The sequence below is a fragment of the Arctopsyche grandis genome, chromosome 8 (assembly GCF_051622035.1).
Source record: "Arctopsyche grandis isolate Sample6627 chromosome 8, ASM5162203v2, whole genome shotgun sequence".
NCBI lineage: Eukaryota > Metazoa > Arthropoda > Insecta > Trichoptera > Hydropsychidae > Arctopsyche > Arctopsyche grandis.
Genome location: NC_135362.1, coordinates 30,709,012 through 30,853,190, shown reverse-complemented (window position 1 = coordinate 30,853,190; position 144,179 = coordinate 30,709,012). Strand labels below are relative to the sequence as shown.

The 144,179-nt window shown below is 32.2% G+C and overlaps 13 protein-coding genes and 8 long non-coding RNA genes across 28 annotated transcripts; 14 read left to right on the top strand and 7 right to left on the bottom strand.

The window, feature by feature from the left end:
- The first annotated feature begins 271 nt into the window (after positions 1-271).
- Positions 272-2,570, top strand: LOC143916100 (uncharacterized). Of its 2 annotated transcripts, none has more exons than XM_077437008.1 (6): positions 272-503; positions 587-650; positions 775-824; positions 905-1,006; positions 1,210-1,367; positions 2,147-2,570. In XM_077437008.1, exons 1-6 carry the CDS (start codon positions 498-500, stop codon positions 2,346-2,348), a joined length of 582 nt encoding a protein of 193 aa, XP_077293134.1. In that variant the 5' UTR covers positions 272-497; the 3' UTR covers positions 2,349-2,570. The 2 variants fall into 2 exon arrangements, with proteins under 2 accessions (XP_077293134.1, XP_077293133.1); XM_077437007.1 differs by having other exon boundaries at positions 341-499.
- Positions 2,571-4,904: 2,334 nt separating this feature from the next.
- LOC143915346 (uncharacterized) lies at positions 4,905-7,657 on the top strand. The gene is made up of 3 exons (XM_077435957.1): positions 4,905-5,050; positions 6,313-6,418; positions 6,492-7,657. The coding sequence occupies exons 1-3, from the start codon at positions 5,036-5,038 to the stop codon at positions 6,725-6,727; spliced, it is 357 nt and encodes a 118-aa protein (XP_077292083.1). The 5' UTR covers positions 4,905-5,035; the 3' UTR covers positions 6,728-7,657.
- A 1,769-nt stretch (positions 7,658-9,426) lies between these two features.
- Positions 9,427-10,108, top strand: LOC143915689 (uncharacterized). The gene is made up of 3 exons (XR_013260924.1): positions 9,427-9,573; positions 9,667-9,730; positions 9,815-10,108. It is a non-coding gene; the product is annotated as an uncharacterized LOC143915689 (long non-coding RNA).
- A 1,829-nt stretch (positions 10,109-11,937) lies between these two features.
- Positions 11,938-25,719, top strand: LOC143915408 (uncharacterized). Of its 3 annotated transcripts, XR_013260903.1 has the most exons (4): positions 12,048-12,095; positions 12,166-12,232; positions 12,435-12,446; positions 24,832-25,051. It is a non-coding gene; the product is annotated as an uncharacterized LOC143915408 (long non-coding RNA). The 3 variants fall into 3 exon arrangements; XR_013260902.1 differs by lacking the exon at positions 24,832-25,051 and having other exon boundaries at positions 11,938-12,095; positions 12,315-12,700; XR_013260904.1 differs by lacking the exons at positions 12,048-12,095; positions 12,166-12,232; positions 12,435-12,446 and adding exons at positions 24,546-24,605; positions 24,676-24,745 and having other exon boundaries at positions 24,832-25,719.
- Positions 25,720-26,725: 1,006 nt separating this feature from the next.
- Positions 26,726-28,209, top strand: LOC143916113 (uncharacterized). The gene is made up of 3 exons (XR_013260945.1): positions 26,726-26,856; positions 27,124-27,199; positions 27,270-28,209. It is a non-coding gene; the product is annotated as an uncharacterized LOC143916113 (long non-coding RNA).
- On the top strand, positions 27,802-37,294 carry LOC143916106 (uncharacterized). 3 transcript variants are annotated; one of them, XM_077437019.1, is made up of 3 exons: positions 27,802-28,209; positions 28,292-28,437; positions 28,653-29,369. In XM_077437019.1, the coding sequence occupies exons 2-3, from the start codon at positions 28,417-28,419 to the stop codon at positions 29,091-29,093; spliced, it is 462 nt and encodes a 153-aa protein (XP_077293145.1). In that variant the 5' UTR covers positions 27,802-28,209; positions 28,292-28,416; the 3' UTR covers positions 29,094-29,369. The 3 variants fall into 3 exon arrangements, with proteins under 3 accessions (XP_077293145.1, XP_077293146.1, XP_077293147.1); XM_077437020.1 differs by lacking the exon at positions 27,802-28,209 and adding an exon at positions 36,679-37,294 and having other exon boundaries at positions 28,356-28,437; positions 28,653-28,971; XM_077437021.1 differs by lacking the exon at positions 27,802-28,209 and having other exon boundaries at positions 28,356-28,437; positions 28,653-28,818; positions 28,921-29,285.
- LOC143915552 (uncharacterized) lies at positions 30,226-34,868 on the top strand. The gene is made up of 3 exons (XM_077436249.1): positions 30,226-30,377; positions 30,453-32,432; positions 34,800-34,868. The coding sequence occupies exons 1-3, from the start codon at positions 30,357-30,359 to the stop codon at positions 34,866-34,868; spliced, it is 2,070 nt and encodes a 689-aa protein (XP_077292375.1). The 5' UTR covers positions 30,226-30,356.
- Positions 37,233-38,370, top strand: LOC143916112 (uncharacterized). The gene is made up of 3 exons (XR_013260944.1): positions 37,233-37,531; positions 37,601-37,877; positions 37,961-38,370. It is a non-coding gene; the product is annotated as an uncharacterized LOC143916112 (long non-coding RNA).
- A 2,627-nt stretch (positions 38,371-40,997) lies between these two features.
- On the top strand, positions 40,998-42,139 carry LOC143916096 (uncharacterized). The gene is made up of 2 exons (XM_077437002.1): positions 40,998-41,152; positions 41,228-42,139. The coding sequence occupies exons 1-2, from the start codon at positions 41,132-41,134 to the stop codon at positions 42,113-42,115; spliced, it is 909 nt and encodes a 302-aa protein (XP_077293128.1). The 5' UTR covers positions 40,998-41,131; the 3' UTR covers positions 42,116-42,139.
- Positions 42,140-49,999: 7,860 nt separating this feature from the next.
- On the top strand, positions 50,000-56,101 carry LOC143916069 (uncharacterized). Its single transcript, XM_077436958.1, has 2 exons — positions 50,000-50,098; positions 50,187-56,101. Exons 1-2 carry the CDS (start codon positions 50,078-50,080, stop codon positions 56,001-56,003), a joined length of 5,838 nt encoding a protein of 1,945 aa, XP_077293084.1. The 5' UTR covers positions 50,000-50,077; the 3' UTR covers positions 56,004-56,101.
- Positions 56,102-65,505: 9,404 nt separating this feature from the next.
- Positions 65,506-67,663, top strand: LOC143916093 (uncharacterized). Its single transcript, XM_077436998.1, has 3 exons — positions 65,506-65,633; positions 65,711-66,610; positions 66,767-67,663. The coding sequence occupies exons 1-3, from the start codon at positions 65,541-65,543 to the stop codon at positions 66,890-66,892; spliced, it is 1,119 nt and encodes a 372-aa protein (XP_077293124.1). The 5' UTR covers positions 65,506-65,540; the 3' UTR covers positions 66,893-67,663.
- Positions 67,664-78,859: 11,196 nt separating this feature from the next.
- LOC143916097 (uncharacterized) lies at positions 78,860-80,446 on the top strand. The gene is made up of 4 exons (XM_077437003.1): positions 78,860-79,118; positions 79,197-79,467; positions 79,551-79,883; positions 79,969-80,446. Exons 1-4 carry the CDS (start codon positions 79,098-79,100, stop codon positions 80,214-80,216), a joined length of 873 nt encoding a protein of 290 aa, XP_077293129.1. The 5' UTR covers positions 78,860-79,097; the 3' UTR covers positions 80,217-80,446.
- Positions 80,447-81,924: 1,478 nt separating this feature from the next.
- Positions 81,925-82,549, top strand: LOC143916108 (uncharacterized). Its single transcript, XM_077437024.1, has 2 exons — positions 81,925-81,983; positions 82,071-82,549. The coding sequence occupies exons 1-2, from the start codon at positions 81,969-81,971 to the stop codon at positions 82,479-82,481; spliced, it is 426 nt and encodes a 141-aa protein (XP_077293150.1). The 5' UTR covers positions 81,925-81,968; the 3' UTR covers positions 82,482-82,549.
- A 1,763-nt stretch (positions 82,550-84,312) lies between these two features.
- On the bottom strand, positions 84,313-85,268 carry LOC143915682 (uncharacterized). 3 transcript variants are annotated; one of them, XM_077436408.1, is made up of 3 exons: positions 85,123-85,258; positions 84,881-84,969; positions 84,315-84,795 (listed from the first exon to the last, which is right to left on the bottom strand). In XM_077436408.1, exon 3 carries the CDS (start codon positions 84,775-84,777, stop codon positions 84,457-84,459), a length of 321 nt encoding a protein of 106 aa, XP_077292534.1. In that variant the 5' UTR covers positions 84,778-84,795; positions 84,881-84,969; positions 85,123-85,258; the 3' UTR covers positions 84,315-84,456. The 3 variants fall into 3 exon arrangements, with proteins under 3 accessions (XP_077292535.1, XP_077292533.1, XP_077292534.1); XM_077436409.1 differs by having other exon boundaries at positions 84,313-84,969; positions 85,123-85,268; XM_077436407.1 differs by lacking the exon at positions 84,881-84,969 and having other exon boundaries at positions 84,313-84,795; positions 85,123-85,268.
- Positions 85,269-93,178: 7,910 nt separating this feature from the next.
- On the bottom strand, positions 93,179-95,601 carry LOC143916098 (zinc finger MYM-type protein 1-like). The gene is made up of 2 exons (XM_077437004.1): positions 95,537-95,601; positions 93,179-95,156 (listed from the first exon to the last, which is right to left on the bottom strand). Exons 1-2 carry the CDS (start codon positions 95,595-95,597, stop codon positions 94,483-94,485), a joined length of 735 nt encoding a protein of 244 aa, XP_077293130.1. The 5' UTR covers positions 95,598-95,601; the 3' UTR covers positions 93,179-94,482.
- A 1,817-nt stretch (positions 95,602-97,418) lies between these two features.
- Positions 97,419-99,262, bottom strand: LOC143916107 (uncharacterized). Its single transcript, XM_077437022.1, has 2 exons — positions 99,101-99,262; positions 97,419-98,005 (listed from the first exon to the last, which is right to left on the bottom strand). The coding sequence occupies exons 1-2, from the start codon at positions 99,107-99,109 to the stop codon at positions 97,574-97,576; spliced, it is 441 nt and encodes a 146-aa protein (XP_077293148.1). The 5' UTR covers positions 99,110-99,262; the 3' UTR covers positions 97,419-97,573.
- Positions 99,263-106,010: 6,748 nt separating this feature from the next.
- Positions 106,011-106,582, bottom strand: LOC143915945 (uncharacterized). Its single transcript, XR_013260933.1, has 3 exons — positions 106,565-106,582; positions 106,233-106,335; positions 106,011-106,153 (listed from the first exon to the last, which is right to left on the bottom strand). It is a non-coding gene; the product is annotated as an uncharacterized LOC143915945 (long non-coding RNA).
- A 4,452-nt stretch (positions 106,583-111,034) lies between these two features.
- LOC143916111 (uncharacterized) lies at positions 111,035-113,276 on the bottom strand. The gene is made up of 2 exons (XR_013260943.1): positions 113,149-113,276; positions 111,035-112,180 (listed from the first exon to the last, which is right to left on the bottom strand). It is a non-coding gene; the product is annotated as an uncharacterized LOC143916111 (long non-coding RNA).
- A 3,376-nt stretch (positions 113,277-116,652) lies between these two features.
- Positions 116,653-130,209, bottom strand: LOC143915944 (uncharacterized). Its single transcript, XM_077436763.1, has 6 exons — positions 130,148-130,209; positions 127,594-127,711; positions 126,492-126,629; positions 126,360-126,431; positions 117,466-117,560; positions 116,653-116,889 (listed from the first exon to the last, which is right to left on the bottom strand). Exons 1-6 carry the CDS (start codon positions 130,151-130,153, stop codon positions 116,653-116,655), a joined length of 666 nt encoding a protein of 221 aa, XP_077292889.1. The 5' UTR covers positions 130,154-130,209.
- On the bottom strand, positions 118,110-120,252 carry LOC143916114 (uncharacterized). Its single transcript, XR_013260946.1, has 3 exons — positions 120,190-120,252; positions 119,973-120,075; positions 118,110-119,892 (listed from the first exon to the last, which is right to left on the bottom strand). It is a non-coding gene; the product is annotated as an uncharacterized LOC143916114 (long non-coding RNA).
- Positions 122,686-124,214, top strand: LOC143916116 (uncharacterized). The gene is made up of 2 exons (XR_013260947.1): positions 122,686-122,797; positions 122,880-124,214. It is a non-coding gene; the product is annotated as an uncharacterized LOC143916116 (long non-coding RNA).
- Positions 130,210-144,179: the final 13,970 nt, after the last annotated feature.

Below are 144,179 nucleotides of genomic sequence, written 5' to 3'. Positions count from 1 at the left end.
ATTTTCTTTCTAATTAAGCAGTACAAATAGCTTTGTAAACGGGATAGAGTCTGAATACATTTTTATATTAAAACAAGAACTAGAAAATTGACTTTAGGCATTGTCTGCTAATAAAGTTTCAAATGATACAGAACATAATAAATTAGACAACATGATTTTTTACATAACGTTTACTATATTATATAATTGAAATTGTATATAAATCGTCACTGATCACATTTGTTTATATTTTAAATGATATTTATATCAATTGTTTGTGTAGCTACTTTTTAATACATATTATTATCTTTATATGAGTCGAAGTGCGTATATAAAAGGTTATACGTATGGAACTTTCCTAATCTTAACAAATTCGAAGAATATTTTTGTTGATGAAGCAATCTTACACAATTAATTTGCTATATGTGATAAACAAACGGATACGTTTGGGATCTAGAATTTTCACATTGTTTACAAACATGATATCACTATTGTAATCGAAATGCGGTTGTGCGAATATGTATGTATGTATTGCAATCTTACAAGTATATATTGTATTAAATCAATCAAAATTCAAATGGTATATGTCACATTTTAAATATCACAGACGACTTTCTACAAGGCCGTTCAGCGAAATTGTGGCCACCTTTCGAGCAATCTAATTCCAAAATGTACGTATTCAATTGCGAAATTGTGTAATGACAACCTGTTTGATTCTCGTACAGGATGCAAAGCTAATTATATATTAAACGAATTGTCATGATTGATCATCATTTTGGTGTGTTTTGCATTAAGGTTTGGTAGTTTGCATATTCACCATGTACAGAAGCGTGTTGGCGTGCGCGGTAAGTGGATAAAAATCAATAAAAATATATTTAAAAGCTAAATGTCATCTTTTGGATTTATATATTTTTTGATTCTGTAGGTATTTGCGGTGTTGTTGGTGCCAAACTATGGATTTTTTCACCATCACAAGAAAGTAGAGGTCGTTGCTACTACACCGGCTATAGTTTACGGTCTACCAGTGGTTTGTTATTATTTTCAACTTACATTATTATATATTTTTTAATAAAACTGTCTGTCATGATGACAGATAGTAATTCAAAATTTCAAACGTGGCATTCCGGTAAATTCTGTACATTGGTTCAATCTTGAAACGCAATTAAAATAAGTCACTATAATCGGTTGATTGATGAATGAGATTTTTCTATATCATATGTTGATTTTTAGAATGACGCTCCAAAGAATGAAGGACCCCTTTTGACCAAAGAAGATTACAAAGCCATTCTTGGCGCTTTGAAGGAAAAAGCAAAGGAGGCAAATCCTCTAACATGGATCAGCAGCCACATACACAACAAATTCCAACACAAGCGTATCCCAGAATATCAGTGAGTCTCTAAAAGTCATTAAAATTTCCTTTTTTGATTTTTAAATGCTTTTTATTATTACTAAATTATGTTCACAATACATTTTATATATATTTCAATAGCCACTGATCTACTGGTCATTTTCTATTTTACAATTTTAATTTTAATATGTTAGTAATCATAGTATTATATTGTTCTAATGTTAATGTACAGCGTAATAGAAAAAATAGCTCAAAAACCTATTTAAAATTCTTATAAATGCTCATAATACATCTAATACATAATATTAATTAAAAACTCTCTAAAGTCGATGACCTAAAGCAGATTGTGTTTAGGTAATCTGTTTTTATAGCTGAAGGGTATAGACATTTTGTTGTAATCACCGATACTCTTGACAAGTGTGTTAGTATGGTTATTAATAGTCACCGGAGCCTGAGGGGGCCGTGTATTGTTCAAAGGTTGTAAATGCATTGTTAAAGGTTTACCGAACAATGGATAGCACTGTGACTATCCTACCTCTAGTCATCACTGATAAAACACATTGATCGAAGACCTTTTTCTTCACCGAGACTCTTCACAAGGTTGTTGGTATGGTTATTAGTGATTCTGTCATATAATCTACTGGTTAGTTTGTTAGTAATGTCTGTAACAAACGGAATATTATTTTGGCATGCAGTTTTTTCAAGTTAGTATATATGGGTGTATTGTGTGCAGCATAATAGGAAAAATAGCTCAAAACCCTATATACAAAAGTGCTATTAAAATCACAGTTTACTACAAATTTTCAATTATGTTTTCAGACTCCAACCTCAACTAGGATTTGCCCAATACAATAAGATCCAATACGTTCCTTTAGTGCCAGTAATCATCCAACCATCTCCTGTCGCACCTTTAGTTCATGAGAATCAAGAAGCAAATCATGAGACTTCGGAAGCGCATCATGAGACTCCGGAAGTGCATCATGAGACGTACACATCATCGCCGTATGCAACATCACCTTAAGTCTATGCATTATAACATTTAGAAAATATGTATAAAAATAAACGATAAACAGGTTATGTGCATCATTTATTAAATTTGTGTATTTATTGATTAATTTATTTATTTATTAAAATACAAATAAACACGTTTTGATCAACGAAACAGTTACATTGTTTACTTTACATGAGTATATTATAAATGTCGATCTTTCGCAATCCATTTCAACTTATATATATTTTTTTTTTAAGTATATATATTTTTTATTTATTTATTTATTTTTACATAGATATGCACCAGAAGGGCCTAACAGGTATACCTCAATGCACCTTTCTAGACAATTAATTATAAACATTGCAGCATTTTTATTACATAGATCGAAGTATTTCGAAAGGCTGAAGAACACGAAATTAACAATTGATTAATCCATAGAGACATCTATGGATTTAGACTTTACAAATTTTACATAAATCAAATTCAGATATTTGTGTCAGCGGGTTGGATGATTTCTGCCAATTTGAGGAACCATTTCAACAATGAAAATCAGATAAATTGGCAAACTCTCATAAAAAAACCATCGCCTTGAATCACAAATATCCAAGTCTAACCAACAGTAATATAATAATGTAAATATTTTTTTACATATTGTACATAAATCAAATTCAGATATATACATATACATATGACTCCATAATAATTTTTCAAAAATCAATACATTTTCTTGACATCCTACATATTTGGTAAATTTACAAAAATTTGTTTTGTTTTGTATTATTTAAATATTTTTAACCCAATACATATATTTTGACACATTTTATATTGCTTAGAAAAATCCCACCGCTTTTATAAACAAATTGAGACCAATTTTAAACTAAAAAACAACTTAAATGGCAATATTTTAAAATTTGTTGCATTTTGTCATATGTAAACTGTGATATGAATTGACTCAAAATATGACCTATTGATTGTTTCATACAAATGTCATTACACGATATTATCGGTCTACGAATTATCATACGCATAAAATTATCATACTGAGTCTCTCATACGAGAAGAATACAAACGTATTTATTTATACCGAAAAGATCCAACCCACGTGAATGATAAGTATATCATCAACCATACCTCTTATGATGAAATAGTTTTCAGGTACATACATTATACAAAATCTATAAATATAATAATTTAAAATATACACACACATGCGTATATCATATAATATAATATTATCACGGTTGGATCTTTTTTACAAAATCTCTGAGTGAACTAGCACAAAACCGATAGTCGGCCAATGCCGTATTCAAAATGGCGACAATCGAATGAATAACAAAAATAAACGATTTCGCAGTAATTTTAGTTCATAAGGCTATCTGAAGAGTCGCATACAAGACAGAAATGCGTAAATGTGGCACGCGTAACCGCAGAAAAATTAAACAAACATTTCAGCTTTACAAAAACCACATTCCTTATCAGTTCATCGAATTTAATTTGCATTTACATTTACATTTAAAACAAGTCAAGGAAAATATTGTATATAAACAACTTTTTTTACATAATCATAATACTCATCCTTCATTAGATCACTAGGAAAATAATATTATACTTATCGGCAAGATGATAGTGAAAAACAGGTTTGGTTTATAATATTAATAATCCTAATATGTCAAAGTGTAATTTTTCAATGAAGAAAATAAAACAGGTTACTTTGTAGCATATGTAAACGAGCTCTGTTGACGCCTTGAATACTAACCTTTCCAAGCTCCAAATAAAACAAAATAAATCCCTAAAAACAATTTATAACACACCCATATATACTAACTCGAAAACACTGCATGCCATAAATAATATTCCGCTTGTTACAGACATAACTAACAAACTAACCAGTAGATTCTATGACAGAATCACTAATAACCATACTAACACACTTGTGAAGAGTCTCTGTGATTACAACAAAATGTCTATACCCTTCAGGTATAACACACAGATTACCTAAACACAATCTGCTTCAGGTCATCGACTTTAGAGAGTCTTTAATTAATATTATGTATTAGATGTATTATGAACATTTATGTATAAGAATTGTAAATAGGTTTTTGAGCTCTTTTTCCTATTACGCTGTACATATTAACATTAGAATAATATAATACTATGATTACTAACAAAATTAAATTAAAATTGTAAAATAGAAAATGATCAGTAGATCAGTAGCTATTAAAATAGATATATGTAAGATGTATTGTGAACATATGTAATTTAGTAATAATAAAATGCATTTAATTGCCCTGAGTGTTTGTGTTGAAATTTTATATGTAGTTTTATTACTAAATTGCTGAAAATTTAAATGACAAATCTTAACAGGTCAAAGATAAACACTAGATAGATCAGCAATCAGGTCGACTTGGATTGATTTTCGAAACTTGTGTCGACAAATAGTGTGTTCGATTCATCTGAGACGTCTAATCTGTCAGCCATGGGTTCATAAATTCGCAATATATTGACTATCATTTGCGTCGGAACGGTTAAACGACGAATCGTCTGCGGCGATAACGACCCAGTCTGTTATTATTGAAGTCATCAGTTCACTGCATGAAAAACAATTCTATGAAAAATGCCATTCTAGCGTATAAAAGCCATAGCTTGGTTATCATCTCGCCGAACTGTTTATTGATTCGCGAACGCAAGCTCTGTGCAAACACACACAATACGACGAGATGTCCAAGTTTTTGGTGAGTTTTTTACTTTGAAATCGGATATATGTATATAGATAAAAATTGAACCGTTCCGAGCCGACCTCTTAACGACGGTTCAATTTTTCGACACTACTGGTCCTTATCAATTCTGTGTTCTGTGTGAAGAGATACTCGTATCTGTGAGTTCGCCAGTTGTGTTTTGCTCAAATGACCGGATAAACACTCCAAATATTATGCTATATATGAAGTCAATCGTCATTAATAATAGCTAAAGAGCTATTACTGACGTAACACCAACTTTTATCAATATTTTACCCTTGATAATGCAGTGGAATAAGAATTTTTCTTAACAAAATAAAATATTGAAAATGAGCGACTGTCTTATGCTAGCAAATTTTAAATTTAAACCACAGCCTAAAGAGTTATTTCATCAATGAAATAACAATGTTATCGTTTTGGTCTTCTTTAGCCTTGCTTACGAAAATATTTATGTATATATTGTGTAATGTAATATTGATACAAAGTAAAAATATTCATTCTATCTAAAAAAAATACGTACATATTTGATAGAGAAAGAAATTTATTGAATTCTATAATAATACACTTATACATATACGGCATATATTTATTTATTTATTTATACATATACGGCCGCAAGAACCATGAAACCGTAATACAATAAAACTAATAAAAAACAATATTAATATAGGAATAGAAAAATAGGAGTTTTAAACAATGAAGATACCTGAAGTGAATTAGTGGCAAATTTGTGATGATTTTAAAATAATGGAAACGATGGAAAATTATCAATTATATTTGAAAATGAAATGAAAGTTACTCAAAATTATACAAAAATCTTTAATTTTCTGTTGTTTGTATAAGAAATATCTCATCGTATTTTAAAGTGAAATAAAAATGAAGGATTATTCGCGTTTTTCAATTATCCGGGCCCTTTTTCCTATCATTGCCCCGAATAATCGAAAGTCTAATGCGTATAATTTGTTGTTCGATTTAAACAATTTCATGGATTTATTGAACGTATATTATATGCATATATTTTTTAATTTTATATTATCTATTTAAAAAAAAAATAATCAATATAAAAACAACACATTGAATTACTAATACGAGGCATTTTCAATTTGATATTTTTTATAGACTAAAAATTTACACAAACATATGTAAATCTTTCTCATTTGATCCATTCCTCTATTTTTAGCCCTAGTTTTACTTATTTTTTTTTTTGAGTTTTAAGCATAAAATTTAAATGTACTAAATTAACTGCATTATTTTTTCAGGTTTGGTGTATATTTTTCTCATTGGGAGTATTAGTGAGTGGTGTTCCTTTGAATAGAGCAGAATGGAAGAACTACTATCATGGAGCACACGAGCAAAAAGACCATGGTATGTATATTTCTTTTATATATTTTGAATACCATATGTTTATGCAAACATAAATTTTCGTATCGTATTCTAGATAAGTGCGGTTTCAACGGTCACGATCATCGAAACCATTTTCAAAATGATTTCAAAGCTCAGAAATACTTCGAAATTGAACCTCAACCTCCGAGTCCAGGTGTTAAAGAAGCCAAAGTCAAGGAATTGGAAAGCGTACTTTTAGGATACGATTTCGGAGGTGCAAATGCTTTGGGACCTTTCGAAGACTCGTATAATCCCACAAATTATCAACATAAAAAAACTTATAATTTTTAAATCAATTTGTATTATATTTTAAATTAATGTTATTTATTACCTTTAAATAAATTATTAGATTAGGAGAATACTCTATGTTATTGTTTAATTCCCTCTATAAGTTCAAGAAACTATTGAAAACCAAACACATATTATACTTATCTTGAAATTCGAATGATATTTTAATAACAAAATAATTTACCTACATATATAAATATGTTAATTCATTATTCATTTCAAACTTCCAAATTTTCAATAAACTATAGAAAATAAGAACTGTAATTTTTTGGATGATTTTGAACATGATTACAGAAACAAAACAAAAAAAAAGGGTGCTAGTTTAGTATGCGGTCTACCTTAGCGTGCGATCTACCTTTGAACTTTATTTGTACATTAACGACGATACATATCTCGTAACCAAATCTTAAATTAATAGGGCCAACCTTATATTAACCTAACCTATCCTGACCCTTAAATAAATAGGTGTTGTCTGCTAAGATATGTTTTTTTTCGTGAAAATATTAATGAAATAAAACTTAAAAAGCCAACACCTATTCATTTAAGGGTCAGGATAGGTTAGGTTAAGTTAAGGTTGGCCCTATTCATTTAAGATTAGGTTGTTGGGGTCGGTATTATTCAGTATCGGTGTCACAAGCGAGAACTGAAACAGTGAGACCGCATATTAAAGTAAAAACGTGAAGGTAGATCGCATACTAAAGTAGATATGTGCAGGTAGACCGCATACTAAACAAGCACCAAAAAAATTTTGTTCATAATTGATTAACGTTTTGAATGTAAATTTCAATTAATGTTTGCAATTAATTAACGTTTTTAATTAATGCAAAGTAAAATTGTTTTTATATGAGTAAATAAATAAAATAATCATAAACTAAATATATGTACGTATATATAATGTTTGTGTAAGCAAATAAATTAAAACGTGACAGTTGTTAAAAAAATGTGTCTTTTTACTACATATACTTTAAGTGTTTGATTTAGATTGCACTTTTCGAATATCAATTTCATTCAATTTGATTAAAAATTAAGATTATATCGATGATGGTACATTAATGATGTGATCCACGTGTACATATGTACACCTTGTGCTCATCGAAAGAATGAGAACAAGCTTAAATTGCAATGCCGATTAAATAGTAGTCGTTGACATAAATGACTCCGAATTCGGGGTCAGAAAAACAATAACAAATTATAGGAAAAATAGTGGAGAATTCGGCAACTGTTTTAATGATAACCTTCCGGTTGCCGAGTGGGGTCTTTGATTTGGGGTCACTTCCCTGCGATCCAGAACGAGAGAAGATAACGATTGTCGAGAAAAATAGTCAGCAAGAGTATTTTAATAAGTAAAACATTAATTATGCAAAAATCGAGTCGATAATTTTGAAGACAGTTGACCTCATGACTTTACTCCTAGGCGACCGTGAAATCTTTTAGAAGGTCGAAACGGACATATTGCCAAAAAAGTATACCAAATAGTATACAATTCCGAAACTAGTTTTACGATGATTTTTTGGAATGCATCTATAAAGTCAGCTACTGACATACAGGTTGATAGTGAAATATAATGTATGTAGAAATTGAATTGATGTCATTTGAAGAGTAATTACGATAGATATATTTAATCTTAATCGCGCGAATTAAATGAAGAGGTCAATAAATTAACGTTATTATTATGTAATTATACAAATAATATATAAAATATTTTATTATATAAAACTGATCAACATAAGGGGTATTAAATTATTTAAATCTTAAAATTAATTTATATAATAATCAGACCCGTATTTTTAGCAGTTTGCGTTGCGAATTAGTATATATTTTCTTATATCATTATGTCTTAATTGTCATTTTATATAATTTTTTTTGTCGTTTCACTTTAAATTTTATTTTGATTTTTACATGCTTTTTATTATTACGAAATTATGTTCACAGTACATCTTATATCTATTTTAATAGCTACTGATCTACTGATCATTTTCCATTTTACAATTTTAATTTAATTTGGTTAGTAATCATAGTATTATATTATTATAATATTAATATGTATAGAATAATAGGAAAAATAGCGCAAAAACCTATTTACAATATTCTTATAAATGCTCATAATACATCTAATACATAATATTAATTAAAGACTCTCTAAAGTCGATGACCTAAAGCAGATTTTGTTTAGGTAATCTTTTAAATTGTATGTATGAATGTATGTATTTCATACGTTATTTCATATGCATGTATTTTATATGTTTATAAGAATTGTAAATAGGTTTTTGAGCTTTTTTTCCTATTACGCTGTACATATTAACATTATAATAATATAATACTATGATTAATAACAAAGCTAAATTAAAATTGTAAAATAGAAAATGATCAGTAGATCAGTAGCTATTAAAATAGATATAAGATGTATTGTGAATATAATTTAGTAATAATAAAAAGCATTTAAAAATCAAATGTATTTTATATGTAACAAAGTTTTGATATTGATCTTTATTATGAAAATTATTTTTAAAATAAATAAATACATCCTTAAACTGAACATTATATCCACTAAAATGAATCATGAAAACGTTAATATTGAAAAAAATAATGTAATAATAATAGATGCTTTGTAACCAATCCGTATTTTGTGATAAATTATGTACATATGTGTAATGAAAGAACATGTTGAAATGCGTAACACACACATAAAAAACGTCAATTAGTTTTTCATTTTCTAACGGTTAAATGTTATCATTTCTCTTATCGCTAATATTTTACAATAGTTTTGGTATAAAAGAGTCCCATTTGGGCAGTGGAATTCAGATTCTGCCGATCACCGTTTCACAAAACTCTCCAAGATGAAATTCTTTGTGAGTACCATATAAAACTGTGTGTGTGAATATTATTCATATTTTTATTTTTTACTGTTATTAAATTAATCCTTCTTATACTTTTAATTAAAGGCATTCTTCTTCGTCTTCTTCATCTTCTTCGTATCCATCCAAGGATACAAGCAACACGCTCCAGGTACCAATTATCAATACAAATATTGTTACATATGCATATAAGCATATATATGTATATATATTGATTTTTTTTTGTATTTTGCAGTTCCCAAGGATCCCCATGGTCATGGAGCAGTACATGGAGGTGGACACAATGCTGGTCAAGGTGTCCATGGTGGCCAAGGTGCACATGGATCTATTGGATCCCATGGACAAGGTGGACAAGCTGGACATGGTGGACACGGAAAACATCATTAGGGCTCAAACTACACTCTGAAACCTTCAAAAAACGTAGAATAAGACCTTCAATTTTATATATGTAAAACGTTACAATAGAATAAACAATATAAATATAACAATAATGTGCACACAAATTTTTAATATATAATAAACAGAATTAACACCAATCCCATTTTTATTATTTCATTTACAATTAAAAAATATTATGTGCATGCATTTATATTAGTATTATAAAAACCCCTGAACTATATGAAAACCTATACAGATAATACACGTAAGAGTTGGTGCAGTAAATTTTGAAAAACAACACTTAAAATTAAACGTGATTGTTATTATTAAACGTTATGTAAAAATTCACGTAATCTTCCAGCTATCGGGGTGTGCACATTTCGATATATGTATTTATATACAATTTATTGGAATTTTTATACCATTTATTATATTATCGACTTTACTTCAGTTCAGTCAAGTGGACAGTTTATGATATTTTAATAATTATATAGACAAGACAATTTCATGAATCTCTCCGTAAGGGCGAAAACACACTGAGTGGGACGTGATACGTGTTTTTTTTTAGATACTTTCAAACATGCCTAAAAAACGCAGCACCCCTAGCCCGTATTCATGATACACAATCCCAAAAATCACCCCCTGGAGTGTTTTCGGTGAAATTTTATCTTTCTTAGACAGTGATCGATAACGGTGAATCCCATATTTTAATAAATGTAGGAGAAACTTGTAGGTTGCATATGGATATGCATACACGTGGCCAAGCATATTCATTCTGCACGTGCACAGCGGGAAGCCAAGGACACATGACGTCCCATAACATCCAGCACACAGATTACCTAAACACAATCTGCTTTAAGTCATCGACTTTAGAGAGTCTTTAATTAATATTATGTATTAGATGTATTATGAGCATTTATAAGAATTGTAAATAGGCTTTTGAGCTCTTCTTCCTATTACGCTGTACATATTAACATTATAATAATATAATACTATGATTACTAACAAAATTAATTTAAAATTGTAAAATAGAAAATGATCAGTAGATCAGTAGCTATTCAAATATATATAAGATGTATTGTGAAAATAATTTATTAATAATAAAAAGCATTTAAAAATCAAATACCATCCAGTTTGTTTTCGCCCTGATCCTCCATTTTTTTCAATATTGAAAACAAATGTACACTTGCAATGCTTTCCTACACAGATTCTGCTCTTCTTTTATTGATAATCACACCCACATTGTCCCATTTTTTTCACTTCTTGACCTCATTCAGATGTTAATTACCCCTCTTTCTTTCCAACTCCTGAAACGACTTTCCACCTTTCTCTTCCACACGCTTTATTGCTTAGAAGCTACTTTAGTTTGATTTTAAACTAAGAAAATCGCACAAATATTATTATTTACACAAATATTATATTAGTATAAATATATATATTTATATACTATCTCTCCTAAATTAGAATTTATAGCATCCCAAATTCTCGAATGCTACCCTCTCTGTAAAATATATGTATGTTTTTCTCGAAAGATTGGTTTTAACGAATTTATCAATAGATGTCATAATACTGTATAAACATAATTGTTTATTGATGTTTGAAATTGGTCAATAAGGCGCATTGAAAGTTTACCTGTTAGGCCTTTCTGTTCTTTAAATCTTTATATTTTAAAGAACTCCGCAATCAATTGAAATACATTTTTTGTAAATTATTATTGTACACATCGAGAAAATAAATACGTGTCTTCTAAGTAATGCATTTTAAAACAATTTTTGCAGGATATATATTTCTCATACATACTTTTATAGCTATAGTTTTTATTTTTAATATTTAAATTTAATTTAATGCAGATAACAAACGGATACAAAGCTCAATACTACTACATAATCATAGATGCAAAATGTGCACACCCTGTATGATTAGAAAAACAAATTTTGAAAATAATATATTAAGAATAATATTTGAAAACAACATGTTTATGCATACGATAAAATTGGTATCTTCCAAAATGAGTTTTTTATGTATAAAAAAAATGATTAATATCATTTAATTTGCAGGTATATAAAGACAAGCCATTCTGGAAACAAAACATATTCTAACAGACAAGTTAGCATTCAACTACCAAAATGAAGTTCTTCGTAAGTGATAACATTTGGACTAACTCTATATAATCGTAGCTCACTATCTAAAATATTCTGTTAATTTCAGGGCATTTTCCTCTTCTTCGTCTTCTTGTTCGTCTCGGCTGAGGCCTACAAACAAACCCATGGACATGGTATACCATTTATCATATCACTCTCGTGCTAATATATAATACTTTGATGATGTTATAATTTTAACTTTTTTTGTTTGTACAGGTGGCAAGGAACAGGGACTTGGTGGAGGTGGTGGTCAAGGTGGTGGTCAAGGTCTAGGTGGTGGTCATGGTGTAGGTGGTGGACAAGGAGTTGGTGGTCTTCACGGTGGAGGTGGCCAAGGTGGTGGTGGTGGTGGTGGCCATGGAGGAGGACATCATGACGGACATTCAGGACATCATTGAAACTTCTTTAACTAAATTGGAATATCTACTTTGAACCATTCAAACCATTCATTATGTATATATACGAAAATAACCAGCACTTTCTTTTATTAAATAAATAATATTTTCCGTTGAAATCTATGATTTTTTATTTGATTATTTCTACACACAAGACCGATTTGATTTATACGACAAATTGTACATTTTCTGATTACACTTCGATTTAAAACAAACCTATGTATCATTGCTTGCAAGATTCGGATGATTACTAAATCCGAACTGAAAGATTCCTGTGAGAGTTTCCCATGCTTTTTGATCAGGTCAAAGTCAAAGGTCAGGTCGGAAAACTTTTTAAACATTGAACCAAATAGGAAAAAATCATAAAAATGGTAAATTTTGAGAGTCGTGGCATATTTTAAATATCAGAAATTTATAATTAATATATTACTTCGTTTTAAATACAGATTTATATAAATTTTATTTGGATTAAATATGAGTTTACGTATCTTATGGCACATTCAATTTCTTGAAGTCTATTAGCATTTGTCTTGATTCGTCTTATTATTGTTTTAGTCTATCCCAAATTCGAATTAATAGCATCCCGAATTTTTTGATGTTATAAAATGCTATCCTCTCTGTAAAATGTATGTATGTATGCAGTGGTGTCACCCCAATTTTGGAACAACCAGTTCCCAAATTTTTTTAAATTTATATATATATATATATATATATATATATATATATATATATATATATACATATATATATTTCGATAAAATGTATTTTCTCTTAAACTGCTATGTAATCGACCGAGACCTTTTCGAAGTTGTAACCGTCGACAACAATTTTCAAGATTTGTATAATTTTTGACAAAAATTTATTTTATTTATTTATTTAATATACTTGGGGGAGGCGGCAAAGCCGATAGGCCCAAGGGGTTTGAATAAACATATTTTACAAATTATACATATGTATATGCAATAAAAAAATGAGAAAAATTAAAATACATTAAAAAAAAAAAAAAAAAAACAATATTGAAATAAAATAAGAGAAGAAAAAAATAAAAATATATAAATAAAAAAGATAAAAATACAGAAATATGATTATGGGAAAGAAGAATCATAAAAATCCTTTGGTTTAAAAAAAAAGTATCAAGATTGTTCTTAAAAATATTAATATTATTAGAGTTTACTAAATCGTTGGGAAGACTATTCCAAACTGAAACCATTCTGTTAGAAAATAATGAATCTCTGATCAATATATTAGATTTATCTTTTTGGAGTCTAAGCGAGTGACCCAATTCTGTTTATTATATATTGTGAGTGTTTATGTTGAATGAAATAAGATTAGACATATGACAATTATAGTGATTATTAAGAATTTTATAGACTTCGATTAAGTCACCTCTAGTTCTTCTCGTCTCCAATGTAGTGAGATTCATTCTTTTCAATCTTTCATTATAAGAAAGTGATTTGAGTTCAGAAGGAATCATGTAATATCCTTTTTAAAATGAGGATTCCATATGTTAAAAGCGTATTCAAGTCTAGGTCTGATGAATGTTTTATATATTTTTGATAAAATAGTTAAATTAGATAATTGAATACCCGCTTTATAACATACAAAAATGAGAAAGTTTTGTTGACAATATGATTTATATCTGCGGACCATTTTAGGTCGCAAGTGGTGATGATACCTAGGTCTAATTGGTATTGGACGCAATTGAGGAAAAGGTTGTTGGAAAAGACTTCGATAATGGTTTGATGTAGTTTATTGAAATGTAAAATTTGCACGTGGTGGGCCAGCGGAGCGTACGGAACACAAGCTGTCCGTACGCCGTCTACTCGGTGACTCTGTCGACCGTCGCGTATTTCCGCTTGGGCCGACACTAATGCCAACTCGTCAATAATGCCAATCGACAATCAGTTAATAAGACTGTTTGCCACACGTCATTACAAAAGTCGGAACATAGTCCCACATAGGAAAACTGTTGAACAATACAGTTATTCTACAGAGTTACAGCATTACTGACGAGTCGTTTACAATAAATCATAGTTCTTAAAATAATTAAATAGAGGGTGAATAATGAAACCTTTGCCTCATCCAGTGTGAGGATAAAATCAATTTATTGGTTCAGTAATATTTCAACTTATAGGTATACCTCTGGCGAATGTTGTTTCTATTTACATTAAAATTTTTGAAATCTCCTTTGAAGCTGTGAATAAGCATTACAAGATAAGTTTACTTTAAAGAAGAGAGAGTGGACTGTATATGGTTTAAAACTTAAGCATTCCTCATCTTGATGTTAACTTAGACAATACAATGTTGACACTGTTACAGTTGTCAAGACAGATCAGCTATTACCGATCAATTAAACTTGATTAATGAGTGTAATGCTCCTAAGTTAACTTGATTTCATCAACAAGTAGCATAAACATTGCTAAATTAAAAGTAAATTGGAAAGTCATTCATTCATTCCTACAAGCAGGAAATGAAGGCGAACTATGATTATAGATGTCTCTACGTTAAACATCGAAATGTTCAGTATTATAATATTTACTTATTCTATGATTCACATAAATACTATAAACAGTAAGAGTTAACTTATGTTTTCATAACAAGAAACATAAGACCTGCGGATGACTCCCGGCAGGTTATAATTAAGTAGACATGAAATAATTTAAGATGCTCCATTAAGTGTGGCTTGGAGACTAACATTAACAAATCATGAATCTAATTTTAACTGTCAAATTTGAACAGTTTATTTTAAACTCGGATATAATCCTTCCGAGTGATGACATGAGACAAGTCTTATATTATAAAGACAAAATGATTAGATTAAATTCGGAGATATATACTGCCGAATGTTAAAATGAAAATAGCTTAAATTATACACACAACACAATTAAAGTGAATTACGGAGTACTACTATTAACATTGAATGATTTAAACTCATGATTACATCTAATAAGTAATATGAGTTGGGGGTAGTGTCTTCGGGTTAAACTAAGCTACCGAAGTTGACGGAATTGAAGCTGCTGTTTCTCCTCCCTCTTGCTGATCTTCCTTCCTGTCAAGTGGTCCTTGTGGTAGAATCGGCAATGGCGCCACTAGATGACTGGACCGACGAAACTCTCCGCTGGCAGTAAAGACGTCGACGACTCGAACTCTGCCATCTGGTCCGGGATACAATTTAGTGACTCGACCCAAGACCCATCGGGTTGGCAGCATGTGTTCCTCCTTTAACAGGACCATTTGACCCACACTCAGATTGTTGCTCGAGTCCTTCTTCCATTTGTGTCGTAACTGCAAAGAATGTAAATATTCCGCCGACCAACGTTTCCAAAATGCTGCTGTGGTCAATTGTATCTGAAGCAGATTGGCATGGACATTAGTGTTATATTTAACCTCCATTGGAAGAGCGAGTAAGGATCTGCCAATTAAGAAATGTCCAGGTGTGAGGGGTAAAAGGTCTAGTGGATCCGAAGACAAGGGACTAAGAGGACGGGAATTCATGCAAGCTTCTATTTGAGTCAATACCGTACAAAATGATTCGAAATTTAAGGTGGTGGCCTTTAACACCTTGTTTAAATGAATCTTCATGGATTTAACCGCTGCTTCCCACAGCCCTCCCATGTGAGGCGCCCTTGGCGGGTTAAACTTCCAACGAATCCCTTCGGAGGCTACATACCGTAGTAGCTTCTCCTCATGAGGACGTTCGTAAATTAATTTTACTAAATTAACGAGTTCACGACTTGCACCGACAAAGTTAGTAGCATTGTCGGAATATATCGTATTGGGCCTGCCACGTCTGGCTACGAATCTTCTTAAACAATTTAAGAAATTTGAACTCGTTAAGTCTCCGACAAGTTCCAAGTGAACTGCCTTACTGGAAAAACACACAAAGACACAAACGTAACCCTTAATTATCTTAGAATTCTTATTGCAACCACTCTTCACAGGAAAAGGTCCTGCGAAATCTATCCCCACATGACTGAAAGGAAAATTCGCAGTGGTACGTTCAAGCGGGAGTAATCCCATTAATCTATTGTGTGACAGTGGTTTATTTCTGAAACAAATGACACATGAACGCACCACTCCTTTGACAGTATTATGTCCGGCCAATGGCCAATAGGTCTGCCGCAATAACGACAGTAAGGCTTGAGTACCCAAGTGAATATATTTCAAGTGCGCATCTCGGACAATCATGTGTGTAAGTTTATGCTTATTTGACAAGATAATGGGTGACGTTGATAGAGTTGTTCCCAGAGGAAGTCTACTTCCAACACAAATTAAATTCTCGTGGAATAGAGGGGACAATTTAGCTAATTTACTGCTACTGGGAATTGGATGTCCCTTGCTCAGCAAACGATATTCCAATGGAAATGATTCCATTTGCGATAACCTTATCAAATTATTTAAAGCATCTTTTAATTCTAAAGCGGACGGTTCGTTATTTTCTTTAACGTTTAATTGTTTATTCCTTAGTGGCCGACGAACATATGATAAAACTCGAAGGAGTCTTGGAAGATGAGAATGTTTATCTATCCAATTATTTTCCCTCACAAGGGTAGCGTTAGTGACTACCCTTCTCTCTGGAAGATCTATTGTGATCTCAGGAGGTCTTCGAGGCCATCGTGATTCGTCTAATTTCAACCAACTAGGGCCGTCCCACCATAACGAATTATGATTTAATTCTGATGGTTGAGTCCCTCGAGAAATTAAATCTGCTGGATTGTCTGTAGAGGAGACATGGTACCACTCAATGGGTTGAGATATTGATTGGATTTCGGCCACTCGATTGGCAACGAAGGTGGTCCATTTACATGACTCTCCTCTAATCCAATGCAATGCGACGGTTGAATCCGTCCAATAATATTTTTCATTAATATGAATTGTTAATTGGTCTATTGTTGACTTCATTAACTTTGATAATAACATAGCGGAGCACAGCTCTAAACGCGGAATAGTTACAAAACTGAGCGGAGCGACTCTCGAACGAGAACACACAAGATGACATTTGGAATTTCCCAATTGATCAGTACATTTTACATAAATACAAGCACCATAAGCTTTCTCGGATGCGTCACAAAATCCGTGTGCCTGTATATTAATGACATTATTTAGTATTATCAATCTAGGAATTTTATAAAGTTTCATGACTGTATTGGATAATTGACAATCTTTCCATTTTTTGAAGATTGTCTGAGGAATGAATTCATCCCAACCAATGGTTTGTTGCCAGACAGATTGCATTAATATCTTATAATTAATTAACAATGGAGATAATAGTCCTAATGGGTCGAAGATCTGACTAATTACTGATAAAAAGTTTCTTTTTGTTATATTTTCAGTCTCGACTTCGGTTTGAACCTTAAATACAAAAACGTCTTCCCGCGGTTTCCAAAATAAACCTAAAGTTTTGTGTGATTCGTTAGAGAAGTTAAAATCTGAACAATCGTCAGCTTTAACATCCGTGATTATATCGGAGTTGTTCGATGTCCATTTGCTTAAGGGCATACCGGCTGATAATAATATGGTTTCCAGTTGAACCTTTAATAATTTACCAGCTTCAATAGTATTAGTTCCCGTGAGCAAATCATCAACATAAAAATCACGTTCGATCACTTTACTAGCGATGGGATATTTGTTTCTATTCTCCTCTGCTAACTGATTTAGACATCTAGTAGCTAAAAATGGGGCTGAAGCAGTTCCGAATGTTACTGTATTAAGCTTGTAATGCTTGAATTTACTCTGGGGATCTGTTCGCCAAATGATTCGTTGTACATTTTTATTTTTCTCTGCTATTTGAATCTGTCGGTACATCTGCTTAATATCCGCAGTAATCACGTATTTATGGAGTCGAAAGTTGAGTAGTAAACTTAACAAATCTGATTGGACATTAGGTCCCACCATCAAAATATTATTTAGTGAGATATTAGACGTTGTCTTTGCGGACGCATCAAAAACTACACGATATTTAGTGGTAAGGCTAGACTCCTTAACCACGACGTGATGAGGTAAATAACAATGAACCTCATGTGCCTCCGGAGGTTCACACTCTGACATATGTCCTAAATTTATGTACTCTTCTAAAACTTTATTGTATTCCATTTTTAAATTATTATTGGCTAAAAAACGTCTTTCCAAAGTTTTGTGTCTTTTCTCCGCAATGTGCAATGAACTTCCTAATACTACCGGGGAATTTTTATATGGTAAAGCTACACAAAATCTACCGTTTTTATCTCGTGATGTGTGTGCTTGGAAATGCTCCTCACATCTTTTCTCCTCAAGAGATTGATGTTTTACCATAGGAACCTGGTCGATCATCCAAAAGTTTTGAATGTGACTGTCTAATTGACTTAAGCCTATGTGGCTCTTCCCTGGAGCATTATTTACTTCGGGATATGGACCAACTATTGTCCATCCGAATTCGGTATCCTTTAAGATAGGCATACCTTTTCCTAACTGGATGGTTCCTGCTTTCATAGCATGAACGCAAATCTCGGCGCCGAGCAATAAATCGATTGGCGTCGGTTTATTCCAAAGGGGATCTGATAACTTGATTCCCGCTGGTATTGAAATTAACTGTTGATCCAGTTTCACAGTTGGAATTTCGCCAGTAATTTCTGGTAATACCAAACACAACACTTTGGTTGAGTAATTAGTGGTTGAAGACCTTATGGTCACCTTGGTGATGTGACGAATGCTACTTTCTTGATTAGCGATACCTACAATTTTTTGAGAGATTTTCTCTAATTTGAAGTTATTCTTCTTAGCGAAAGATGTGGTAACATAGTTGACTTGTGAGCCGGAATCTAATAATGTGCGACCCTTAACGACCGTTCCATTGGACGTTATAATGTCTACTTGTACCGTCGGTAAAATTATCTCCCTTTGAGAGAAATGAGTAGAATGAGCATTAATTGACTTCCTTCCCGTATTATTGGAACTAAATGTATCGTCCTGATGCAACAAAGTGTGATGGTTTTGTTTGCACCTTAAGCAATTATAGTTAGACTTGCAATTTGTTATCTTATGCGATGAATTTAAACATTTAAAACACATGTTATTAGATTTAACGAATTCATTTCTTTCCATACTGGATTTTGCTTTGAATTTATCACATTTGCCTATGAAATGATTATTTCGACAGAATGCGCATGCGTTTACCTTACTTGATGGGTTTTTGTTCGCGACATGAGTTCTCATGATTCTTTGACGGTTATGAGGGAATTCTTTCACCGTAATTACAGATGCAGTAGATTGTAATACGTTACATCTATTCTGCAGAAACGTTTCTAACTTCTCGTACGGTGGCATTTCTCTGTCAACCAGAGATGTTTCCCAGTCCTTTAATAAACTAAATGGTAATTTCCTTAGAACTAAACATGTTACCCATGGATCTAAAATTTCTCTCGCGTAACCCAATGATTCAATGTTTTTAATACACACCGTTACCTTATTTAATAGATCTCTCAATTCGATATGTGATTCCTTTGTGATTAATTTTAAGTCACAAAGTGAGTTGATCCTAGTTTTAAGATTAAGTCTTGGTAAATTGTATTGCTTGTCTAAAATACTCCACGTTATTTCATAATTGTCTGAGCTAATATCTAACCCTGATACAGCTGCTAAAGCGGGACCGAGTAATGATTGATGCAAATATAGTAATTTCGTGACATTCGAATATTCCGTTTTGTTTCCTATTATATTCTTAAAAGCTTGTTGAAACGATTTCCATTCAGATGGATCTCCCTGAAATGTGGGAATGGTTAACGTCGGTAACTTATCTCTAGCAAATTTAATTGTTGCTTGCTCTACCTTTAGTTTACTATCTTGAAAGGATTGGCAATCTAATGCTGCTTTAAGATTTTTAACTGTTATTGTAATTGCATCGTACTCTTCGTCTATTTTGGCCGCTTTCGATATGTCTGTAAGGTTATCTAAATACTCGTAATGGAGTTTTCGGACATAATCGTATGCTTCTTTAATGGTTTGATACTGTCCTTCATCTAATTCGGAGGATTTATCTATTTTTCCTTTTAGTCTTTGTACCGCGCCTGAATACCTTAATTCTATTGACGTCATTATGACTTCTACTTTATTTTCCTTCGCTAATATTTCTATCGATTGAGTCTGACTTCGAGTCTGATGTATTCTAGAGCTTGACCTGTCTCTAATAGGTTCTACGTCCCTCGTTGGATTTCGACCTTTATGCGACTTGGAAGTCGAAGCTTCTATTTCCTCGTTTTCAGCACTTGACATTTGTTTCAGAAAGTTGCACTATTTCGTCTCATAAATACAGTTGTTCTCTACTATAGCTGTCAATTGAACTATTCGTAGAGATAAGGTAATAATATTCAATGATTAACCGTGAATCTTAATATTCTACTTTAACTATTATCACCAGAATCTATCCAACATATTTTGGAAGAAATTACAACCCTAAATTGGTGGGTGCTTGATTTAAACCACTTTGGGGCTACAAGTCTTGTGATTTATTTTAAATCACCACTGTTTCATCACACATTATGAAACAAAGAGATCTACCGATGTATGAATATGCCGGTATGTACTTGATTTAATCCACTTTGGGGCTACAAGTGTAATTCCACATTTATCGTGGAAGGGGGGGGGGGGAGGGTGTTTCTACACACATTAAGAAACAAAGATCTACCGATATGCATATACCGGTATGTACTTGGTTTAAGCCACTTTGGGGCTACAAGTATAATTCCACATTTATCGTGGAAGGGGGGGGGGGGGAGGAGGGTGTTTCTACACACATTAAGAAACAAAGATCTACCGATATGAATATACCGGTATGTACTTGGTTTAAGCCACTTTGGGGCTACAAGTATAATTCCACATTTATCGTGGAAGGGGGGGGGGGGAGGGTGTTTCTACACACATTAAGAAACAAAGATCTACCGATATGAATATACCGGTATGTACTTGATTTAATCCACTTTGGGGCTACAAGTATAATTCTCCACGTGCTTTGCTAATTTTACACTACATCTGATTTTACACTTTTAATACGAAATTCGATGCGACCGATGAAACATTCCTTCGTAGCGCGATATTATTTTATACAATCGCGTTAATTAATTGTTATACTTTAAAACATATTTTAAAACTGACCTACCCACATGATTGCCTTTTGAACAGATTGCCTGAGATTGAATACATTCACTTACTTGAATATCCTTTACGATGTTTATGTGATCGTTCCGATAATTTTGGATTACCTCTGTGTCCCATGCGTCTTTGTAGGTTATGTTTTTATTTATATATTTTCTGCGTCAATCACGCGGTCATGTACCTCTGTACATCAATCAATATATTGCTGAAATAGAAGCAAACATGTTATTAGTATTGGAAAGGTATGGATAGTAACAAAGGAACGATACCGATTTCTTAATTGACATCCATTTTTTCTCGACCACGTTTTTTCCTATTGGTTTGTCCGTTTGGTGTTGTGGCCTAGGTTACTGGTGTCCGGTTCGAAGTGACCATCATGGAAAAGACTTCGATAATGGTTTGATGTAGTTTATTGAAATGTAAAATTTGCACGTGGTGGTTCAGCGGAGCGTACGGAACACAAGCTGTCCGTACGCCGTCTACTCGGTGACTCTGTCGACCGTCGCGTATTTCCGCTTGGGCCGACACTAATGCCAACTCGTCAATAATGCCAATCGACAATCAGTTAATAAGACTGTTTGCCACACGTCATTACAAAAGTCGGAACAGTTGTTTATTTTGTAGGAAAGATTTGGGTTATTTTTTCCTAGGTGGACAAGAGAGCATTTCTTATCATTTAAAGTTAGAAGCCAAGTTTTTGACCACGTGACAATTGTGTCCAAATCGCTTTGAAGAGAATTGATGCCATCTGAGTTGGCAGGACAATAAAGTTTAATGTCGTCAGCGAAAATAGAAAATTTACAAGTGAGGTCATTTGCTATATCATTAATAAAAATTAAAAAAAGAATTGGGCCTAAAACAGAGCCTTGAGGAACACCACTCTTGACGGGATGAGATTCTGAAGAGCAGGATCCAATCCTCACCGAGAAGTATCTAGACTTTAAAAACACTTTCAAGTAGCATTCCTCTCGAGAGACCAATCATTGTGCACGGTTAAAAGGTTACTCAGTACTGATCGGCCTTTTATAAAACCATGCTGGTATTTAGATAAAAGGTTGCAAGACTCAAGAAATATAGTCAGTTGAGAGGCGATAATTTTTTCAAAGCATTTTAGCAAAATGGGTGAAAGACTGATAGGACGATAATTAGTGGCTTCTAATTTTTTTCCCTTTTTGTAGATAGGAATAATGTTAGAAGTTTTCCATTCGTTGGGTATAAAGGAAGATATAAAGGAATGATTGAAGAGTTTAAAGAGGGGACGAGAAATGGATAGAGCAGTTTTAAAAAAAAAAGTGAAGTAAGTTATCATTACCAGGGGCGGAGTTGTCTCCCAGGTTGTGTAAAACCTCTGAAACGACTTTTTCAGAAAACATTATATTATTAATTTCTGTTGAATTTCGGGACAAGTTAGGAAGCATCGGCAGATTTGTAGTCTTCTTTGATGAATTTGTTACTAAAGGCCTTAGCAAAAGTGTTGGCTATTAAGAGGGGATCCGTAATAAGCTCCTTGTTTTCATTCATGATTGTGGAGACTACAATTTTAGATTTTAGGTTAGAGTTCAAGTATTTAAAGAAAACTTTGCAATCGCCAGAAGCGATTGAAAGTTCAAAGTCACGCTTTGAGTTTCTGATTTGTTTCGTGACTTCATTATTAAGTTTTCTATAATTAGCATAACCCTCATGGGTTTTATGTTTAGCATAAGTGTTCCAAAGTTTCCGTTTTTCTTTAATCATAATCAAGATAGGTTTGTTGATCCACGGTTTACATTTGGATTTGAATGGTTTAAGGAAAGGAACAAATTTTTGTATGCCAGCATTTATAATATGATAAAAAGAATCCCACTTAGAATTAATATTAGTTTCGAGTTCTAAAAATGACCAATCGCTGTTTATAAAAAAAATCGGCTAATTTATAGTTACGCTTTAAGAAAGGATCAGTTTGAGGTTCGGAGATCTCATCAGTTAAAATATCCAACAATCTTTGTACGGATTCTTTGATAGATTTGGATTTGGCAGTGGTAAGCATGTTACCACTTGCTAGTATCTCCAGGATTATAGTTTGTTGTTTTATAGCTTCGTTTAATTTCTTCATTATAATTGTTACAATTTGAAAAAAATAAAAATATTGGCGTAAGATTCGGCACGATGAGTCCGACACACGTGCGCTTGCTGCCGATTATTCAAAATTCAAAACTGAAAATAATATGAATTTTTAGATTTCTAACGGGTTTCCGGAAACTTTTGACTTTTAACAACGGGTTACTTTAATACTGTATAAATATGATTGTTTATTGATGTTTGTAATTGGCCAGGTAGGCGCATTGGGGTTTACCTGTTACGCCTTCCTGGTATATCTACAAAAAATGGCAAAATTTGAAAACGATCCGAGATGATTGTGGATATCAAACACAAATTTTGTCAGACGAAAAAGCGAAAGCGAGCTGATAAGAGACTTGTAAAAATAAAATAAAGTGAAATCAAAATAAAAAAAATAAACAAATCATTACATTTTAAAGAACTCCGCAATCAATTGCAATACATTCTTTGTAAATTATTTTTGTAGAAATCAAGAAAATAAATACATTCGTGTCTTCTAAGTAATGCATTTTAAAACAATTTTTTCACCATATATTTTTCTCATACATACTTTTATAGCTATAGATTTTATTTTTAATATTTAAATTTAATTGAATGCATATAACAAACGGATACAAACATCAATACACTACATAATCATAGTTGAAAAATTTGCACACTCTGAATAATCAGAAAAACCAATTTAGCAAATAATATATTAAGAATAATATTTGAAAACAACATATTTAGCATACGATAAAATTGGTATCTTCAAAAAATAGTTTTTTTATGTGTATTAAAAAAATATTAATATTATTTCATTTTCAGGTATATAAAGACAAGACATTCTGCAAACAAAAACATATTCTAACAGACAAGTTAGCATTCAACTACCAAAATGAAGTTCTTCGTAAGTGATAGCATTTATACTAACTGTACACAATCGTAGACCACTATCTTAAACATTCTTTGAATTTCAGGGCATCTTCCTCTTCTTCGTCTTCTTGTTCGTCTCGGCTGAGGCCTACAAACAAACCCATGGACAACATGGTATACCATTTATCATATCACTCTCGTGCTAATATGCATATAATACTTTGATGATGTTAAAACTTTAAACTTTTTTGTTTGTACAGGTGGTGGCAAGGAAGGACAACAGGGACATGGTGTAGGTGGTGGTCAAGGTCTAGGTGGTGGTCATGGTGTAGGTGGTGGAGAAGGAGTTGGTGGTCTTCACGGTGGTGGGGGTAAAACTGGAGCAGGAAACCATGACGTACATTTAGGACATCATTGAAAATTCTTAAACTAAACTGGAATATCCACTTTGAACCATTCAAACCATTCATTATGTATATATACAAAAAAATAGCCAGAACTTTCTTTTATTAAAGAAATTATATTTTCCGTTGAAATCTATGATTTTTTCTTTGATTATTTCTACACACAAGACCAATTTAATATATATACGACAAATTTTACATTTTCCGATTACATTTTGATTTTAAACAAACCATCGATTTTAATCCAAATTGAAAGATTCCTGTCAGAGTTTCCGATGTTTTCTGATTAAATAAGTGGTCGGCAAAATTTTTTAAACAATGAAGAGTCGCCGCATATTTTAATAAATTATTTCGTTTTGAATGATTGATAAATGATTTCCGTATTAGTTCAATATATTTTCTCAAATATGAAATTTAAATTTGAAATGATTTTTAACATAAAGTTTTTTACTTTATCTATGTACGTAGTAACAATAGATGAAGTTATGTGTTCATGCGAAAATTCCAACTTGAGATTTTGACTTCTTCGAACTCGAATCGATTACAGATCACGTTTTCATGATCTAGAAAAAATGTGTGTTTGTGTTTGTGTGTGTGTGTCTGCGTGTCTGTGTATTTTGGAGATTTCTATTTAAATTAAAAGTAAAGGTTGAATAATTTGAATTGATATTAAGTATTAGAGAAATAATTAAAAATAAAGTTGAAATAGAAAGATTTAAATTTGTCGAATAAAAAATTTATACTAAAATTATATTATAATATTTTGAATAATATATCATTAAATTTAATATAATAATTTCATATAAAAATACAAAACTTAAATTAATTTTAAATCTATTTAATATAATATTCATAAATAAATTATTAATTTACCGCCTGCAAATACAATAGATCTGAAATATGACTATTAATACATAAACCAACCTTGAAAGTCTAAAAAAACGTAAAAATAACATAATTTTAATACGAGATAAGAAATCGAAAATTGTTCTTCAACCGTTTCTTAAATAAGATAAGTCCATTATACAACTGATCACTAGTGGTAAATTTATAGGTTAAATACTATGTGAAGATAAGAAAATATACATTTGTAATCAAACTGCTATCATCATTATTAAGAGTATGGAACAAGTGCATACATATAAAATTGTAAATAGGTTTTTGAGCTCTTTTTCCTATTATGCTGTACATTAACATTAAAATAATATAATACTATGATTACTAACAAAATTAAATTAAAATTGTAAAATAGAAAATGATCAGTAAATCAGTAGCTATTTTAAAATAGATATAAAATATATTGTGAACATAATTTAGTAATAATAAAAAGCATTTAAAAATCTGATCTCATCATAGACTATATGAGGTCAAAGGTTACATAGTAAATAAATTTGTAACTTTCACTCTGCTTAGAATCTATTAGACATAATGATCCTAATGATTCACTAAATAAACATAGATAAAGTAAAAATACATTTATACTGTTTGAAACATTTGACAAAGTTAATCATAGTTCTGTTGAAAAATATTGACACAGTGCCTTTCATCAAAACAAGGGCTAGTTCTAAAAACCCACTGCCAAATATAATAGATATGTGATAATATATTATTTGTACACAAACCTTGCTCTACATTTTTTTTTTATAATACGTACTCAATTTGTTTATATATGACATAGACATGGGTTAATCGGTGACCCATCCGATTTAAATTCTCCTTGAAACGCCGTTGAACTTAAATATTTCGGTTTTGTGACAAAATTTCTGCGAACACTATCGACATTATTTATATGTTAACAATTGCGTATAAAAGGAGATAAATTATTTTCGGAACACAGTCGAGTCTGACGATTTCACAAACGAAGTCAAAATGAAGTTCTTCGTAAGTGCATTTACATACATACGTAATACATCGCGATACACTTTCATTGTGCATATTGTATTTTGAACGATTAAAACGTCACCGAATGATTACAATTGATGAATCTGCATATGCAGTATTAAAAAGAGTCAGTGCTAACAAAGTTTTCGATAGTCATTGCCATACTTTATATAATCAATTCCAATGACACAACACACACTCGACATGTTTGGTGAACATTCGATATTTGTTTAACATGTTGATGTTTTAACACTTTGCCTTTTTTAGGCGGCATTCTTCTTTTTGGTGTTTTTCGTGGTCTTCACGGCTGCGTTGCCTCACTATCCACAACCTGTCCATGGAGGTGAAATATTTAATTTTTATTTTTGCTAAGCGTTAATTTTCAAAAATATATCATAGTGAAATCTTTTAAGGACACGGTCACGTGAATAACAATTACCAACCACCTCACGGACACGGCATCTATGGTCCAGGACACGGTATTCACGGACAAGGACATTCTATTCATGGACATGGTGGCGGACATGGTGGTGGTCATATCGGAGGACATGGCGGTGGTCATGGAGGACATGGACATGGCGGTCACCATTAATGATTCTGTTTTATAATCGTTTAAATTATATTTTAATTTAAAATTTTCCCAATAATTATACGCTTCAAATAAAATATAGTTATTTTAAATTAAAATTACACCGTGTTTTCTTGAAGTATTATTAAAAAAAATTATCCCGAAAAGTATATGTATGTTATATTAATCGACACATAAAAAAATTGCATGCATAATTTTATTATATTTTTTTTATTCCATTTTATACCAGGAAGGCCTTACAGGTAAACTCCAATGCGCTTTCCTGGTCAATTACAAACAATACAGCATTTTTATTATACAAGTCGCTGAATTACGAGACATCTATGAATTGTACATAATTTTTTTGTACATTAATCATACTCAAATATTGGTGACATAGTATATACATAGGTAGAAAGGTTTTTAGCCAATTTTTAATCGGGAACCGTTTCAACAATGAAATCAGAGAAAATTGACAAACTCTGATAGGAAACGATCACAAATATCCAGGTCCGATGTTTATTTATTTATTTTTTATCTTATCTGTAACATATTATGCAACGGGGGATCAAAGTTTTAATCCAGTTTCATTTCAATTCTTATTTTTTGTTATTAAGTTTCATGATTCATTGCAATTTTTTTTACCATTTAATAAACAAATAATCTTTAAATGTGTATATATTGCATCAAAAGGAGAATTTTTAAAAGCCACAATATATTTAAAATACACACATACGTATGTGGGTCAAAACGTCACAGGAGGGGGGGGGGGGGATTCTATATAGGTATATTAAAATAATTATAAACTCTCAATATATAATTTTTATTTTATATATGTATGTGCAAACATATTGTATTCAAAAACAGGAAAGATTGTGGTTCATTGAAAATGGAATCATATAAAACCGGAGTAACGAACTTCAACAAAACATTTGCTATTTGCTTTCGATTCCACAAACACGCCGCAGTTTTTATTTATAAACGAGACCAACATGAAGATCACACCATTTTTAGTGAGTTAAATTACTTTTTTGTATATAATATAATATATATATATATATATATATATATATATATATATATATATATATATATATATATATATATATATATATATATATATATATATATATATATATATATATATATATATATATATATATATATATATAAATTAATGTAAATGTATAAATTATGTATAAATTAATGTAAATGTATCTGATTTCAGATTACACTCGTATCGATGGCTATAGCTGCACCTCAACAAAGCGACTACCCAACGTCGAGAACCCCACAGAGATTTCCGTATTCAAACAACTACTTTTTGAAAAACCTGAATGGAGGTGATTATCCGACATTCAGTGCGTCGCAAGCATCCAGTGTTCCCACCGGAGGTGATTATCCGACATTTGGAGCCCCACAAAACTCTAGAGTTTCCACCGGAGGTGATTATCCGCAATTTGGAGCGCCACAAAACTCTAGAGTTCCCACCGGAGGTGATTATCCGACATTTAGATCCCCACAAAACTCTAGAGTTTCCAGTGGAGGTGATTATCCGACGTTTAGAGCCCCGCAAACATCCAGTGCTCCCACTGGGGGTGATTACCCAGTGGCCAGAGCCCCACAAAGATATCCAAATAATTATTTTTTAAAAGATCTCAATATATAAATATAAGATTTTAAATAGGATAGTGAATTTTGTGATTTTTTCCCAATCCGAATTTCATGAATTAGTTATAACATACATATGTACAGTATACTGCATACATTCAATGTACATTGAAATGTATAAAATAAAATATAATATAATCCAATAAATAAAAATCAAATCGTGTTATACACATTAATAAAAATATGTCCAAGAACCAATGTTATTCTATTTTTTAAAATGCTTTTTATGTAAACATTCTGCATATACATAGGTATAATCCAATATATAATTTCGAAAGAGACTTTGTAAGGTTTAATGTTCATATGAATCTAAGGTTTGGGTGGCAGAATCAAGAAAAAAACCTGTATATATATATATATATATATATATATATATATATATATATATATATATATATATATATAAATATATATATATATATATATATATATATATATATATATATATATATATATATATATATATATATGTATATTTATTCTGGGTTCTGGTAATTATCCTGAAAAATGGAAATTATCTAGAGTCATTCCTATTCATAAAAGTGGCTCTAAAAATGAGGTTGAAAATTACATACATACCTATTGCTATCATCTGGGCTATTCCCAAAATTTTTGATAATATCCTTCACGGTTTGATTCTTTTGCAGTTCAAAAGATTGTTGTGTGATGAGTAGAGGTAGGATAGTCACAGTGCTATCCATTGTTCGGCAAACCTTTAACAATCTTTGAACAATACACGGCCCCCTCAGGCTCCGGTGACTAGTGATGAGCAGCATGGTTTTTCACCTTGTCATTCCAATACCACTAATCTTGCCTGCCTTTCATATTATACCATGTCTAAAGTTGACGGTGGTCAACAAGTTAATGTAGCCTATTTTGACTTTCGTAAAGCCTTTGATCTTGTTAATAATGACGCTCTTATGATCAGATTAGCTGAAGTCGGCTTTTCTCTACGTCTTCTTAAACTCTTTGCTTCTTATGTTAGTGATAGGAAGCAATTTGTTAGATATGCTATTTATGAATCTTCTTCATATTTTACGCGAACTGGTATAACTCAGGGGTCCACCTTAGGCCCTTTATTATTTACTATAGTTATTCGATTGCATTTTGATGTTCCCATTCAAAAACAGGAAAGATAATATTGTGTTTTATGGCAAATGAAATCATATAAAACCGGAGTAACAAACTTCAACAAAAACATTTGCTATTTGCTTTCGATTCCACAAACACGTCGCAGTTTTTATTTAGAAACGAGACCAACATGAAGATCACACCATTTTTAGTGAGTTAAATTACTTTTTTGTTGTTGTGAATATTCGGGTAAATAATAAATTAATGTAAATGTTTATGATTTCAGATTACACTCGTATCGATGGCTATAGCAGCACCTAAAAACTATTTTTTTAAAAATCTCAATGGAGGTGATTATCCGATATTCAATGCGTCGCCAACATCCAAAGTTCCCACCGGAGATGATTACCCGACATTTAAAGACCCAGAAACCTCTAGCGTTTCCACCGGAGGTGATTATCCGCAATTTAGAGACCCACAAACCCCTAAAGTTTCCTCGACAGCTCTAGCAGAACCTCAACAAAGCGATTACCCAACGCCGAGAACCACACAGGAATTTCCGTATTCAAACAACTATTTTTTAAAAAATCTCAATGGTGGTGATTATCCGATATTCAGTGCTTCGCCAACATCCAGAGTTCTCACCGGAGATGATTACCCAACATTTAAAGACCCAGAAACCTCTAGCGTTTCCACCGGAGGGAATAATCCGAAATTTAGAGACCCACAAACCTCTGGAGTTTCCTCGATGGCTCTAGCAGCACCTCAACAAAGCGATTACCCAACGCCGAGAAACCCACAGAAATTTCCGTATTCAAACAACTATTTTTTAAAAAATCTCAATGAAGATGATCCGACATTCAGTGCGTCGCAAGCATCAAGTGTTCCCACCGGAGGTGATAACCCGACATTTAAAGACCCAGAAACCTCTAGCGTTTCCACCGGAGGTGATTATCCGCAATTTAGAGACCCACAAACCTCTAAAGTTTCCTCGATGGCTCTAGCAGCACCCCAACAAAGCGATTACCCAACGCCGAGAACCCCACAGAAATTTCCGTATCCAAACAACTATTTTTTAAAAAATCTCAATGGAGGTGATTATCCGATATTCAGTGCGTCGCCAACATCCAGTGTTCCCACCGGAGGTGATTACCCGACATTTAAAGACCCAGAAACCTCTAGCGTTTCTACCGGAGGTGATTATCCGCAATTTAGAGACCCACAAACCTCTAAAGTTTCCTCGATGGCCCTAGCAGCACCTCAACAAAGCGATTACCCAACGCCGAGAGCCCCACAGGAATTTCCGTATTCAAACAACTATTTTTTAAAAAATCTCAATGAAGATGATCCGACATTCAGTGCGTCGCAAGCATCAAGTGTTCCCACCGGAGGTGATAACCCGACATTTAAAGACCCAGAAACCTCTAGCGTTTCTACCGGAGGTGATTATCCGCAATTTAGAGACCCACAAACCTCTGGAGTTTCCTCGATGGCTCTAGCAGCACCTCAACAAAGCGATTACCCAACTCCGAGAAGCTCACAGAAATTTCCATATTCAAACGACTATTTTTTAAAAAACCTCAATGGATGGGATTATCCTACATTCAGTCCTTCGCAAACATCAAGTTTTTTCACCGGAGGTGATTATAAGCAATTTGGGGACCCACAAACCTCTAGAGTTTCCACCGGAGGTGATTATCCGCAATTTAGAGACCCACAAGCCTCTGGAGTTTCCTCGATGGTTCTAGCAGCACCTCAACAAAGCGATTACCCAACGCCGAGAGCACCAAAGAAATTTCCGTATTCAAACTACTATTTTTTAAAAAATCTCAATGGATGGGATTATCCGAAATTCAGTGCGTCGCAAACATCAAGTTTTTCCACCGGAGGTGATTATAAGCAATTTGGGGACCCACAAACCTCTAGAGTTTCCACCGGAGGTTATTATCCGCAATTTAGAGACCCACAAATTTCTGGGGTTTCCTCGATGGTTCTAGCAGCACCTCAACAAAGCGATTACCCAACGCCGAGAACCACACAGAAATTTCCGTATTCAAACTACTATTTTTTAAAAAATCTCAACGGATGCGAGTATCCGACATTCAGTGCGTCGCAAATATCAAGTTTTTCCACCGGAGGTGATTATAAGCAATTTGGGGACCCACAAACCTCTAGATTTTCCACCGGAGGTGATTATCCGCAATCTAGATACCCACAAACATTCAGTGTTCCCACTGGGGGTGATAACCCAGTGTTCCCACTGGGGGTGAATGGGGGTGATATATATATATATTATATATATATATATATATATATATATATATATATATATATATATATATATATATATATATATATATATATATATATATATATATATATATATATATATATATATATATATATATATATATATATATATATATATATATATATATATTTATTCTGGGTTCTGGTAATTATCCTGAAAAATGGAAATTATCTAGAGTCATTCCTATTCATAAAAGTGGCTCTAAAAATGAGGTTGAAAATTACATACATACCTATTGCTATCATCTGGGCTATTCCCAAAATTTTTGTATTTCGTATTTATCTAGTGGTGAAAATTATATATGTACATATAATGAGAGGATCAATAAACCAGGGAAATCATATTCATATTTACATACATATGTACATATGTACATTTACATTAGGTTTATTTATATGTACATGTGTAAGAATTCATAAATGATTCATTATATAATATTACATTATGTATGTACATATATGTAATATTGTATGTTTTTAAAAGCTTTTTATTATTATTTGTATTTGAAATAATATTGGTTCTATTATAAACATGCGATATATTTGTATGTATGTATGTAAATATGTAAGTACATTAATTTTATGGCACAGCATTGGTAATAATTAATATTATTATAAAATTCTAATAACTTGAAATAAACATACATGAAATATAATCCAATAAATAAAAATCAAATCGTGTTTTATTCATTAATTAAAATATGTGCCCAAGCCAATGATATTCTATTTTTACTAACCTCTTATACGTTTCATATGTTTTTCGTGTAAGCGGTCATTTTTTATATCCCTTATCTCTTATCCGATCGTTTTCATACTTTGCCATATTGCTCATTTTGGTTATCAATATAAGTAAAGGTATCATCCGCAATTACGATGGTGAAAAATATCGTATTAGACACGTTTGAAAATACTGCATCGTATTACACGGTTACGTTTATCTGTCACATTCATCATTTACATCGGTAGTTTCATTACTTTTCGCCCTGCCATCTCGCTGTCAAATTTTAATTATTTAAACGTCTATAACTTTTACTTTTTTCACTCTATATTTTATAAAATTTGCTTTATATGTAGGTTCTCGTTATCTCTAATATATAAATATTAATAGTTTTGTGGCTTTTGAGGCTTGCTGAGCCAATGGTATTGGGTGTTGCCACACCGGCCTTTATGCAGGGTGGCAACACTGTTCAGTGAATCTGACAGAATGACGTTTAACCCATAACCTCAAATCAAAACAAACTTTCTAACCAATACAGGCTTAATATATGTACACAGATCTTACAGTGATAGTTTTATTTTTAGTTATTAGTTATCAGCTGATTTAAAAGTTCTACTCCGGTTATAAAACTAGTAAACTAAAAATTTTAAAATAAAAACCCTGGTAAAAAAAACTTTTTTAAATACTAACCTTTTAGTTTTTAAAATTCTTTTTATTTGTAAATTCTGCATATAAATAGCCCCCCGTAAATTTACTAGCTACATACATATGTACATCGTATATATACATATATAAAATTATATGCTGAATCATACGAGCGTAAGATCTTCTCTCAGAAAGCTCACATACTTCAAGATAGTGACTAGAATTTTTTTATGAAATTTATTATTCGACTATCCATATTACATATATCTATTCCAGAAATACCGTCATCTATTATTACCAATATTACCAAAAAAAAAAATCCATTCCTAATAATATCGTTATTACGATTATCAACAAATTGTCGATTAACTTGTAGATATTTTTCATTCAGATTATGGAGAAATTACAAAACATCAGATTAAATTATAATTACGCAATTTGGTATTATCATAATGTAAGTATGTAATTGTAAAGTATTCGGAGTATGAATATCCTAAAACGCCGTGACCGTATACTTTCACTGCTAGTATGCAATAACTGTAACATATGTACATATGTATGTATAATATATACAGTACACTCTCGATTATCCGGGCTAATGCCGGGGAGGAAGGGCATGGATAATTGAAGAATACGGATAATCCGAATTATCAAATTTGGACTTGGTTTCGAATATAATATCATATTTACAACACAAATTTTTGTTTCATAATTTTAGTACTCATTATTTATTAAGAAAACCGCTCATAGTTAATCAGATAAGTGGCCATTAGTAGTTAGTACTAGTGTTGTACCGTTTAATGACTTATATAACCACTGGTATCTGCTTCACTCTCATTTTCTTCCTCTGGAAAAACAAAAGAAACGATATCTGTATCATCCATGCGTTTATAACCTCGACATTTTCCTTATCCAGGTTTTCAAAACATTTTAAATTATCCAATAATCCACATATTTCAGATATATCATTTGCTTCATTATGTTCACAATCCAATCTGTTTCCATGTCAGGAAGAATATTTCTCCATGATCGAACAAGTGTTACTGACTTTACTTTTGACCAAGATTGTGTTATTCCGTGTATATGTAGCATCCAATACGTCATTTTTTTTTTTTTTTCGAGAAATTGATCATTTGTCAGTTGTCATCTTCCTCAACAAGATTTTCAGAAGACTTTGACGATAAAGACGTTTCATTGATGATATAAAACCTTGGTCCATGGGCTGAATCAAAGATGTTACAAGTCCAACGTTTGTTTTCAATATGCATTATCTAATAACAATACTGCAATCCTTTACTTTTTAAAATCTTCCACCTCTGGAAATCTTCAAAAATCTCCCTGTCCATCCATGCCCCTTTCTGACTATAATAATCGACGGGAAGATTTTTCATTTCAGCTCCCCAATTTAAAAAAATTATATTTTTCAAGCACGGATAATCTGCAAACCGGATAATCCACGCCCGGATAATCGAAAGTATACTGTATTGGTAATATAATAGTACCTCGACTCCTTCGATACTTCCTTAATTCAGTGTGAGATGTTCACTTCTGTCGCGATAATAACATCTACATAATGTTAATTGAGTCATTAATCGTATGTTTATACATATGCAAGCATAATCATGTGATTTAATTATTTTCTATTCCACATATATTTAAAATAATTAATATTAGGACAGTCTCTCAAATGTATAAAATCGAACATATAAAACTCTATGTAAATGTATATTATTCCCGAGTTTATTAATCCCCTCCGCCACCTGATATTTGCAGCTAGATAAATACAAATTTTAAGTACATACATACATATATAATTTCGAAAGAGACTTTGCATATATATATATTGGTTGGTTCGTAGCTAACACATTCGATTTATTTATTTTTCGATTCATATATATATATGTATACTTATGTGACAGTCAATTTAATAAAAAAAAACAATTGAGTATTCAAATAAATTTATATAAAATGTCATGTTTAAGCGGTTTATATTTCAAATACCGAGCGAAGCCGGGTAAAACCACTAGTTACACATACATATATTAGATAGTCGCGTTGTTTTTTGTAATTAATTTTTTGTAGTAAGCTCTGTAATTTTTACATTTATTATTATATTTACTTGTTGATTATCATAGTATATTTATGAATGTAAAATTAAAATGCGTGTTCATAATTATTTCCTAGAATCAGAGCTGTGTAGTGGAATCAAAAATTACCGACTCGGACTCCGACTGTAAAATTGTTTGTAATAAAAATAATAGCGATTTTCAAAATATAAAACATTGAAGGAATTAAAAAAAATCACAAAAAATTTACATGAAATCCAATTCATCGAATTATTGGTAATGAAATGGGTATAAATAAAAAGTAAGGATATTCATAGTGTATGTGTATGAATTTCATACACAAACAAATCAATTTAATAAAAAAAAGTTTGAGACGGAGGAAATATACGATTTCGCTACAAAACATCAAAATACGTGCAATTCAACGATTATATTTATAAATAGCTTAACCCGGCATGCGCTGCAATGCCACAATAATGCATGCTATTCCCGTTCCCGTTCTCGTTCTCGTTCCCGTTCCCATTTGTCGGAAAAATGCAGACAGCGAACACATTTGAAATTATTCAATTGTTTGTTTATTTTACGTCTAACAACGCAGGTCGCGGACGCGAAAACATTTGAAATTATTGCGTTGCAATTCCACTCATTCCCATTTTTCCCCCTCCCGTTCCCGTTCTCGTTCCGATTTCAAGTGATGGTTGTAGCTCAACACCGTGGAATAGCGTAGCAAATATTATTATTATTAAGAGGTTTTTTCCCTTTTTTTTTCACAGTAATCTTCCCGGACATACATACAACAAATCCTGAAAGTTCCATCGTAATCGGTCGAGTGGCTTAGGAGCCTATTTGAGACAGACAGACAGACAAACATACATTCAATTTTATATACATATATGTTATGTATATAGATTAATTTAAAATCATGTGTTCATAAAAAAAATATTAATTTTAAATTTAGTGGATTTACTTCAATACCATCCCGTAATGATATTGTTACGTACGCCGCAGATTAAACGAATAGAATCCCAGAGACTGTGACCGTTCAAGGGTTATCTGTTAACGGATTAACTAAGTGCTTGCACTTAGGATCAACGGATATCTGTTAACGGATTAACTAAGTGCTTGCACTTACTTCCAGGATTATATCTGGACTCTAAGTGCATTTAGGCTAAACAATGACCGTTATTAGTCATTTCTCAGAATCGGTACGGGGAGACCTAATGTCGTGGGAATACATATCCGAATACATGACTATACAATAGGTAAACAGATTAGACGTCCTGAGAGATCTACCCTTTATAAGGCGGTACGTAGGCGATATCAGGTCATTCTGGACTGAGCACTACCAGTGCATGTATCTACTTAATCATCAATAAATGCTGTGAAACGACTTTGGCCTTTTACTTGGATCCTCCACCCACCCCTACGCAACAATATTAATAAAAGAAAATAATAAAGAGGAGTTGGAGTCGGTTAATCTTTTACGACTCCGACTCCGCTTGAAATGCTCCGACTCCGACTCCACAGCCCTGCCTAGAACCCAGCCTCTCCTCATAGCCTATGAGTCATAGCATATACACGCACAGATGATGATTAAATACCTAGTCATCTAATCTACATATCTAGGTATATAAAACATTGCAGATTTTTATATGCACATATTATAAATAATATAATATTTGTAATATTATATAGATATACAAACATATGTATGTACATACGCAGTTGATTTAAGAACTGGTTCTAGTACCGATATGTGTATGTACATATATTTTATGGAACATCATTGGTAATAATTACTACCACATTATTAAAAAACAGGAAGAATAATATTATGATTTTTTAATTAGAAATCATATAAAATAGAAGTAACGATCGTCAACATAAACACTTGCCATTTGCTTGCGATTCCATAAACACGTCGCGGTTTTAATTTAGAAACAAAGCCAACATGAAGATCACAATAATTTTAGTAAGTAAAATAACTAACTCAAATGTTTTTATGTTATGAATAAATGGGTAAATAATCAATTAATTTAATATATCTGATTTCAGATTGCACTCGTATCGGTGACTCTAGCAGCACGTCGACAAAGCGATTACCCGACAGTTAGAGCCCCCCGGAGATATTTAGTTCCCAATAAAAGTGATTATCCGACAGTGGAAGCCCCCCGAAGATATTTAGTTCCCAATAAAAGTGATTATCCGATAGCTGAAGCCCCCCGGAGATATTTAGTTCCCAATAAAAGTGATTATCCGATAGCTGAAGCCCCCCGGAGATATTTAGTTCCCAATAAAAGCGATTATCCGACATTTTGAATTTCCACTGGAGGTGATTATCTAGTGGTTTAAGTCGCCAACCGGAGAAAGCCACGTATAACAATGCCTCGCCGACAAAGTAAATGAGGACATTTATTCCAATATATACAGTATATTTTATATCCAATAAAAATTGAAATATCCATAATAAAAAAAATTAAAGCATACTCAATGGACAGTTTAAATTTCTATATTGCCTACCACCCTTCTTAATATATAATAATAATAGCTTTTATTCCAGACGATGGGGAGAATAGTGCAGTCCCCAACGCCCATATAAATAATATATAGATAATAAAAAGAGTATTGAAAAATATTAAACAAAAATAAATAAATAAATACATAAGTAAATATATAAATATTACTAATAATAATAATAAATAATAATGTAATGTCTATTATACATATATAATATAGCTTTTGATAAGGTTGATCATTCAATACTTATTAAGAAATTGGCCAATTTTGGTCTATCGGATAATCTTACTGATTTTTTTACTTCTTATTTAAGTAATCGTCGTCAGTTTGTTTGTTTTGATGGCCATTTCTCTGAAGTATACCTCACATCTTCTGGCGTGCCCCAAGGCTCTAATCTGGGACCTTTACTATTTCTAATCTATGTGAATGATATTGGCTCGGTACTTTCAGATTCAATTTTTTTACTATATGCTGATGACCTCAAATTATTCATGAAAATTGACAGTGTTTCTGACTGTGAGGTCCTTCAGAGTAATTTGAACTCTTTATGGTGCTGGGCGACTAATAATGCAATATTATGTCTTTTTCTCGGTCTTCTAACCCCACCTTATATCAGTATAATCTTGGTGGAACTCCACTGTGTAGAACATTATCCAAAAAAGACCTTGGCGTTACGTTTGAGAGCAGATGGAAGTTTGGTATCCATATTTCCAATATGTACAATAAAGCTTCAAAGATGCTGGGTTTCGTTTTACGCAATGCTCACAATTTCAATAATTTAAGAGTTTTGCGTCTTCTTTATAACGCATTGGTCCGAAGCATTTTGGAATCTGATGCCATTATATGGAGTCCCAGTGAATTAACTCACTCTCTAAAAATTGAAAGAGTTCAAAGGAAGTTCCTCCGCTATCTATATATGAGGGAGTTTGGATACTACCCTCAACTGTTTCCTAGTGCTTTTGTACAAGGTTCTGTTGGCTATAGTTCCCTATCTCATCGGCGGGATATGCTTCTTGTGCGTCATTTCTTCAAATTATTAAGAGGTGATATTTACAACCCAACTATATTGGAAGAAATGAAATTTTGGGTTCCATCTCGCCTCATTGATTACACTGAGCAACAAAAAAATCACGTTTTTGAGTTACCAGAGCGGAGACTAGCCAATCTTTACTAAGTTTGACCCACTCAATTCGAATATGATATTGATTTTTGTTGGTGGGCGGTCGTTTACGAGATATGAGCGTTTAAAAAAATCTGCGATTTTTACAGTTTTTTGGCTTTTGCGGTCTTTAACTCAAAATTTAGGGCTGTTACGCCCAAAGTGAGTATTGGAATCAATAGTCAGATATTTTTCCTATTAATTGTTATATTTCATTGCTTTGAAATACTTCTAATCAATTGTCTAGCGAATTTTAAAAGTCAAAAATATATTTTTTTTTTACGGATGTTTTTCCCGTGCTATTTTTCAGTTATTTGGCAATTTTTTTATTTCACCACGTTTATAAGGATTGGTTTTATATCTCAATATTTTTTTTTATCTAAACGTACTAACTAAAGCGATAATTGCAATTTAAATGCTTTCGTTATATATATGATTGTATCGCGTAATATGTTAGGTGCAAGCGAGATGGACGTATTTTTTTTTGTTGCTCAGTGTTATCGATTGCGTCCATTGTTCCAAACAATTAAAGCAAGAACTAATGTTCTTGCTTTTTCACCAAGCGCTCGAGTCTTACGCTGCTTGAATTTGGTCAGCAATCACATTGATATTTTCAATATTTCACCGGATAATCTATCCGTATTTTTACTGTTTTTTACTTTTAATTCAATTTAAACTATTTATATATGTTTTTATTTGTTTATTATTTTCAATTTGTAATTTATATTTTTTTTCAATTTTTGATTTTTCAATTTTTTAATTCTCAATTTTTCAATTTTTAATTTTTATGTACAATTTTTTAAATGTTTTATTTTATCTGTTTTTCTATTATTGTTGTTTTATTTTGTCTTATGTATTTGATCTTTTATGTATTATCTGGCCACAGTGTCATATTGGGGTGACCTGTAAAGACACTGTGGTATACTTGTATATTAAAATAAATAAATAAATAAATAAATATATGATATATTCTAATTTAGTTATATTATATTTTGTAAGAGACTTTGTATGTAAGTATATTTGGTTGGGAATATCGAAAACAAATCAAAGTTGGTTGAATATTATTCGTTTCGTTTCAAATAAATTTAATAAAAAAACAAATGAGTGTTTACTATTAGATTCGCCTTGTTTAAGCTGTTTATATTACAAATACTGAGTAAAGCCGGGTAAAACAAATAGTATAAAACAGTGTTAAATTTACAATCAATGTTGAAAGTGTTTTATTTATTCCATATTAACAAAACTTGTTATGTAAATTAATACACGGAACTACAAACGATTATGTATACCTACTTATATCTACATACATATGTAAGTACCTAAATTTTATGGGACAGCATTGGTAATAATTAATATATTATCATAAAATTTTACTAAACTGTTATTCGATTGCATTTCGATGTTTCCATTAAAAAACAGGAAAGATAATATTGTGTTTTATGGCAAATGGAATCATATAAAACCGGAGTAACGAACTTCCACAAAAACATTTGCTATTTGCTTTCGATTCCACAAACACGTCGCAGTTTTTATTTAGAAACGAGACCAACATGAAGATCACACCATTTTTAGTGAGTAAAATTATTTTTTTATTGTTTTGAATATTCGGGTAAATAATGAAATAATGTAAATGTATCTGATTTCAGATAACACTCGTATCGATGGCTCTAGCAGCACCTCAACAAAGCGATTACCCAACGCCGAGAACCCCACAGAAATTTCCGTATCCAAACAACTATTTTTTAAAAGATCTCAATGGAGGTGATTATCCGATATTCAGTGCGTCGCCAACATCCAGAGTTCCCACCGGAGGTGATTACCCGACATTTAAAGACCCAGAAACCTCTAGCGTTTCCACCGGAGGTGATTATCCGCAATTTAGAGACCCACAAACCTCTAAAGTTTCCTCGATGGCTCTAGCAGCACCCCAACAAAGCGATTACCCAACGCCGAGAACCCCACAGAAATTTCCGTATCCAAACAACTATTTTTTAAAAAATCTCAATGGAGGTGATTATCCGACATCCAGTGCGTCACCAACATCCAGTGTTCCCACCGGAGGTGATTACCCGACATTTAAAGACCCACAAACCTCTAGCGTTTCCACCGGAGGTGATTATCCGCAATTTAGAGACCCACAAACCTCTAAAGTTTCCTCGATGGCTCTAGCAGCACCTCAACAAAGCGATTACCCAACGCCGAGAACCCCACAGAAATTTCCGTATCCAAACAACTATTTTTTAAAAAATCTCAATGGAGGTGATTATCCGACATCCAGTGCGTCGCAAACATCCAGTGTTCCCACCGGAGGTGATTACCCGACATTTAAAGACCCACAAACCTCTAGAGTTTCCACCGGAGGTGATTATCCGCAATTTGGGGACCCACAAAGCTCTAGAGTTTCCACTGGAGGTGATTATCCGCAATTTAGAGACCCACAAACATCCAGTGTTCCCACTGGGGGTGATTACCCAGTGGCTAGAGCCCCACAAAGATATCCAAATAATTATTTTTTAAAAGATCTCAATATATAAATATAGGATTTTAAATAGGATCGTGAATTTGTGATTTTGATATAACATACATATGTATAGTATACTACATACATTCAATGTACACTACAAATATATATATATATATATATATATATATATATATATATATATATATATATATATATATATATATATATATATATATATATATATATATATATATATATATATATATATATATATATATATATATATATATATATATATATATATATATATATATATATATATATATATATATATATATATATATATTTTTTTTTTTTTTATATATATATATATATATATATATATATATATATATATTTATATATATATATATATATATATATATATATATATATATATATATATATATATATATATATATATATATATATATATATATATATATATATATATATATATATATATATATATATATATATATATTTTTTTTTTTTTTTCTCAATATTTTATAATATTATATAATATTTTAGAATATTTTCTCACTTAATTCCTAGATATATATATATATATATATATATATATATATATATATATATATATATATATATATATATATATTTAATTTCATTAGACATGTCCTGGGACATGTGTAATGAAATTAAATATTTATAATATAATACTGATTCTTCACAAGGTATAAAATTCCGACTGTTTAAATATTGATCAAAATGTATAAAAATGGCATTAATTTATGTATAAGTCATATGAGATGATCGAAACATATGTATGTAGTCATATTATACACAATAATATGTAAATTAAACTAAATTAAACATCCTTATTCAGCTATCACTTTGACACTTGGTTATAATAAATAACACGCTGTCCAGTTCACGCATTCGGCAAAGAATTTACCGAATCCTGAGCTACTCGAAACTGAGCAACGTGCTTGCATTTTTCACGCATTCGGCAATTCTCTTGCCGAATGCTTGTATTTTTATTATTATATTTAAGTATTTTTTGTTAGGAACTTCGTAAGCAAAACAAAGTTTCTATGACGACAATTCAATTGGTTGAATATTATTTTTTTTTCGTTTCAAATAAATTTAATAAAAAAAAAACAAATAAATATTTACTATTAGATTCGCCATGTTTAAGCTGTTTATATTACAAATACTGAGCAAAGGCGGGTAAAACAACTACTATATAACAATGTTAAACTTTCGGTAGTTGTTATATTTAGATTATTAAATATGTACCTACACTATTCCATAATACGTGTGTGTCTCAAGTCCCGGGAGTTGTAAAATGCCGGGAATTCCGATTCCTTACCAGCAACCCAATTTATTGAATTATTGTTAATGAAATAAGTATAAATAAAAAAAAGTAAATACATACATTCATATGGTATGTGTATGAATTTCATACACAAACAAATCGAAGCGAAAATGGATAAAAAGTGAAAATGAGAATTTTTTTTTAAATTTTTAAATGCTTTTTATTATTTCGAAATTATGTTCACGTATAATACATCTTATATCTAATAGCTACTGATCTACTGATCATTTTCTATTTTACAATTTAATTTAATTGGTTAGTAATCATAGTATTATATTATTCTAATGTTAATCTACAGCATAATAGGAAAAAGAGCTCAAAAACCTATTTACAATCCTTATAAATGCTCATAATACATCTAATACACAATATTAATTAAAGACTCTCTAAAGTCGATGACCTAAAGCAGATTGTGTTTAGTTAATCTGTGTTTACATATATCTGAAGGGTATAGACATTTTGTTGTAATCACCGAGACTCTTCACAAGTGTGTTAGTATGGTTATTAGTGATTCTGTCATAGAATCTACTGGTTAGTTTGTTAGTAATGTCTGTAAAAAACGGAATATTATATGTATATGGCATGCAGTTTTTTCAAGTTAGTGTATATGGATGTATTATAAATAGTCACCGGACCCAGAAGGTGCCGCGTATTGTTCAAAGGTTGTAAATGCATTGTTAAAGGTTTGCCGAACCTTTTTTACAAAGGATTTACAACAATGGAACAATGGATAGCACTGTGACTATCCGGTGTCTAATTATAAATTATTTTTAGGGATTTATTTTGTTCGTTCGTTTTGTTCGCCGTCGTTCGTTGTCGATCGATGACGCATTCGCACCGTTATTAGCTCTTCCATAAATAATATTTAATTAAAGTACCTAAACGGTCTTAAAAAAAAAAAAAAAAAAAAAAATCTGTCAACAAAGTTTGTTCCTGTTGTGCTATTTTTAATTCGTACTTATAAAATATACTCAATATACGCATAATAATTACAAAAAATATAAATTCAAGTTTCAAGTGGGTAGTCCATACATTCTCGTTCGCACAGTGAATTTCATAGATTGTCAACCTTTAGTTCAATTCAATTTGGCAATCATGCAGTGTTGTGCATCTTGTGAAACGCAATTTTCTAATGGTGTTCAATGTGCTAATTGTAAGAGGCATTACGATTTTAATTGTGCCAAAATTACTGAAGGCGGCTACAATAGATTGGGAGCTACTAAAAGGGCTACATGGAAGTGTCCACGATGCCGTAATCCACAAAGTCCTCAGTCTTTGACCGAGTCACCTTCGCCGTCATTGGGTACACTACTTAAGGAGATCCTTGATATCAAACGTAACATATCATGCCTGCCGTCGCTTGCAGAGGACATAAAAACGATAAAAACTGATATTAGCGACCTCAAAGCAACATGTGAATTTAACAGTTCAAAGATTATTGAGGCCGAAAGTAGGATAAGTGCAGTAGAGGATAAAGTGAAAGACATTGAGTCACTTCAGAATATTGTTGATGTATTACAAAATAAAATCGCAAGCAATGAACAGAGATTAAGGCTCAACAATGTTGAAATAAAAGGAATCCCTTGTAAAAATAATGAAAACGTCTTTAATATTTTTGACTCGATCTCCAAAACTGTAAATTGTAATATTCCAAAATCAGAAATTAATTATATCACAAGAGTTCCCACCCGCACTTCGGATAAACTACTTGTAGTGAGCTTCATCAATAGATATATTAAAGAAGACTTTGTTGCGACTACCCGTAAACACAAGAATCTCACAGTTAATGATATAGGTGTTGGTGTTGATAATACCAAAATCTACATAAATGATCAATTAACCATTGCCAATAAACAACTTTTGACCAAAACAAAATCCTATGCTAAAGATAAGGGGTTTCAATACGTCTGGGTAAGAAATTCAAACATACTTTTAAGAAAAAACTCCACTTCAAAGATTCTACACATAAAGACTTTGGACGACCTAAAAAAGATTATATAAATATTTTTTCAATGAATAAGCAATCAATTCTAATTTTTTATTTATATTTTTCTTACCTTCTCTTTTATGTGATAATTATATTTACCGATCCTGTTATTCTCTTCTCTATATTTTATATCTACATTTCTTACTTTATTTTTTACTGTATTTTCCACCATATTTTTTACTATATTTTCACTTTTATTAATAATAATTATTTGAATATAAATATTATTATCAAAGAATATACACTAACTAATTCCATATTTTATTTTACTAATACTTATTTCAATTCAATTGCTATCATCAATAATTGTTGTTTGATAATTGATTCTATATCTTCATTTATAATTACATATACTTGTACATGCAATTACATTTTTTACTGTAATTTCTTCCATACTTTTTGCTCTATTTATAACTATAGTTTCACTTCTATTATTGATTATTGTCTTAATATTAATATTATTGTTAAAGAATATAAACTGGTTAATTCCATATTTCACTTTGTTAATATATGTTCAGATTCATTTACTACCATCAATGATTATTATTTGAACAATAGTTCTATATCTTTGTTTATAATTATTGATGCATGTTCATTTGTATACATATGTCTATGCTTACCTACGCATGTAGGCTTATACGTCTATCTTTACGCACTCTATCAATTCTGCCCATATATTATGGTTTTTGTTTTCATTATTAATTATTGGTTCTTTCTTATATTTCTAAACGCACTTTATTTTCAATTCTATTGTCAATTGTCATCTAAATCATTGTTTATTATTATATTATGAACAAATACTTGCCAAAAAACTATATAATTCGCTTTATTAATTTTATTTTAACTCAATTGGTATCACGAGTGATGGTTTGCTCGGTAATTCCGTATCGCTTCTATGGATGCAAGTATGTATGTGTATATTTATATTCATATACACATAACTGCTGATATTTATGCTTCTGGATATCTACACGTCTATCACTACGTACTCATCAATTGCCAATTTCTATTTACGTTTTACAATTTATCTTATTTTTATTACATTGCTATATTTTATTCTGTGTACTTTCCATGTTCCTTATTTCCATGTGCTTTATTTTCCTACTCTTTTCTTATTTTAAATGTTTGAGCTTTTCTTTTTTTTACCTATATGTGAAAATTATTAATGGTTTACTTAACATAATTATATTTTTTTTACTATCAATCTATGTAACTTAATAAACTGTAAATTTTCCAAATAAATAAATAAATAAATAAATAATTACTTGCAGCATGGAAAGGTTAGTATTCGAGGCGTTATTCCATACAGGTGAAGCATAGGTTAATAATGGTAAAATGAGAATGAAAAGGGCATAAGACGTAGGAAACGATCGGTTTTCGCCACAAAGCATAAAATTCGTGCAATTTAATCATTTTAATTGTAATGTAATGTAAAATCATGATTTTTATGAAGGAAATATTAAATTTAAATTTATTAGTGGATTTATTTCAATAAAATTCAAGACACTAGCTGAGACCGACCGTACTACTATTAAAGAGAATAATAAAGATTTTTTACAATTACGATTAAAATTCAGGAAAAAATTTGCCTCTTATCCGATCGTTTTCATACTTTGCCATATTTCTCATTTTGGTCATCAATATAAGTAAATGGATCCTCCGCCATTACGATAGAGATAAAATATCGTTTAAGACGCGTTTGAAGTTTGCAAATTTGAAATATGGGTGACGTCTATGTAGTCTTTAGTTTTATACATAGATGGCGGTAGTAAAATAAAATTATTGGTATTTTTATTCAAAATAATAATTTATATATCTTAATATTATATACAAAACTAAAAAAGAGGTTTGTTTTTAAAAAACTTTTTTTTAATCGAAACAAGGTCATAATGACTCAGTCAGTGCGTCATCCTGATATAATTACAAATATAAATTTAAATTACACACCCACTGAATATGAAAGGAATAATTGCGATTAGAATTGGTCGTTAAAATATTATACATAATAAATTTTTCAACCTCGGTATACAAAATTGGCAGTGAATATGTGCACAAATTTCTTACAACGAACCCAGAATCTTTATAGCCCTTTAAACAATTATCAATATCAACCTTTAAACACTATCTATTAAGAGAACGAGGAGGTCTTTTAGGTGAGCTACCACTTTCGGTCAACTTAATTAATTTTAAAAAGTTTATTTACGACTCATAGCCTTAAATACGAAAGAGCGCTTATGGCGATGAAGTGGTTAATATCCAATAAAATTTATAGTTATTAATTTTAGTTGTTACTTTTGTTATTTGTTACATATTCATTAGCAATTTGCTACTAAATAAATAAATAAATTAAAATACCAATAATAAAAATATATACATACATATGTACATACGTATACATATATAAACTGTAAAATTATTCGAAAAAATTAAAGCATAATCAATTGACAGTTTTTATTTCAATATTGCCTGCCATCCTTAAGGCGGTATTCTCGTCTAGAAATTTGAAAAAATCGTTTTTTTTTTCATATTTTCAAAGCTTAAACCTTTAAGAATATTTCCTTAAGAGGATTTTTCAAAACTAAAATCATTTTCGGAGATAAAGCTGTTTTAGTTACGTGGCATCTAACCGGCTTCTATATGGCATAGACGGCGCGTAACTTTACCTCGAAACTTTAAACGCGTGTTTCTCGAAACTACTTTTTTCAAGACGGTTGTCATGATATCTCAAGTTCTACTGAACTAATGTACTTGAAATTTGGTGTGATCCTTGTTTCGGAAAAATCAAAAAAAACTGGTAAAAAATGTCTTTTATTTCAGACAGCCGCTATTTTGCGAAAAAACAATTTTTTGATTTTTCAAAAAATCTTATTTTCAAAATTTTCAAAATTTTAGTTTGGGCGATTTCAGCATTTGTTTGGATTAAGAATTAATTTGTTTTTTTTTTTTTAAATCAGATCACTAGGAGGCTTGCAATCGTGTCAACCAGGGCACGCGATATTTTTGAGACCCCTCACTTAATCAGCCAGTAACTTTTTGAATTTTTAATTTTATGTATTCTTCAAACATTAATAAATATTTGGTAAAATAATGGCTACTAAAAATATTTTTTTATTGCACCTAAAAAAATACCTACAATTCATGCCTCTAGACTAGAATACCCCCTTAAGAAATCATATTATATATTCTAATATAGTTATATCATTACCTTTATACGAAAGAATTAATGTTATCAGTATTTCATAAAATTTAATATAAATGCAAGAAGGTATATATGTATTTACACTTTGAAGCTCCCTCAAATCAGCCTCGTATCTTTCGATTTTAATTTCAAATATTCTTGTTCTCGAATGAAGTGTTTGCATATTTGCCACGCTTACACCGAATCATTTTTTTTTATATATGAACAAATACATACATATTCAGAGACAGGTCGTGTCGTGTACGAAGTGTTAAGCACACACAGGCGCCGTAAAAGAGGCGTAAAAAATATTTCAAAAAATATCCTATAAATTTTTCTCTCTCTCTCTCCCTCTCAATATTCTATGTAGTTTTTTGGACGATTTTGGCTAAAATAAAAGCCAGACTGATTAATTTTACCACAAACCCTACAAAGATATTCAAATTATTATTTTTTAAAACATATGAGGGATTTCGAACATGTACATATGTACTTTTTTATTTATTTCGAACACGTACATACAGACATTATCAATTCACGAAATTATCCAGTCACGAAATTCGTGAATCAGAATTTCATAAATTTAATGTAGGATACATGTACATATGTACCTATATATACATATACGTATAACCAGCAGCGTGGTCTAGTGTTAAGTGTTATATCCTTTCATGCAAGGTTCGATTCCCACTAGAGTCTCGTTGTTGACCAGACCTTGGTTTGTCGAGGTCAATCGTTTCTTATCAGAATTTACCAATTTTTCTGACTTTCATTGAAACGGTTCCTCTAAAATTGGATTATCTTATCCAATTTTCTATTGCAAACCTTGAGTTATTGTTATATCTCAGGTTTAACCAGATTTCTCTCCATAGATGTCTCTGTGAATGAGTATTGAATGTAAAAATTCGTATTTTTACATGAAATATGTTATGATCGTATTGTTTACGATGTTTGTAATGTCTGACCATAGATGTCAGGTGTTGTTTCGATTTACATGTGTATGTATGTAATAATTATGTATTTAATATATGTAATATATAATTTCTCGTGTCTTAATCTGTTTAAGCACACTCGCTGCTTTAGAGCAATCAGTTAGGCGAGTGTGCATGATTAATTCAAAAATAAAATGTATACTTTAAGTATGTGTGGTAAAGTGTAATCTAATAAATTTAGTAATATCACAATATTATTGTTAGTTTCCTTATATTTAATTCAATGACTCATTCCATGTTAAGGACACTTGTTTAATACACGTGCTTACAAACGAAATTATATTTGGCAAATCCAATGATGGTTTTGGGATTTCCATTTACACGCGATGTTTCTTTCGCTAGATATTATACGTATACCTAGACATATGTTCAATACATACGTATAATATGAATAAAACTCGCATGACGAACGAAAACAAGGACATTCCTTCGAGTTCATGAGCAAGTCACTGTTGAATATCAGTTCATAAGCAAGTCACTGTTTAACTCTGTTAAATATGAAAACCGCACCAATGCTAGTGAGTAATAATTTTTGTCGCTTAAAATATGGAAATTTTTTTTTTTTTAGGTTACTTATTAATATAAATGATATATATTTTGTTTTAGATTGCGCTGGTATCAGTAGCTATAGCAGCACCTCTCGAAAGTATAAAATATATCTATGTAGATTTAAAAACCGATGATGGTGATTATAGTTCTAGTAGTGACTATGCGACGATAAAAACACAAGTTTTAAATTCAAATTCTTCTGCAAAGATCGAAAACGATGGAGACCGTGAAAGTTCTAGTGAAAGTGACTATCCAACGATGAAACCACCCCAAGTTTTGACTTCAAGTTCTACCACCATTAAGAACATTGCAGACGAGGATCATTCTAGTGAAAGTGACTATCCAACGATGAAAGCACCCCGAATTTTGACATCAAGTTTGACCACCATTAAAAACAATGCCGACGAGGATAATTCTAGTGAAAGTGACAACACAACGATGATACCACCCCAAGTTTTTATTTCAAGTTCAACCACCATTAAAAACAATGCGGACGAGGATAATTCTAGTAAAAGTGATTATACAACGATTAAACCATCGCAAGTTTTGACTTCAAGTTCGACCACCATTAAAAACGATGAAGAGGAGGATAATTCTAATGGAAGTGACTACCCAACGATAAAACCACCCCAAGATTTTACTTCAAATTCCTCTTCTAACAATACAAATAATGAAAACGACGATGATTTTGATCCAATGTCAATACCATACAACATTCCAGAAAATTTTATAAATGAATTTTGTAAACTAACTCCTAGCATCGATGGAAATTATCCACCTATAGATGTGTACAACAGAATATGCAATAAACCGAGTGATTCAAATTCTCTTACCACTATTGAATACATTGGAGACGACGAAAGTTCTAGTGAAAGTTATTATCCAACGATGAAACCACCCCAAATTTTTACTTCAAGTTCTACCACTATTAAAAACAATGCCGACGTGGATAATTCTAGTGGAAGTGACTATCCAACGATGAAACCACCCCAAGTTTTGACTCCAAGTTCGACCACCATTAAAAACGAGGATGACGACGATAATTCTAGTGGAAGTGACTACCCAACGATGAAACCACCCCAATTTTTTATTTCAAATTTAACCACCATTAAAAACAATGCCGACGAGGATAATTCTAGTAAAAGTGACTATCCAACGATGAAACCACCCCAAGTTTTGACTTCAAGTTCTACCACCATTAAGAACAATGAAGACGAGGAAAATTCTAGTGGAAGTGACTACCCAACAACGAAACCACCCCCATTTTTTACTTCAAGTTCTACCACTATTAAAAACAATGCCGACGAGGATAATTCTAGTGGAAGTTACTATCCAACGATGAAACCACCCCAAGTTTTGACTCCAAGTTCGACCACCATTAAAAACGATGATGACGACGATAATTCTAGTGGAAGTGACTACCCAACAACGAAACCACCCCAATTTTTTATTTCAAATTCTACCACTATTAAAAACAATGCCGACGAGGATAATTCTAGTGAAAGTGACTATCCAACGATGAAATCACCCCAAGATTTGACTTCAAGTTCGACCACCATTAAGAACAATGAAGACGAGGAAAATTCTAGTGGAAGTGACTACCCAACAACGAAACCACCCCCATTTTTTACTTCAAGTTCTACCACTATTAAACACAATGCCGACGAGGATAATTCTAGTGGAAGTGACTATCCAACGATGAAATCACCCCAAGTTTTGACTCCAAGTTCGACCACCATTAAAAACGATGATGACGACGATAATTCTAGTGGAAGTGACTACCCAACGATGAAACCACCCCAAGTTTTTATTTCAAATTCAACCACTATTAAAAAAAATGCCGACGAGGATAATTCTAGTGAAAGTGACTATCCAACGATGAAACCACCCCAAGTTTTGACTTCAAGTTCGACCACCATTAAGAACAATGAAGACGAGGAAAATTCTAGTGGAAGTGACTACCCAACAACGAAACCACCCCAATTTTTTACTTCAAGTTCTACCACTATTAAAAACAATGCCGACGAGGATAATTCTAGTGAAAGTGACTATCCAACGATGAAATCAACCCAAGTTTTGACTCAAAGTTCGACCACCATTAAAAACGATGATGACTACGATAATTCTAGTGGAAGTGACTACCCAACGATGAAACCACCCCAATTTTTTATTTCAAATTCAACCACCATTAAAAACAATGCCGACGAGGATAATTCTAGTAAAAGTGATTATCCAACGATGAAAACACCCCAAGTTTTGATATCAAGTTTGACCACCATTAAAAACAATGCCGACGAGGATAATTCTAGTGAAAGTGACAACACAACGATGATACCACCCCAAGTTTTTATTTCAAGTTCAACCACCATTAAAAACAATGCGGACGAGGATAATTCTAGTAAAAGTGATTATACAACGATTAAACCATCGCAAGTTTTGACTTCAAGTTCGACCACCATTAAAAACGATGAAGAGGAGGATAATTCTAATGGAAGTGACTACCCAACGATAAAACCACCCCAAGATTTTACTTCAAATTCCTCTTCTAACAATACAAATAATGAAAACGACGATGATTTTGATCCAATGTCAATACCATACAACATTCCAGAAAATTTTATAAATGAATTTTGTAAACTAACTCCTAGCATCGATGGAAATTATCCACCTATAGATGTGTACAACAGAATATGCAATAAACCGAGTGATTCAAATTCTCTTACCACTATTGAATACATTGAAGACGACGAAAGTTCTAGTGAAAGTTATTATCCAACGATGAAACCACCCCAAATTTTTACTTCAAGTTCTACCACTATTAAAAACAATGCCGACGTGGATAATTCTAGTGGAAGTGACTATCCAACGATGAAACCACCCCAAGTTTTGACTCGAAGTTCGACCACCATTAAAAACGAGGATGACGACGATAATTCTAGTGGAAGTGACTACCCAACGATGAAACCACCCCAATTTTTTATTTCAAATTTAACCACCATTAAAAACAATGCCGACGAGGATAATTCTAGTAAAAGTGACTATCCAACGATGAAACCACCCCAAGTTTTGACTTCAAGTTCTACCACCATTAAGAACAATGAAGACGAGGAAAATTCTAGTGGAAGTGACTACCCAACAACGAAACCACCCCCATTTTTTACTTCAAGTTCTACCACTATTAAAAACAATGCCGACGAGGATAATTCTAGTGGAAGTTACTATCCAACGATGAAACCACCCCAAGTTTTGACTCCAAGTTCGACCACCATTAAAAACGATGATGACGACGATAATTCTAGTGGAAGTGACTACCCAACAACGAAACCACCCCAATTTTTTATTTCAAATTCTACCACTATTAAAAACAATGCCGACGAGGATAATTCTAGTGAAAGTGACTATCCAACGATGAAATCACCCCAAGATTTGACTTCAAGTTCGACCACCATTAAGAACAATGAAGACGAGGAAAATTCTAGTGGAAGTGACTACCCAACAACGAAACCACCCCCATTTTTTACTTCAAGTTCTACCACTATTAAACACAATGCCGACGAGGATAATTCTAGTGGAAGTGACTATCCAACGATGAAATCACCCCAAGTTTTGACTCCAAGTTCGACCACCATTAAAAACGATGATGACGACGATAATTCTAGTGGAAGTGACTACCCAACGATGAAACCACCCCAATTTTTTATTTCAAATTCAACCACCATTAAAAACAATGCCGACGAGGATAATTCTAGTAAAAGTGATTATCCAACGATGAAAACACCCCAAGTTTTGATATCAAGTTTGACCACCATTAAAAACAATGCCGACGAGGATAATTCTAGTGAAAGTGACTACACAACGATGAAACCACCCCAAGTTTTTATTTCAAGTTCAACCACCATTAAAAACAATGCGGACGAGGATAATTCTAGTAAAAGTGATTATACAACGATTAAACCATCGCAAGTTTTGACTTCAAGTTCGACCACCGTTAAAAACGACGAAGAGGAGGATAATTCTAATGGAAGTGACTACCCAACGATAAAACCACCCCAAGATTTTACTTCAAATTCTTCTACTAACAATACAAATAATGAAGAGGACGATGATTTTGATCCAATGTCAATACCATACAACATTCCAGAAAATTTTATAAATGAATTTTGTAAACTAACTCCTAGCATCGATGGAAATTATCCACCTATAGATGTGTACAACAGAATATGCAATAAACCGAGTAATTCAAATTCTCCTACCACTATTGAATACATTGGAGACGACGAAAGTTCTAGTGAAAGTTATTATCCAACGATGAAACCACCGCAAATTTTTACTTCAAGTTCTACTACTATTAAAAACAATTCTGACGAGGATAATTCTAGTAAAAGTGACTATCCAACGATGAAATCACCCCAAGTTTTGACTCCAAGTTCGACCACCATTAAAAACGATGATGACGACGATAATTCTAGTGGAAGTGACTACCCAACGATGAAACCACCCCAAGTTTTTATTTCAAATTCAACTACTATTAAAAACAATGCCGACGAGGATAATTCTAGTGAAAGTGACTATCCAACGATGAAACCACCCGAAGTTTTGACTTCAAGTTCGACTACCATTGAAAACAATGAAGACGAGGATAAATCTTTAAGTGACTACCCAACGAAAAAACCATCCCAAAATTTTAGTTCAAATTCCTCTACTAACAATACAAATAATGAAAACGACGATGATTTTGATCCAATGTCAATACCATACAACTTGCCAGAAAATTTTGTTAGTGAATTTTGTAAACTAACTCCTAGCATCGATGATAATTATCCACCTTTAGATGTGTACAACAGAATATGCAATAAACCGAGTGATTCAAATCTTCCTACCACTATTGGATACATTGGAGACGACGAAATTTCTAGTGAAAGTGACTATCCAACGGTGAAACCACCCCAAGATTTTACTTCAAGTTCTACCACCATTAAGAACACTGCAGATGATTATGGTTCTAGTGAAAGTGACTATCCAACGGTGAAACCACCCCAAGATTTTACTTCAAGTTCTGCCACTATTAAGAACACTGCAGACGAGGATAATTCTAGTGAAAGTGACAATCCAACGGTGAAACCACCCCAAGTTTTTACTTCAAGTTCTGCCACCTTTAAAAACAATACAGAGGAGGAAAATTCTAGTAAAATTGATTATTCAACGATAAAACCACCACCATTTTTTACTTCAAGTTCTCCTACCTCCATTGGAAATAATGAAGTCGAAAACAGTTCTAGTAAAAGTAACTATCCAATCCAAATACCTCAAAGTTATTTTATTGAACTTTGTAAATCCGGTCTGAATGTTTATTCTCTGCCTTTGGAGATTTACAATAGAGTCTGCAATACATCAAGTGATTTAAGTTCTCCAACCAATACAAATAATAAAGGCGACCATAATGCCAATGAAAATGACTACCCAAAAATAAAGCCACCATTACTTTCTAAACAAAATAAAAGTGATTATCCACTGCAAATACCTAAAAACATGAAAGACAGTTTCACAAATGAATTTTGCAAACTTATTCCTGGCCCTAACGATAATCCTCTGCTTGTGGTAGTGTATAATGAAATTTGCAGAAAATCGAATGATTCAAATATTGATAAAAATAAAAATGTAGATAAGGATGATAACGTCACACCTTCATCTAGCCAACCATTTGGAAACGAAAATCATCCTACGACTATTAAACTATCATCTCCATCTGGTAATTACCCTATAAAAACTCCATCTGATGACCAATTGGATAGTGAAATTCTCACTTTATCAAGCCTAGTTGCAAGAACCTTAATCAAGCTTCGACACTCACTCGAGAAGTGGCTCGATGAATGAAATCAGTATCTCAGTATCGTATTTCTTATTTTTGTATTAAGAGGCGTTACTTTTACTATGTAAAAAACAGTCTAATACTTTAATTAAATCGCGATCAAAACCCCTCCATGTTATATGAAATCAACACAATCGTACATTATTTATTATAATTTTAATTGTTAATATAATTTATAAGAACTAAATATAATTAATACCTGTGATATTATGCATTTAACTATTGTTAATATTATTGTACTAAAATTGATGTTAGTAAAGTGCATTTCCTAAATAACATTAAGTACACTCGTTAAAATTAAGATTAAAAGTTTTAAAACTGCTAGTTGTCATTTTTATTTTTATAATTTTATTTTTACGTTTTTTGTTATAACATTCAATTGTTGCAACATCTAAACCAGTTCTTGTAGTTTTAGTTGCACACTTATCCTTCACATTTCCAAATAAAATATGAAGTCACTGTTTACTCACATACCCATATATGTACATATGCATGATACATATTATACATATAAAATAGCCTTTCTTTTTGGTTTGATTTTAACACAAAACGTATTATGAATAGGCATATTACCTACATATGTACATATATAAAAACCACATTTTGATTTATTTGAATTTGAGAATTTCCAATAAGTATGTACTATATAATACAATAATAATACGATGACCCTTTCTATATGTATGTATATATGTAGTATAAATTAAATAGTTGGACGCTGTTAGTAGATGTGTGTAAATGTGTTTTCGGTTTTAATCTTATGTTTTACTGTTTCATTTCTCAAGTGATAACTTTCTGGCCATTTATATCAACTTGTTAACAAAATTTCTAACTTTATTATATGTAAATTTGGATATCAGATCATTGCTATCCTTTTTTTTCAAATATTAAATAATGAATCTATGTAATTACCAGTTTAAATATTATTTTTTATCAAGTTATTATTGAAACGATTCAAATTGAGATTGGCTTAAATGTTAGCATTTAGGGTTATCTTATTTTTTATATACATATTTATATATTTTAGTTGGACTGTCTGTATTATCAAGATGATGCTAATTAATATCATTTAGTGATGTTTTTAATAAATTACTGTCATAATATATGTAACTTATTGGAAAAAGCATTTACATACTATTACTAGAAGGACAGTGCAATCGTAATAATTTCGAAAGAGAAGAGAGAATGTAAGTATGATATTTAGGGTTGCCATAACTGTCAAGCATTGATACGAGACATTTAAGTGCTACATAAATAAAACATGGAAAAGTAGGTAGGTAATAGTTTATTTTAAAATAATATTTTTATTTTAGCCCAATCGTATTTTAACGATGATCTAACTTTTTTTAATTAAATCGTTTTCCTCTTTTACATGATTAAAAAATTGGGCGCAAGTCATTTTAAAATTATACTGGCAAACCAAAATTGCCTCAACTGTCTCAACTGCCAGCTTATTTCTTTCATCCGACCATTGTGTTGACATCAGGGAAAATATTCTCTCCACATTGGCATTGTGGGCTGGAATGGAAAATATTCACATAGTTTTATTAAACATGACTTCTGTTCAATATGCTTGGTATCTCTAAAAAACTTCAGCCATTTCTCTTCCATACTCAATTTCAGCGTTCTCTCCCAGTTTTCGTTGGTATTATTTTTATTTAAATAATCTTTTAAATATACGAACTGGTTGAAAAGAAGCTCATTGTTTCCAATATCGATTCGTTCCTTACTTGCAAATATTCAACGGTTCGTTCTATTTCCCTCCATTCAGGAACTTGCTTGAGAGTCATCCAATGGAAAGCATTAAATTTTTTGAATGATTGGGACCACTTATCAATGTATTCCACAGCAGTTTTAAAGAAATCGACAGTCTGTTTTTCAAAAGTTCCACTTTGGCACTGTTTCCAGAATCAAGCTTTAAGAGATTCAAGATTTTTCTTGTCGTCATTCCAATAAAATTGGATTTTTTTCTCTCGATCATATGTCCTTTTGTCTCTTCTAAGAAAGACTTTACTTCCAGGACTCTGATGTTTGATTTTTCTATTTTTTTTAATTTGAGATTCAAATGTATTGAGCTGTAAATGCAAGAAGGAAAAATAAGCTTCACTCATTGGATCATCAAAAAAATCTTTAAGGGCGTTTGGTGGTTTGTCTTCGTTAGCGAAAAAATCTTTTAATGGCTGCCACAGATTCAATATTCTTTCAATTGCAGGTAAAAAAGATAACCACCTAGTCCCAACGTAGGATAATAAGTTTTGGTAGGCAACACCAACATATTCACAAAAGTCTGTTTAAGTACTTGAATATCTTGACGACTATTGATTCAACATCGACAGTCAAAACATCAGCGGCTATTGATAAGAGTGTTATGAAAAACGTGCGCTGAACATCCTATGCCTTCAATATCTCTTTCCAATTCAGAATTCAGTTTAAAAAACACATTATTTCTTCCAGCTCGGTTTAGACCTCCGAAGTTAGTGTTCGTATTATCTCCACAAAAAGCGATAAGCTTATCCATGGGAATATTTAGATTTACATAGATACTTGCCGCGCCGATTCTCTCACGCAGAGTTAAGGGAGAAAACGGGACAAGTACGGGACAAATTGTAATACGGGACCGAGTAGTGAAATACGGGACATGTCCCGTATATACGGGACGTATGGCAACCCTAATGAAATTGTATGTAAGTATCTTTGGTTGGGAAATTCGTTAACAAAACAAAGTTTTTATGACGACAATTCAATTGATTGAGTATTATATTTTTTTCGATTCAAATACATATAATAAAAAAAACAAATGACTATTAGATTATTACTATTAGATTCGCCATGTTTAAGCTGTTTATATTACAAATACTGAGCGAAGCCGGGTAAAACAACTATTCTACATAAAATGCATTCGAAATGGAATGTTTTACTATTAATCATATTAAATTTGTGTTTTTTGTTGATAAATATTTACATATAATATAGTAATACTTCACTTCTTCGATACTTCCTTATATCCGTGTAAATTTTATATAAAATATATATATGTACATATATACATATGTATGCACATGTATGTATGTATCATATGTAAATACATTTATGAAATATTGAGTAAGAGATGTTGGCTTCTGTCCCAATAGCATCTACACCCAGAGAAATGTATTTTTATTACAAATCACGTATTCCTCGAGTGCGGAAATTTTTTATTAGGACCTAGAAGATTGGAAATAGACGGTAAATCTAGGCTGTTGATAAAATCGGCCATTCTGCCAATAATTTTTTTAAAAACTTTGTGGTATGTACATGTTTTTGTTAATTCCAAACAGTTTCTTTTTACATTTTGAAACAGTGAATTTTTTGCCTTGATATTTAAATGCTCAGAAAAGTGCACATTTTAATATATATATATATATATATATATATATATATATATATATATATATATATATATATATATATATATATATATATATATATATATGTATATATAAACGCACATAAGCATTTTTATACTATAGGTATGTATTTAATTAATTCAAGCACGTACATATGTATGTAGTTCTGATGCCATCGACTCATCTCGCGTGTGGCCTCGTAGTATGCCCTTCACTGAAATAATTACCTATACATACTATATTTACTTGTTTTACTCTCGATCGGCGTATCAAAACATCAGCAGACCAACAAATACCAAGCAATTAATAAAAGAAAGAGTCTTAGCACGGATAAAAATATTAAATTAAAATATTTCTTAGCGATAAGCAACAACTCGTTATGCAAATAACGCATGATGAATTTGAAAAGTAATAATGGGGTTTTTGTTTTGGAATACGGGAACCCGGAGCATAACAAACACTCTAAGGGAAAATGAAGAAAAATTGTTGTAAGATTAGAAAATATAACAAATTTAATATTCATATCTCCTCTTTATTTATTCATACATATATAATGTTACGGGGACGAGTAGGAGATGTTATAATTTATAAAAAAACTAGCTGAACCCGGCAATCAATCAACATAGATAAGCTTTTTATACAATGCGAATTCATACAAACATATGTGGAGAAATTTTTGCAGCATTTTTATAATCAAATTTGTGAACCTGTTGTCGTTCCCGTTCACGTTCTCGTTCTCGTTCCCGTTCACATTTGTCGGAAAAACGCAGGCAGCGAACAGATTTGAAATTATTCAATTATTTGTTTATTTTACCCTAACAACGCATGTCGCGACGCGAAAACATTTGAAATTATTGCGTTGCAATGCCACTCATTCCCGTTTTTCCCGTTTCCGTTGCTGTTTTTGGCCGATTTTTTTTCACAGTAAGCTTCCCGGACATGCATACAATAAATTCTGAAAGTTCCATCGTTCCATTTTACAATAATGCATGCAATTCCCGTTCCCGTTTCTCGATGCGTTTCGGTTTGATTTGCAACATGGCGTATTTGATTTGTAAAACGATGAATTGGATTTGTCAAACGACGAATTTGAAGTGTAAAAACTGTATACAATCATAATAAACACGATTGAGAAATTTATCTCCGGTAGCTAAAATGTCCTTTGAGAATTAAATTATTTACAATCTATCTTAACAAAACGTCCAAAATAAGATCTAGCATACCGAAAATTTAGAACAAAACAGTGTGACTGCACTTGCAAGCTGTAATTGGCACCAAATGACCTCGTCTGGAGATTTCTAGAATAGAGAAGACACCATCTCATTGTGCCCGTTATGGCCCAGTTTCCCCTACCTGTTTACAAAGTCCACTCTTACAATATAAAGAACTGGCAAAAGCAAAAGCACCTGGACTATCTTGAAACCCTCACAAAGAGAGTGTTGTTTCCCTTGACTGAAAAAGTGGGCCACTGTCAATATGAATACACGGCTTACACCTATATTATTCGTAAGTAAATTGAAAATAAAAATTTCATTTAACATATAAATACGTTAGTGATTTGAAATATATGATATGAACTGCATGGTTTTAGATTTCAGTTTTATCGATGACGCTAGCAGCCCCCGTCAAGAAATATGAGGATACAAACACGGTCGATAGATATAAAAGAAACAATATAAAAGATAATGAAAGTGATTCATATAATACTTATCCACCGATTAAAATAAGTGACGGTGACATTTATGAAAATAGTGATTACCCAATCAAAAAACCAGTTCAAGCTTCTGAGCTTGGCAAATATCCAGCAATTACACACGAGGATGCTGGCGATCTCAGCGACTATCCTACAATAAAACCAATCAGTACTTCTGTAATTACACGCCCTTTTATAAATGAATTACTATGCAAAATAGCAACCGGCCCCAATAACTATTCGCCGTCTATGGATTTGTACAATAGAATTTGCAATAAATCAAGTGATTCAGGATCCTCTGTCTACAACAAAAATAATGAAGAAGATGGTATTTCTAGTGAAAGCGATTATCCAACAATAATACCGCTACGGAAATTGGCTTCAAATTTTTCTATCAACATTAAAAACAGTGAAGATCGAGATAATTATAGTGAAAGTGATTATCCAACGATAAAACCGCCCCCAAATTCAATTATAATTTCACCTACCAATAGCAAAAGTAATGAAGACGATGATAATTCTAGTGAAAGTGACTATCCAACAATAAAAGTACCCCAAAATTCGATTATTAGTTATCCTACCAACAATGAAAATAATGAACACAGCGATAAATCTAATGGAAGTGACTATCCTGCCATAAAACCACTGGAAAATTTCACTTCAAGCTCTCCAACTACCACTAAAGAAAATGAAGACGATTATAATTTTAGTAAAAGTGACTATCCAACAATAAAACCACCCCGAAATTCAATTATAAGTTCTCCTAACGGCAGTAAAAATAATGAAGACTATGATAGTTCCAATAAAAGTGATTATCCAACGATAAAACCATTCCAAGCATTCACTTCGAGCTCTCCTACTACCATTAAAAAAAATGAAGACGATGATAATTCTAGTGAAAGTGACTATCCAACATTAAAACCACCTCGAAATTCGATTATAACTTCTTCTACCAAAAATGAAAATAATGAAGACAACGATAGTTCTAATGGAAGTGACTATCCAACATTAAAACCACCCCGAAATTCAATTCCGAGTTTTACCAACAGCAAAAACAATGAAGACTACGATAATTCTAGTGAAAGTGACTATCCAACGATGAAACCATTCCAAACATTCACTTCGAGCTCTCCTACTACCATTAAAACAAATGTAGACGATGATATTTTTAGTGAAAGTCACTATCCAACATTAAAACCACCCCGAAATTCAATTCCGAGTTTTACCAACAGCAAAAACAATGAAGACTACGATAATTCTAGTGAAAGTGACTATCCAACGATGAAACCATTCCAAACATTCACTTCGAGCTCTCCTACTACCATTAAAACAAATGTAGACGATGATATTTTTAGTGAAAGTCACTATCCAACATTAAAACCACCCCGAAATTCAATTATAAGTTCTCCTACCGAGAATAAAAATAAAGAAAACTACGATAGCTCTAATGGAAGTGACTGTCCAACAATAAAACCACCCCGAAATTCAATTATAAGTTCTCTTAACGACAGCAAAAGTAATGAAGAATACGATAGTTCCGATAAAAGTGACTATCCAACGATAAAACCATTCCAAACATTCACTTCGAGCTCTCCTACTACCATTAAAACAAATGCAAACGATGATATTTTTAGTGAAAGTGACTATCCAACATTAAAACCACCCCGAAATTCAATTATAAGTTCTCCTACCGAGAATAAAAATAAAGAAAACTACGATAGCTCTAATGGAAGTGACTGTCCAACAATAAAACCACCTCGAAATTCAATTATAAGTTCTCTTAACGATAGCAAAAGTAATGAAGAATACGATATTTTCGATAAAAGTGACTATCCAACGATAAAACCATTCCAAACATTATCTTCGAGCTCTCCTACTACCATTAAAATAAATGCAATGGATGATATTTTTAGTGAAAGTGACTATTCAACATTAAAACCACCCCGGAATCCGATTATAAGTTATCCTACCGACAGTAAAAATAAAGAAAACTACGATAGCTCTAATGGAAGTGGCTATCCAATAATAAAACCACCTCGAAATTCAATTATAAGTTCTCTTAACGACAGCAAAAGTAATGAAGAATACGATAGTTCCGATAAAAGTGACTATCCAACGATAAAACCATTCCAAACATTCACTTCGAGCTCTCCTACTACCATTAAAACAAATGCAAACGATGATATTTTTAATGAAAGTGACTATCCAACATTAAAACCACCCCGGAATCAGATTATGAGTTCTCCTAACGACAGTAAAAATAAAGAAAATTACGATAGCTCTAATGGAAGTGACTATCCAATATTAAAACCACCCCGAAATTCTATTCCAATTCATACCAACAACAAAAATAATCAAGACGTTGATAGTTCAAGTCAATATCAATTTAGTGACAGCGATTACTATGAAGTTAAAGATACCAATCTTGGGGGGCAATACGAAGGCAATGGCCACGGAAATGTCGAAAGTCATGGACAAGCATATTATGTAAATGGCGGCTACACACAATACGGTGGTTACGTACAATATTACTATGGAGGTCACAGACATGGACATCACGGAGGACATGGACACGAACACTACGGAATACTATGGAGGTCACAGACGCGAATACTACGGGGGTCACGGACACGAACACTATGGGGATCACGAACTACAATACAATAGATCACGGATACTATAGCATTACGGTTGTCACGGACACAAACATTATGGAAGTTACAGACACGGATAATGTTTAAATGAAGAGATTAGGTAACCGTAATGAAAATATAATATACACATATTACAAATTGCGTTTACCTATACTTTCAATAACAAGTATTTTAATAAATGTTATAATATGTCCCACTGGTTTCTGCTGGCCAGACCTTGGATTTATGACTCCAGGTCGATCGTTTTCTATCAGAGTTTGCCAATTTATCTGATTTTCATTGAAACGGTTCCAAAAAATTGGTAACCTTACCCATTTTCTAGTGAAATTTCGAGTTTTCAGCAATCTCAAATTTCGTTGAATTTACAAATATGACCATAGATGTTTCTGTGGATATTAATTGATATGTATTTATTTAATTTGTATGATATTAATAACACTTGTATCAAATGTACAATGTTTCTGGCCAGAAAGGCGCATTCAGGTTACCTGTTAGGCATTCCTGGTATAAATTAAAGATAAATAAATAAATAAAAAATGTATCTGAAAAACCTTTATTATTTCCGAAAGTCACTTATTTAATTATGTATATATATATATTTTATATTTTTATATATGTATGTAGATATATACCAGGAAGGCCTGACAGGTAGACTCCAATGCGCTTTCCTAGACAATTAATTACAAACATTGCAGCATTTTTATTACATAAATCGTTGTATTTTCAGAGATTGAAGAAAACGAAACTAACAATTAATTAATTAATTTTCCATTGAGACAACTTGGATTTAGACTTGTACATAGATTTGTACAAATTGTACATAAATCAAATTCAGATACATATTTGTAACAGCAGGTAGGTTAATTTTTGCCAATTTCGAACAGTTCCAACAATTAAAATCAGATAAATTGGCAAACTCTGATAAGAAACGATCGACTTGGAGTCACAAATATACAAGTCTAACCAGCATCACTAAAGATAAGCACGGGATCGAACCCAGTAATTTTTTATTTATTTATTTTTTTACATTATACCAGAAGGGCCTGACAATACCTGACATCTATGGTCAGATATTACAAACATCGTATAAATACGTTCAATAACATTTTTCATGTAACAATACGAATTTTTACATTCAATAAAGAACCACAGATACATACATATATGGTGATAAATTAGGCGAGAACCTAAGATATAACAATAATTCAAGGTTTGTAACGGAAAATTGGGAAGGAAAAGCCAATTTAACAGGAACCGTTTCAATGAAAATCAGATAAATTAGCAAATTCTTATAAGAAGCGATCGACCTCAACAAACCAAGGTTTGGCCAACAACGACTCTAGTGGGAATCGAACCCGTGACATAATGCACGAAATAATTCAACACTAACCACTAGACCACGCTGCTGGTTAATATCGAGCCATACTGCTGGCTACATATGCTACATACATGTGTACATATAGCAGCTATTTGAAAAATATTATTTGTTTTTTGTATGAATTCAAATACAAATTAAAATACGAAATACCTAATAATACCACTGATACGTTTAATCTAATTTTTGAACTCACCACACAACTTCCGTTTTCCTTTCAATCTTTCAGACATTCGTCATATAATACATACATAATATAAAGAACATGAATATTAAATAAAAGTTTAAAAAAAAAATCTTGGTATTTGAAAATAACAATTGGTGGATTTTCCACACAATTTCCTGCATTTTTATATCACCTTTTAGCACACTGAAATAACGGTAACCATAAACGGATTTGCACTTTACCGTAAGTACTTCTATTGTAAGCACGTATGTGCACATATGTACTAACATATGTACATATTTCGGTGTTCAAACATTATAACCTGATGACCGCTTCAAATATGAAGACTATAATTATAATTGTTAGTAAATTCAATACTTTTTATTAACACTTCAAATTATCAATTTACCATTGTCAAATTAATTCATTTTATTTCAGATATCTATCATTGCTATTGCCATAGCAGCACCTGTAAAACGAAGTCGTAATTCTAGTTCAATAGAAAGAAAAGCCAATGGAAAACTACTTAATGTTGAGAGTAAGAACCCTAATCACTACACTGTACAAGAGAATATTCCGAATCATGTACAAAACAACCATCCCATAAATAAGGGTGCTCTGAACTATACAAAACATGACTATCCTGAAATTCTAGACGTTACTAATGATATTAATAACTACGTTGGCCATCACATAAATAAAAAAACCAATACTCTATCTACTGATGCTTCAAATATAGAAGAACTAATAAAATCATCACGCCGAAAGAGGACCATTGGTGATGGTGAAGATGATGGTGATTATGAATATGACTATTATGAATTCAACGAAGATGTGAATGATGATGACAAGGATGATGGTGAAAATGAAGTTGATACTTCAAATGAAGATGATGACGAAATCGACAAAGAAAAAGATGGTGATTTCAAGGATGGAGACGAATATGAAGATGTTGATGCAATAAAAGATGATGACAAAATCGAAAAAGATGAAGATGATGATGACGAAGATAGCGATGTGAATGAGGTTGATACTGCAAATGAAGATGATGACGAAATCGACAAAGATAAAGATGGTGATTTCGAGGATGGAGACGAGGATGAGGATGATGCTGCAATTAAAGATGATGACAAAATCGAAACAGATGAAGATGATGATGACGAGGATAGCGATGAGAATGAGATTGATACTGCAAATGAAGATGATGACGAAATCGACAAAGATAACGATGGTGATTTCGAGGTTGGGGACGAGGATGAGGATGATGCTGCAGTTGAATATGATGACAAAATCGAAATAGATGAAGATGATGATGATGAAGATAGCGATGAGAATGAGGTTGATACTGCAAATGAAGATGATGACAAAATCGACAAAGATAACGATGGTGATTTCGAGGTTGGGGACGAGGATGAGGATGATGCTGCAGTTGAATATGATGACAAAATCGAAATAGATGAAGATGATGATGATGAAGATAGCGATGAGAATGAGGTTGATACTGCAAATGAAGATGATGACGAAATCCACAAAGATGAATATGGTGATGGTGATGTAATTGAAGATGATTATGAAATCTATACATATGAAGATGATGATGACGAAGAAAAGCGAAAGTAAGCCCTGTGACCGAAATATGAAAGAAAAAAAAGCATCGCATACCAAGCATCGCTCAACGAAGTACTACGTATAATCAAGCACCTGGTTATCAAATTGATGGCACTAGACGAGTTCATCCTACCAATGTCTTTCTAAGGACATGGGGAGTGAGTTCCTAATAATCTTAGAGGTGGAAAAAATATTAATGATATTTTTGGATTTGAATTAAAACCCTCAAATGGAAAATTTCAAGAAAAACAATCTCTAATCTATATATACAATTACGTACATATTTTTTTTCTCTAATTATTCTATATTACTTCTAATTGCCATTTCAAATTTCATATATAAGTTATAATTATGATTATAAAAATAAAATAAGTTTTAGGTTCATGTTGTACTAAATAATGATTTATATTATTGCGAATGTTTGAAACCATGCATTTAAAATTTCACGTTTATTTATTGTTATTTATTATGTACATATGTATGTAGTATGTATAATATTTTTAAGAATCTTTAGGCAACAAAATGCTATGCAGAAACTAATTAATAACCAAAATTTTAAATATTTATTGAGATTTAAAATATTGAAGTTTTAAATAATTCATAATACACATATTGATAGTTAATAAAATTTTAAACCATTGAATACCTAAATTTTTCTTTGAAAAAACCTTGGCCTTACATTTATTTTTGTACAAAAAACATGTGAAATTTTTTAATTGTTTATCAGCACACTATATTTAAGTGACAGTTTTTTATTGACAATAAAAGTAATCATTAAACTTATTTTATATGTTTTTATTTATTTCTTATTTCTACCAGGAAGGCCTAACGGGTAACCCCAATGCGTCTTCCTGGCCAGAAACATTGTACATTTGATACAAGTTTTATTATACCAAGTAAATACATATTAATTAACATCCACAGAGACATTTATGGTCACATTTGTAAATTTGCAGCATTTTTTTAAACAATCAAGCAAAATTCAGTAAATACATATCAATTAACATCCACAGAGACATTTTATGGTCAAATTTGTAAATTTGCACCATTTTATATAATTCAGCAAAATTCGAGATCGCTTATACTCGAAATGTGTTATGGTTGCCAATTTGTTGGAACTGTTTCAATGAAAATCTGATAAATTGGCAAACTCTGATAGAAAACTATCTACCTGGAGTCACAAATCCAGGTTCTGGCCAGTAGAAACCAGTGAGATTTGAACGCGTGACCACTTTGTTCATAGAATTATATGCTAACCACTAGTCTATTCTGTTGGTTATATCTGTCATCAAGCAAGTCATCGATTACCTTTCTTTGTATAAATGAAACAGACCGTCGTTTATAATCTAATCTATAATTTGGAAAGAGACTTTGTATGTATGTAAATATCCTTGGTCTTCGTCGTTTTCGTCGTTTTCGTCGTCGTCGTCCGTAGATCGGTGACGTCATCGAACACGTGATTCGATTTTTTTTTTTTCGATCCATGGGCGCCGATTTGTTTTTTTCGATTCAATGGATTCACCCCCGCGGGGGCGCAAGGCGAGTAGTTTCATGGGGCCCCGCCAGGGGCGCCACAAGGGGCGCAGCCCCGTGGGGCCCCAGCCTCATGGGGCGCAGCCCCATGGGGATCAAAAGGGGGCGCCACAAGGGGCGCAGCCCCGTGGGGCCCAGCCTCATGGGGCGCAGCCCCATGGGGCTCAAAAGGGGGTGCCACAAGGGGCGCAGCCCCGTGAAGCCCCGAAGGGGGCGCGGGGGGCCCAGCCTCATGGGGCGCAGCCCCATGGGGCTCAAAAGGGGGCGCCACAAGGGGCGCAGCCCCGTGGGGCCCCGAAGGGGGCCCGGGGGGCCCAGCCTCATGGGGCGCAGCTCCATGAGGCTCAAAAGGGGGCGCCACAAGGGGCGCAGCCCCGTGGGGGCCCGGGGGGCCCAGCCTCATGGGGCGCAGCCCCATGGGGCTCAAAAGGGGGCGCCACAAGGGGCGCAGCCCCGTGGGGCCCCGAAGGGGGCCCGGGGGGCCCAGCCTCATGGGGCGCAGCCCCATGGGGCTCAAAAAGGGGGCGCCACAAGGGGCGCAGCCCCGTGGGGGCCCGGGGGGCCCAGCCTCATGGGGCGCAGCCCCATGGGGCTCAAAAGGGGGCGCCACAAGGGGCGCAGCCCCGTGGGGCCCCGAAGGGGGCCCGGGGGGCCCAGCCTCATGGGGCGCAGCCCCATGGGGCTCAAAAGGGGGCGCCACAAGGGGCGCAGCCCCGTGGGGGCCCGGGGGGCCTAGCCTCATGGGGCGCAGCCCCATGGGGCTCAAAAGGGGGTGCCACAAGGGGCGCAGCCCCGTGAAGCCCCGAAGGGGGCGCGGGGGGCGCAGCCTCATGGGGCGCAGCCCCATGGGGCTCAAAAGGGGGCGCCACAAGGGGCGCAGCCCCGTGGGGCCCCGAAGGGGGCCCGGGGGGCCCAGCCTCATGGGGCGCAAGCCCTAATAGGCATTAACTAAGGGGGGCGAAGCCCTAGACGGCAATTAATCATGGGGGCGCGGAGGGGCGAAGCCCTAAAAGGCAACTGATCATGGGGGCGAAGCCTTAGACGGCATTTAATCATGGGGGCGCGGAGGGGCGAAGCCCTAAAAGGCATTAACTAAGGGGGGCGAAGCCCTAGACGGCTTTGAATCATGGGGGCGCGGAGGGGCGAAGCCCTAAAAGGCAACTGATCATGGGGGCGAAGCCCTAAACGGCAATTGCTCATGGGGCGTGGAGGGGCGAAGCCCTAGAAGGCAAAGGCTCAGGGGGGTGCCGAGGGCGAAGCCCTAGAAGGCAAAAAAAAAATTAGATTTTTTTTTTTGATTTTTTTAAATTTTTTTTTTGATTTTTTTTCTATTTTTTTTTTTTGATTTTTTTTTTTATTTTTTTTTAATTTATAGGTAGTTTCATGGGGCCCCGCCAGGGGCGCCACAAGGGGCGCAGCCCCGTGGGGCCCCAGCCTCATGGGGCGCAGCCCCATGGGGATCAAAAGGGGGCGCCACAAGGGGCGCAGCCCCGTGGGGCCCAGCCTCATGGGGCGCAGCCCCATGGGGCTCAAAAGGGGGTGCCACAAGGGGCGCAGCCCCGTGAAGCCCCGAAGGGGGCGCGGGGGGCCCAGCCTCATGGGGCGCAGCCCCATGGGGCTCAAAAGGGGGCGCCACAAGGGGCGCAGCCCCGTGGGGCCCCGAAGGGGGCCCGGGGGGCCCAGCCTCATGGGGCGCAGCTCCATGAGGCTCAAAAGGGGGCGCCACAAGGGGCGCAGCCCCGTGGGGCCCCGAAGGGGGCCCGGGGGGCCCAGCCTCATGGGGCGCAGCCCCATGAGGCTCAAAAGGGGGCGCCACAAGGGGCGCAGCCCCGTGGGGCCCCGAAGGGGGCCCGGGGGGCCCAGCCTCATGGGGCGCAGCCCCATGGGGCTCAAAAGGGGGCGCCACAAGGGGCGCAGCCCCGTGGGGCCCCGAAGGGGGCCCGGGGGGCCCAGCCTCATGGGGCGCAGCCCCATGGGGCTCAAAAGGGGCGCCACAAGGGGCGCAGCCCCGTGGGGCCCCGAAGGGGGCCCGGGGGGCCCAGCCTCATGGGGCGCAAGCCCTAATAGGGATTAACTAAGGGGGGCGAAGCCCTAGACGGCAATTAATCATGGGGGCGCGGAGGGGCGAAGCCCTAAAAGGCAACTGATCATGGGGGCGAAGCCTTAGACGGCATTTAATCATGGGGGCGCGGAGGGGCGAAGCCCTAAAAGGCATTAACTAAGGGGAGCGAAGCCCTAAACGGCAATTAATCTTGGGGGCGCGGGGGGCGAAGCCCTAAAAGGCAACTGATCATGGGGGCGAAGCCTTAGACGGCATTTAATCATGGGGGCGCGGAGGGGCGAAGCCCTAAAAGGCATTAACTAAGGGGGGCGAAGCCCTAAACGGCAATTGCTCATGGGGCGTGGAGGGGCGAAGCCCTAGAAGGCAAAGGCTCAGGGGGGCGCCGAGGGCGAAGCCCTAGAAGGCAAAAAAAAATTTTGATTTTTTTTTTTGATTTTTTTAAAATTTTTTTTTTAATTTTTTTTTTATTTTTTTTTTATTTTTTTTTTAATTTTTTTTTTTGATTTTTTTTTTATTTTTTTTTTATTTTTTTTTTTAATTTTTAAATTTTTTTTTAATTTTTTTTTTTTTTTAATTAAATTAGCTTAGTCATGTTTAAGCGGTTTATATTATAAACACTGAGCGAAGCCGGGTAATACAGCTAGTATACAATAAATGGTAATATAATATGATGTACATATGTACGTAAATGTTTGAAGGTTTTAATTTTAGATTGCGTGATATTGGAAACTACGCATACATAATCATGACGCTGATTATACTATAAATATAATCAATCTAACCGTTGGAGTTTCCACACAATTTCCGTCATTGTCTTCACTTCATCTCTCAATGTATAAAGCAACGGTAACTGGGAAATAGAATTGCATTTTATCTAAAGTAATTCCTTTGACAGCACGTATGAAGTTCATTCTGCTTCTAATATGAAGACTATAATTATAATCGTAAGTTATTTCGTTGAGCTACAACCATTTTTTCAATTTAATACATTAAAATATTGCTTTTCAATACTTTAATTAATAAATTTTATTTCAGATATCTCTCATTGCTATTGCCATAGCAGCACCTGTACGGCGAAGTCGTAATTCTATTTCAATAGAAAGAAAAGTCAATGAAAAACTACTTAATGATGAGATTACGAAACCTTATCATTACTCTCTACACGAGAATATCCCGAATGGTGAACAACACAACTATCCTATAAATAATGGTGCTCCGAAACATCGAAAACATGACTATCCTGAAAGTTCAGATGCTACTGGCCACCTTATAAATGAAAAAACCAATACTTTATCTACTGATACCTCACATATAGATGAAGTAATAGAATTATTACGCCGAAAGAGAGACACCGGTAATGATGATGAAGACAGTGAGGAAGAAGAAGAGGATGATGAGGAAGAGGATAATGGCAGTGTCGATGAAGAGGAAGATGTTGATGACGGCTTAGCTCGTGTCAGTGATGTGAGCGAAAATAAACCCAAAAAGCATGAGAGCGACTATCCCTCAACTCTACCAAATTATAACAAAATGAAGAAAAGTGAAATTGAAGCTAAGAATGATAATGATTCTAAGCCTGCGAGCCATGAGAGTGACTATCCTTTAATCCCACCGAATTCTAAAACAACGAAGAAAAGTGGAAGTGAAGTCAATAATGATAATGATTCTAAACCTACAAGCCATGAGAGTGACTATCCTTTAACCCCAATAAACGATGATAAAACGAAGAAAAGTGGAAGTGAAGATAAAAGTGTCAAAAATGATCTTAGCCCCAGTAACCGTGATATGAATGAAAAAAAACCTTCAAGCCCACAGTTCAATTCTAATCCAGCTCCAATTCCAACTCCTACTTTCCGTTATGATCCCAACGCATATGGGATTAATAACTATGAACCAGCTTATTCCGTTAATGCCCCAAATGATAATAATAAGCCTTCCAATTTTTACAATAACGTAAATGCCATAAACAATGGCTTCGGATTTAATTTCAACCCCTCAAGGGGAAAAATTCAATTTCAACAATCGATCACCTATACAATTACGTAAAAACTTGTTTTTTAGTATTTTTTATATACATATTTATTTAATATTACTTCGAAATTTGTCATACATACATATATTTTTCATGTTTATGCTTTAGTAATTATGCATTTTTAAGTGTATATTTGTACATTATACTAGCTGAACCCCGCCTGCGTTGCAATGCTAGAATAAGGCATGCAATTCCCGTTCCCGTTCCCGTTCCCGAGAAACGTCTCTTCAATGCCATGTCGTCATAAACCAACCTGTTAACGTGGCTACCAACAAACACATTTCCTTGATTACACAATGGCACTTCAAACTTTCTCGTCGGTAAAATCTTAATTGCGAATATTATTATTAAGAGGTGTTTTCCCGTTTTTTTTTCACAGTAAGCTTCCCAGATATGCATACATCAAATCCTGAAAATTCTATCGTAATCGGTTGAGTGGTTTAGGAGCCTATACGAGACAGACAGACAAACAAACAGGCATTCAATTTTATATATACATATGTACATATGGTTATCTGACAACTCGTTCACAGATTTTCCGTAAACCGATGATGCGCTCCAGGCATTTCGTATACGGCCATCTCTTTCTCACCCCGTCTGTTCACCATGATTTCGTTTACTCTGCCATTACGTATGCAGCCATCTCTTTCACAGACCATCTGTTATCAGTGAACAGACGAACTCGATCATATCCCAGAGCTTTTGTAATTGGGTTACAGCACGTAGAGTGGGACTATCATCAGTCATTGGTAAGAGGTGAATTCTATAATCCAATAATTTTGTCCGAGTAAATGTAACTGCTATTCGGAGTCAGCAATATTAGGTACATTGACGTTTATTTCGTGAATCTGCGTCATTTAGCCTTAGGATTCATTATCTCGATCTACTTGAATGTCGATTTTGTGTATGTTGACTTTGGGTTTGCTCTTGATGGCTTACTAGCAGGTTTAAAATTATGAGATTAATTGCTAGCAAATTAGTATTTATGTAGTTACTACTTAAGCAGTTTGATTATGCCTCACTGCTACTTAATTAATTGCTTGTGATCGAACTGCTTCACTTGTAATTACATACATAAATAATTACTTGTTGGCATCGAACACATATTTTTAAGCCCATATTTTAATTTAACGATATTGTAATTATTTGTTGTGTTTGCGCTTATTGTTACTGTTATACATATATGTAATTATGTTTGTTTTTGTATTGTATTGATTTGCCTAGTTGCGGTGGTATATCTGATTATTTTGTAATACCATTATGGTATAATTTTTAATAAATAAATTTAAAAATTTTATACCACATATGTATAAAATGTTGAAGCTTTAAATAGTATATTATCTACCCATTAATTATACGAACTATTAATAAATAAACATTTAAACAGGTTAAACCTACTCTTTTATTTCCAAGTTGTGGTGAAAACCTGTTTTAAGTCTAAAATGACAGTCTTTTATGACAAAGCCACACGACGACAACAAATTTAATAAAAAAACAAATGAATATTTACTATTAGATTCGCCATATTTAATCTGTTTATATTACAAATACTGAGCGAAGCCAGGTAAAACAACTAGTTGTATATAAAATAATAATAATAACTTTCTAATGAGCTCATTTAATTTTCTACTACATAATTCAAGAAATATCAAAGAAGGAAGTTTTTTTTATAAATTTCATAATTATATAAATATGTATTGAGTGGAAATATATTAAGATGAAAAATTAAAAACACTACTGATACAGTTAATCTAATCGTTGGGCTTAACCACATAATTTCCGTTTGTTTGCCAAACCAGTAGTTGCTAAACTATGTAAATGGGGTTCGATCCGCAAAAAGCGATCTCGCGCAGTCACCAAAATCTCGATCACGCAGCATCTGGCACCCAAAAACTCCATCAATCGAAAGCTACCCACACGAAATATTGTACTAACGAGAACTCGAGTGCCAGATGTTCCGTGATCGATATTTTAGTTACTTGTGCGAAATTGCACTTTTTGCGGAATAATCCGTTTACCGTAAATGGCATACTTGCACATACATATATCTGTTGTGTTTTAAATGTCGATATTTAGATTTTATTCAGATCTAAAGTTTGTTTAAAATGTACATACATTTGTATTATATAAAAGATGCAACTTTTCAATTAGACGGTGGTGGAAAAACTAAAATTTTAGTTTTTCGACGGTGGTGAAAAAAAAGTGTAAATTTTATTTTCTGTAATATTGGTAAGTACTCGTGCATAAAAATGATACGAATAATATTATAACTGTAATCAATCTAATCGGTAAGTTTTTCACACAACTTCCGCCAATATTTTATAAAGCAAAAGTAACCAGAAAACTTAATTCCACTTTATCGTAAATACTTCCTTTGTAAGCACGTATGAACGATTAAATCTAATGACCGCTTCTAATATGAAGACTATAATAATTATAATTGTAAGTTATTTCATCGAATTACAAAATATTTTGTTTTCACTTCGAATTATAACTTGAAAATATTTATATTTCTTGATTTTATTTCAGATATCCGTCATTGCTATCGCGATAACAATACTTGGAAGGCGAAGTCGTAATTCTAGTTCAATAGAAAGAAAAGCCAATGGAAAACTACTTAATGAGAGTACGAAACCTAATCATTATCTCGAGGATATTCAAAATCATGCACAAAACATCTATCCTATAGATAAGATGGAGAGTGCTCCGAAACATCCAAAATATGCCTATCCTGAAATATCAGATGCTACTTATGAAATCGATAAATACAATGACCATCTCATAAATAAAAAACTCAATACTATATATACTGATACCTCACAAATAGTAGAATTATTACGCCCAAAGAGAGAGACTGATGACGATGAAGACGTTGAGGAAGAGGAAGATGAAGACGATGATGAAGAAGAGGACGATGGCGGTGACGATGAAGACGATGAAGACGATGAAGACGAAGGGGTTGATGAGAGCGACTTTCCCATAAATGTACCCATTTATACATACAAAACGAAGAAAATTGAAAGTGAAGCTAAGAATGATAATGATTCTAAGCCGACTAGTCATGAGGAAGATGCCGAAGATGATGAGGAAGATGCTGAGGAAGATGATGAAGAAGATGCTGAAAAATATGCTGAGGAAGATGTTGAGGAAGATGTTGAAGAAGATGCTGAGGAAGATGATGAGGATGATGCTGAGGATGATCCTGAGGAAGATGATGAAGAAGATGCTGAAAAATATGCTGAGGAAGATGTCGAGGAAGATGCTGAATAAGATGCTGAGGAAGATGATGAGGAAGATGTCGAAGAAAGTGACTCTATTCCAAATTATGTTGTCCCTAGTGGCCAAGACATTTATAATCCCAACATGTATTGGACTGATGACAATGAACCAGCTTATTACGCTGACGTCTCTCCCCAGACACGTGATGTACATAATAATCAACCTCCAAATTACATTAAAATTATAAATGATATTAATCATAGATTTGGATTTAATTTCAAGCCCTTAAAGGGAAAACTTCAGTTGAAGAAATATGTATCTTATATGTTTTACTTATACTTTTGCAAAAATTTTCTTATTATAATATAAAAACCAATGTTTGTCTGTTTATCTGTCACGTATGCGTTCCTATACCAATCAATCGATTGCGATGAAACTTACAAGAGTTATTGTGTGCATATCCGCGATGGTTTCTGTAAAAAAATCCCCCAAAAACTGGAACGTAAACGGGAAAAACGGGAATGAGCGGCATTGCATGGCAAATAATTTCAAATCAGTTCGCAACCTACGTTGTTAGAGTAAAATAAACAAACAATTGAATATTTAAAACAGTGTTCGCCGCTTTCTATTTTTTTTATAGTCAAGTCAAGTCAAGTTCACCACCTGCGTTTTTTTGACAAATGGGAACGGGAACGGGAATTGCGTTATTGTGGCATTGCAACGCATTGGGTTCAGCTAGTTATAATATAAATTATCTCTTCTATATATATATATAATTTATAGAAAGAGACTGTGTAAGTATGTAAGTATTATTGGTTCGTAAATCCGTGACGTCATCGAACAAATCAATATTCAAATAAATTTAAATAAAATGAAACTATTCAAATAAATTTAATAAAATGTTTACTATTAGATAAGCCATGTTTAAGCGGTTTATATTACAAATACCGAAATCCGGGTAAAAACACTAGTTATAAATATTCAAACCTACATGTATTAGTATTTGAAGTGTTTATTTTAGATTTTATTTACCAGTGGCGTGCCGTAACTTTTAAAACAGATGAATGGCTATGGGCAAAAGAATATATTTTTATTTTTTGAATTATAATAATTTGTTTTAAAGGGATGAGTATAATTTTTCCACACCTATTTGTTCTGAGAGAATCGTTTCGTGAGCCGAGTCCCTTGCCATATTTGTACTCAAGAAGTTATGTGTAGATATCATTCTGTGTAAATATATATTCAGAAGGATGTTTGTGAAAATTCCATAAATACTTGAAAAGACGAGTAATTTAAAAAATATTTTGTCTTTGACGGAACGCCTATACATATCAATTCGCCAGTACCGCGAAGGGAACAGAATTGAGACAGCGAGTCCATGCAAGCGAACGACGCGGCGGACCGTACCATAACAATCCACTACCTGTACCAGTAACTCAAGTAGGGCCGATTCCGGTTGCAATATGGACAACGAATTTAAGTTATTGTAATCGAATTGAATTGTAAAAGGTAAAAGATTATGGATACTAACCTAGTCCTTTTAGTCCACTGACGACACACCACTGATATACATATACAACCTTTGATTATATTTATAAAATCAAAACTTTAAACGTTGTGTTATTATTACGAGTATCTTTTTTAATACATACGAATATAAACTGCCGAAATCTTGCTGTTTTATTCCAAAAAAAGTCCTTGTACGTCACAGAATCGTTTGTGTCTTAAATCGACATTGAGACAAACATTAGCATTGCATGCGCACATCGACAAACAGGAAAAGATGCTTCAATAGCACTTTTATTTTGACAAAATGTTTCCCATTGACGATTAATTGTCCGCTGACGCAAATTGTCCAATCATCAAGTAAGCTTTTTGATGTCGACAACCTTTTTTTTAATAAAAGAAATTTACAACTTATACGCACTTATTATATTTTTAGTTTCACTAACAGCATTTTACCTGTTTAAATTCAAAAAATATTATAATATGATATACAACCCTCGCAATAAAACCTCTAAAGCACGAAAGTCAACTCATACTTTCGAATATAATTTAAACCATTTTACTGTATTCAAATTTGAACCTAAACGGAACTGGGTACTGTTCAATATATTTTAATTATGATATCAAATCACAAATATTATACATTCCTTTTATACACATAGATCATACATATTTTTTATTTTTATTTTACATACATATTTTCACATACATATATACAAATATACCAGGAAGGCTTAACAGGTAAACCCCAAATGCGGCTTCCTGGTCCACATAATTATTACATAGATACATGTAAATCTAAATATCTGACATCTATGGCCAGTATACATATATTACAAACATCGTATTAATACGATAAATAACGATGAATAACTTTCATGTAACAATACGATTTTTTTTATATTCGATAAAACAACCACAGAGACATCTATGGTGAGCAATATGGCGAAACCTAAGATATAACAATAACTAAAGGTTCGCAACAGAAAATTGGGAAGGAAACGCCAATTTTACAGGAATTGTTTCAATGAAAATCAGAAAAATTGGCAAATTCTGATAAGAAACGATCGACCTAGACAAATCAAGGTCTGGCCAACAGCGAGACTTAGCGGGAATCGAACTCGTAACATCAAGTACGAAATAATTCAACATTCACCACTAGACCACGCTGCTGGTTAATATATGTGATGCTCTGTATTTTTCTACTGTTGAGCACAAGCTCTTCTATCTATGTATGTGGTTACTAGTAGGGATTGCAATACCGGTATACTGATAAATTGGCAAAATTTCGCCATCGGTAATTACCGGTGTATTTTTATCATAACTATTTTATTGCGAATTAAGTACATATACCAGGCATATTATTGTATAATATTACATTAAAAATCTTGACGAATTTGATTTGTAAAATGACGAATTTGAAGTGTAAAAACTGTACGACAAAATGTGCCTCATACAAACACCACTATTAAAATGTTCACTCAATTGTCTTGTCTATAGGGAAAGACATTTGATTGTGCCTCTTTTGCATGAAAACAGTCGAAATATCACATCAGGAAACTAAAACATCATTCGATGCGTAATGAAATCAATGGTTTGCGATCTGTGTGTCGATGGCTCATTGTTTGCATCACAGTGTGTATCACACGTGGACAATTCAATATTGAAATATGGCTACGCTCAAATATGGTAAACCTCGTCGCAATGAGTCTATATGTGTTGAATATAAACTAGAATGGATTTGATTTTTTTCCTCATCTCATTTGTAACATATAAAACAGTAGAGTCGATCAATGGCGAGTGCACTTGGTCTTTCCACAAGCATCAATATAGACAGAAGTGCTTAAACCCAATCCGCTCTCAAAATGAAGATACCACTGCTATTAGTAAGCATTTTTTTTTACACAAAAGTATCTTCGACGATGTTAACCAATCTTGTTTATATAATTTTTATTATTTTTTAGGTTGCACTAGCATCGGTTGCTCTGGCAGCTCCATACGAAGGGTATTTTGGAGTTAAAACCAGCACCAAACATAGGGGTAACAATGTGAGGCTAATTTGTGAAAATGGACTGTGTGTGCTTAAAACTTTTCAAGATATGGAAACAGAGTCTTCAACAACAGAAGCAGGGAAGGCGATTGACCAAGAGCCAGCTGAAATTGCAACAGAAATTACAGATGTAAAAACCGTCGAAGAAGAGCGTGGAGATCAGCCAGTTGTACATCAAGAAATGGGTTAGCCGATTTATTTTTATAATCTAAACTAAAAATGAAGTAAACTTTTTGATAAATGATAATTATTAATTTTTATTTTATAGATTCTAATGAAGATAGCGATGAACACCACGATCAACACGAAGCAGATGAAACTCACATTGAAAGTGATGAACATCATGAAGCAGATGAGGCCCAACATGAAAGTGATGAACATCATGAAGCAGATGAGGCCCACCATGAAAGTGATGAACATCACGAAGAAGATGAGACCCACCATGAAAGTGATGAACATCACGAAGCAGATGAGGGCAAATATGAAAGTGATGAACATCACGAAGCAGGCCAAGCCCACAACGAAAGTGATGAGCATCAAGAAGAGAAAGAAACTAAGGATGAAAGTTCTGAAGAACATGCCGAAATTGAAGATCGCAATGGTATCTATCAGTGAAATACTAATACTTTTTAATTAACACAAGTATCGTATTAATCAATTTAATTTAAAAAAAACTAAAATTTCAGATCAAAACGAGAAATATACGACGATGGTACAAGAAGAGCACGACATATCCCAATCTGGAAAAGATCACGATGAACATGAAGATCACACCTTAAGCGTGGATTTGATGCCACCTCATGAAGAAAGCGTATGGAACACGTCGAATGATAAAAAACAAAACGATGAAGATTCTGTAATCTATAAAATTCCCCAAGACGATAGGAAATATGTGAAAGGAGTCAAAGATGTCAAGACGCCATTCCGATTGTGATGATTTAAATGTATTTATATTTTTCATACTATTAATCGAAATGTTATACAAATTAATGTAAGTTTTATATTATATGTATTACGACTACTCATATATGCATACAAGCCAAAGTTTGTACATAAATGTAAACAAATTATGCACGTCTCATATAAACATTATATGTTTTGCATAGTAAGGGAAAATTGGCCAGTTTTATTTTTATTTTTAATATAGTATAAAATATAATATAATATATATGTACAATATTATAAAAGTATTATTTACTTTGCATCGGTGTCTCAAGTAGTTATAAGAGTTTCCTGGGCGATCAGATGACTCGTTTGTGACTAATTCCTTGTAAACCGCAATTCTTTCCTTATAATCCCATATCATTGTAATCAGAATAATAATTAAAAGGCATTAAATACACGTATATATGTATGTAAGATTTTGCACGTAATTCTATTCATGCAAACAAAAGGATAACATAATCATTTGCGTATGCAGGAAGAGTTGTGGTTAACCTTGGTAACGTTAAACTAGACTTGAATCATAATTAACCGAGTCGATAAGCAAATTAAATAATAATAAAAAAAAAACAATTATAGCAGGGCAATAAAAGCAATCGTTTATGGTTCGTGCTAAGAATTTCAAAAATTAGTAGTTTCCAAAATATACAAATGTATATACATATTTTATAAACAATAAATTACTTATGTATTAGAAGGAATGCATTTTTAGGTTCATATTATATTTATATAAATACATATATATATATATATGCATAAAATAATACATACATATAGATATACATTACACACATAAATATGTATATATTTTTTTTTTTTTTTTTTTTTATTTCATACCAGGAAGGCATTACAGGTAAACTCCAATGCGCCTTCCTGGCCAAATTACAAACAATACAGCATTTTTTATTATATAAGTCGCTAAATTACGAGACACTGACTTAAACTCGACAATTAACGAGACATCTATGAATTGTACATACATTTTTATTGTAATATTTACATTAATCATACTCAAATAGTGGTGACACATAGTGGGTAGGAAGGATTTTTAGCCAATTTTTAATCGGGAATCGTTTCAACAATGAAATCAGAGAAAATTGGCAAACTCTGATAGGAAACGATCAACCAGGAGTCACAAATCCTGGTCTGACCAGCAGCATTACAGATATACTCAGAAAAATTCTTTTCAATCGAGGTCAGCTCAAGGGATCGAACTCGGCGCCTCTCAGTGTTAAGCAGAAGCTTAACGACCGAGCCACGCTGCTGGCTAATAGTTTATAGTTTTATCTGGGATATCTACATAAAACAAGTGTAGAATCCAAAGTATCATTACTCTTCCTTGTACAGTACATATGAGAGCAATCTTGAGCAAATTATTTGTTAATAAACGATTACATACTTTTATTAAAAATAGAAAAACGATTCAATTGTTGATGTCAACACAAATTTGCATATGGATTAGATCCATCAGGCAATTTACTTGGTTTCATAAATTTAGTATGAAAGTAAAAATCAAATACTAAACCTTGATCTTAATTTTGAAAATTAATTATATACATATTCACGTAAAAGCGTTCATATCTTATTTTTGCAAATATGAAACAATGCTATTTTCTTATCTTATACTATGTATAATAATATATAATAAAGGCTTAAAATAACCTAACGTTTCAATTATGTGATAAACAAAGTGAGTTTATAAAGAAGGTTTCTATTGTGTTAAAATTTAGTTTAAATAGAAAAAATGAAGAGAACACTTGTAAGTACTACTTATTATATTTATATTAAAAATATTGATTTTATTCAATAAAAAACTCACTTTCAATTTAACCATATTAAATTTCAGATATTCTGTATTGCAGTATGTATTCTGTTAGGTATCGTTAAAGTGTATTCAGACTTTGTGCCAAGCAATGAAGTGCCAAATACACTGGAAAATTCTGATGTAGAAAATGCCCCTGATTTTAATGGACGAAAAGTTTCGCGACCAAAATACTCGAGTGGAGACCATGGAAAGTACAATATGATTATGCAAAACCAAAATGGAGGATTCGGACTCAATCCATATTACCTATCTGGATCATACTATCCGAACTATTCACCTTATCAGTTTTCGTATCCTCCAGTTCAGTCGTTTCCCGGATTCGGTGGTTTTCTGGAAGCGTATGGTATGTTTTCGATGAAGGATAAGGAAACGTCTAAAGCCAGATCCGGACAACAAATTCATAGCAACGATGAAACTGACAAAAATATTTAAATAAAATTATTTCAAATTAGTGTTTATATAAAAAAATATTCAAAACTTTCAGCATTTCATTCAGAAAAATTATATTTTATATTTTATATTTACTTAGCTTTATAGAACACAGACCATTTCAATGAATATTTTTACCGTATCAAAATTATAATACTAACATTTTAAGATAAACTTTTATAAGGAAAAAGTGTTTATAATTACATATATTTATTATATAGTATGTACATAAATAGCACTAAAATAAATTATTTTTGTTTGCTTGATACTATTATCTTTATTTGGATACATTTTATCTCATATGTTTTCATTAAGTTATAATTTTTTTTGATTTTCAAATGCTTTTTATTATTACGAAATTATGTTCACAATACATCTTATATCTATTGTAATAGCTACTGATCTACTGATCATTTTCTATTTTACAATTTAATTTAATTTGGTTAGTAATCACAGTATTATATTATTCTAATGTACAGCATAATAGGAAAAAGAGCTCAAAAACCTATTATTAAGTTAAGTTATAAATGTTTCTGTATTTATTTATATGTTTTTACATTTCCTACGTCTCATTTACAATGTAAATATTATTAAAATATATATAAGCTTCAACCTATGCAACATCAGCAACAATATTTTATTGTATTCAATTTTATGCGTATGTTTTAAATTGTATAAAATTGTAAATAGGTTTTTGAGCTATTTTTCCTATTATGCTGTACATTAACATTAGAATAATATAATACTATAATTACTAACAAAAATAAAATAAAATTGTAAAATAGAAAATGATCACTAGATCAGTAGTTATTAAAATAGATATAAGATTTATTGTGAACATAATTTAGTAATAATAAAAAGCATTTAAAAATCAAATCAATTTGTATGAAAAAGATTCAAAATTAATGAAGTTATGTAGATCTGTGTTTTAGTTAACCCAAAAAATTACCCAAGAATCGCTAGATAATAGCATTAAATATAAATAGTAAATAAATATGTTTTTAAAATCAATATATCAATAATATTCATTTATTTTTCCAACCATGTCGTATAAAACATTTTCAAACTTTACTGTAGATGTCACTACCAATTATTTTTTAACCTTTGTAATTACATTTTACAGCATAATATGTAAATTTTGCAAGTATATACATATGTATGTGGATACATATCTAATAACCAGGGCTTTTTTTTTTGAAAAAAAGGTGCCCGAACTCACTTCTTGTCAAGTTTTTTTTATTATAAAAGATTATATTCAAACTATATTATATATAGAATATTTGTTTAAAATATAAAAAATGCTGAGAAAAAAAGCCCTGCTTATACACATATATACATACATATATATTTTTCTATCATTTGAAAATCATATTAAAAGTGTAACTTATTGAAGTGGGCGTACATACATACATTATGATAATTTTGAGCAGAAAAAGCCTATGCAAATTCTAAAATGCATAATATTTCCACGAAGATCATAAATTCAGCATAGCAAACTGTCTTATTTTAGTGTGGCATTCCAAAAAAGCTACATTTCAAGTTTTGCAAACATTATAATGTTATGCAAATGACAACTTTAAACCTTAAAAAATGTAATTCTTCAAAGAATATGCACGCCATGTTATAAAAATGTTTCAACGATTTATCGCTTTTTAAAATATTATATGTATATCTATATATATGTATATACAAACATCGATGTAATGCAAACTATAGTTCACAAAAATTCAATCATACATATGCAGATATCTGATATATTTGATCATCTCATAAAAAAAATATTTTATGTAATAATTTTAGTTCAAATAGTAATAATATTCAATTCTAATTTTTTATACTTTATTTACACATTATATTTACATTTACAAGTAATCTATAATTCTCAGATTATATACAAGAAGTGATACAATAATAACTTCATAAACATGTAAAACACTTAACACATTTTCCTTTACATACATCATTTGAATGTTATATTTTATCCAAAGAGACCGACTCCAAGGATTCCACCACCAATTCCCACTCCTACCCCAGAACCATAGCCGTATCCTGAATATTCATAGGGATAGTATGGATATCCATAGCCATTGTAGCCCCCGTAGCCCCCGTAGCCCCCGTAGCCTCCGTAGCCGCCATAGCCACCGTGTCCGTGGTATCCATGTCCCCCATATCCATAGCCATGTCCACCATAGCCGTGACCACCACCGAAGCCTAAATGACCACCAAAGCCCCCACGACCTCCGTGACCTCCATGACCACCATGATGAGGACTCGGAGCACCCAGTGCAGCTCCAACCATCAAAACGAAAAATACAATCTACAACAAAGACAAACAATTGAAAAATATTTACTCACATGATTTTCATTGTACAACTATTATACAAACAACTAAATGCATTAACGTGTATGCGCGAAATTCAAGTTCAAGCCATCATGTGATTTATTATTGTAGCACTAAAAACTACAAGAAATCAATATCCTGTTACAGTTTCTGGAATTAATTACACAATTTCAATAATAACATGTAAATTCAATTTTATTTAGTATGCATTTAATATAAAAAAAAAATGTATTGAATAAATCTGCTATAAAAAGTCAAAGCTATTGTGTTGAATAAATAAATAAAATAAAATATTATATTTACCGAGATTATGGCTTTCATTTAAAATAAATTCTGCGATATACCAGTGTCACGCTTCTTATATATCTGAGGTTGACACAATTTTTTCGCCGGTTTTATAGAATTTTGATAGTAATGTGTGTGAGTCGCAGGTGTGACTGATGAAAACTGAGGGAAATCCGTAAAATTTAAGCAAACGCTAACTAACGGTCCTAGATGCTAATTTATACATATATCAAACTGAACTTTTGAAGTTCGTTTCGATACATATGTATCTATAATATATACATACACACATACTTAGTCAAATTTACGAGCGTGTTTTCACGCACGTAAATGCGATGATGATTCATTTTATATTATGTAAATTTTTAATGACGCACTTGAAGATGTTATCGTCGTATATTGATACCATTAACGTATATTATTTCAATTCTAGTTACTGGCACATAGAATTTAAAATGGATTCAAAATGGGTTTCATGCATACTCGCTCGTTGATGTTTTTTTAGCTGGAAATTTTGAGGAAAAAAAAAAGAGTACCAAATGTAATGTAACTGTAAACCAATTGTCAAAACTTGATTGATTTCGAATGTAGCGTGACTTTCAACGTGCGGTGTTTGTGGTTTGAAATCATGCCGACTCATCGAAAATGGTAATGTGTCGTTAAAGGGCAAACAGATTTCGATCTGACTTGATTTAATAGCATTCCTCGTTTATCTTTTAATTTGTATTATATAGGTATATGTAAACAAACCGTGTATTTGTAGTGTAATGGCGATAATTTCGCAATGCCCAATTGTATATAGCGGCTTTTTAAAGATTACAATAAATCAGGGAGACTTAATTTATAATTATATTGATGACCAAACCGAGCAAAATGGCAAAGTTTGAAAACTATCGGATTAGAACCCAAACTTCGTTACACGACCAAATCGTTTGCAAGCTAAGAAGAGGTTAGTAATAAAAATGATCATTTATCATAACTTTAGTATTATATTAATTCATACTAGTATTGTGCCCGATGAAATAGCATCGGTTATGGCTAGAGACACGTATTTTGGTCATCTACTTTTGTCAATGTTAGCATTTTCATTTTGCATTTTAGCGTTTTAGGGCATTAAAAAAGTTCAATTTTAGCATCTATGTATTATTATGAAGAGTTTAATTTTAAATAATAAACAATTTCGATGAATTTTAATAAAATTTATATGCATACATATATACAATTTAAAGACAACACAACAATTAAAAAATAATAGAAACATTAAAAAATGTTTTGTAATTAAAATTACAAAGAAAAAAACATGATAATTAAAAAACAACGACAAAAAATATGAATATAAAAATATAATACCAATTAAAATTTATTAAAATTCAACGTGGAGTATATTTCTACAGATTATTATTTGAGATTCGTGCGTCGATCGGTAACAATTATATTGTATTTACTAAAATATCTTTCAGCATTCACTAGGGATCCCAATCGAATATTCGAATATTCGAGTATTCGAATTATTCGTCTGATTTTTCAGCCATTCGTTATTCGAATATTTCATCAACTATTCGAATATTACTCGTGTATATATTTTTTTATAAACTAAATACACAAAATCAACATGAAAAGAGTGATGAAGAAGAAGCCGACGATTATGATGAAAATGAAATACATATATGTATAATGGGGATAATTATGATAAAAATGAAGATAATGAAGAAGATTTTTATTAATTACATAAATACGGAAATGTTTGAAGAAAATTACTTTTAGATCGATAATAATCTCTACGAAATTTTAGAAAACATCAGAAAAATAATACGAATATTTAAGAAGTCACCGGCGAAATATACATTTTTACAAGAAATCATAATGAAAAAAGAAAATAAAAAATTGAAATTATTATTGACTATAAAAACTAGTTGGAATTCAATGGCAACTATGATAAGATCATTCAAATTTATGCTTGGTTTATATGTAATTACCTTTTTTTTAATTTTCCAATATATTCGAATATTCGAATAGCTCTTGATTTACTATTCGATAGTAAATAGTTGAAGTCGACGAATATTTGGGATCCCTAGCATCCACACTATTAACGGGACACCATATATATTTTAGAGCTGCACAACCAAACTCTATTTAATTTTTGTTGCCATCAATAATAGCAATATATCCGGCGTGTATTCACTTTTTATATTCTCTATTAATTGTCTTTGTTATTTTAGCGTCTATTCGCATATTTTACGAATTTAGCATTTATGGCAAAATGCCCAAAATACGTGTCTCTAGTTATGGTATATCAAGTAGTTAAATAAAAAAAAATAAAAGAAATGTGTCAGTGCCGTGTTCGATCCGCACGCGGTCGTAATTTTTGCAAATACCTTTTAAATATATTTAATTGTTTACCTACCTATGTATGTACATACATATAAACAATATAAAAAACCAATAGAAAAATTAATTAATTAAATAAATTTTCAATAGACGGCGCTAAATGCTCAGAGACTTTAGTCTAGAGGAAACATTGGCAGTAAGCAGTATATATAGAAGTTTTTTTCTTTCGATATTATATTCGTACGTTTAATTCGCAGTGGTTTAGCTGTGACGTACATATTTATGTCGAATCGAAAACGACTATTATAGTATGGCGAGCGTTATCGCACACAGACACACAGACATACAGAATAGCGATATTATAAACATATATACGTACATATATGATGACTTTAGTATTTCGCTCGTTGACATATTTTGTCAGTGGGTGGTTTTGATAAGTAATTTGTAATTTGTATATTTAATTTGAAATAAAAAAATATAGTCTATTAAATTTATTTAAAAAAATTGGTCATTTTTTGAAAAATTACAATGTGTTAAGAAATAACGTGAAAACAGAAACAAAAGTATATTAATAATTCATTTTGTGTGTTCGGGTTTTTCCGTACTGGATTTTTCCTGATACGAACTTTGCGAAAAGTTTTTCGCGAATGCGATCTTTCCATAGACTATTCCGTACATGATGTTTGTTTTTTATCGTTTATAACTGATTAACTCGAAGGTTAAACAATTCAAACATTTACGTCATTTTATTTATACAGTACTAAAAATATTTTTAGTCCGAAATAGTCCACATATGTATGTACATATTACACATGTCTAGAATAATCAGTGCTGGTAAAAATCATGTACGGAAAAAATAATTCCCGGAACAGTCTGCCCGAAAGTTCATATCCGGAAACATTCTGTGCGGAAAAATCACCGAATCTCCTCAAACAACTGTTGATTTGAAATCAGGGCTGTGGAGTCGCTTCAAAATTTACCGATTCTGACTCTGACTTTATCTTATGCTTCTTTAACTCTTGATTCCGAATTCGACTTGTATCAATGAGATTGACTTTTTGCCTGTCTGTCTGTCTCGTATAGCCTCCTAAACCATTCAAACGATTACGATGGCACTTTCAGGATTTTTTGTATGCATGTCCGGGAAGCTTACTGTGAAAAAAAAACGGAAAAACCTCTTAATAATAATATTCTTAATTACGATTTTACCGACTCGAAAGTTTGAAGCGTAATTGTGTAGTCAAGGATATGTGTTCGTTGGTAACCACGTTACCAGTTGGTTTATGACGATACGGCTTTGAAGAGACGTTAGTAGAGCTCCAACCATCATTTGAAACGGGAACGGGAATTGCATGCCATTTTCTGGCATTGCAACGCATGCCGGGTTCAGCTAGAGACCAATAAAAAATATATGTAAAAATGTGTATTTAATACATAAATATGTACATATTAAGTATTTGACTATTTATGGAAAAATTTGTCGATGAATTCGTCACCGCTGGGCAAACGGGAATTTGCAAGCTTCGCATACATCGCTAACCCTTAGGGCTGGGCCGCACCGTGCAACTTTGTCGGCCGACTAGTTGCGCGACACGAAAAAATGTATGGAAATGTGTGCGACAAACAAGTTGACGGGTGTAGAATGTCCCATCTACCTGCATGCATTGGTCTGGTCGCCCTCAACCAAGTCGCTCGCAAGTCGCACGGTGCGGCCCGTCCCTTACGGACCAGGCCCTTAAGGGCCAAAACACACTGAGTGAGACGTTGTTTATTTTTATTATATACCTCCTTTTAGCTTCACTTACTATTACAATTCAGGAAAAAATTTGCCTCTTATCCGACTGTTTTCATACTTTTCCATATTGCTCATTTTGGTCATCAATATAAGTAAATGTATCCTCCGCCATTACGATGAAGAAAAAAAACTCGTTTTAGACGCGTTTGAAATTTTAATTTCTGAAAAGTGCCTGACGTTTATCCAGTTTTTAGTAATACTATTAATTAAAGAAGATGGTAAAAAGGAGTCGGAGGCGGTTGGTTTTCTACGACTCCGCGACTCCAACACTAACTTCACAGCCCTGCTTGAAATAGAATTCATATAAATCCTACTCGGAAATCGAAACGAATCGATTTAAATCAGAATAAATAATTTTCAAAACATTTTAAAGTTGAAAATTTTGTTTAATGTTTGGTTTTGTTTAATGATTTGAAAAAATATTATTAATTTTGCAAAATTTACAGTTTTTTTTGTTTACAAATAACAATATGTGAATCGTTGACGAGAGTGATAAAATCTATGCATGTTTAAATAATAACCACAATCTATTAATAAAATATGATATGTTCTAAATTTTACAAAAACACGTTTATTTAATTTGTAATATAAAACGTGTTTATGACTTCATTCGATTAATATTCGTCTGCAGAATCTATTGACAATTGTTGTATCTCATTTACATACATATGTATACTTCCAATTGCTTCAGATTTTTGAATATTTTTCAAAATGGTTTAAATTCATCAATCAAATAATGTTCACTTGGAAATTGCATATAAAATTATTTTCGGAATTGAGTGATGATAATATAATATTTAGAGCCGCCAAGTTGTAAATATTCTGAATAGACATCTCAAGTTATTTATTTAATCAATTCATACTTGACAAATAAACCAGGGTTCACCAAACTTGTGGCAAATAAAATATGTATGTATACTGAAAAAAATACTTATCATAAATTCAATGTTGTTAGTGTAACTATCAGCTGTTTTATATCCATTTATATTATTATCTTACTATCTAATTATATTATTATATCTATTTATATTTATATAGCAGAATTTACTCACGGTGTGAAGAGGCGATTAACAGAGAGCAGTTTGGGTTCAGACAAGGCTTGGGTACCCGAGAGGCCCTTTTCTGTATGAAAACACTACTCCAAAGATGCAGAGAAGTCCGTAAACCTGTGTACATCTGCTGTATAGACTTTGAAAAGGCCTTTGACCGTGTCCAACACGCTCGCCTGATGGAAACATTAAAAAATATTGGCCTGGATGACAGAGATGTCAGATTGCTACGAAATATTTATTGGAATCAGACTGCAGTAGTACGTGTCGATGATCAATTCACTGATGAGATTCCTATAGAACGGGGCGTCAGGCAAGGATGCATCCTATCACCTACTCTTTTTAACACCTACACCGAATCCATCTTCCACGATGCTCTCCAAGAGGCGGAGGGCATCAAGGTGGGCGGCGAGACGATCACCAATATAAGATATGCTGATGACACGGCACTAGTCGCTGAAAATTTAGCAGACCTGCAAAGATCTCTAGACCGTGTACATCAAGAAAGAAATCGAAGAGGTCTGCGCATAAATCTAAAGAAGACAAAATTTATGATAGTAGATAGAATGCAAACAGACACCGGGAATCTAACCTTGTATGGAGAGGTGATAGAAAGAGTAAAAAGATTCAAATACCTGGGTACCTGGCTGAATGAAGAGATGGACCCAGATGAAGATCTAAGAATCCGCATCGAGATGGCTAGAACAGCATTTGTAAAAATGAAGGCGGCGCTTACAAACAAGCATCTCAATCTTCATACGCGGTTGAGATTCGCGAAGAGCTACGTCTGGACAGTATTACTACACGGATGTGAGACGTGGACTCTGAAAACCAAGATGATCAGCCGCATTGAAGCTTTTGAGATGTGGGTCTATAGGCGTATGCTGAAGATTCCGTGGACCAAAAAGATATCAAACGAAGCTGTCCTCGGCATGATGGGGAGAGGCAGGGAACTTGTTTCTGTCATCAAGCGGAGAAAGATGGAGTACCTCGGACACATGATACGGGGTCCAAATACGAATTTCTCCGTTTGATAACCATGGGGAAAATAGAAGGAAAAAAATGGATTGGCAGGAAAAAGTTATCTTGGCTTCGAAACATGCGCATGTGGACCGATATGAGCGCCGAAGAGCTGTTCCGAGCCGCTGAAGACCGATGCGGATATATTCAAATAATCGACGAGGTGGTCGCCAACGTCCGGATGCGGACAAGGCATTAACAAAAAGAAGAAGATCTATTTCTATATTTATATCCAGGGTTCTCAATTTTTCGTAGTTTTCGAATACTCGAATATCGAATAAAAATTGATGAAATATTCAAATATTCGAATAATATTCTATTGATTACACTGTTCGACAAATGACGACTTTTCTTTTGGTTCAGAGACGAGATATGACTTTTCTTATAGAATTATGACCAGTGAACACGAATCTGGTAATAAAAAATGTTGATTGGCTCGAGATTCGGAGATATATGTACATATGTGTTTTATAAATCGCGCGATTTTTCTATATCTTGGTGTTGTTCGGTCGATGTCTCAAAATCTGTCAATTTCCTGTTCCAAATGAATATTGGAATCTATAGTCGGGTATTTTATCTTCTATTTGTAGTACTTTTCAGCTTTCAAATCTCCCTAAGTAGTCATCCAGTTCAAATCAAAAGTCAAACGTTCAAAACGTCAAACGTATTTTCACTCGGGATTTTTTCCGCATTTGTTATTAATCCGGGATTTTGTTATTAATCCACAAGAATAGTCGAAATATGTGGAATTTTATTTAATTCTCATATATGTAAAGACAATTTAATATATTATCCCTATTAATTCAATCCAGATTCGTGTAAATACGAGTAAATACTAGTACGAGTCTTTGGCTCGCAGTTTTACCGATTTAAAATTCAACACACTACCAATTAACCCTTTTAAACGAAAACAAAAAATAGTGTGGCCAGAAAACTACCCCAATAAACATGTTTCAATAGAAAATACTAAAATACATAAAAGAGTCTTAACAGTGAGAAAAAATCCCAAGTGAAAATACATACTCTTGACTTTTGATTTGAACTAGACGATTACTTAGAGATATTTGAAAGTTGAAAAGTACTACAAATGAAAGGTAAAATACCCGACTATAGATTCCAATATTCATTTTGAACAAGAAATTGATAGATTTTGAGACATCGACCAAACAACACCAAGATATAGAACAATCGCACGATTTAAAAAACACATATGTATATCTCCGAATCTCGAGCCAATCAATTTTTTTAATTACCAGATTCGTGTTCACTGGGCAAAGATTTATGAGAAAAGTCATATCATAAGTCGAACAACCGCTTTCAATGATATCTAGGTTTACTATTTACGACTGTTTGTCGCTCAATATTATTTGTAGATAATAATTGAAAAATCACTCGGGTATATTGGATGAAAAAATGACTACCTGTCAGTGGCGGCTCGTGAGAATGCCCAGTGGGGGGGGGGGGGGCTGCAGAGATGGATCGGTCTGTACATAGTAGCTCGTTGATCATACCGGTGATCAAACTATGTATATGTACTAAGCTAGACAATATGAACAACAAAAATATCATGCATATTTACTTTACTGGGAGTATAAATGTACGTGTAAAAATTTACAGGATATTGCACTTTGGGACCTAAAGTTTCTTACGATGTACACAAACAACTAATACCTGCTTTTATAGCCCAAGGATCGGTTAAATATTTTTATAAGGGTTGAAAAGGTTTTCAACATTTGCGTGGGCGCTTTTTCGCGGGCCCATTTCCTGCCTCAGATTATGTACATATCAGTGGCGGACGGTGGGTGTTAATACCGGGTGTGCTGTGTATGCCGTAGGGCGTAGGGTATAAAATTAGCAATTAAAAAAAAATACTCGTTTTGCATTACAAAAATGTTTAATTTATTAGTTATTTATACATAAGTTCAATGCGACGTTTCTGAGACATAAACTTTTCAATCACGTCTGCATAGAATGTGTCTTTCTGTTTTAATTCCACCAATAACTTTTTTTCTATTGAAATTAAGCTAAGGCCACATAATCTATCTTGACCTTGCGTACCTCTATAGCAAGTTTTTATTCTTTTCAGCGCCGAAAAAGACCGTTCTGCTGAAGCTGTACTGCTTGGTATCGTTAATATTAATTCTCCCAGCTTAAACACCTCTTTAAAACCAGATTCGAGGTTATTTTTTGTCATGAATTGTATTAATTCATGAACAGGTTTCTCTGAAAATTCAGAGCTGGAATATAGCACAATGAGTTCGTTTTTCAATCGAATATAATCAAACAGTGATCCATAAAAATCTTTTAATTTATTAATTAAAACATTTGGAAAATTTTCTTTATATTCGTCATATTTATCATTACAAAGAAGGTGGAAATATTCTAATTTGGAAAGTGAAGAATATCTACATTCGACTTGTGCGATTATGCTATCAACTATTTTGAAATATAATTGACGAAATGAAGTTTTATCTTCTACTTCTGAATAATTTTTTAATCTTTGTGGCCACGATCATGATCATCATTTTTTTCATTTAAATAATTATTCCATAACATTTCAAAATTATTATACCTTTCGTATTTCAGTTGCTGCAAAACATCATTAATTTTTTTACAACAATATAAAACGTCCGAAGATTTAGATTGAAGAATGTTATACAAAACATCAGTTATTCCAAACAGTTTTGAAAAAAATTGAAGAAGTTTAATTGTTTGAAAATCCTCTAAAAAGCCTAAAAACCCTCGTGCTTTTATAACAGTATCTGTGTCCCATAATTCACAATTTTCTATAACATGTCGAAAAAAAATATGTAAATTGACTTCTGTATTGTTGTACTGTGCTACTTAAACGAGATGTAAAATTCCACCTTGTGGGTGCTACAGAGGGAAGTCTTTTTGTCACAAATTCCTGTAAAGCGAATACTCTTTTGGAAGATTTTGAAAAGTATGTAGACAATCCATTTAAAGTTTGAAAAAATGATTTACTTTCTTTAATATCAGAAAGACCTTGCTGCAATACTAAATTCAATACATGAGCATAACAGTGTGTAAAAAGAGCAAAAGGATAAGCATTGAGGACTTTGGATTGCAAACCATTTACGTGTCCACTCATTACACTTGCTCCATCATAAGTCTGTCCAACCAATTTGTCTTGAATTTTAAATTCTTCAACTATGTTCACCATTAGAATAGACCATTAGATGTTTTATCAGCACTAACGTCTGTAAAACTAATAAACCGTTCATGTACATTGCCTTTACATACAAAACGTAAAACTGTTGAGAGCTGTGATTTTGTCATTATATCTGAAGTTTCATCGAGAATAATAGCAACAAAACTTGCTGACTCTACTTCATTTTTTATATGAACTTTAATAACATGAGAGATTGCTTCGATTATGTCATTTTGTATACTTGGAGAAGTACCACGAAAGGTAGTAGCAGTATTTAGAGTATCTAAAACAGAATCATATTCTCGAAGAGCATTTAGATATTCAATGTAATTGCCTTTGTTTACGGAATTACATGACTCGTCGTGACCTCGCAGGGACAGTTCTTGTTTTCCTAGATAGATTATTGCGTTAATAATTCGTTTTAAAACATCTCTATTTTTATTTACTTGTTCATTATGTCGACTTATTTCGGCTTTACGTTGACTGTCAATTAATACGTCGATTCGTTGTTTGCCAAACATTTGTATGGAAAGAAATGATTGAACGTGTGCCTGCGATCCTTTGTGTTTCTTCAGTGCTGCTGTCAAATGGTTGAGATCAGCAAATCCTTCTTTGTTCCACACATTAATATCTTTGGAGAACAATAAACATGGCCAGCAGAAAAGTTTGGATCGAATTTCACAGCCTGTAATCCATACGAATTTTTTATAATTTGAAACGCAAAAATGTCTAGTGTAAACTTTTGTTTTTTCTTTATGCAAACTGGATAAATTTGGAAGAGACGGACACGGTTTCCCATCTTTAATTATTTTTAATTTTATCTCAAAACTTCTATTTGAAAACGGAATAGTTAAAATGTCTTGAACACTGTTAGCCATTATTAGTTATTAGAGGTAATAATATGACCATAAAAATACGAATGTGCGAAAAAGTACGAGAGCACGTGTCGCATCGCATTCGGTCAATTGCCGAGTGGTGCGGTGCGGTGCGGTGCGGTGCGGTGCGGTGCGGTGCGCGGTGCTCTGAAGTCGTAGCACACCGTACGTCTTAATATCGCGAACAAACCTATACAAGCGAATATCCGCCTGCACACTCCAACCAAACCCACCAATTTGCTGCACGGCATAGGTATTCTCTCGTCGCGGCGCACAAACTACATCTAACATCACACAACACGCTGCAGACTGCACACCACACCATACACCATACATTTAGCGCACGCGGTAAATACACCATACACATCAATGCCTGCTTATACAACAACACATTATTTTGTATTAAAATACTACTTGGTTTTCACGGGTGTGCGCCGCACACCTAGCACACACCCAATATACGCCACTGGTACATATATACCTGAATGTAACAACTAGCTACTGAAATAAAAATGGGAATAAAAAAATTTTCGTGAATAATATAAACTGAATTACTTAAAGCAATTTTGATAGGACGATTCATCATCAACCAGCGATTTAAATTACTTCATACTTTCAAAATAACATTTGATTATACTTCGACAATATAGTAAGATTTAAATAGAAAATTTTAAACAGTTTCCGAATACAAAATCTATTCCTAATCTAGATACATCCATGTATATAGACCAATGGTTCTCAGGCAAAATTTTACCGTGGCCGCACAGGTGATAATAGTGGTCCCATGGAAATGTCTGGTGGCCGCACCAAATTTAATCAAATAAATCAAAGTTACAAAAAAAGTGGATCAATTTATTCATAAAACAAAAGAAATTTTAACATTTTGGTATCTATTTATTTAATAATAATGCAAATGCTCAATACTCCTTTCTTCCAATACAAGCCGCATTGCTGCTTCTAAGTTTGCGTCTGTCAGCTGGTTTCTAAATTTGTTTTTAATAAAGTGCATTACACTAAATGATCTTTCGCAATATACGGTAGTGGGAAAAATAGACAATATTAATAAATCAATTGTTGCCAAATCTGTATATTGGTTTGTTTCATTGTCAACGTATATTTCCGACCAAAATTTTTGAACCGAAATATTATTAAAATGGTTATTAAGTACTTGATCATGACTAATTTCTAATAATGCATATTTTACGTTGGCCCAGTTAATTAATCTCAATACTGAAAATGATTTTAATATATTTTGTAGTACTATGAAATTTTCATTTTTCATCATAATATAAGGGGAAGATACAAAAGAAACAGTTTTAAAAATATTCAATTCATCGAACCTTTTATCAAGTTCCAGATTCAGAGATTTAAGACACTCTATTATTTTAAGTTTTAATTTTAATTTTGAAGTTATTTCTGTCATCTTGAAATCACTAACATAAGATAAAATTGAAAAATTGTCATTTTCAACTTCTGTCACAAGGCTTTCCGCTATAATTTTAGTTTGTCATTGATGAGCATGGTTTCTATAATATTATTGTAGTTACTTTTTTGTAGTTTTTAAAATATATTTAATTTTTTTTAAATATTAGCATTATTTATTATTAAGTCGCTGGTGGCCGCAGTAAAATCCACTAGTGGCCGCACTTGAGAACCACTGATATAGACATATAGGAGAGGAGCCCCTTCCCCAAAAGCCCGATTTTCGATTATTATTAATCGAAAATACTATGCATTGTTCTACCGAAAGTAAAAGCCAATTTTATGTCTCATTCTTTTATGATGCATTCTATTTACCTAGGACAAGGGTTAAAACGAAATATACAATGTAATTAATGGATCTATTTTGCTTTTGCCATTTTTCTTGTACTCTTGTTTATTCCCATTTTTGAAAATTGTATTTATTTTTAAACCTTGATTTTTAGCGTGATGGAAAGAAGAAAATTTAGTTATATATAGGGGGGGGGGATATTTTTAACCCTGGGTGGGCCCCCTTTGACTCCTGGCGAGCACTGATATTAGTCCCAGTCCGACACTGTATACAACTCATACATATTAATGCAAAGTAAAATGCTTGGATAGTGTTTATATATTTTTTTATTAAAAATAATACATTTTGGTAAAACCATTCGATTTAATCCATGATTGAATTCAGACGACAAATCAGAGATGACTAAGTTCTCGGGTCACTCACAAATGAACACAAAATGGAGCATCGTTTATCACCTTATCCGTGATGTCCGAAGCCACCACCGCCGAAGCCTCCTCCGATTCCGATGAAGCCACCAGCAAAGCCACCACCGAAGCCTCCGAATCCTCCACGTCCGAAACCACCATGATGGTGGCCATGTCCATGTCCATAGCCGCCATGTCCATAGCCACCATGTCCATAGCCACCATGTCCATAGCCACCATGTCCGAAACCACCACCACCAAATCCGCCTCCAAAGCCGCCTCCATAGCCTCCATAGCCGCCTCCGTAGCCTCCATGGTGAGCCGTTTCAGCAGTTTCAAGTGATTCTCCATCACTTACAGGTACTAACTGTATAACTTGCTTGCTGGCATCACCATGTAAATCTTGGGCTCCGATGTCTACCAACTGTGCTGGCATTGATAATGCAACGGCCAATACGCTGGCGAATGCCAAGAAGAACAGTGACTGAAACAAAAATTAATGATTTTTTAAAAATAAATATAAGCCAATTAATTGCTAAAAAATGGTTGAAATCTGAAAGTTATAATTAATGTATCTACAAATACATATACCCAGCTAATGCATTAAATTTGAGGTTTTCAATTTATTTATGACAATTCATTTTTTAAATGAAAACAAATGACTTTATTCATTTTTTTAATGAAAACAAATGACTTAATTCATTTTTTTATATTTTTTCTACCCATATATATATATACAAATATCACAATTAAATTGAGAGATTTTTAATGATTGGTAAACAAATACATAAACTTTTGGTAAACGAAGATATTGAATCAGAAATGTATTACTATTATTATTATTATTATTTAATTTTTCATAAACACAACTATTATGAATTAAATTAAAACTCTTATGTAGATATATTGTTTAATATTAAATCTGAATTTTTCATGACATCTATGTATTTTGTATGCACATACATATGTATGTACGTTTATAAAAAATATATTAAAAAAATTAAATAACGTAAAAAAATGTGTATATTATTACATGTTAATGTATTTAATTAATTTAGATTTTTTTAAAAAACTACATATACATATATATGAGTATTTGTCATTTAAAATATGTATATTAAACTTCCATAAGAGACAGTATTCAAAATTTATTAAAATTATTTTTTTGTTTGATTGTTTTTATTTATTGATTAATTAAATGGTATGTACACCACTTTCTAGATATTATTTATTATTATTTATTTATAAATAAATTTATTAAAAAATAAGTTTATTAATAAATAAATTAATTAATTAAAATAAATTCTGGATATTATTTAAAAAAAATAAATTATTATTTTTAAGTTGAAAATATTATAATTGCAACGATGATACTATAATATTTTTATACAATATGTAATTTTATTTAATATGAAAATTGTCCACATCAGACTTAGTCCACTTTCGCACGCAACTCTCGTCCATTTGGCGACACTTGCCGAGCTTAAAAGCTTTTACGCGACACTCGTTTTCCGACGAAACACTTTCATTTGCAGAACAGATTTTATACATGATTCAATATGAAATGCAAAAAACATACCGATTTCATTTTTTTCCAAGTTTTTTCAACGACAAGTTCACAAGTCAAGATCACCGGATCGATCCCAGATTAGTAATGATTTGGCACATAACAAATCTCACTATATATACACGAGAATTCGATGACCACCCTCTTACTCCAACAATCGATGTGAATAGTGTGACCGTACGTGTTCAAATCTCACGTAATGATCACTACAGATTTTTTTGTTTGATTAATTGTGTTTATCGTGAGATTTTTTATGGTTTTCCAATGTTACTCATCGGTGTTTGACGCAGTTGGAAAATTTCGGCTTCGAATCTATAGACATTTTTTCCATTGCGTGTTGACCGACGCGTCACAATAACGACCTTTTGAAAAATCAGGTTCACATGACGCAATTCCGGATAAGCAATTATTTTACAATCGAACAAGATTCAACGTACCAGCGACCGGCAATCATCCACAGTCATCCGAGTTTCAAGCCTTGAACCCAGTTGTGCGCGATTTTTTTTTGCCACTGGTCTACTGGTTTGTGTACGTTCACCCAACGTCTTATTTTATTTTATTTTGTTTTCAAACCATCGACCGGTCACCTCTACTCTGGTGGAACCCATCTTCACAATTTTTGTAGAGATGGCTGGGGAACGCCAATTTTTTGTTTGAATCTCTTTTTTGCAAACATTCGGGCACAACTATTAACGTCGAATATATATGTACATATATATTATATATAGGTACGTAAATATTATTATCAAAAGGTTGAACTAAAATGTTAAATTATTTTTTTTATAATCCTTTTCACAACATTCAAAAAAGGTATCGATGATGAATCTATACATGGGCATACTTTTTTTGTTTATTTATTTAACAACGGTCAATTTATACCTAAGATGTTATTCTAAATATTTTAATTTTTTATTTGACTGTTACTCAAAGAAGTGTGGAACGCTGTATGCTCGGCATATAACAAGGGATATAGTGGATAGGTCCACCTTACGGCACAAATTCTGAGTTGATAAAGACTCAAAAAATGTCTCAAAATCGTCTATTCCCACTTCTAATCTTAATGCTTAGGTACAAGTAAAATTTTTTTCGAGTTCATTTTTCGAGTTCATTTTTCGAGTCTTCGTCAACTGAGAGTTTATGCCGTAAGGGCCACCAATAGTGGATAGAGTAAAGAGATTGAAATGGCAATGACCAAACTAATGTTCAATAACTATTGCATGTCTGATCTCTAGAGTAAAAGTATGTATTACTTTCGGTTTAGGAAAAAATATTAAAAAAATTTTGGGGTATAATATTAATAATTTCTATTACAAGTAAAAAAAAAATCTGTCCTATTTGATTAGCGGTTTGGCAGATAATTGAATTCAAAAACTTAAAATAAGAGAACACCTATAAAGGGAGGTACCATTTCCACTTAACTTGAAAATTTGAAAAAAATTACGTCGTATCGATAAGAATTTTAGTAACCGATACTATGTTTCAGTTCGATTAGACGAACGGTGTTCAAAAAATCCCCAAAATACACTGACACACAATACACAGTTTTCTAAATCATGAAAAGGTGATCAGTGATCGATTCTGAATTTGAATCAGACGAAATATGCATCAAATATCATTGCGGTTGAGCACAATATCTGCGACACAATACAGGGCCATTTCATACCATTTCATGGAAACGGCAAGCCGGCGTCGAAACGGGTTAGAGCAAACAAATGGACTATGACTGTCATTGCTCATCCCACTATTGTTCATTATATAATATGATAATGTTGTTTTATGTTTTTACCATATTATTTTTGTAAAAATAATATTTTTAAAGAAATTTCTGCCAGAACCACAATCCCGGTATTCAGACTAGTTTCAGCACCGGGATTCACGGTACCAGAAAACACCGGGATCCCGGGATTGGAAGCCTTAATCACAATACATAATATATGAAAAAATAGTAAACTTAGTCGATAGTTATATTTAGGACAAATAATAGACATGTAGTAATGAAAAAAAAAAATAAAGAAACGTATGAAATTAGGATGAAGTGCATTTGAAAGAATGAATGCGGTTTTTAAATCAAAAATCCCACTTTGCCTGAAGAAAAAGATCCTCGATCAATGCGTTTTGCCAGTGATGACGTGTGGATGTGAAACTTGACATTGAACGCCAAGTTGCTACACAATGTCCAATGCACTCAAAGAAGTATAGAACGTTGTATGCTCGGTATAACGAGGACAGATAGGAAAAGGAATACGTGGATGATAGATAGGAAAAGGAATACCGGGATTGCGGTGCTAGGAATTTCCAATCCCAGAATCCCGGTGCTAGCACCGGGATTCTGGTGCTAGCACCGCACTAGAAATCAAATGAATAACAAAAAAAAGGAAAAAAATGTTCAATTGCATATTTTCATATTTCAAAACCGTTCAATTGCATTTTGAAAACTCTCGATGTTTCACGTAAAAATTACTCATATTGTCGTACTTGTTTTGAGAGTTTGGCCACATTCTTTAAATTTTCGGTTCGCATCCATAAATTTCTAAGATTTAATAAAAGTAATGTAAAAGTAATTTAATGTAATCAAATAAAGTAAAAAACATCACTTTGATTCATTGATTCGTTTTTTACAAATAGTTTATACCGTCTAGTAATTATTCATCTAAACAAAAGAGTGTGGATAAGAACCCAAATATTGTCAGACGAAAAAATCAAAAGCAAGCTGAAAAGAGGCTAGTAAAAAAGAGAACACCTATAATGGGAGGTACCATTTCCGGTCAACTTGAAAATTTGAAAAAAATTTACGTCGTATCGATAATAATTTCAGTAACCGATACTAAGTTTCAGTTTGATAGGACGAACGGTGATCAAAAATTCCCCAAAATACACTGACGTACAGACACTCACACAGACACACATTAAAACGTGATCAGTGATCGATTCTGAGTTCGAATCAGTCAAAATATGCTACAAATATCATTGCACAAAATCTGCGACACAATACAGGCCGTTGATACAATTTCGTGGGAACGGCAAGCCGGTGTCAAAACGGCTCAGAGAAAACAAATGGACTATGACTATCATTGTTCATCCCACCATTGTTCATAATAGAATGTTCTTTTATGTTTTTTCTTTATTATTTTTGTAAAAATAATAGTTTTAAAGAAATTTTGCCAGTACCGTAATCCCGGTATTCAGACTAGTTCCAGCACCGGGATTCACGGTACCAGAAAACACCGGGATCCCGGGATTGGAAGCCTTAGTGGGTGATAAGATGACAAGGGTAGTGGATATATTAGAAATCAACGGGCACAACACTAGTGTAAAACAATAGGTGTCAATTAATAATATATAACTTCATTAAAATTCAATAATTCTTATTACTAACATTTTTGCAAATGTATTCGTACAAATTAGGGAGTTCATTACCGTTGATGAATAAATTTACTGGTAAATCCAAATCCAATTTAATATCACGATGAAATATTTCCAAAATACTGATTCTAGATTGTAAAACTACATATAAGTTACAGTTTGTTTATTGGCCATGCTAAAGCACTTTTAAGCGATAAGAATATAAGAAAAGATCTGATTCATATATCACATTAACATAAGATGAATTTCAACTGATCTCTGAAATAGTATAATTATAGCCATTAATATGAATAAATATATGCAGGGCTTTTTTCCCAAGTAACGCGGTGGAACGGCGTTCCGGCACCTTTTTTCTCGACATTTTTTATGTTTCAAACGAGTATTCTATATAATATAATTTGAATATATTCTTTTCTAATAAAAAACTTGACAATAAGTGAGTTCCGGCAGCTTTATTTTTCAATAAAAAGCCCTGAATATATGTATGTACATATGTATAACCAAAAACTAAAACTCAATTAAAACCAAATTACCGATAAATGGAAATAAATTTGGACTCCCTATTAAAACATACATATACACATATGTAAATGCAATTATGAAGATTCATTTTTCACGATTCATACTTTTATTGCAGATTTCCTCAATTTATCTCAATGTCTAATATATTGGCCAAATGTTATTTTGCGAATAGAGTCCAGCCTACGTTATTTTAGTAATCGATTTTAAATTTGGGAATGTTAAGCTACAATAGCTACGATAATTTCATTTATCATTGAATAAAAAAGATTCATGAATGAATTGATCAAAATTCAGGCGAATTAAATATGTAAAACTTCGTCTTATTAATATTAATAGTAATAAAATCATGTTTGTATATTTTTTCGCAATATGAAACATTGATGAACTCAAGGTAAGTAATATAAAATTTCAATAAGGTTGAGGTAGGTTATTACCTGTATAAACAAGTATGTAAACTAATTTCACTTTACTTGAGACATACATAATAAATCAAATCACCGTTTTTAAAACCAAATTATTTACATTGACCATTAATTTATTTTAGATAATAATCTTGACGTATGAAAATCCTTGGCAAGACGTTGAAAAATCTCATTGTGCATAAAATGTAATGAATAATCTTCCACTTACTATGTATGTCGTATTTTTTATTACCAGCATGGGAATCCCAGAAGTTTTTAGGTGTATAAAAGCCGGTTTTCGATTATACGCACTATTCTATACATATACATACATACCAGGTACCAAATTCATGCATGCATATTAAATTGACTCGTTTTGTATATATGTATGTATGTAATCTCTCATGGCCCTGACAAATATCTCAAATTTGCTTATTCGAATGTGATTCCGGTTACTGGGAATTTTGAACTTCTCATGGAAAACATCTGTTAGACCAATTTATGGTTGTTATTAATTATTGTTTATCGTAGCTTAGGGATTTTTTTTCTCATTTAGTTTGACGCATATTTTTCAAACATGATAAAATGTTATTTTGTCGAAATGGCACATTATATACGTCGATCACGATCAGGGGCGTGCACGATCCATCTTTAGATGGATAAAAAAATTAAAAACAACAATAACAGCGTAGCAAAAAATCAACATTCGATCAAATCGTTTGTATCCGAAGACATAGAACAGACTTAACGATTATTTTAAATCGCCTCGTTCGATTGTGTATCTTTTATCAACAGTCAAACCAAACCAATCATTATGTTTAATATTTTTTCGTTATTATTTATACATAAACAACTTTTGATGTAACACCACTTTATTGGAAACCAAGGATTAATTCATTTAATTAAAAATACTCACATGACATTTCATATTATAAGACAGGGCATTTGAAAACAACTCAGATTAATCAAAGTAATCAAAAAGCACATAATATTTTTAGTATTCATGTCATTTTTAATTTGTTTATATTTTTAAACATAAATTCAAAAACTTTTGAACAATTCCACATAAAAAAATGATAAAAAATGTCATCAATATTAAAAGATAGTAAACCACAAAGCATACATTTTTTTATTTAGTTTAAATTTACAATAAACGAATTACATAAAACAAATGCATTGTTGTAAAAAATACTTTTTAAAAAATTCACGACATCCATAATGAAAATTCCGGTAATTGGATTATTAGTCACATCACGATCGCCCAAAAGACTATTTTTGCCATGAAAATCGCAAATACGGAATATGTTCTGGCCACAGTGTCATATTGTGGTGACCTGTGATGACTAGAGGTAGGATAGTCACAGTGCTATCCATTTTTCGGCAAACCTTTAACAATGCATTTACAACCTTTGAACAATACACGGCCCCCTCAGGCTCCGGTGACTAGTGATGACACTGTGGTATACTTGTGTATTAAACAAATAAACAAATAAATTTGGCACCGGAGTTCTCGTTAGTTAGTATGATAGTTATCGTTAGTATAATGGACTTTTCGGCTAGCAGATGTTCCGTTATTGAGATTTTAGTGACTTTCGGGCGAGCGCTTTGTGACGAATAATCACCGAACCGAAAATGTATTTTCTCTCATATATTAGTTTTAAAGAGTTATTATTTTAAGGAGTATTTTTAAAGTTGAGATGCTTCTCAGTGAGGATTCGATCCTGTTTTTCAGAATGCTATCCTGTATTGAGTGGAGTTCCCCAAGGTTCAGTTTTAGACCCTGTTCTTGAGTTTTTACTAACGATATTGCTAAGGATCTTACTTGTAAATATTCTATTTTCGCCGTTGACATTAACCTTTATTGTCCTGCCAATAGAGACTCATCTTGTGAACAAATGGTTTGTTAGATATATAATAAAACGCGTATTCAATTTTCTCAATTTATTATCAAAAATTTATAAAACTTTCATCAGACCTAAATTAGAATACGCTTTTAGTATATGGCATCCTTATTTTAAAAAATATATTATATGTATGTATCGAAAGGGTACAAAGGAGAATTACAAAGATACCTTCTGAACTTAAATCACTTACTTACAACGAAAGGTTGAAAATAATTAATCTCACTACACTGGAGACGAGAAGAGGTGAGATGAGGTCACACACTCAGATTCCAAAAATAAGAAAAATCGAATAAATCATTTATTTTCAAACAGAGTGGTTACAATTTGGAACAGTCTTCCCAAATATGTAGTAAATTCTGAAAACCTTAATATTTTTTAAAACAAAGTATTATAGATATCTTTTTTAAATATAAAGGATTTTTGAAATTCTTCTATTCCAATACATATCTTTTCTTTATTTTTGTTTTCTTTTATGTATTATATTATCATTTCAGATATATATTTTTTTTTTGGTGTTTTCTATTATTTCGTATTTTTTACATTTCGTGTTTCTAATTATTGTTATGACTGTTTTACTTTTTAGTCTGCTATTTATATAAGTCAAAAGCCCCGTGGATGAATCTCCATGTTTTTAAATAAATAAATAAAAAAAATATATGTGAATGTAATACTGTATTTCAATTAAAAATATTTAAATATACATATTATTTTTAATGCTTCGTTCTTAGCTCGTCAACCAAAAAAGTGTTCTGACGAATAACTTTCTGAAGAATGTCGATGATGGTAATTTGGATACCGATGATGATTATATCCATTGTAAGAAGGATAACGATTGTAGCCGAAGTTCGGAAAAAAAAATTGAGGTGCACGCTTATCTGAAAATTGTATAATAATAATCATACATTAAAATATATTTACAGTATGTATTTAATGCAAGAACATAAAAATAGTAACCTCTTTTTCTATGGTGAACTGAAAATATGGCAACGTTTGGATTATCTTCACTATTTATGCCAATAATGACGCACATTACTACTATCAACAATGTCAAAAATATCTGAAAATAAAAAATATATATGTATTCGTATGTATTTATTTATCAGACACATTTACATATGTATATGCATATTCGAAAAAAATGTCTTATTATTATTAAATGGATTATTGTATTTATTAAATAACAAAAGTGTATCAGACTATCAGTATAGTTGAATTTATGATATATTAAGCAGATTGATGAAATAGCTTTCATTGAAAAAGTTACAATTTGGTCAAAATCTAAATACCTTGTTCATTTTGATGCTGCTCGTACCCAATAAGAACAAAAACTGGTAATATACAGTTGACCAACTCGTTTTTATATATTGCTACAAAATAAAATATTCATTTCAGTGTTATTCAAACAATAAACAAAATCGTAGGCCTCTAATTATGTTTATAATTCTACTAGAGTTGTGCCCGATGAAATATCATCGCATGGGTGTTGGCATATTTAGTTATTAAATAAATAAAAATAAAAGTAATGTGTCGGTCCTGTGTTCGATCCGCACGCGGTCGTATTTTTTTCAAATTCCTTTTATATATAATTATTTAATATGAAAAAAAATGGTAAAAACTACCTACCTACCTATATACCTACATATAAACAATATAAAACACCAATAGAAAAATTAATTATTTAATTAAATAAATTTTCAATAGATGGCGGTAAACACTCAGAGACTTAATGCCGTCTAGAGGAAGCATTGGTGGCAAACACTATACATACATAGAAGCTTTTTTCTTATGTAATTATATTCGTATACGTTTTGTTGGCAGTGGCTTAGCTGTGACGTACATATGTATGTCGAATCGAAACGACTATTTTAGTATGGCGAGCGTTATCCTACACAGACAGACAGAATAGTGATATTATGTATATAAATATGTATGTATGATGGGATTCTCATGTGTGACCGTGAAAAAGTCGAAAATATTCGTTTATCATGCATATGTACATATGAAAAACGGTTAGTATATATATATCTATATATATCAGTGGCGTGCGGTAAAAGTCTCTCTCCCCCCGTCGTACATCCTCACTTAATTTGCACGAGCAGGATACAACAGGAACAAGAGGAACAGGCTTTTCCTCCCGTATCCTGCGCGCGCACATTAAACGAGGCTGTATGACAAAAAGAAAGATAACTTCACCGCATGCCACTGATATATATATATATATATATATATATATATATATATATATATATATATATATATATATATATATATATATATATATATATATATATATATATATATATATATTATATTATATATATATATATATATATATATATATATATATATATATATATATATATATATATATATATATATATATATATATATATATATATATATATATATATATATATATATATATATATATATATATAATATATATATATATATATATATATATATATATATATATATATATATATATATATATATATATATATATATATATTATATATACATAGTACCGTTTGCCATGCACCCTTTTTTTATCTTTCGACTTAAGATCATTCGATTTTCGATCTTTGCCTTCCGATATTTGCTTTTTCGACCTTTTCAATTTCAGTGCCGTGAGGTAGACCTGATTCTCACATATTAATTACATTTATTTATTAATTACAAAATCTAAGTCCATAGATGTCTCAATGGATTAATTATATAATTAATTGTTATTTTGTGTTCTTTAGCTTCTGGAAATACAGTGATTTATATAATAATAATAATACTGCAATTTTTGTAATTAACTGTCCAGGAAGGCGCATTGGGGTCTTCCTGTCAAGCGTTCCTGGTATATATGTATGTATCTATAAAAAAAAAAAATTTTTTTTCAACGATATATGAACAGACATCAGTAAAATTTTTTTCATCCGGCCCAAATAGAGATGTTCACTAAATTATGCGGGCTACATAGTATAATGATATAAAAATAAAACTCGAATAATAAATTATTACTTTATTTTATTTTATTTAAAAAAATATATAAATTTACATACAAACGTATTCAAAATTATTTATTTATACTTTTATTAAAAAAATTATGTGATTTCTGATATTGAGACAAGCTTTTGCCTATTTTAGACTAATCGGGCTCCTCATTACTACAGACTACTTGATACATTATCGAGGTGAGAATCAGTATGCCGATTGCTATAAAGAATTCTGTTCAGTACAATATTAGGAGTGTTGAGATGCACATAAATGCTTGGCGGGCTACAGGTTGAGCATCGCTGATATAATATTACATACATATACATATATGTATATGTATACCTCCATTCACCAAAGCACTACGGATATACATACATACATACATACGGTATCGATTTTAATGAATTCGGTCCAAATTTTTCAGCAGATATATAAATAGTATATCTCTCGAATCAGTGAAGTAATAATTAAACAGTTTTAAATGAAATAAATAAACATTACACGTAGGAGAAGCAGCTTTTAAATATAATATTAAATAAATTATTTTTCCACGGGAAGAATACGTTCCGTTTACTTTTAAGAGGGCTGTACACCCGAAATCTTAATTTTGTTACCGTTCCTTTCTTCAATATACAGTGTACTCTCGATTATCCGGGTGCGGATTATCCGGTTTGTGGATTATCCGTGCTTGAAAAATATTAATTATTTTTTTTAAATTAATTAAATTTTGTTCTAATATGATAATGATGTCACACAGAAATGTTTTTCGTTCCCTTTTTAAATGTATTTTACTATTGCGTCAATTCTTTCAGTCGCTTTTGATCATCGAAGAAGAAACAAGTGCGTGTATTCAGAGCAGATTTTCGAACACAAGTATGTTTAATTATTATCAATTATAATACTTGGTGTGTGAAATTATTTTCTTTGCTATTAACTCGAAAATATTTCAGATTTACATACGTGTTCGAAATATAGTTAAACAAAAAAATAAGTTAGAGGCGTTCGCGAGAGATTGTGATAGTTCTGCAGGTCCTTCGAAACGAAAAAGTATGAAAATGTCAAGATACGAAGATTTGGTTGCAACTATACTCATATAGTAAAACCAAAAATGTGCAGAAGGAATACCAATTAGCGGTCAAATGTGTACAGAAACAGCCAAGTTTTTCCATGAAAAATTAGGATTAGTAGACAATTTCAATGCTTCGTCTGGCTGGTTGACTAGATTTTTTTTATATTTTGGCAACAGTATTACTAACTATAGGCACTAACGGCCACAAATCTGCTTAACTATAAACATTTTTCTTAAAAAATAATGAGTATTGAAATTATGAAACAAAAATTTGTGTTGTTAATATGATATTATACTCGAAACCAAGTCAAAATTTGATGATTCGGATTATCCGTGTTTTTCAATTATCCGTGCCCTCCCTCGCCAGCATTAGCCCGGATAATCGAGAGTGTACTGTTCATATATATTGACTGAATGCGACAATATACATATATCAATATATATATTGAGTGAATGCGACAGTTACGCTTCGACCAGATAAACCATATTTTAAATCGACAAAATCAAGGTTTCGTATTCTCAATTTTTCTTCTCCGAAACTGGACCAATTTGAAAAAAATTTCATCATCGGTATGAGAAAGATATTTACTATGTTTGTGTGCTCGTATTTTTTTAAAAATCAATCGTTAAATAAGCACGCTGGACTATTTACGTGGGTGTAAAAAAGAGGCGATTTTATAGATGTTTGGCGGCTCCTAGCTCATATAAAAAATAACTAATCAAAAAAATAAAACCACAGAAACATGCATATGGTAGATATCCATAGCATATTATAAAATAACTTCTCTAGTGCCATAATTGAGGAAGGGAGAAGTGTAATACGTTTGTATGGACAAGGCGCTGGTGTTCAGCCCTCTTAACAACTTCCATTAACTTAACACTTGGCATGCGGGCCAAATCGTAACTGACCCTTAACTTGTAGCGGGCACAAATCAGAGAAATTTTCAAAAAGTCTCTTCAAAATATAGAACATTTCAAAACAATTATGAAATCCTTTTAAATGTTTTTTTCAAATTGAACAAAACTTTTAAAACCTATCGACTGACAAATAAAATTAAAATGGAAGTTCTAATGATTGTTTAAAGCCGATTAGTATTTTAAAAAAGGGATCACTAAACATTTTTATATAAACATAATTCTACCGGTTATCCCAGTATAAAAAAAAATTATATTTTAGATTTTGCAATCATTTACATACATCATATATGTAGATGATTTTTTTCTCACTTCAATAATTTTGTTGTATAAAAAAAGGTTAGTTACCTACCCCTGTCCACGGAAATCACATTGGTAGTCAAGCAGAAAAACTCTAAATACTGTAATCTCAATTTCCTGCATACAATGTGTTAATACTAGGAAACTGTTATTTTATTTTATTTTATTTATTGAAAAATCAACAGACAACAGGATGTACATAGATATGTATAAAAAACAAATAGTAAATATATAATATATGTAACATCCGAGTCCAATAACAGATTTTTACAAAGATTATAAAAAAAATGAAAAAGATAAATATAAGGAAAACAAATGAAAAAAAAGAATAAAGGCTATAACATGACAAAATATGTAGAACATTGCATAATTAAACTATAGTATTAAAATATTGGAAAAAGGTTATAAAATAGAATATAAGAAGAAATTGAAATTTACAAATATAAAACAAATGAAAAAGGTAAATACAAAATAAACAAATGAAAAGGAAAAGAATGAAAGCTATAATATGATTAAATAGCACATTACATAACTAAACTAAAGTATAAAAATATTGGAAATATTGGAAAAAGGTTATAAAATAGAATAGGAGAAGAAATGAATCAATCGGTCAAGATTCTCTTGATGTTAAACCTGAATTGATGTAGGGAAATACCAAATAGATCAACCTCATTCAGCTCTCCGTTAAACATACGATAAACGCGCTGCAGATAAGAATATTTTTGGGAATTAGTATTGAAAGGATCAAGTGAAAAGAGTGCAACGTGTCTAGAGTACCGAACTGGGATTCTGAAATTAACCTTATTCAGTAAATCAGAACAATCAAGGAAACCATTTATGAGCTTAAAGAAGAATATAGCATCAGTATGTCGTCGCCTGACAGAAATATTGTTAAAAGATAGGATTTTTAAAATGTCGGAAACAGTAGAATGGGTATAGGTAGGAAAAAGGTAGCGTAAGGATTTAATAAATTTACAATACAATAATGAAAGTCAAACAATCAACTTGAAGTTTTCATCATCGAAACATTTGACTTGAAGCTCCATATGACTCCTAGACGAAAATGAACAGTACATATGTACATAGTTTGCTTTGTTAAATTTTGTTTTAGATATTAATTTACATATTCATAGCTATGTATATAATATGAAATCAACATACATACATATTCATATCCGTAAACAAAATATAAAAATTTAAAATAAAATACATATGAGCGAGTGTTTTTAAAATATTTTATTGATACATTACATTATTTTTTTTGTTATTGTAAAATACAATATATCTACATAGCCAAATTAATCATTCACTCCAATCTTAATACTAAGATACTTTATTAAACACATTATCCATGATGATGGTGTCCACCGCCATATCCTCCATAGCCTCCGCGTCCGTGACCGCCATGGCCGTAACCACCACCCCCATGACCTCCGAAGCCTCCGTGACCTCCACCAAATCCTCCACCAAAGCCTCCATGTCCACCGCCATAACCACCATATCCACCACCGCCATATCCACCACCATGGTGAGCTGTTTCAGCCACTTCCAAGACTTCTACGGGAACCAGCTGGGCTGGGAAAGCCAAGGCTATGGCCAATACACCGGCAAACGCCAATAAGAATAAAGTCTAGAAAAAAAATAATACCTGCGATTAAAAACAACATTCTCTAACAAAGTTAAAATTGAATGTAAATACATATTTAGATATATGTAAGTATTACGGGTCTACCTCACGGGCCCGAATGTGAAACGCCCGAATATCGGAAGGCAAAGATCGAAAATCGAAAGATAAAAAAAAGAGTGCATGGTAAACGGTACATAATCACGTACATACTCACTTAATTTGTGCGAGCAGGATATAACAGGAACAAGAGGAACAGGCTTTTCCTCCCGTATTCTGCGCGCGCACATTAATACGGGAGGAAAAGTCTGTTCCTCTTGTTCCTGTTGTATCCTGCTTGCACAAATTAAGTATGTACGTGAGTACATACTTAACCTTTTTTTTTGATCTTTCGACTTAAGATCTTTCGATTTTCGATCTTTGCCTTCCATAATTTGCGTTTTCGGGCGTTTCACATTCGGGCCCGTGAGGTAGACCCAAGTATTACAGTACATATGAATATACATATATTTTTAATAAGTGTGTTCAATATCATATTAAAAAGAAAGTTGTGACTGATTGTTACTAAAGAAAATAATATTTAATATAAAAATAAATAGTTTGGCTTTTATTGAGTACAATTCAAAATAATATTTAATTAATAATTTAAATTTTTGAACATACAAAATCAAGTTCACAAATATTATTATTATTTAAAAATTATCCATTAAGAATTATAATACTAAATGTTTTAATAGCAAATGCTATTTGAATATATACATACATAAATTCATCTATTGTTTTCAAACTGATCATGTTTAAATTTCTAGAATATTCTTTTACAATGTAGCCTTTATATTGTATCAAAACTTTTAATGACCATATTATATGTATATATTCAAGTATAACATTATATGGTCTCTTTATATGTATCAATTGTAAATTAATATAATATTAAGAATATTTGTGGTTAAATATATTTGCACAAAACATACCGATTTCATTGTGTGGGATTCAAAAAAAATTACTGGTAGCCGTGGTCACTTCTTCGGTTGTAGTACAGTAATGATTTGGTTCGGGATAAAGTTCTCTATATATACCAAGCGTACTGGTTTTAATGAGTGGCCTTAGCCTGGGCCACCACCTGGTAAATATTCGCAATCTATTTTACTGCTAGCCCACGTCATTAGCCTTTTGTTTATTTATATTATTTTCAAATTATTACCTTTGATTATTCACATCTTTGGTATATAAAAAAAAATAATCTTTCTAATGATAATCTTTATTAAGGTTTACTAATGTTAATCTCTATTAAGGTTTATTTTACCAAGTGAACGAACTGATTTTCAATGAAATTTGCATTAACCTTTTTATTTTTACATATTTTTTTATAAAAATCAAAACAAAGAACCTGTTCAATCTATCAAACGTATGTATGTATGTATGTAGTTTGTAAATAAACGACTTAGTTTGTTTGTTGCTTTATATGAAGGTGAACTTGTGAATATTTATACAAATTATTGAACCATAGTTTTATTGTATTGTTTTAATTTTATTTCTTATTTACGGAAATGTGATAGTTGTAAGAAATCAAACGTTTTTATTTTTTAAATATATCAAAATATTATAAAGATAATTTGGGTATCACTTTACTAATTCCTTACTAGAGGTAGGATAGCCAAGGTGCCACTCATTGTTCCATTGTTGTAAATCCTTTGTAAACAAGGTTCGGCAAACCTTTAACAATGCATTTACAACATTTGAACAATACGCGGCACCCTCTGGGTCCAGACTTTATTCATTACACTGAGCAACAAAAAAAATTAACAGAGCGGAGACTAACCAATCTTTACTAACTTTGACCCACTGAATTCGAATATGATAATGATTTTTGTTGGTTTGTGATCGTTTATGAGATATGAGCGTATAAAAAAATGCACGATTTTTTCAGTTTTTTGGCTTTTGCGGTCTTTAACTCAAAATCTAGTATTGTTGTGGCCAAAGTGAGTATTGAAATCAATAATCAGATGTTTTTCCTAAAAATATATTGAGATAGAAAACCAATCCTTATAAACGAGGTGAAATAAAAAATTTGCCAAATAAATGCAAAATAGCACGGAGAAAAAATTCGTAAAAAAAATATATTATTGAATTTTAAAATTCGCTAGACAATTAATTATAAGTATTTTAAAGCAATGAAATATCACAATCAATAGGAAAAACATCTGACTATTGATTTCAATACTCACTTTGGGCACAATAATACTAGATTTTGAGTTAAAGACCGCAAAAGCCAAAAAACTGTAAAAATCGCGCATTTTTTATACGCTCATATCTCGTAAACGATCACAAACCAACAAAAATCATTATCATATTCGAATTCAGTGGATCAAAGTTAGTAAAGATTGGTTAGTTAAAATTCGCTAGACAATTAATTATAAGTATTTTAAAGCAATGAAATATCACAATCAATAGAAAAAACATAAAGATGATGGGAATTTTTTTCTTACTTCAAAAATTATTTGTATAAAAAAAGGTTAGTTACCTACCCCTGTCCACGGAAATCACATTGGTAGCGCAGTCAAGCAGAAAAACTCTAAAGACTGTAATCTCCATTTCCCGCATACAATGTGTTAATACTGGGAAACTGTTATACAATAATGAAAGTCAAACAATCAACTTGAAGTTTTCACCATCGAAACATTTGACTTGAAGCTTCATATTGCTCCTAGACGAAAATGAACAGTACATACATACATATGTAGTTTGCTTTGTTAAATTTTGTTTTAGATATTAATTTACATATTCAAAGCTATATAATATGAAATCAACATACATATACAGTGCCGGTGACTGAAAACGGAACCCCTTACAAAAACATGAAAAAACCATTTTACGCGTTTATTTGGATTTAAAGTCACGCACAAATGATTTAAAATGATGGTTAATATCATTGTAGTTATTTGTGGGTATATGTATGTTAGAAAAATATAATAAAAACGAACAACAACAAATTAAGCGTGAAGGATATTTTACGACCAGATGTCTTCTTCACGCATTATTGTTGTAGAAAATAAAGCCCAATACTTTTGAACATTGTTTTAATTGAATAACAACGTATAGACACATAATAATAAGATAATAAAATATTTAATATTTAGTTGCTCCCCCTTTTGTTTTAATGACTGCGACAATTCCCCAAAGCGTGGAATTTTCGAATTCCTCGAGGATTTGTAATGGGAATTTCTCAAATCATATTTTTTGGATAGTATTTTGTACTGATTGGAGGTTTGGAATGATGTTTTTGCTGATTTTTCGTTTAATAATACTCCACAGGTTCTCAATGGGGTTCAAATCGGGGCTTTTTCCAGGTCAAGCTAATGTTGGTACTCTGAGTTGTTGTAAATAAGTCTTCACCTTCAAATAACACATTTTTTTGTATTTATTATTAATGTACACATTAAAATGCATAAAATAAAGAAAAAAAATTGCACGATGGGAAGGTGCAGAATCGTCTTGAAATATGACACCTAGAAAGGTGTTTTTCTATTGATAGTATGAGATGATCTTTTAAAATATTTTTGTAAATTTCAACATTCACCAACCCTTTCATAAATGTAATTCTTCCAACTCCATAATAAAAAAAATCCGCAGATGATTATTCTCTGAGGGTGCTTTGTTGTATTCCGGGTGCATTTTTTCTTGTAGCATTCTCAACATTTACGCCAGAAATTCTGCAACCCATCCAAGCCAACCATGTTGAATTTGGATTCATTCGAGAATATGACTCTTCGCCAATCCATTTAAATCCAAATTTTGTATGTTTTGGCCCATTCTAAGCGTGCACGCGTCATTTTATTCGTGAGTAGCGGTTTCTTCGCCGGTCTCCTTGCGAAAAGTCCACTATCTCTGAGGTGTCGTGTAATGATTCGCGTGTCAATAAACGATCTTCCCTCCTGGAAGCCTGTCGTTTCGGTCCAGTTCCCTTTTTTCGTTGTAACGTTCCAAATTCCCGTTCTTTCTTCAAGATTCTGAAGACAGTAGATTTGAAACATCCTAATCTTGCGGAAATTTCTCCACAACTTGCCATATTCGATATAATTAGCTGCATTTAATACGTAATTTTCTGGTCTGCGGCATGTTTCTTCAAATTATATTGTTTCCACTCCAAAATCACAAACGAAAATGAGCTCGAATCGAAGAAAGGGTGTGTATTTAAACAACTAAGTAGTAAAAAATCCTAATATTTAACGATTATAGGTTTAATTACCCGAAAATTGTAAAATTTGAGGGGTTCCGTTTTCAGTGAGCAGCACTCTATATTCATATTCTTAAACAAAATATAAAAATTTAAAATGAAATACATATGAGCAAGTGTTTTAAAAATATTTTATTGATACATTATATTATTTTTTTTGTTATTGTAAAATACAATATATCTACATAGCCAAATTAACCATTCACTCCAATCTTAATACTAAGATACTTTATTAAACACATTATCCGTGATGATGGTGTCCTCCATAGTGTCCGTGACCGCCATGGCCGTGACCACCACCCCCATGACCTCCGTGACCTCCACCAAATCCTCCATGTCCACCGCCATAACCACCATGGCCATATCCATGACCATGTTGAGCTGTTTCAGCCACTTCCAGGAGTTCTACGGGAACCAGCTGGGCCGGGAAAGCCAAAGCTATGGCCAATACACCGGCAAACGCCAATAAGAATAAAGTCTAGAAAAAAAATAATACTTGCGATTAAAATAAAAGTTGAAATTGAATGTATTCATATGTAAATATTTAGATATATGTAAGTATTACATGTACATATGAATATACATATATTTGTAATAGGTGTGTTCAATATCAAATTAAAAAGAAAGTTGTGACTAATTGTTACCAAAGAAAATAATATTTAATATAAAAATAAATAGTTTGGCTTTTATTGAGTACAATTCAAAATAATATTTAATTAATAATTTAAATTTTTGAACATACAAAATCAAATTCACAAGTATTATTATTATTTAAAAATTATCCATTAAGAATTATAATACTAAATGTTGTAATAGCAAATGCTATTTTAATATATACATATATTCATCTATTGTTTTCAAACTGGTCATGTTTAAATTTCTAGAATTTTACTTTTACAATGTAGCCTTTATGTTGTATCAAAAATTTTAAAGACCATATTATATGTATATATTCAATTATCACATTATATGGTCTCTTTATACATATGTATCAATTGTAAATGAATATTATATTAAGAATATTTGTGGTTAAACATATTTGCACAAAACATACCGATTTCATTGTGTGGAATTCAAAAAAAATTACTGGTAGCCGCGGTCGCTTCTTCGGTCGTAATACAGTAATGATTTGGTCCGGGATAAAGCTCTCTATTTATACGAAGCGTACTGGTTTTAATGAGTGGTCTTAGCCTGAGCCACCACCTGGTAAATATTTGCAATCTATTTTATTGAGAGCCCACGTCATTAGCCATTTGTTTATTTATATTATTTACAAATTATTACCTTTGATTATTCACATCTTTGCTATATTAAAAAAAAAACAATCTTACAACTAATGCTAATCTTTATTAAGGTTTGTTTGGTAAGTGAACGATTTTCCAAGTTTCAATAAAATTTACATTGACCTTTTTATTTTCACTTACTTTTTATAAAAATCAAAACAAAGAACCTGTTCAATCTATCAGACGTAGTTTGTAAATAAACGACTTAGTTTGTTTGTTGCTTTATATGAAGGTCATCGTGTGAATATTTGTAAAAATTATTGAACCATACATATATTGTATTGTTTTAATTTTATTTTTTATTTACGGAAATGTGATAGTTGTAAGAAATCAAACGTTTTTATTTTTTAAAATAACTGTTTTAAACACAAAAGATATTTCAGATTTAGTAGGTGTATCAAAATAACATAAAGATAATTTGGGTATCACTTTAATAATTCATTATTAGCATCAATTTACATACTCATGACAAAATATGTACAATTTCAAATATCAATATAATAGATTTGCATTAAAAATGAAATGAGAAAATGACGAAATGCATTTTTTAGGTTTTTTTTTTTAATTTCTCAGTACTTCAATTTTATTTTGCATAATTGTTCACTTTATGAAAGTCCTAATGTATTTATTTACATACATTTGTGAAATAATAAAAATATTATCAACGCTTGTATAATATAATAATATAATTAAATTCCAAATATTATGATTTAGTTAAAAATCATTACAGATAATTAAGAAACTGTAGTGATCTATGCAAGCAAAGGTAAAATTTTGCATCAAGCAAGCAAGTTATTGATTTATTATTATAAAACAACAAAAAAAGATCAAAGACATTTCATGCTCAGTTGGGCATATTTCACGCTTAAGTGCAAAAAAACACACCACATTCGGAAAATCATTCAAAAATGTTGAATTTTAAAATTTGATAAACAATCTCCTACGAAATGTCCTTCATAATTCGTATGGGAATCCCAGCAGCCAGTTTTGATGACAGCATACATTTTATTTAAACAACGAATCTAATCGAACTATTCAATAATCTACTTAATGATTTCGTAAATTCTTGTTGATGTGTAGTTTCAAAAGCAATTTGACAATCTAATTAAATCTATCTCACCACTTTAATACATATCTAAATTCGATAAAATTTGTTTATAATACGTATGTAATAAGATCGGATGTCGGATAGTAATTTTCAAAATAAAAATTCAATAATTATATACAATGCAAAAAATGACCTACGACAATGATTATTCATTACGCATTATTTAACATCAACTCATTCGATAAGGCAGTTTTTATTCAAATTAAAAGATCATTTTATGTTGTGAACATTTTTTGCTTTTTATGTCGCTTTGAATTAATCAATCTTTTTTTTTTTAGTCTGTGATTATTAAAATATCAAATCAATTTAAAACCAGTTTTCAGTTAGCGTGAAAAAACAAAAAAATATAGATACAAATTGATATTAAATCGAAAAATTTGCAAAATAACAAGTTTTATATGCAAAAAATATCTATAATTTCTTTTATAATCTGACAAATGAATAATATTCACCATTTCTTTTATCTACAATGGAATGCAACATCTTTGAACTGACTTAAATATGTTAATTGTTATTCACCTATTAAATTACCCATACTTCCCATTTGCGGCTTTAAAAACATTTCTAATTTTTAAATTGACTTTATTTTCTTTAAAACATTTCTTACAAAACATAAAAATTAAAAATTAATTGGCTTACACATCAACAACAAACTTATAATTATAATGTAAGGTTCAATCATACACCGTATGATATAGAAGTTGATGCTTTTCACAAAAATAAGCAACTCATTGAACTTTCAAACATTATTAAAGAATATTAATGTACATATATAACATTTTCCAGTTGATTAGTTTTCCGAAAATACATCAAGATAAAAAGATTGCAAATAATTCTGATCTGTATCTACTTTTATCATATTCTTCAGGTGCTTTTATCAAACTGTGAGTACTTTATGTTTACATTAAAATATAATTTAATTTGAAAAACCTGAGTTAACCATGAAAATGTTCAAAAGATGACGAATAGCTGTCATCGAAATGTTTGTGTTTAAAATGATCGTAATGATGATGTCCAAAGTGTTTATAGCCATGAGGGATATGGTGTTTAAAACCATAGCTATGCCAATAAAATGGCGGAGAACGTTTATCTAAAATACAAAATATATGTATAAAAACATTGCATATCTGATGATAGTTTAATTTACTGTGTATAAACCATTCATACGACCTCTTTTTATGTGGTGAACTGGATATAAAGCAATGTTTGGATTGGTGGTGCAGTCTGAATTGATTATTGCACATATTGTCAATATCAGAAGCGTTAAGATTACCTACAAATTGTTCAATTTCCTTTAGATTTCAAACAAACTAATATATGTAATTCATCTTATATTGAAAACGATTTAAAAATATACATGTATATTTATTTACACAATTCCGGTTACCTTATTCATGTTGATGATGTTGTTTGTATCAAAGTGTAACCAAAACTGGTATAATTCAGCAAATGACGCAGTGCTTTATAGGAATAAAATAAAGAAAATAGACGAATAAAAAAGTTTGAAGAATATTTTATTTGATCTGTTTTATTATCCAAGAAATTTAAATAACAAAGTCAAATCATCGTTTGATTTCCAGTATTATTAGCACTTTTTGATAGTTGTCACTGCAAAACTACGTAAATATAATGTTAATAGACTTTTTTTAAAAATAAATTCTTATTTCAGATGATTATACATACAAGAGTAACTTTACCATTTTGATTTTGATTTTTAAATGCTTTTTATTATTACGAAATTATGTTCACAATACATCTTATATCTATTTTAATAGCTACTGATCTACTGATCATTTTCTATTTTATAATTTAATTTAATTTGGTTAGTAATCATAGTATTGTATTATTCTAATGTTAATGTACAGCATAATAGGAAAAAGAGCTCAAAAACCTATTTATTTACCATTTATTTACAAAGTAAACGTAAGTTTAATATTTCATATGCATATATATGTTTGTAAATAGCTTGTGCATACGAAAATAATTTCACTATTTACTATTTTCTTCTAAGAAATTTTTACAATTGTATACAATTCTCTTAATGGCATATTTTTATTGAATTTACTCCATATTTTAGTAGCATTTAATATTCCAAGAATGATAATAATCCATTTGACAACAAGAGTAATAATTCCCTCAATATACAATTAGTATGATTATTATGAGTATAGTGACTAATATAATCTTCAATGTAGTTATTATGTATTGTATTTATTACATATATAAAAAGTACATATTCAGTAATTCAAATCAGTCAATAGAAATATTTAAAAATTTTATATTCATATTTAAATTAAGACATTCTCAACCAATCATATGTGTTTCCAAATTTGAATAAAAGTATATATGTATATATAATATATACCTATTGTAAATATACACTTTTTAATTCTGCAAAATACTAATCATTTAATCCTGATCCCATTCATTATTATTGTAAAAATTTTGATTTTGTTTGTCATTAAAATCAATATGATTGTTCACCAAGGGATATTTATCTTTGTTGTAACGTGAAGACATTTCATACAAATGCTCGTAGACTCGAGATCTTTCAATCTGAACTAAAAAGTATACATATAAATTTAAAATTATGCCTTCATACATACATATGTATATAATTAAAAAATACAACCTCTTGCTGTTATCATTTGAAACAATCCAAATACGAAAAAAAGAATTATCAAGCTCTAAAATCAATATACAAGTATTATCATATACGTATTCCATTTATTATAGAAATATTAGTATCTTACTTTCATGATGCTGATATTATTTTCACTGTTTCTATCGTGATATTAGTTTCACTGATATTATTTCACTGTTTCGAGTTCTACTCTCTCGGCTATATACATATGTAGTCTCATTGACAAGTGTTAATAATCTTTACAATTACTCCATATCTTAAAAAATTAAAACGCACTCCATATCTCACTTACTAATTGTTAAATACAGGTTTATTATCAACATCTCATAATTAATACTATATTATACAACCTAATTATACAGATACTTACTTAAATGTAGCTTCATATTCATTTAATGCAGCTTACCTCGCCGGAATTAAAAAAAAAATCGGATGTGACCAACCCATGACTTTATCTATTTATTTGAGGAATATAAGAAGGTCACAACAAAAAATTCGATAATTAAACATACATACACGTTCACACATACCGTTTAAGGTAAGGAAACTCATACAAGACCAAAGTTCTTCTTCTGGTTGTCTGATTTTGTTCAAAATTTTTTTATTACTTAAAATAAATATAATTATTATACACATTAAATATCAAGAAAATAAAAATAATTTTAAAGGTCAAAATAAAATAATGAAATATTGTTTTAAAAAAAAATACTACTTCCGGTTTTCAAATTCTGACCAAAACGTTAGCAACTCTAAGTTAGTACATAAAGAATACAAATATAAATTTTCAGCTTAATACGTTCAGGGGTGTGGACAGAATCTAGGCGACAACATTTTTGACTATCTTAAGAGGAAAGAATCCCACTTGCTGTTCATTTAATTTAGTGATTTTTTTTATTATTTTTAATTAAAATCACTATATTTATTATACACAATAAATATCAAGAAGATTAAAATAATTAAAAGGTCAAAATAAAATAATGAAATATTGTTTTAAAAAAAAATACTTTCAAATTCTGACCAAAACGTTAGCAACTCTAAGTTAGTACATAAAGAATACAAATATAAATTGTGTATTGTATATATGTACATTCCAAATATCTGAAAATACAGTTTTATATAATATACATACATAGTTGATTATAAAACTGGTTTTACGTCGGAGAATTTTATTCCTAATATTTTTTACTACCACTAATTTATATGTATTATTCTTTTTTTACTGCAAAATCACATATAAAGTCGAAGTAGTAAACAAAAATGAGGACACTCACTATTTCCTTTTGAAGCAGAAACACATCATCAATTATTTCCATTCAAGAAACAAACCAATATGAAGTTCATAATATTTTTAGTTAGACCTGATTTTTTTTCCCAAACACTGCATAATATTTATGAATATAAAAAATAAATTAATCTAATGTATCTGATTTTAGGTTGCACTTGTATCGACAGCTCTAGCACTACCTCAACGAAGCGATTACCCAATAAATAGGCCCACAAATAACCCTGGTGGCGATTACCCGATAACTGGACCCCCTAATGATTCTGGAAACACATTTCCTGGTGATTACCCCACACTTCGACTGACTCCAGGCGATTACCCAATAATAAGATCCTAACAAAGATATATACATACATAACTTCTGACTCTAATACACACTGAATACCTTCAAAGCTTCTTTCAAACAATACGGGCAATAATATTACTAAATAAAATAGCTTGCAAATTTAGAATATGATATTTAGATAACCCTATGAACCAGTTCAAAGGGCATATATCAGTTCAAGGCATATATCTATCTGCTTTAGAGATCGCTTCCATGATTTCCTTAAATAAATCCACGAACATCACATTCTTGAACCTGAGTAATATAATCAGTTTGTTTTCCATTTGAATTTAAAAGTGAAAAAAAAACTCATAAACAATTGAAATAAAATTATATTTTCTGTGTATTTATAAGTTTAAATTTATCTGATCAATGACTTATTTGACATGACAATAACACTGTTCGCAAATCCCAAGTGAAAATATGTACTTTTGACTTTTGATTTGAACTGGACGACTACTTAAAGAGATTGGAAACTGAAAAGTACTACAAATGAAAGATAAAATACCCGACTATAGATTCCAATATTCACTTAGAACAGGATATTGACAGATTTTGAGACATCGACTGAACAACACTAAGATATAGAAAAATCGCGCGATTTTAAAAGCACATATATCTCCGAATCTCGAGCCAATCAACATTTTTTATTACCAGATTCGTGTTCACTGGGCATAGATCTATGTATAAGAAAAGTCATATCTCGTCTGTGAACCATTTTTCGTGTCGAACAGTGTAAACAATCACATCTATCTGATCAATGACTTATTTGGTTTTGAATTTTTCAATATTTGGCATATATGTAAGTAGTTGACTTAAGTCAACTACCCGTGGGTAACTCAATTACCTGCCTGTAGTACAAATATACATCTAATATATATTAGATGTATATTTGTAGATAAAGAATTAGATGTACGAGTATATCTCTAAAATATACATCTAATATATAATTTCGAAAGAGACTTTGTATGTATGTAAATTTTGGATGGAAGCATTGAAAAGAAATTAAAGTTACTATGACGATCAGTGAACATTATTATTTTTTTGATTCAAATAAATTTAATAAAAAAACAAATAAATATTTACTATTAGATTATATTACAAATTCCATGCGAAGCCGGATAAAACCACTAGTAATATATAAACGTATGATGACATTGGCATTTAGTTTTACTTTTGCGAGTTAGATTCATTCTCAATCATTTGATATCATATCATATATGTATATAATATCATTATTCTTTGTTTCTGTGTGTCTGTGTAAGATAACGCTAACCGTACTATAATAGTCGTTTTGATTCGACATATGTACATCACAGTTAAAACACTGCCAAAAAAACGTACGAATATTATACGGACATAATAACAGATCAACAAAAAACTTCTATATATATATATATATACTATATATGTATGTATACTAGGGCTTCTAAATTATATATACTTCTATATATACTAGGGCAATAAGTCTCTGAGTTTTTAGCGCCATCTATTGAAAATGCATTTAATTAATTAATTTTTCTATTTGTGTTTTATATTGTTTATATGTAGGTATTTTTTATATTAAACAATTAAATATAAATATATTTGAAAAAAATCCAACCACGTGCAGATCGAACACAGAACCAACACATTTCTTCTAATTTTTTTTATTTAATTACCTAATATGACAACACCCATGCGATGATATTTCATCGGGCACAACATTAGTAGTAAATAATTGTCTATTACTTAATATATTCATATATATATGTATGTATGTACATATGTACATATGTACCTATATCAGGGTCACATTGGCCAGAAGTGATCCAAAATAACAACATGATTTTCAATTGAGCACATTTTGAGAAGTAATAGTCCGTAGTACTTAACAATGCATACATACATATGTGTGTATATTTATATATTTAAGTACAAACTTTAAGAATGCATGACTGGAGGGATGCTGTTCAGGGGATTAATAAATTATAGAACACTGGCGGCATATATTTGAATGTAATTCTACTAATAATATATGAGTAATAATGTCATTTATATTTTTTGAAACGGTAAGTAGTAATTTCAACAATTGTATATATGTTCATATGTTAGTAAAACGATTAAATTTGCAATTCTGAAATGGCAGTCAGTAATAAAATATTTAGGGCACCTCACATTGAGGGAGCGAACTGCAAGGCGATGCGGGGTATATCCTCAATATACCCAATATTTAATCGCAATAGTTCTTTATCAACTCGAAATAAAATAAAATTATATCGCACGCTCATATTACCATTTTTAACCTATGCTTCGCCTGTATGGAATAACGCCTCGAATACTAACCATTCCAAACTCCAAGTAATACAAAATAAATCCCTAAAAATAATTTATAATACACCCATATATACTAACTAGAAAAAAATGCATGCTATATATAATATTCCGTTTGTTACAGACACTACTAACAAACTAACCAGTAGATTCTATGACAGAATCACTAATAACCATAGTAACACACTTGTGAAGAGTCTCGGTGATTACAACAAAATGTCTATACCCTTCAGGTATAACACACAGATTACCTAAACACAATCTGCTTTAGGTCATCGACTTTATTGAGTCTTTAATTAATATTATGTATTAGATGTATTATGAGCATTTATAAGAATTGTAAATAGGTTTTTGAGCTCTTTTTCCTATTATGATGTACATACATTAACATTAGAATAATATAATACTATGATTACTAACCAAATTAAATTAAAATTGTAAAATAGAAAATGATCAGTAAATCAGCAGCTATTAAAAAATATATATAAGATATATTGTGAACATAATTTCGTAATAATAAAAAGCATTTAAAAATCAAATCAAATCAAAAATTTTCAATTTACTAAAGATTCTTTCAAAAAGTCATTGATTTTTATCTACTTACTTTCCAAAATTAAGCGATTCAATTAGAAAAGTAATGTAAAAGTGAAGTATACATAGTTCAACTTTCGTTCAATTATAATCTTTTGATTGTTGAACAAACTTTCAAAAATTATCAACAGCCTTGTCCCAAACAAAACAAAACAAATCTTCGATTATAATAATTTATTTTTTAAACAAGAATGGTAACCTAGGTATAAACAAGTACAGATTAGTAGCATAATGCCTCATCTACATACATATATACACACATATGTGTGTATCACACTTCTGTAACTTTTCAAATAAAGTACTTTAATGAGTCACAGATTCAATAATTTCATTTGCACTTTATTTGTACAATATCAATAAATAAAACTAATACTATTAAATTCTATCGTCCCCATCCATGACCTCCGCCATGTCCCCAACCTCCACCGTGTCCCCATCCTCCGCCATGTCCCCATCCTCCACCATGTCCCCATCCTCCTCCGCCATGTCCCCATCCTCCACCGCCATGTCCCCATCCTCCACCATGTCCCCAACCCCCGCCATGGCCACCATGACCCCATCCCCCATGACCACCACCTATTATCACATGTATGTGACCGCCGTGATGACCATGATGACCACCGCCCCAGCCTCCCCATCGACTTTCAGATGATTCAAGATCGTCCTTTGCATCTGAAACAGCATTTTTTTCATTTTAGTATTATATTTATACAAGTCCTTACTACAATATTACATATATAGGTACATAGCAGCCTAGTCAAGCTTCTGCTTACCGTCGAGAGGCACCGGGTTCGATCTCATGAGCTGACCTCGATTGAAAAGAATTTTTCTGAGTATATCTGTAGTGCTGCTGGATATTTGTGACTCCAGGTCGATCGTTTCCTAACAGAGTTTGCAAATTTTCTCTGATTTCGTTGTTGAAACGGTTCCCGATTAAAAATTGGCTAAAAATCCTTCCTACCTACTATGTCACCACTATTTGAATATGATTTATGTACAATTCATAGATGTCTCGTTAATTTGCGAGTTTTTAGTGTCTCGTAATTCAGCGATTTGTAAATTAAAAATGCCGTATTGTTTGTAATTGGCCAGGAAGGCGTATTGGAGTTTACCTGTAAGGTCTTCCTGGTATAAAAATGTAATAATAACAATATGGTTTATTCTAAGATGACCATTCGTACTGTTTTGTTACCAGTACAGTACTGGTTTTTTTAGTATCTGTCTGGGTAAGTTGTCAGATAAAACTAGTACACTCTTTTATCTTCAAGATGAATTTAAATATACAAAGCCTTCAGCGAAAATGATGTATGCTACAAAAATATAGGCAAATTAGTCTATTATCTTTGGTTACCAGGAACATATGCATCTGCCGAAGGACTTTTTTCTTCGGTGAACAATATATGGTCTAGTGATAAAACGCAATATTTAAAATGTTTGTTTATCAATAAGAATAATTTTAACCAGTTCTGTGTAGAATTTTATAAGAGCATTAAAGAAAATTCATTATTTATTTTAGTTTTTAATAATGGAAGTATATATTTAGAATTTTATTTTTGTTGTTGATAAAATGTCCTGGTTTTCAATATGAAAATAATGTTCTCCTTAGTTTATTCGAAAAAAAGAAAAATGGTTATACCTTCAACACCTGCAGTGTTTTGCAACGTTTCTTCAACTGGTGCTTTTGATTCTGGAATAGTAGCACCAGTAGACAGATGAACACACACAACTGCCAAAATCGTAAGTAAACTCAGTATCTGAAAAATAAATGTGTAGAAACAATGAGTGAGATATCAAGTGGTGAATCATTAACATGTATGTATGTAAAGAGCCGCCGAGAGGAATTTCGGGCCCTGGGGAAAAATTTCGGCCCTTAAACCTCAAACCCGCGACTTTATCTATGTATTTGAGAAATATAAGAAGTATAAAAACAAAATTCTATAATGAAACATACATACACGTTCACACATACCGACTATGAGAGCATGTTCGATACAAATTGAGTATAAATGTAAGGAATCTAAAACAAGACAAAAGTTCTACTTTCGGTTGTCTGATTTTGTTCAAATTATTTTTTATTACTTAAAATCACAATAAATATTATACATATTAAATATTAATAAAATAAAAATAATTTAAATTTCAAAATAAAATAATGAAATATTGTCTTAAAAAAAATACTATTTTCGGTTTACGAATTCTGATCAAAACCTCATCAACTCTAAGTCAGTACATAAAGAATACAAATATAAATTTTCAGCTTGATTCGTTCAGTGGTGTGGAACAAATCGTGTGGTCACAACTTTTTTTGACTTTTCTAAGAGGAAAAGCTCCCATTTCTAGTTTAACTTTCGGAATGAATTTTCAAAAGATTAAAAAAGAAGATGTTAGAAAGATCAATTTTTAAATTAAAAACTTAAAATGAAATCCTGCAAGTATTTTTAAAAATATGTGCATTGTACATAAATATAATACGGGTGGTAGAGAATTAAATTCGTCATAGCCTATTTTTTTTTATACTTATGAAAGGCGGTGTAACTGATTAACAAAAATATTTTTAATCAATATTTATTTTGCTGTGATGTAGTCAAAAATAAAATTAAATGATGATAGTAATGACAATGAGTCATCATAACTATTTAAGAGTATAAAAAATAAAGTCACAAGATATAATATGTAATTAATAATAAAGTAATGATAATAAAATAATTAGTAATTAATAATAAAGTAAAGTAATAAATAAGAATAAATTGAGTGTGGTAAAGCATATTGTATTTCAATTTATATACAATATTTAATTTCAATTTATTGTAGTAAATAGAATAAATATCAATTTAAAAGACTATTAGTCACCAGTTAGCGTTTGCATTATGTGGTATTGAAAGTAAATTTTAATAAAAGTGTACATATATTATTGTTATATTATTATTAATATATTTTAAATATTTTTAGACTATCCATGATGGAATTCGTGAAATCGAGAAGAGGAAAAAAAATACAATTGATTTGGAGTTTTGTATATTTTAAATTATTATTATTGATTATTGATTATTTATAAAGAAACTGATTCAAGTATTATTAATATCCGTATTTCTGAATCTGTATTTTTCTGGCTGAAATAAATTAGCATTGATACCGGCTTTTTATTAAAAATACTGTCAATTTTTATAAAATATTTTTATCCTCGACGGGGATAAAAATATTCTATAAAAATTTTGACCGGGGGTATGTGTCCAGGGGGAATGTGTCTAGAGGTTAAGTGTCCTAGAACCCCCCTAATACATACAAATGAAAATTGTATTGTATTATATTGTTATATTGTATTGCATTAAGAGGGCTGGACAGCAGCGCCTTGTCCATACAAACGTACTATATTTCTCCCTACCTCAATTATGGCACTAGAGGAATTATTTTTTTAATATGCTATTGATATCCACCATTGGGGTGCATCTATCGTTTTATTTTTTTGATTAAATATTTTTCATAGGAGGTAGGAGCCGTCAAACATCTATAAAATGGCCTCTTTTTTACACCCACGAAAAGAGTCAAGCGTGGTTATTTAACGGTCGATTTAAAAAAAATACGCCGACAGATGCACAGAAAATATCTTTCTCATACCGATGATGATTTTTTTTTAAAAATTGGTCCAGTTTTGGAGAAGAAAATAGTAGAATACGAAACCTCGATTTTGTCAATTTAAAACACGTTTTATCTGGTCGAAGCGCAACTGTCACATTCACTCAATATATATATTGATATATATTGTTGCATTTACTCAATATATATATCGAAGAAAGGAACAGTAACAAAATTAAGGTTTCGGGTGTACAGCCCTCTTAAAAGATGATTGTAATTGACTAAATTTCTTATTTAATTTTTCTAATCCACTTTCTCCGGCATGAATGTGCCAGAATCTATAAGAATATATTGATCATGTTCTTATCATACAATATCACCATAAACATATTATAGAAACACAGAGGGCAAAATAAATCGAATGGACTCTGGATAGATGAACTGCTTTTCAAATGCGTGAAATATATGTAATATGACAAAAGTAATATTCAAATGTTGAAAGTTGAATCAAATTATTAAATATATTATGCGATGAGAATTTAAACGATACTTGAGAAAAAAATCGAAAAATTAACTCATCAGCTCGTTTGAGAGAATTTTGAAAGGTTCAAATTTACCTTCATGATTGCTCGTTTGGTTACACACGTTCGGCACAACACTTGTGATTTATTGGCAAAAGATTTTGATACTGAGCTTCGTTTGGAGCATGCGATCTCTTTATATATGTCTCCGAGATGCTATGTGTGTAAATTGTTGTTTACATCTGGACTGGACTTCCCGCGGTTTAAACGTGCATTACGTTGTTTTATTCACACACGCAAGGTTAAGATCAACGGTCGCAAATTTTCTCTCGTAGCTTTTTTATATTTATATATTATATATATAATATGTAGGTAGATGTTTGCTTAGTATATAATTGCTCGGAGAGGATCCGTATTTGCACTAAACCACTCGATCGAGATCGCTGATCAAATTTTGACTTATGTATCTGCAATTTTGACTTTGAGAGCACTTCAAAACATCTTCTGCGATCCTTTTCATACACCAATCTGATTTCTAATTTTAATTAGATTTCCATTTCTGAATCAGAAGTTCGTGAATTCAAATCAAATTGAGGAATATTAAATATTCTGTCAATAAGTTTTTGAAATATTTTGATGTCAAACTTTCAATACTAATAATTAAAATCACAATTTTAAGCTTAACCCTCCCTCACCGAAGTGGGGTATGCAAGTGCCCCAATTTTTACATTTTTCGTAATAACTATGTGGTTTTCAAAGCTATACACCCTATATTTCTTGTATTCCTAGAATGAACTACAAGAAATTTATTTTAATAGATTTTTTATGATTTAGAAAGGGGGTACATCGTAAAAAATACATTTCTACGTATGATTTAAAGGCGGTAGCGATAAGTCATGTTTTTGACTGTTCACCTGCATATTCTTGTTGATCGATGAATCAATGTGAGAGAAAGAGACAGCTATATTTTCGTAAGTTTTAGTCGCCTTTGGCGCGTGGTTATTGAGTCCTGCAGTCGCCTGTTGGCCTGTTGCCTGTTTGCGTGTTGATGCTGTCGTTATTTTTTATTATAAAAATATGGTATAGGGCTAAATCTTTTTTATGGTGATGTACAAAATGATTAATAAGATATATATTGATCCCATTTGTATTGAGAAAAGCTGTATTTTGATTAAAAAATACTGGGGTCTTACTCGACCCCCGTTTCCCGTTTCCGTTCCTGTTAATGGCCGATTTTTTTCACAGTAAGCTTCCCGGACATGCATACAATACATTCTGAAAGTTACATCGTTCCATCGTACAATAACGCATGCAATTCCCGTTCCCGTTTCCGTTTCTCGATGCGTTTCGATAAGTGAATGTTTCAGTTTCAAATTTATACTTAATAATCAAATTAAATTATAGTTAAGTATAGGAACGCATACGTGACAGACAGACAAACATTGATTTTCATATATATGTAGGATTGTTATGAGTGGTACGTAATGTCAGGTTGGTATGAGTGGTGCGTAATGTATTTGTACGTTGGCAATGCGTGCGCGCAAGTTGGTTACCAACGTAAACATTTCCTTAACTACACACTGGCGCTTCATACTTTCGCGTCGATAAAATCATAATTACGAATATTATTATTGAATTTTTTTCCCTTTTTATTTCACAGTAATCTTTCCGGACATGCATACAACAAATCCTGAAAGTTCCAATGTAATTGGTTCTTTGGTTTAGGTGCCTATTCGAGACAGACAGACAGACAGACATTGATTTACATTGTTTATGTGTAGATGGTTCTTTCAATTTTTTTCACATTTTCCGTGATAATTAATTGCAGGTCAAGAAGCAGTGCTCAAAAGGTGAGGGATTCTGTTGATTTTTGTCTACACATCAATACTTTTGGCTGCGCCATTGATATTGATTGATACACAAGGTGTTAAATCTAAATTTTCGATCATGAATATATTCTTACATAAGATTAATACTCTCGAACCTTCAATATTTCAAGATCCTATAGTATTGGTCAACCACATAAAAAGTTGTGAGTGAAACTGGAAATTTTAAGGTCGATTGTCGTAAAGGAAACGAGTCATCTGCGATGTGCATAACTACGCATGTGCATTATTACGTTCCCGGCAATTTCGCAACATTTCTCTCGTTGCGCTTTCGTTTTCGAGACCTTCGTATGTAATTCGGTAAAATGAGACCAAGGGCAATCTTCGAGATGCAGTCGACCTCTATCGATGATTAAAAAATTTACCACAAAGCCGAATTGAATCGATTACAGCTCGTTCAACATTTTACCACGTATGAACGCGTTAGAAAGGAAATCAATTTAAACGTCGTGAAAAATGGACCTGTCGATTTATCCAAAAGAAGAAGTTTACTACGAACATATGTATGTATGTATGCAATAAAAACTTGACACACAATCGCTTGCCATTTTCAAACGCTCACGTCTATTGTGCTATCGATTTTAAGCTCTACTTAACTTTAGAAAATATCGCAAAAACTTATCTAGTTCATTTTTCTATAAAAAAATTGGCAAATATGGAAGATTACATAAAGTTTAAGATACTTATTTTAAAACGCAATACTACATATAGTACTATTATACTTCATATATAGAAAACAAAAGAAATTGTATTGATGTATGTAATTGGGCAATAACAAATGAATTAGACAATATATAATACATATGTATATATGGACCTAGTTTTGTGTAATAAATAATTCTTTAACTTTATTTTATATTGTAAATAAAACATTTATTTATATTGAATATGAAAATGTAAATAAAGGACATACATTTGGGTGCTAATTTAGTATGCGGTCTACCTGCACATATCAACTTTAGTATGCGGTCTACCTTCACGTTTTTATTTTAATATGCGGTCTCACTGTCTCACTTCCCGCGTATGACACTGAGACTGAATAATACCGACCCTAACAACCTAATCTTAAATGAATAGGGCCAACCTTAACTTAACCTAACCTATCCTGACTCTCAAATAAATAGGTGTTGAGATATGTTTATTTTTTGTGAAAATATTGATGAAATAAAACTTAAAAAAAAACATATCTTAGCAGCAAAAACCTATTTATTTAAGGGTCAGGATAGGTTAGGTTAAGTTAAGTTGGCCCTATAAAAAACAAAAATTACATTTATAGCGAAAACAAATACACAATGATTAAATAGTCGACTATAAAAAATAGTCGACTGCAATTCAAAGGTAGATCGCATGCTAAGGTAGACTGCATACTAAACTAGCACTGACATTTGTTTCTGAGTGACGCTTTGCATGCTGACCAACGCCCATCGGCGTTTTGCTGACAAGAGCATGTACAAAGTAAACAAGAATACTAACTGTTAAGGCTTTAAAGGTAGCATTGAAAAAAAATGCATTGAACATCGGTTGTATAATCCATGTCATTCATTTTTCAACGTTTATAAACACTCGTTTACACCGGAGTTTCTGAATTTATAACTAGAGGTCGGAATCTGAAGGGGCCGGAAACGTGCCGCCTATTGTTCAATTGTTGTAAATCCTTTGTAAAAAAGGTTCAGGAAACCTTTAACAATGCATTTACAATCTTTGAACGATAAACAGCCCCCTCAGATTCCGGGCTCTATTTATAACTATAACCCGGCGCAACCCTGCGCCCCATTGTCCATTTCTATTGTGAACCTTTTTTTTTTGCTCTCTAGCTTTGTGGTTTGCCTTCTTTCCTGGAAAAGCACCGTCCTTTGCCGAAGACTATTTATTTAACTATAGCAGAATTATCCGATGGAAAAACTAACTGCTGAGTATTTTACATTGTGGCTTGGAATTTAGATTGTGAGCGTTACATTTTAACATCAATGAAGAAGCTAGAACTAGTTTTGGAAAAAATATTCATTAATAGACTTCTTTTGTTTATTTTATATTGTTGCAAAATACATATATTAGAGAGTCTAAACACACCGTTACAAAACTCGAAATCCTCGGTGGTAGTCAGAGAAATGCTATAATAATAGAAGTGGATTTAGACGTTATATTTTTGTCAAGTGCCGATTGTCCATAGACATTCCTAAATAATTTTAGCATCAGTCATATTTGATGCTTGGTGGCCGACGTATGTATGTCCGATAAAAACTTCTCTAGGCAAGGGCAATGGGCAAATGCATCGTTAAAAATTGCACAATGCATTCAAAAACACACAATAAACAACATGGGATACATTTTTATAAGTAAATTGATCATTTAAGTAACTTATTTTTCAATTAACATCGTATATGAAAGTTTTCATGAAAGCGTCATGGCGACAGCTAGCATTAGGCAATAGCATACGCATACGCGTGTTATTGAAACACGAAATGTATTCGAAAGGGCGCTTCTATTATTATACAATTTCTCTGGCGGTAGCTATCTAGGGTTTGTTTGGATTAGCTACAATTTTTATAACTGCTTTCTATTGGATTTATAAATAATTCTAGTTGGAAATGTTGGCGAAATTTTCAGCGTGGCAGGCTTTCAACAAAAAAGACATCAGCACTCAAATGGTTAAGAACTACATACATATTAAGTCGTATAGTGACGCAGCCCTTCTCCAATTGGACTGTCGGAAATAAATTAACTTTTAGCATTCAAAAATGCTGTGTCCTCAATGTGAAAAGATCTTTAAATCGTTTGATTTATCACCAAAGTGGTGTTGAATTAAAGCTAGTGGATGATTTTAGCGATTTATGGGTCTTGTTCCCAAATAATTTTTATTTTAAACAACACATAGACAGTATTTGTTTGCGGGCCACAAAAATGCTGGGATTCTTATTACGAGTTAGTAAACCTTTCCAGAGTGCGTTGGTGCTAAAAATTATTTATGAATTTCTAGTACTGTTATATCTACATAAGTCTTTATTTGTTTTATGTTAGCTGTATTCTATTCCCACGACCTTTAAATCAATCTGCGAGACGAATTATGTTTCCCCCAAAAATATCAAAGCCCTTCTTAAGCCTGCATAACAAATTGCATGCATCTACTCAGCCATTTCTCGATACATTCAAGACACATATGTTAACACTAAAAATATCGTTTTTCAACTAACTTTATCGCTTTTCTGCATTATTCTCACGACTCTTAATCCGAACAACGAATTGCGTGAAATCTACCCTCAAGGGATACATATGCAAACACTAAAAATATTGTCTTTAATTAGTTTACCAGCATTTTTCACACGACTCGACTCGAATCGTATTCCCTCAAAAACCCTTTTAAAGCTGCGTAACTAATTGTGTGAAAACCATTTCTCGATACACTCAAGGGTCAAAGTATTAAAGTCTTAAGATATTGTTTTACTTAACTCGAGTTCCCCCCTATTTTATCACGAACTATGATTGGTCCAAATTGTTACGTCTATTAAATATATACTGATGTTAAACATATGGAAGGCCACTTGCGATCGAACCGTCTGACTTACAACCGAACCGTCTCTTACTAATCACTGACTTACAATTGAACCGTCTAACTAGTGACTCGCGATTAGACGACTTAACTAGTAACCACTAACTAGTAACGTGTAATACTAACTAATCTCGTGTATACTTACTACCATTAAAGAAGATAATCATCTTATAAAATAAAGTGAGTTTTATTTACGGAGTAGCGTTCCGCAAAAACGCTTGGTGGCAGCGGAAATATTAATAACAACAAAATACACATCACCCACGAATGTAACAGTACGTAGCATTCTAGAATTTATTTCCATTATATGGAGTCCTACTCATATGACTCATTCATTGAAGATTGAGAGAATCCAAAAACGGTTTCTCAGATATCTTTATATGAAACTGTATGGTTATTATCCTTGGCTATATCCTAGTGCTTTCCTATTAGGGGCGTTAGGCTTCGACTCATTGGAGTCACGTCGTGTTATGTTTCTGGGAAAGCATTTTTTTTAACTATTAAATGGGTTAGCACACAATATCCAGGTTTTTAATAAATTTAAGTTTTATACACCTAGTAAATTCAGGGACTTGAGGAATCGTGTTTTGTTTTCTCCTCCCGTGGCTCGCACAAATATGTTGGCAACGTCTCCAATATCTAGAGCGATATATCTGCTCAACCGGGTTGCTGGTGAAATTGATCTGTTTAATGTAAGCTGCGCTGTACTGGTTGAGTGGTTGTGGACCAACGCCCGTGGTTGATTTTATCAATTATAAATATGATCGAGCACGGATGTTTTATATACTTTTATTACAAGCCTCTTATCAGCTTGCTTTCAATTTTTTCGTCTGACGATATTTATGTTATGATTATGTGACTGGCCTCAGTGACGCGTTAGAGTACTGTTGCGTAGAGGTGGGTAGAGGATCCAAGTAAAAAGCCAAAGTCGTGTCACAGCATTTATTGATGATTAAGGAGATACACACACTGGCAGTGCTCAGTCCAGAATGTCTTGATATCGCCTAAGTGCCGCCTTATAAGGGGTAGATCTCTCAGGACATCTTCGACGTCTAATTTGTTTACCTATTGTTATGGTCACGTACTCGGATATGTATGTATTCCCACGACATTTGGTCCCACGGTACCAAGGTATCGGTCACTTCTGAGAACTCCACGGGAACACGACCGAGTGCCGCTACTACGCCTTTGTTTAGCTTACTTGCACTTAGTTTGCATATAATCCTCGAAACCAATTATAACGGTCGCACGGTGTCAGGGATGCGCGTCGGCTTTTAATTCGATTGCACTTTACCGGCGGCTCTTTACTAACCTCTTATTTTAGTATAGGTAACAGTACTCTGTAATGTCACTGTGGCTAATACGTTAAAAATAAAATAAAATATATAGCAGAACTTCTTTTCATGATTTACTTTCAAAATTTACCCTTTTGGAATAAACAGTGTTTCGTGTTGAAAATCTTCCATACTTACCACATATTCTTCTGAAGACAGAGTATGAGAAAAACAAATTAACTTAACCTATTTAGTTATCTTACTCATTCTTACACATTTCAAGTCATCATCAACATCTAAAGAAGAACGTCATAACTGCAATGTGTCTTAAGAACTACAAAATACTCCTCAAAGGAGCAGCTAAACATCAGCCTTTGCTTTTTTCATTCTTTTAGTACAAAACTATTTGTTTACAACTACAATCGTGTTGTTTTTTTTACCAGTGATGATTATTATTTATTGTTAATATAATATTAAACGTAAATAAACCACGTAAATGCTTTTATCGATGATGAGTTTCAATAGATATTTTCTGATGTTGGCATAAACAATGCATTGTTTGTGTAAAGCATACGGGTAAAACTATTAAATATCGGGGAAATACTTTCCTGTTTCTTTGCATAATGTTATCGGACTATCGCTCATTTAACATGACTCGACACTAATTATAGTTTAACCCTTTGACTGCTACAACAACGATAAATCGTTGTTTTGATATCGGCGAAGATTGCTACGACGATCGTTGTTGACGTCATTAATTGTCGTATTTCATTACTTTCTTTGAGCCACCAGCGCATCAGTGGCACGAAACATTTTTTTTATATACGTATTTATATTTATTTTTCAATCAAGCTTTTTACATATTTATCAATTTTTTAAAAGCTCTTCAATTTCGGGTTCATCATCAAAGTAAATTTCGGGTTCGTTGTCAAAGTCATATAAGGAGTTATTACTTGGGAATTGATTATTGTCGATAAATTCATTTTCAGAATCAGTAGAGCTGCTGATTTGTCGAGTTCCTCGGCGAGGAGCTATTATTTCGCTTTCGTCACTTTCACTGTCCGATATCATTTTGCAGAGTTAAAATAAATGGCAAAAAACAATAGAAATCCGCTTTCAATTATATAGGTCACGAGACGTCACGAATTCGTGCAATCAATCAAATGCAACTGAAATGCATACAAAATGTTTATGATACATGTTGAAAAATTATTTGATTATTAGAAACTTCGCATCCTTGTGTGTCTCGCTCACACATACACAGTTAAAACCAAGAAAGAAAGAGAGAAAGACCGCTACCTGTTTCAAATGTATCGCATGTTTTAATAACGACAAATACATCGATGTCTAAAAATAGATTATTGAAAAAAATAATGCGTCGGAAACAATCGTCAAAACTTATTTAGTGTATATATGTAGGTATCTCTTTCGCACGCACGCATGTAAAAGCAAGACAGAAAGAGAGAGCGCGAGTCCACAACTGCTTCTTAAAAATGTATATAAAGTATTAAAAAAATTACGCGCGTTCGGCGAAGCAAGTATGTAAAAAAATATATTATATTTATTTTTTTATAAAGTAATTACAAATGTTAGCATTTTTCGCTTGGACATTGAAAAACCTCGTAGCAGCCAAAGGGTTAATATATTTCAAGGCAGTATGACCTCACAAGGATCCAGAAGTTTGTCGTGCATTAAAAAAAATAATGTCATAGTATTGTTATGCATAATTTATGCCAATTCGGTTATCCGAAAAGAAACCCCACTTGCGTCAAAAGGCTTCGCAAATAATTAAAAATTTCAAGAATCATGAATCACGTGAATATTAAATTAACTCTAAAACCAATCAGCTAATTGATAATTCATTAGAATATTCATAAAAATGCACCTGGATTTTTTTTTTTGGCTATTTTAAGATGTGCCTCATTCTACGATTTTATTGCATATTTCTAACTAATTAATACATATCATCGTGTTGACATCATCGAAAATATTCTTAAGCATAGGTACATAATATTGGTAATCACTTCAATATATAATTTTTGAAACAGCCTTATGGCTAAAGCGTATTAAAAACCATGCTCTAGATTTAATTATGATGTAATCTAAATATACCTTCGTAACAATGTCAATGTTAAGGGATTCAAATTTCAAAACTCGATGGCCATGATATGAATCAAATTACGTTTTAGAAATATATAAGACACCTTCAATAGAACCTATTATGTATAATAATTGTTTGGGTCAATCTTCTCACATTGACATTCGTGAAATATTATACTAACGACTTGGATTTTTCCAAGTATGTCAATTTAAAGATTTGTTGATTGTTCACCGGACAAATAAAATACGAAAATAATCGCAATTTGATCAGGAAAAAAAATGAGGTAATTGAACTTCGACTACAAAGTCGACAGCATTTTAAGTGTCCGCAAATGTAAATAGTCATTGTTAACTACCTTCAGTTATGTAAGATAAGCCAGCACCATGGATCAATGGTGAGAGATGCCAGGTTCGATCCTGTGAGTTGAGCGCGATTGAACAGAATTTATTCTTAGTATTATCTTTAAAGCTGCTCATCAGACTTTGATATTTGTGACTCCAATTCGATCGTTTCCTATCAGTGTTTACCAATTTATCTGATTTCATTGTTAAAGCGGTTCCTCCATCAAATTGGCAAAATACATCCTACCCACTATGTCACCACTATTTGAATATGATTTCAAAAATGTATTATCTATAGCAGGGCTACCCAAACTTATTCTGCAATGGAACACTTCGCAAACACGGAAATTTTAACAGAAAACTTAGTTTATTTTTTAGGTTGGGTAATTCCTACTTTTAAAAATTAAAAAAAATGTTATTAAAACACATTATTTATTAAGTAATTATTTTTAAATATAAACATAAAAATATGAATAAATAAAGCACTTAAGAGGGCTGGACACCAGCGCCTTGTCCATACAAACGTATTACACTTCTCCCTTCCTCAATTATGGCACTAGAGAAGTTATTTTTTTAATATGCTATGGATATCCACCATAGGCATATTTCTGTGGTTTTATTTTTTTGATTACTTATTTTTTATATGAGCTAGGAGCCGCCAAACATCTATAAAATCACCCTTTTTTACACCCACGAAAATAGTCCAGCGTGCTTATTTAACGATTGATTTTTAAAAAAATACGAGCACACAAACATAGTAAATATCTTTCTCATACCGATGATGAAATTTTTTTTTAATCATTAATTTTTTAATTAATTAATTTTTTGTCCAGTTTCAGAAGAGAAAACTGGAGAATACGAAACCTCGATTTTGTCGATTTAAAATAGGTATTATCTGGTCGAATCGCAACTGTCGCATTCACTCAATATATATATATATATATATATATATATATATATATATATATATATATATATATATATATATATATATATATATATATATATATATATATATATATATATATATATATATATATATATATATATATATATATATATATATATATATACATATATTGATATATATTGTCACATTCACTCAATATATACATGCACTCAATGTATATATCGAAGAAAGGAACGGTAACAAAATTAAGGTTTCGGGTGTACAGCCCTCTTAATGACTGTTGTGATTTTGAGCCCTTGAATTGCATATATTCTTGATATCAGGCACAATATTGGTAAGTTGCATTATAATATCTAGTGTTTGACTTCTCTCTTCTCGAAAATCTCGCTTCGCATAAATAGGTTGTAGAAAAAGGTAGTAAAACAATAATAGCTTGTTTTGAAAAATTGAGGTACTCTTCTGACAAACTCACCCAGAAATCTTTTCAAGGCTGATCTTTGTATTGTAACGTATGCTAAAAAGAGCCGCCGTTATAACTGGTTTCGAGGATTATCTCCAGGTTCAAGTGCAAGTCGGCTAAACAATGTCTGTCCATTTAAATATGGGCACATGAGTAAATCTTCTTCAATACTTTTATCGTATGTGTAACGAACAAGTACTAATAGTACAGCTAGTCCTGCGACATCTGTAGATTCATCCATTTGCAATGTACATCCACTGCAAAGTCCAAGACGATGAATTAACTCTAGGTTAGTAGAAAGATCTTAAATACGTCGTGAAACATTATTGTGGAGATTGATCTTCACTCGCCTTTCAATATGAAGTAGAAGATCTTTTAATGTGTTTAAGTGTATGAAACCCTTCCAAATTGTCATGGAACACCTATTCAGGTTCAGCGGAACACTGGTGTTCCGCGGAACATACATATGTAGTTTGGAAAACCTTGATCTATAGTATAGATGTCTCGCTAATTTTCTTATTTACAGTAGAACCTCGATTATCCGGACTAATTGGGGATGAAGGCAGTCCGGATAGTGAAAAATCACAATTGACAAGGAAAGACGTGTACATTCAGTATGAATAATTTTTATTAGTCTACATTTACATATATGAAGAAATTACATACATGAAGATCAATATTATATTATTCTTTATTAAGAAATCCAATTATGGATTTTTGCATAAAGTTAGCTGTTCTTTTTGAAGCTGCCAAATCGCGAATACTTTTCATACAATAATGGACCAGATATTGGTTGTCCAGACGATCGTCTTTAAATGAAAAACATAAAAATATACTCTTCGACTTCTTCATTTCCTGATTTTTTACATACCTCCTTTACGTTTCACTTACAATTACAATTCAGGAAAAAGTTTGCCTCTTATCCGATCGTTTTCATACTTTGCCATATTGCTTATTTTGGTCATCAATATAAGTAAATGGATCCTCCGCCATTACGATAGAGATAAAATATCGTTTAAGAAGCTTTTCAAGTGCGAAAATTTTTAATCTCAGTGACGTTTGGTAGTCATTAATTGTATACATAGATGGCGGTAGTAAAAAAATTATTGGTGTTTTTATTCAAAATAATAATTTTATATACAAATTATTCATAACCTTACGCTCTGAGCTTCCATCGTCTGACATTAAAGAATCAGTAAATTTCATAATGTTTTCACTTTGTTCTTTTATATCCGAAACCGTTGACGTTCCAACACCATATTTATTTGACAAAAAACGTCATGAGACACCGTTTTTTAATTCATTGATTATATCTAATTTGTCTTTTAATGATAATACAACACGTTTTCTTTCCTATACTGGTTATATTAAAAATAAATATTTAAATCGCCATCAAATTTTCAAAAAACCGACTCATTTCTCCGTCTTATTTTCGAATTTTTGCTATGCATTTCAAAGCAGCTGTGGCGGCTCGCTTATACGACATGGTCGAGTTTGGTTGCCTTCCTGCGAGTGGGGACCAACCCGGCTGGGTTCGGAGAGCTACTACTCACTCTGTCTTCAGCTGTCATATAATAAACACGTGCATTAACATGCCAGTCGTCTCATTCGTTCATCCTCCATACAGCAAAATCGTAAAATTTGTGTTTGTTTTAACAATCCGGATAATCGAGGTTCTACTGTACAGTATTTGTATTATGCTTATATGTCTGGTCACAGTGAAGAGTATTATGTAATGTCACTGTGACTAATATGTAAATAAATAAATAAGAAATATTGTACGTATAACATGAAATAGATAATCTTCAAACTAAGAGATTTAGCATGTCAATAGGATCAATAGGAATAAGTTGGGACACATGTCTTCAACAAAATTTTCGCATTTCTTTTGTGTATATACTTATATAATACAACTAGAAATGTATGTATGGTTTAAAGTGTTGTAATGCTTCCATACCCATGACAGTTGATGCCTTATTATGTTTTCAAAAGTTGATTGATGCATCCGATCTTAATTAACATAAAAATAGCTTCAATTTGTCAATCAAATTGTGCATATAAATACAATTCAATTTTCGCTACGTATCACAAACGTGCCGTACAATGTTGGCGCCCAAGCTCGTGTTTACATTGGTATATTCAATCGTAATACTTGTCGAGAAGTCCAATGCAGATTCTGAAGGCAACATTCACCTTTTCAAAAACGAAATATCCAAAGCTATGGAGACCTGCGGCGAAACGAAAGAAGTCAGAGACGCCGTTAAAGAAGAGTACGATCAGAGAGTGAGCAATCCATCGTTGTACAGACGCTACAGAAGGGATTCGCAAAGATTCGGCAATAACAACAACGATAAAACTCTGAGGGACAGCGAAAGCGGAGAATGGGATGATGACGAAAATAATAGAACTAAAGGAAAGGCCTGGAACGATCCCAATGACGACAAGTTCATCGTAGATAGCATCTACTCGCATGATCGCAGAAACGATTCCTACGGTAGTAATAATTTCTCACGTTCAAAGAACAGATCTGAACAAGATCAGAACACCACCAAACCAGGACAAGGCTATTTCGAAAACAACTTCGATAGTCGCGGAGGACGTCTATTACCGGGTTTGAACATATTACATGAAAACAGAGAACCCAGAAGTGTTAGCAGACTTGATTCAATCAAAAATCCTTCTATTCAAGTAAAATCAAGCTACATCAGAAAGAAAAGACATAGTGTACTTATAAAAAGTGCGAGCGACAGTGAGGTGAATTTTTTAGTTTTTTTTTTTTTTGTGCAAGAACTTTCATAAAACTGTTATATATGCAGTGGCGGCTCGTGAGAATTCACAGTGGCGGAGCTGCAGAGATGAATCAGGCTGTAGTAGCTCGTTGACTATTCCAGTGACCGAATGCAAACGAAAATAGCGTCCATATGTACCATACTGGGAGGTCTGCTGCCCGCAGTCCATATGAAAGAGCCGCTACTGTATAGATGTATATATAAATACGTGCGAATTCGCTCTATTGTCACGGATATTCCATTGGATCCGTATTTTTGAAGCGTGTGGAATCTATGGTCGACTTGGGTATCACTTTTGATCCTCAATTCACCTTTCACAACCACATCAAGACAGTCGCTGACGTTTCCTTTCGTCGACTTGGATTTGTCTTGAGATATGCTAGATTATTCTCCAACCCCATGTCTTCTCGCTTGCTTTTCAACTCGATTGTTAGAAGTAAGCTAGAGTATAATGCGATTGTGTGGAATCCGCATGATGCAAATTACTCTCTTATTATCGAAAAAGTGCAAAAAGCATTTCTTCGTTTTCTATATAAGAAAGAGTTTGGGTATTACCCATATCTGTATCCTACTCCTTTCCTTTTGGGCATGCTTGGGTATAATTCCCTTGAACTTCGGAGAAACTTCTCGTTAATTCGTTTCGTTCTCCAGCTACTGCGTGGTAATACGTCATGCCCGTTGTTGCTGGAACAATTGGGACTTTATGTACCTAATAATTGTGTGCGTGGTAGATATCATAATTTAATGGTTGTACCTTCTGCTCGCACAGTTCTTTTTCGAATGGCTCCTATACCTAGAGCTATTCGACTTCTCAATGAAA

Bases quoted from the DNA above. Each gene is read 5' to 3' on its own strand.
- LOC143916100 (XM_077437007.1), top strand. The intron at 651-774 runs GTACGTATTCAA...TTTTGCATTAAG, and splicing joins GAGCAATCTAATTCCAAAAT to GTTTGGTAGTTTGCATATTC. The intron at 825-904 runs GTAAGTGGATAA...TTGATTCTGTAG, and splicing joins GAAGCGTGTTGGCGTGCGCG to GTATTTGCGGTGTTGTTGGT.
- LOC143915346 (XM_077435957.1), top strand. The intron at 6,419-6,491 runs GTATGTATATTT...ATCGTATTCTAG, and splicing joins ACACGAGCAAAAAGACCATG to ATAAGTGCGGTTTCAACGGT.
- LOC143916106 (XM_077437019.1), top strand. From the start codon at position 28,417: ATGAAGATCACACCATTTTTA. The intron at 28,438-28,652 runs GTGAGTTAAATT...ATCTGATTTCAG, and splicing joins TGAAGATCACACCATTTTTA to ATTACACTCGTATCGATGGC.
- LOC143915552 (XM_077436249.1), top strand. From the start codon at position 30,357: ATGAAGATCACACCATTTTTA. The intron at 30,378-30,452 runs GTGAGTTAAATT...TTATGATTTCAG, and splicing joins TGAAGATCACACCATTTTTA to ATTACACTCGTATCGATGGC. The intron at 32,433-34,799 runs GTGAATGGGGGT...CACATATTTCAG, and splicing joins ACCCAGTGTTCCCACTGGGG to ATATATCATTTGCTTCATTA.
- LOC143916096 (XM_077437002.1), top strand. From the start codon at position 41,132: ATGAAGATCACACCATTTTTA. The intron at 41,153-41,227 runs GTGAGTAAAATT...ATCTGATTTCAG, and splicing joins TGAAGATCACACCATTTTTA to ATAACACTCGTATCGATGGC.
- LOC143916069 (XM_077436958.1), top strand. From the start codon at position 50,078: ATGAAAACCGCACCAATGCTA. The intron at 50,099-50,186 runs GTGAGTAATAAT...ATTTTGTTTTAG, and splicing joins TGAAAACCGCACCAATGCTA to ATTGCGCTGGTATCAGTAGC.
- LOC143916093 (XM_077436998.1), top strand. From the start codon at position 65,541: ATGTGCACATATGTACTAACATATGTACATATTTCGGTGTTCAAACAT. The intron at 65,634-65,710 runs GTTAGTAAATTC...ATTTTATTTCAG, and splicing joins TGAAGACTATAATTATAATT to ATATCTATCATTGCTATTGC. The intron at 66,611-66,766 runs GTTGATACTGCA...GATGAGAATGAG, and splicing joins AAGATAGCGATGAGAATGAG to GTTGATACTGCAAATGAAGA.
- LOC143916097 (XM_077437003.1), top strand. From the start codon at position 79,098: ATGAAGATACCACTGCTATTA. The intron at 79,119-79,196 runs GTAAGCATTTTT...ATTATTTTTTAG, and splicing joins TGAAGATACCACTGCTATTA to GTTGCACTAGCATCGGTTGC. The intron at 79,884-79,968 runs GTATCTATCAGT...CTAAAATTTCAG, and splicing joins CGAAATTGAAGATCGCAATG to ATCAAAACGAGAAATATACG.
- LOC143916098 (XM_077437004.1), bottom strand. From the start codon at position 95,597: ATGCCGTGCAGCAAATTGGTGGGTTTGGTTGGAGTGTGCAGGCGGATA. The intron at 95,157-95,536 runs GTTTGTTCGCGA...TATGGATTACAG, and splicing joins GCGGATATTCGCTTGTATAG to GCTGTGAAATTCGATCCAAA.
- LOC143915944 (XM_077436763.1), bottom strand. The intron at 126,432-126,491 runs GTTGGGGACATG...ATGGCGGAGGAG, and splicing joins TCATGGTGGCCATGGCGGGG to GATGGGGACATGGTGGAGGA. The intron at 117,561-126,359 runs GTCATGGATGGG...TCGTATAAATAG, and splicing joins AGGTTGGGGACATGGCGGAG to AGAGCTTTATCCCGGACCAA.